The sequence below is a fragment of the Eleutherodactylus coqui genome, chromosome 2 (genome assembly GCF_035609145.1).
Source record: "Eleutherodactylus coqui strain aEleCoq1 chromosome 2, aEleCoq1.hap1, whole genome shotgun sequence".
Taxonomy (NCBI): Eukaryota; Metazoa; Chordata; class Amphibia; order Anura; family Eleutherodactylidae; genus Eleutherodactylus; species Eleutherodactylus coqui.
The window spans coordinates 201,117,949-201,262,127 of record NC_089838.1 but is presented as its reverse complement, the minus strand read 5'-3'; the positions used below and the strand labels follow the sequence as shown (position 1 = coordinate 201,262,127).

At 43.7% G+C, this 144,179-nt stretch overlaps 1 protein-coding gene across 4 annotated transcripts; it reads left to right on the top strand.

Annotated features, from left to right (window-relative positions):
* The first annotated feature begins 35,569 nt into the window (after positions 1 to 35,569).
* Positions 35,570 to 143,173, top strand: SBF1 (SET binding factor 1). 4 transcript variants are annotated; one of them, XM_066592208.1, is made up of 43 exons: positions 35,570 to 35,724; positions 82,212 to 82,297; positions 84,800 to 84,931; positions 86,113 to 86,235; positions 86,396 to 86,506; positions 89,974 to 90,079; positions 90,165 to 90,297; positions 91,888 to 91,996; positions 94,111 to 94,224; positions 94,903 to 94,980; positions 95,983 to 96,096; positions 96,185 to 96,313; positions 97,811 to 97,909; positions 99,393 to 99,597; positions 99,969 to 100,081; positions 101,825 to 101,974; positions 102,971 to 103,039; positions 103,147 to 103,302; positions 104,682 to 104,938; positions 105,037 to 105,209; positions 106,782 to 106,855; positions 108,243 to 108,438; positions 109,786 to 109,913; positions 111,989 to 112,164; positions 113,375 to 113,449; positions 115,387 to 115,526; positions 117,211 to 117,415; positions 117,499 to 117,695; positions 120,996 to 121,127; positions 126,746 to 126,823; positions 127,340 to 127,396; positions 127,678 to 127,859; positions 127,950 to 128,126; positions 128,285 to 128,386; positions 128,511 to 128,696; positions 131,129 to 131,255; positions 132,557 to 132,687; positions 132,802 to 133,029; positions 134,513 to 134,620; positions 134,826 to 135,040; positions 136,041 to 136,128; positions 138,273 to 138,404; positions 139,993 to 143,173. In XM_066592208.1, the coding sequence occupies exons 1-43, from the start codon at positions 35,670 to 35,672 to the stop codon at positions 140,089 to 140,091; spliced, it is 5,745 nt and encodes a 1,914-aa protein (XP_066448305.1). In that variant the 5' UTR covers positions 35,570 to 35,669; the 3' UTR covers positions 140,092 to 143,173. The 4 variants fall into 4 exon arrangements, with proteins under 4 accessions (XP_066448305.1, XP_066448307.1, XP_066448306.1 ...); XM_066592210.1 differs by lacking the exon at positions 113,375 to 113,449; XM_066592209.1 differs by lacking the exon at positions 127,340 to 127,396.
* The last annotated feature ends 1,006 nt before the right edge of the window (positions 143,174 to 144,179 follow it).

Sequence of the window (144,179 nt, the reverse complement as noted above, 5' to 3'; positions counted from 1 at the left end):
TTGCATCAATGGCGAAATATAATAAAAGAACCTATACACAAGGTTAGAATGCATCCTCAGCATCCCCTTAAAGGGGTTGTCCCGCAGCAGCAAGTGGGTCTATACACTTCTGTATGGCCATATTAATGCACTTTGTAATGTACATTGTGCATTAAATATGAGCCATACAGAAGTTATAAAAAGTTTTATACTTACCTGCTCCGTTGCTAGCGTCCTCGTTCCCATGGTGCCGACTAATTTTCGCCCTCCGATGGCCAAATTAGCCGCGCTTGCGCAGTCCAGGTCTTCTGCTGTCTTCAATGGAGCCGCTCGTGCAGAATGCCGGCTCCGTGTAGCTCCGCCCCGTCACGTGCCGATTCCAGCCAATCAGGAGGCTGGAATCGGCAATGGACCGCACAGAAGAGCTGCGGTCCATGGAGGGAGCAGACCCCGGCGGCCATCTTCAGCAGGTAAGTATGAAGACGCCGGACCGCCGGGATTCAGGTAAGCGCTGAGCGGTTTGTTTTTTTAACCCCTGCATCGGGGTTGTCTCGCGCCGAACGGGGGGGGGGTTAAAAAAAAAAAAAAAAAAACCCGTTTCGGCGTGGGACAACCCCTTTAAGTTACTTCCCTGTGATTTCTGTGCAAAACAAATATTTTCCATCCCCACTTCAAGGTTGACCTTTGCTTTATGGTGCACATAGACACTGCGCATAGATGTAATGATAAAACATGCATCTAAAGAGAACCGATGGCAGCTCATTGTAATGTGCACCGTTGCACACTGTCTGCTTGAACAAGTCACCAACTTTACTTTTAACAGCAGAAACGTTAAATACTATAAAAAACAGGACATACCGACAGGAAGTGGTAACATATCATTAAACATTTTTGGGTGTGTGACATACGAAAGGTGAGTGTATTGTATAACGTTGGATGTCATTGTGTGTAATATTATATCATACGTTTCTGTTTACCTGCGATCGGGTAACTGTGACAGCTGGAGAGAAGGCAGAGCCAAAGAACCTTGTAGTTGCAGCACACACAATAGGCTGATACAACTCAGAGACACAGCCATCCTAGACCTCATGGCAAGGACCTATACACTTAGCCAGTCACGAGTACCCTGTGTGAAAGAGAAGGCAATATGTAAAATCATGTGTATTCCGACAATGCCCATATAGTACTTCTATGTGCTCTAAAACTAATCAAAATATAAAAATAATAATATAAAACCAAAAATGAGAATTTACATAAAATGCTGAACTACACATGTAATCCCACTCATAAACATAAGAATTCTCTCCCACTGCTGTTAGAAGTGAAGTCTTTACGGCTCATGAAAATGCATTTATTCATTACTTTTATCCACTGCAATCCGTTTGCTACCCTGAACTTGCTACAGTCTAAATATCTGATCATATAAATAAAATGTAATAGATTAATATACAATAACTGGTAAACTTTGAAAGAACCAACCTGTCAAAAGAGAAAAGTGTCTGTAAATGAATAAGAACACTACTTTGAAGTTTTCAGTACATTCATATAACTATGACCTTAACACCAAGCTTCAGTGTCTTCATGCATTCTTCAGTCTCAGATAAGTCCACTTATACAGTTAATCAATAGTAATAGAAAGTTTTTATGAGCCCCTTGCCATCAAGTTTCTAATCAGTGTTAGTTGCTTCTGTAACTCCTGCATTACTTTGAACTCCTGTCTTCCAGATAAAGACATTTTATATACAAGATCTGCTCTACTTCTAGACTCAGATTCCCAACCTGTTTCAGTGAAGCTTGTCCCTCTGCCGGCTCTCCTGTACTCTGTCTAATAGAGTGGACAGGTATAAGCTCCTGAATATCGAAGGCGGGTCTACATGTGTTGGAATGGGAGGGTTGTACTGCTTAACCATTTGTAGAGAGCCTTTACTAACATAATAGACTGAAGTTACTCTAATGCCTTATTTAAGTCTGAATGTTTCACTGAGCGATGCAAGAAGTGATTATATTTTCTACAAGTTAGCATTTTACAGTAGCAGTCAGAGGTATATATTGCCAGAACCCATATTCCATGTATACAGACCTTGTGCAAAAGTACAGATTTACACCAGTCACCAGTGCTGTAGTGTATAAAAGGTAAATCAAATTACAAAAAAAAATTTAAAAACTGTTATTTCTATTCTACAGAAAAAATGTAAGGCCTGTGCTGGATGAAAAGTTTGCATCACATCTGTTTACAGTTGCGTTATGTTCTTTCCATCAAGGTTACTGGAATTTTGATAGCAAGACTAGTACAGTCTGCAGAGTTATTCTTATCATCATTACGGCAACGACCAGCCAATACCTGCCGGACCCCAATACAAGTTAGTGCAGGCTCACATGAGCATAGATTGATTTCCATTGATCCATTCAATTGCATTGCGCATGTGCGGCGTTTATACGCAACATTGCTAAGCGACAGAACGGGAAATTAAAAAAAAAAAAAAAAAAGAAACAAGTCAGACCTAGCATGACGGCGTGCGTCAGATACGCTGTCATGCGCAGTGAAAGATCACTGTCATACACGCCAATGCGCCGGCTTACACAGCGGTAAAACGCCGCGTTACACACACAACATGCTTGTGTGAGCCCGGGACTTGCTCTGGTTGGAAATGGATCCAACATAGTTGTGATAGCTCCATTACTTCTAAATCTAATCTGTTCAAAGTTTTGTAAGGAACTATTGACAACTATGAACTATTATTTTACCAAAATCACCAGATTAAGTGTTTTCTGTAAATTTACAAAATAAAAACTATAGGTTCATAACATTTTATCAGTTGTCATACAAGAAAATGTATTTGTAGCTGTTCACAAAAATACTATTTGAGAAGACCACCCCTTTACATACTTTGCATACTAGCCATCTTCTTTGAATGGTGAACCCTTCTAGAAGATGATTTGGAATGCAATTTTGAGTGGTTGATATGATATTTGCAACACTTATTTTCCACTGGGAAATCAGTCTGGTTGTTTCAGATACCTCACAATGTATGTCCCTTATGCCTACAGAGGTGTAAAATATTGGAACATGTTTGATTGGAGGCAAATTGACATTTATAGGCAATAACTGGTAAACGTTGAATGAACCAACAATATATTTCAACCACTCTGTGCCTAGAGTATATGTGAATACAACATGTTATGTTTTCATAAACATGAGGGAAGAAATGAAGGGGTGATATGAAACAAAATGAAGTGATACATTACAGAAACAATAAGCAAGCCACTGATGGGTGCTGCAGAACAAATAGAAGACACCCTATTGTAAATAAGCATTACTTAGATTATATGATCATCAGGTCACAATGACTTTATTTACCTAGATATGTAAAGTTCACAAGTTAATGTGCGTTAACTATTTCCAAGCCCATCCTAGAAAAAGTGTGCTGTTCACAACTACCTAAAGCTAAAATATTGAAGAAAATCTGCTATCACAAGAGTTTTTTATTAGGTGTCATTGATTTATGTGTGAAAGTGCACCAATAAATAAACTTTCTTACAACTCTGGCACAAAGAATGGAGGAGGCCAAGTTCTAATTTGGAAAAATCTGCACAAGAGCATTAATAACAAATGAACCTCAGTCAAATATTTTATTCATTGCATGAGATCTTATGGGTAATGGTGGTTCTTCACCAGGCCCCTTGGAACCATTCCATTTCTACAGTAGATGAATAGCCTACTTCTCCAAGAAATGTACATGGGGCTTATCTTTTATTTTTGTATCTGCAAAGCCTCTTTGTCATTTATAAAGAAGCACTCCAAGCATTGTGCAATGTGTAATATTTTTATGCATTAGGAAAACGGAATATGCTAAGTCTGACATGTTCTGGGTGTCTGTGGAGGTGGCTGGACATGTGGTGTGAACAATCCTGTTCAGGGTATAGTGGTGTGAACAGCGACATGCTCTGCATTTCTGTGCAGGGGGTATGCATTCCCTTGTGTGTTGATGTGAACTGTGTCCTGTTCTGCTTGGATTGCTTTCCATCTATGGCAAGCCAGGCCCTCAGGTTCCAGCAGGGGGACGTCCCTATTGGGACGCTCGCCCCGTTTGCTGGCAGGACTTAGGGGGTTGTAGTCTTGTGAGGGGCTCATGAGACAACAAGGACCCTTGTTGCAGGCTCACATGCTTAAATATACTGGCCAAAAAATGAACCAATACCTCATATGTACTGCAGCAATTCCATCTGTTTATGCGTGTACTTATGCTAGGTAAGGCTGCCTGCAAACAAGCAGGTCGGATCCGGCGGCGAGAATTCTCGCCGCGGGACCCGACCCGAGCGCCTGCAGAGACGAGCGCGTACTCACCCGCGCCCGGCGGCCCTGGCTCTTTCATGTGCCGGCTGCCGGGCAGCCGGCGCACGCGCAGACCGGAGCCGGCGGGCGGCGGCCAGATGAGTGACGTTTCCGTGCGAGGCTCTGCGAGCCCCGCACAAAAATAGGACATGCCGCGGTTTGTTTGCCGCGCGAGATTTCGCGCGGCCAACCGCGGCCGTCTGCATAGGAGTGCATATTGTAATGCACTCCTATGCAGGCTTTTAATGGCGGAAATCCCGCGGGAAATCCCGCCGCGGGATTTCCCCCAGTGTGCAGGCGGCCTAAGTGTTTTGGGTGTTTGTCAATCGTTGTGTCATGTCTGCTCACGAGTCCTGTTCACAGTTCACAAGATCACTTTCTTTAGGTATTTAGCATGTGTGCAGTTGGGTGAGTATTTTAGGGTTTTGGACCCAGTGCGTCCCTGTTTGGATGTAACATTACCTTGGGATCACCCAGTATATACACTACTGGTCACATTTTTAATGCAAGCAGTCTAAACATAGGTCTTCCAAACTCAAACTGATGTTTATTGTTCTTGGCTTGAGGTGCAGCAATAGACACCAGTTGTTTCAAGTAAAAATACAAATAAAGGTCTGCCTGTCTGGCTCTAACTTAATGTAAGTGTTCCTCGCTGCCAACTAGTAGGCTAATCCTCCCAGCCTAATGTCACTTTTACATGGGAAAATTCTCGCTCAGAATTGTTCAGAGGGAATTTGAACAATAATCTTCCCATGTAAATACATGCAGCCACTGCACAACTTAACAAGAATTGTTCAGTTTCTGCATGCAGAAAACTGAGCGATGCACCGTTCAGTATAAACAGCAATCTTTCACTTCTGAACGACTGTCTGCTTACCATAAATAGAGGCGGGTGGGGGAAGGACGCTCCCCGGCCTTTTCCGCCTTCATACTGGGAATGCTGTGAGTGATGCCAGCGATACTTGCTATTGTATAACAGCACAAGAGTGAGCATCACTGGGATGAGCTACCAGGCATTGTTTGCCTGACTGCTCGACCTGTGTAAAATTACCCTAAAATATAAGAAGCACATGTCCAGATATTAGTCCTGTACTCACACAGCTTGGGGGGTGTGCATCTCCAGCCAATAGACACAGCACATTTCCTCTGCCCTTTAATATCTACCCACTGAAGCAACTAATGCTACCTGCTGCCTCACAGAATGATAGGAGTCTGGGAGAAATATACCTCCCATCCACTCCTACCATCCAGTCACTCCACAAACAGTGGTCTAAAGAAAGGACAATTAGACAACTAGTGACAAGGTCTTGGTCATCCAAGGCTTACGATGCACTCAGGCAGCAAAGCTAGCATAACTGTGCCAGTCCATAGAGGAGTTAGTGTAGCACTAATTGCTGAAAAAGTTAAAGGGGTTTTCCATGGAAATATCATTGATGACCCATCCTGAGGATAGGTCATCTATAGTTCATTGACTGGGGTCTGCCGCTCAGGACCCCAGCAGATCTGCTGATTGGGCACCCACTGTCAGCGCCACTATATACTGGGGTACAGCAAAGAGGTTGCTGCTCCGACCCCTGTGTAGTGGTCGGCGCTCGTATCTGCAGGTGCATCTCTCATTAAAATCAACAGGAGGATAAGTCACCAATAGAGATGAGCGAGCGTACTCGGAAAAGCACTACTCGCTCGAGTAATGTGCTTTATCCGAGTATCGCTGTGCTCGGGTCTGAAGATTCGGGTGCCGCTGCGGCTGACAGGTGAGTCGAAGCGGGGAGCAGGGGAGAGCGGGCGGGAGAGAGGGAGAGAAAGATCTTACCTCCGTTCCTCCCCGCTCTCCCCTGCAGCTCCCTGCTCCGTGCCGGCACCCGAATCTTCAGACCCGAGCACAGCGATACTCGGATAAAGCAAATTACTCGAGCGAGTAGTGCTTTTCCGAGTACGCTCGCTCATCTCTAGTTACCAATACTATTTCCCTGGAATACCCCTTTAATGCTGGCTATCATTGCAAGAGAACACAGAGTGCATGGCAACTGCTATATATAGTAGCTGTAGAATTTTCAACGTGCCCTTTATGTTAAAGAATTGTCATCGATTTTCACCACAGTTTTCGTCCATTGCATTGGCAAACCTCCAGAAAAACTCACATTAAAAAAATCAAACAGAACACGTGTGGATTTTGCTGTAGATTTCTGGCAAATTCTGTGGCAGGAAATCTCTGCCAAACATGAAACTGTAACCCAACAGGAAGAATAGTGCTGCACAAAGACTGTTAGACTTAAAACATTGAGTGTCGTGCTGAGAGCCAATGGAACGACAGGAGGCTGGATAATAATAAAGAGACTGTATATTTCAAGAAGGCCTGAGAACTTTTCAGAAATTGTGTATAGCTAAAGTAGTCTGTAACATGTAGCTATGAGAGACTATGTAGGTAAAGAGGCCTGCAATGTCACTAAATGACTGTATTTTTGAGACATCAAATAAATTGCAACAGACCTAGGTTTGTGTTACAGACTGTAACTTGTTCCCGCAACGGCTGGCGAGCATGCTAAACTTCGGGGAAAATGTACTAAGAAGGGCATTTCCAACGCTGGTCTTAGTATTATATACCCCGATGCACACTTCACCTAATACATGAAGAGACTCACACCTCATCACGTATTATCTGTGCAACTTCAGAGAGACTTGACGTACATTTCTGGTATAATTTATGCCAATATCAGGAATAAATTCTATAAAAATCTGTTCGTCGGTAGATGCCACAACCGTTCCCAACAAGCCCCACAAAATGTTTCGGAAAAGCACTGGGGCCGGTGCAGAAAGAAGAAAAGTTACAAATTTTTGTGCAAATGTCCACTTATTCTATATGCATGTGGAAGTACCCGTAAACACACAAATATATATACATGTATACACAGAATATTTAATACATATATATCATATATATCTATCTCTCCATATATATATATATATATATATATATATATATATATATATATATATATATACACACACATCTATATAAATGGACAGAGATATTTGTCTATAGTTCCATGACACCGAGTTTTGTTCTTCTGTCATTGACATTGAGACACAATTGTACAAGCCTGTATAAGCCCAATATATGCTATTGAAGATATTTGGCATACTGCAGGACACACGTCATAAGTGGCGTAAGTTTTCTTTAAGCAGTTTATACAAACAAAGTCCTGTTGTCCCACTTCTGAGTGCTGGGAGTGTTAATATCATTGCCAAAGATGTACCACATGTAATTTCCTGACAGTGGTAACTTTCATATACGCAAAGAACCACAGAAGGATGAACCATGTAAGCAGTCCTTTACTTACGAGAGCAGGAGAGACAAAAATTAGCAATTGAATGGTACTTGAACAATCTCTCTAAGCGCTCAGTCACACGGGCGCACCGTACCCGTGTTACTGCAGCCAGCAGACGGAGGTACCTGAAGACGGCCGTCTCTCAGCAGCACCGGGAGGAAGAACATGTGACCGGCTCCATTGCCGGTTATGTGTTCTATGATCAGCGCTGGAGAGAGACGGCCGTCTTCAGGTACGGCCGTCTTCTAACTGTCAGTCACACGGGCGCATCGGCGCTGGTGTGCGGGTGCCGATGCGCCCGTGTGACTGAGCCCTAATATGTTGAGCTGTAGTTTGCTACATGTTTTCCATCAAATATGAATCTGCTAACTATTTATCTATGAGGACTCTAAATCTATTTTACTTATAAAAATTCCCATCATGTGTTACATAAGTTTATGTATTCAGAAATAAATATGTATAGGTTATCCATACCTTTGGATGCACCATAAAGATGTTATATGCAGTAATGACCTGCTTAGAACTGCATAAAGGAAGTCTGTCATCAAAATCTAAACACATAAACCAAACCAGAGGCGTAGCTTGAAGCTTCTGGACTCCAGTGCAAAATCTGTAATAGGGCCCCCAACTATAATGCTTTATTCATAGTACTGGGCTCCCTGTATGGAGAAGAAAGGCCTTATGGGCCCCCTAAGGTTCCTGGGCCCGGGAGCAACTGCATCCCCTAGAGTTACGCCAGTGAACCAAACATAACCCTAGGCTTGTGCTAAGAAGACTAGGGACAACATATCTTTTAATCAATCACTATATATCATCAGGGGGAAATTTATTATAGACTGGCATTTGAAACGCCAGTCTTAATATGATTTCACCCATCGCATGATGAAACTAATACATGAAGAGCCACATGGTTCATTATGTATTACGTGCATCTTAGCACCCACGTGTGCCTACATAGAAATGTACCCCAGGTTTGACCTGGCATACATTTCTGGTATAATTTATGACAGTTTCCAGCATTAATTATCCATAAATCTGTCAGTTCAGGGTGGCCACACACCCTCTTGGCAAGCCATGCCCACCTTTTACAAAAGATTTGAGGCCAGAAAAGATGAAAAGTTGCAAATTTTTGTGAAAGTGGGAATTTTTTATGCAAGAAATTTGGCATGAAAGCTTTTATAAATATCCCCAAATGCTTTCACACTATATGCGCTGTATGCTAATGATGTGCAAACTGTCTTATGAGCATTTTGCTTAAGACGCATTTAGACACAAAGATGATCACTCAAAAGATGGCTTTTGAGGGATTATTTTTGCATAAACTACAACTTGGTACTAATGCCTATTAGTACCAATTAGTAGCGTGTGAGCCACCGAGAGCTGTATTCAGGGAACAAATCACCTGCTGTTCTCTGAATAAATTCCCTTTGTTCTGCCACAGGGCTGACAGCTGAAACAATGTAATCAGCAGTTCCCGGGCAGAGCACAGCGTGCGGTCCTTCTTATCAGCTGTTTTGCCGAAGGATGGATTTCATGCTGAACTGAAAATCATTGTTTGACAGAAAAGTGAAAGATGAGCGCATTTACACACAATGATTATCGCTCAAAAGATGGCTTTTGAGCAAATTTTTAAGCAATAAACTTTGTGTCTAAATGGGCCTTTACTCAGACTGGTCTTTGTGTTCTTAAATTATTCTTCCCAAACCCTACGCCTTGCCTATTGATTGAGTCTCTGGCAAATGGCCAATGATGGAGTTTTGGAGAAATGAGGAGAAAGCAAGGACCAGTCCAGGCGAGTGTAACACCCATCCAACGGCTTACAGGTCAGCAGTATATAGCGTGCGCAATGGAAAAATACTGATTTCTATGGCAGGGTAGCAGTATTAGATAATAAAAAGGTATTTTTACACTGGTCTTCCTAGGGTTAGGTTTGACTTATGTGCTTAGATGGCAGATTTCCTTTAAGGGCTCTTATACACGTGCGCATGCAAGTTACACTCAAGATTCTCAGGCGCAAATCGCATCGAATTGCACAGCAACAACCCATCCGTGCACTTTCTGATAGCCACAGGCAGTATACATTGCGTTTCCTTTTCTGTTCTGTGATATGGACCACAATAGGACATGCTGTGATTTTTTTCACACAGACTATCACCTCATTTAAAAAATGTGTGTGTGAATAGTCTAATTGGCTATAGTGGGTCTGTGTGCATGTCCATGAAATACGCAGACAGCACACGAGTGCGAAATATGCCCATGTGAATGGGCCTAAGTCATATAGAGTCACCTATTAGATGGAATGCAAGTTTTAACTCAAGACATAAAATCACAGCTTCAGAAGTAAGAATGATTCTTAGGAGACTGCAGACTGAAAAATATTCCATTTGACTTTGGATTTTATATGGGGTAAATCAAAATCCCTGTAAATAATGGCAGCAGAGCACTGACTTCTATTTAACATGAGGTTAAGGCCTCATGTCCACGGGCAAATTAACAATTTAAATCCGCACCGTTTTTCCTGCACGCGGATCCGCGCCCCATAGGGATGCATTAGACACCCGCAGGTAGTTAAATACCTGCGGATGTCATTTTTCCCTGCAGGCGCGGGTCCCACGTGCAGGAAAAAATCCGGACATGCTTCCATCAATTGAAGCCAATGGAAGCCGTCCGGATCCGCGGGAGACCCGTACCAGAATTAAACTCACCTGCTCCGGGCGATGCAGGTCTTCCTTCTTTCGTGGCCGGAAACCTCTTTCTTTGGCCCGGCGCATGCGCGCGGCACGCAGCCAGCGTGCCGAGCACATCCGCCGGGCCGAAGAAAGAAGATCCGGCCGCGAAGAAGGGAAGACACACGCGGCCCGCAGCAGGTGAGTTTATTCTTATTTTAAGCCCTCATGTCCGCGGGGCAGGAGGGACCCGCTACGGATTCTCCATGGAGAATCCGTAGCGGGCCTGATTTTCCCCGTGGACATGAGGCCTAAATGTGATTGGCTAATTCTGAACACAACCACATCCCCAAATATAGAAAGGTGTTCACACTTATGCAGCCATATTATTTTAGATTTTTTTTCCACCCCAAATGATTTCAGTCTGTTTTTCAGTGGCATTGTACAGATAACGGGTCACATTCAGGGTGGAAATAAATCTGAAATGATTCATCTTTGTCGGATTTTTTAACAGGGGTGTGTAGACTTTTTACAAGACAATTCTCTGACTTTCATCACATGACCAGGAGAGATTTTCTTCTTCTGAAAGTAAACAAAGTTTCTAATTCAACGTCTACGACCAGAGATTTTGAAGACAATTGAAAAACTGGCAAGCAAACTATACTGCAAAATTGCGTAATAATTACTAATAAATGAATAGACTTTATTTATTGAAAACGGACAACACCTAACATTCCACTTGGTTATCAGGAGAGCAGTTTCCACAAGAAAATATTGGTAGTTCATAGCAAAGTTAGTTATTAGCAACGCAAAGGTAGTTCATGTAAAGGTTTGTCAAAGTATGAGAAATATGTTGCGCAAGATCAGTTATGGAAAGTATTTACTGTCGTACATTTCTGACATTTTTGCATACCTGAAAGTTTTCTAGGATGTTTTGTATATTTTGCAGATCGAGAACATGTCTTAAAATTATTGTCAAATTTTCAGAACAGCATGAAAATGTCTCAATCTGCTTCTAAGTATTCTTTATTTTTAAAGACAAAGGGGTAGATATATTGCCGGTCTTAATATTATCCCCATCAGATGAACAACTGCCTGTTTATACTGAGCAAGAAGTCGCTCACTAGTCGCTTCTATTCAGTGAGCTGAAACAAAGTGACTATCGACTAATGAGAGATTTCTTGCTCAGTACTCTGTTGAGACCTGCTTTTACATGGGATGACTATTGGACAAAATCATGCATATGAGCAATTTTTCAGCCTTATATTGGCTTGTGTAAAAGTACCCCGATCAAGTTATGTTTATATCAGCATTGGGGGCTGCATGCAAAGCCTTCATTGCTGAATTCTGTTAAAATTCTGAATGAAATAGTGCAGCATTCTGTACTATTTCATCCAGGAGGAAAATGCCAGACAGCATGATGGCAATTGAACGGACCCCAATATAATAAATCAGTGGTTGGTTGGCAAATTCAGCGGGCTGTGCTGCACTTCAAAGTGAACCATATTGGTACTGTCACCATGGGCTCCCCCAGCGTTTAAAAGCCGCACTAGTATAGCATCATTAGTAGATTGCTAGTCCGCATGGTGCACTACATATACCAGAATGGTCTGACATTTTGAATCTACACTGTGCAGGAGTATACACCAAGCATCCACCCGCCTCTATATTAAGAGGCCGTGCGAGTGGCTGTCTCATCGGTGTCCTCCACAGATGTGAGTTGGCTCTCTCATTTGGCAAATATAACACTAGACCGAAGCTCATACCATATATACAGCATAAGAACTAAGCACATAACATAAATACAGCACCAGAACCAAGTTTCTAACATAAATACAGCGACAGAACCAAGGTCATAGCAAAGATATTTAATCAGAAGCAAGTAAATAATATAAATACAGCACTAGAACAAAACAAAGTACATAACATAAATACAGCACCAGAACCAAGCTCAGCACATAAATAAAACACCAAAAACAAGAACTAATAGTAACAGTGCTTCCAAGTTCCTCCGTAACAGTAATAATGCCTTCAAAATTGTAATAGCGTCTCCAAGTGCTCATTTAGTAGTATTCTTGCCTTCTTAATAGTAATAATGTCAAGTAACTCCTTAAAGGGGTTGCCTCGTGAAATCAAGTGGGGTTCAGCACTTCTGTATGGCCATATTAATGCACTTTGTAATATACATCGTGCATTAATTATGAGCCATACAGAAGTTATTCACTTACCTGCTCCTGTTGCTAGCGTCCCCGTCGCCATGGATCCGTCTAAATTCGCTGTCTTCTGGCGTTTTTAGACGCGCTTGCGCAGTCCGGTCTTCTCCCTGGTGAATAGGGCCGCTCGTGCCGGAGAGCTGGTCCTCGTAGCTCCGCCCCGTCACGTGTGCCGATTCCAGCCACTAATAGCAATAGTGCTCCTAAGTTCCCCCTTAATACCAATAGTGCCCCAAGTGCCTCGGTAATAGTAATTGTACCCCGAAGTGCTTCTTTAATAGTAAGAGTTCCCTCTTAAAAGTAAAATGCCCCGTAGTGCCCTCTTGATAGTAACAGTGCACTTAATAATAATTATGCGCCCAAAAAACCTCTTAGTAACTGAGCTCTCATATGTCCCCCTTATGCAAGATACAAAAAATAAAACTACACTTACTTATCCATGATGAGGGTAGAGTTGTTTTCTGGCCCCGGACAGGCAGCAAGATGTCATCATGCCGCTTGCATCAGAACACTGAAGCTCCCAGCCCGTGTCTCCACAGTCTTATAAGTCACATAAGCTGCAGGGCCACCTGGCATCTTCAGCAAGTCAGGATACTGAGTAGTCCCAAACATATGCTGGTGGCCCAACCCGAGGGGCTCATGCCTTCCTGTCACCTGGGCCAGCTTGACACTGCAATCAATGGGGTTCGATTTGTGACACTTGTTTCCATTATAGGATGGATTTACTAGGTCAAGGGATTCCCGTAACGAAGCAGGAAAACAGAAACCTCAACACTGATGTGAACATAGCCTAATGTGATTAACTTTATATGGATGCTATGAATAAAAACATAACTGTATGAGTGTAAACTTTGAAAAAAACGTGTTGGAGTTACGTGAGCACCACCTGTTGGTGATTAGTTAACATGAACTGTATATTGGTCTATTCATTGGTGATATTTCACATCTGAATAATTTTTTACTACTTTTGGCTACTTTGGTATTATTTTCTAATATCTACACCCAGAAGTTGCCCTCAGAGACCAGTACAGACGTCTTACAGACTCTCACACTCGCCAAGGAAAAAAGAGCTGCAAGATCCTCCACCAGATACCACCAAGCTAACCAGGATTCACAATGCAAACAATACCATAAAGCTTGACAAAGGGGTAAGAGACCCTGAAACGCATCGCTTCCATATTCTCTGCCATTTTTATGCAGCATGTTTTTTTGAGTTGTTTTGTTTGTTATAATAAATAGTTATTTCATAAAATATACCATTGCCTTGGGTAAAACACCTCCCTCCTCCCTCGACTATGTTTGGAGGTCTCCATTGGACACAGAATCTTTAAAGTTTCTTCTCCAAATCTGCATATAGAGAATCCCCAACAGAAGTGAACAAAATTGTTTCACTTTGCATTTATGTTCACCTTGTAAGGAGCTGTAGAGGTGCACTATAGAGAATGGCCTGTAGGGGGCAACAGACAGGCATTCTGGTGCCTGAGAAAAAGGAAAACACCCACAGGTATGGTATGGAATGGAAGATATATGTCACAGAGGTTGTTAGCTTCTGTGATATGGATCGGTCCAATATTACTCCAGGCCAGATCTTACACCTGAACCAGCAAGCTATGTAAAGAGTCAGGTGGAAGTGAGAAGGAGGTGTGTGTGTCTGGGAGAACCAGACTTGTGTTGTGACCAGACTTCTGGTCAACCTGACTCCTGTTGTAAGCAGAGAGAGAGACGCTGTGACTAGGCGGAGAGATGTTGTTCTGGCTGGACGCTTAGGGAACTCTGGCCCTAGGATTGTGGTCTGGAGATGATACGGCATGGCAATGAGCCGCACTTCTGGACTACTACAGGTCGATGAAAACAAACGGACTTGTTACTGTTTGTCTGAGTTGTGGACTTGATTGCTCCTCCTGTGGACTGTTGGAGGCTTAAATTGGACTTTGTAAACGTTATCTTTTTTTCTGGAGACCCAGTCATTTCTGTTCTGCTAAATCTTATGCTGAATAAACATAAACAGAGGAGTGAAAGTGACCATTGGTGTACTCATTAACCCCCGTGTTGCTACAGAGCGCAAGATCCCATTTTTACTGTATTTTTTGCATTGTACGTCTGAATGAGTAAAACCTGCCCCATGGTTCCTGAATTTAGGCCAGGACAACATGGCGGCTTTGGCAAGGGTCAGTGGACCAAAGATCGCGATATAGCCCTACAACCTCGCATTCTCAATGGGGTTGAGGTGCTCCTCACAGTTGGGAATGACTATGACCTGCAAATCGCAAAAAAAATCTGCTGGTCACAGTCGCAGCCACTTGCAAGTCATATTGTGATCCCATTTTCTTCAAGAGCATGAGGTCGCAGGACTACAAAGCAATCATTGATTGCAACACACTTGTTGCAGCTAAAACGTCACTGTAGTCATAGCTTAAAGAGAATCTGTGCCCAAGGGTCTAGATGAGCAAAAACTGTACACCAAAGTGTAGCTCTTTGTTGCTCTTTTTAAGATCTGATACTGAAGATACTGAGTGAGGAGAGAGGTGTGTGATATCTATTTACATGCACCTCAGATCTCATACAGCTCTCTGATTAAAGATAATGTTAAAGCAGAGTTGGAGGCGTCTACCTCAACGACAAAAGGCATTTCCAGGTTTGAGTGGACCAATACTGGTGCAGAAGTGAAAAGAGCCTTCAGTTTCTCTAAGGTGACCTGCGCCTCCGGGGGTCAAGAAAACACTTATGCTTTCTTTGTGAAGAAGGTGATAGGTGAGATGATCTTCGAGAAGTCTTTTATAAATCTTCTGTAGAAATTTGCAAATCTGATAAGGCGCCGTACATCATTTGTTTCTCGTAATGTGTCAATCAACGATGGCTTTTAATCTTGTCGGGGTCCATACTCTGGCCATCTTCAGAAATAATATATCCTAAGAATTGCATCCGGGTTTGTTCAAATTAGCATCTCTCTAGTTTGATGTAGAGATGATTCTTCTGGAGTCATTCGAAGACCAACCGGACATGCCTGTGATGTTCCTCCAAGTTATCAGAGACGATAAGAATGTCATCGAGATATGCCACCACATATTGGTGCCACAGGTCTCGAAACACGTTGTTAATAAAGTACTGGAAGATGGTCAGAGCATTGCAAAGACCGAAAGGCATTACCAGGTTTCGAAATAGCCATACCTTGTTCTAAATGCAGTTTTCCACTCATTCCCTGGGTGAATCCGTATAAGGTTAAAAGCCCCACTTAGATGTAGTTTAGTGAAGATCTTAGCAGAAAGGAGTCTCTCTAGTAATTCTGGAATGAAGGGGAGAGAGTAGTGATTTTTAATCATAATCTTATTTTACTCCCTGTAGTCAGTACATGGCTGCAAAGTTGAGTCTTTCTTTTCTACAAAGAATATGGGTGCCCCAGCCAGGGAGAAAGAAGGTCGAATAAAAACTTTCTTCAAGTTTTCGTTCTCTTTTACATCATGTGGATGATCAAGTGAATGTGTGTCACTTTTCTGAGGAAGAGACGGAGCCAGGAGACACTATAAGAACTGCGTTACCAACAGTCAAGACTTATAAAAACAGCCAAATACGCCTCACTACACTGTGTGGATATTATCAGTACATTAACCCTTTCCAATCTATTTATTTTTTCTCATCCATTCTCCCCACCTCCAAATAAATTGGAGCTGGGGAGAATGGATGAGAAAAAAATACATTTTCCATGCACCCTCCTGAGCTGACAGAGTTCAGGAGGGTGCAGGTGCTCACTGCAACGTAGGTGGACCTGTTTACCTGTCCGGCGTCTTCCGCATTCTCCCTTCTGCCTCCCGCTCGGCGATCATGTAACCGCTGGGGTCAGGTGGCACCCAGTGTTCACATGATTGCCGGGCCAGGAGGCAGAAGGGAGAATGCGAAAGTATTACTTCCGCATTCCCCCCACGGTGCAGGCTCCTGGCTCGGTGTTCATGTGACCGCTGGGGGTCAGGTAACACCGGCGGTCACATGATCACCGGCCGGAATCTCTATGCATTACATAGCGCTAATTGAGCGCTATGTAATGTGTAAAGGAGAAGGCAGAAAGGGTTAAAAACCCTTTTCTGCCTTCTCCTCGGGGGTGCTTGATGAGGATCAGTGCAGGAGTGCATCTGCACCCGATGTGTCTGATGATCAGGTGCAGATGCACTCCTGTACTGCAGTGTCGGACCTGTCCCGACATCGGAGCTGTGGAGGGAAATGATTAATAAATGTAGAAAGAAGGATTTTTCTCTAATCAAATATGTTACAAGGTTTCTTTCATTCCCTTGTACTACTCATGAGGTACCCATGATATTAGTCAAGTGGACTTGATAGCTTTTTGAAGGTGGTGCAAATTAAATGGAGGTACTGTAGTGATCCAGTAATTGCACTAGTTGGCAATGTTACCATCTAAGAGAGACTGTTTCACATATACATTATGGCAAATGGGTTGCCTTCTTGCTTTCAGGCAACACGTGTGTAGATAGATGCTCCAGAGAAAGGATTCTTTAAAATCTGGTGCCTGCCAGTTTTTATTTGCACTGCACAGCAAAACAGTCCATGTATACTGCATATAACACAAAAGTTCATAGGTAAGGGGTTCACAATCCCATAGGGCTACCATCACTACCCCACCTGGGGTGTCTAGAGGACGTCTTCCACTATCAGACGTGTGATGGTCCTAGAACTAGTCCACACAGATTAGGCTGCCAGTTCCTGATGCAGCTCCTCACTGCCTCTCTGGCTAGCAGACAGCTTTCTGCTCCACTTGAGCTATCACTTCTTTTGAGTTTGCTCGGAACTGCTCCTTTTAACTTAGTTTCTGCTCCACCCACAGATGTTAACCCTCTATACAGGTCTCAGAATGGCTGTCTGCAGCCCTCTGCAGGCCATCCTGTGTACAGCACTGCCACAACATATATTGTACTGCATGTGTTTGAATCTCTGCCATGCCTTCTCCCCATTTAGACAGGATGACAGTTGTCTAACTCAGTGGTTCTCAACCTTTTTCAGCCCACACTGCCCCCTTTAGGTATTGGGATGGTGGCCAACAACCCCCCCCCAATTGGAATTCGACTAATACTAATAATAATGTTTGCCACAATAAATCTGTGTCATTAATGGCTGCCTTGGGCCTGAACTGGCAGATGCCAATTTCACGATATCTGGTTCTATCTTCGTCAACCGCAGTCTCAAGTCGCCTTTTACACATATCTGAAGTTTGTTTCTCGCTTTTGTCAGGAGCTGCTGAACTGTGCTGAAGCCCCTCTCCACTAAAGACGTAGATGGAAAAGATAACACAAGCAACTTAACTTCCTGCCACAGGATAGGAATTTTTCACTTTCACCGAAAAACATTCATAGCCACATTGTTGGGAAAGTGCTTGGGCTTCACTATCGTGTTTCAAGTGGATCAACTGCTCTTGTAATCTGGGATGAAATTCTCCTGCATCTGCTGAAAATGGATTAAGTACCCACTTTGGTATTTCAAGGGTACATAGATCATGAAACCTAGTTTGCATGTCTTCTTTGGCTTGTTTGAGGTGTGAGCAAAAAACGTCTAAGTGTGCATCTTGAAGTTTGTCTCCATCTTTGCGTGCAATTTCTTGAAGACTCAGAAACTAACAGAGCTCGCATTGACTAAAGTTATTGGTATGAAGGTCCAGTTTGGCAATGAAGGAAGAGTTTATACCTTTCGCCTTAATGAAATTCATTATGTCTCCTTGTAGCTTTGTGTTGACCTCATTCAGTTTGTAAATTATGTCTGTGAGATAGGCAACGTCAAGATGTGGTAGTTCAATTGCTTCACAAAGGCTTGAGTCAGTCGGCTGAAGAGATAGGCAACGTCAAGACGTGGTAGTTCGATTGCATCACAAAGGCTTGAGTCAGTCGGCTGAAGAGACTCGACTACTGTGTCAAAAAGTTCCTAGAAGCGTCGTAAGCACTTTCCTCTTGACAGCCTCCTCACTTCGGTGTGTAGGAGTAGATGTTCTAATTCTTCCTCATGGTCTTGACAGAGCTTGCAGAAAAGACGTTCTTTCAAAGAATGCGCTTTTATCCTGTTTACAGCATTAATTGCATAATGCAGAGAATCATGCAATCTTTCACATTTAAGCTTAGCAACAAGGTTCTAATGATGGATCACACAGTGGCAGTGGACTGCCATTATGCCAGGTATGAGGTATAGTAGAAAAAAGTCCACCTGCGCTCCTCCGAGATAAACCAGGGAAGATATTTCCGTTTCCAAGAACAGTTTACTTTATTGTGATGCAGTGCAAGTCCCCTGTTTAGCGACGAAACGCGTTGCACTGCATCACAATAAAGTAAACTGTTCTTGGAAACTGAGATATCTTCCCTGGTTTATCTCGGAGGAGCGTGGGCGGACTTTTTTCTACTATACCTCATCCAGTGTGTGGGTTCAACCTGGCAGTTGGACACAAGAGCCCAGCAGCCCTCCTGATATTCCATCAGGATTAGAGGAATAACAAAGCAATTTAGATAAGCCTACTGGGACGTGGAGGTGATAGTGGAGCTCCTATACAGGGGTTTCACAATACACCAGGTAAGTCCTGTTTATTATAATTAGTTTTTATTTCATTCTTTATTACATTGTCCCTGGAGGTCCATAGAAGCGCTGTCCTGACGTGTTCATATTATGCCAGGTATAGCAGATTTTAAATGGGCTATAAATCCGTGATATCGACCAATCATGGATGCAGATCCGTCGGTTGCACAAGCAAGTACATTTGTTACAGGGATGTTTTTTTCTTGGAAAAATTCTTCCAGTTTTTTGTATATAGAGGATCCTTTCGTGTTGGTGGTTAACTTTCTGGTAAACAACAGTTCCTCCACTACCTATTCATTCCAGTTCATGAAACAAACGTAAGCTGTCAGCAGTGCTTCATTGTCTCTAACCGTTGACACGTCAATTTGCATTATAAATTCTGTGTTCTTTAACTCGTCCAAAAGTGTTTCTTCCACATCAGCAGCCATCTCATTAATTCTTCTTGAAATGGTGTCGTTACTCAAAAGAATCGATTTCACCACGGCACGCGCATCAGGCCCCAGCATAGTACTGACACTCTCTTTTACTGCGGGTAACGCAAGTGTTTCCCTAATAGTATATGATTTGCTACACTGTGTTATTAATAAAAAGGCTTTATAGGAGGCAAGAAGGCCTTTGTCAGCATTTAGAGCAGATTTTCCAAATAGCTTGCCTACAGTGCAGCGGTTCTCATACTTTGATTTTAAATCTTGGAAAAATGAAATAGGCTTACCCACTTTGTCTGAATGCATTTTTGCAAGGTGATCACTCAGTCTCGAAGGCTTCATAGCCTCATTCGAAAATGCCTTTTCACAAACGAGGCACAAGGGAAGCTGTCTGTAGGAGAAGGGATGAATTCATATTTCAAGTATTCATTTAAATATTGACAGCATTTCTTCTTCTCAGCCATTTTTATAAAGTAAGCTTCAAGAATGCACTGCATATGTCACTCTATCATATAATGATGTATGACTTTTAAAATTCCATGACTCCGCTACAGATCAATCCCACTGGATAACCTAAAGAACAACCTAACATGCTGTATTCTATAATGTCGCTGATTGCCTGGAACTTTCAATTTTGTGGGTCTCTGGGAGTTGTAGTTTATATCAGCGATCTGAAAAAACACTTGGTGTCCACTAAGACTACAACTCCCAGAGACCCACACAAGTGAAAGTTTGATGTGGTCCAAGCCAATCAGCGGCATTATGGAATACAGTGGGTTAGGTTGTGCTGTAGGTTATCCAGTGTTATGAAGTGTGATTGATCTGTAGCAGAGTCATGGAGTTATAAAAGTCACACATTATATGATAGAGGCGCGCAGGTTGCACACAACTCCCATTACATGTAAGTGATTCATATGGAATAAATTGCCTAGGTATCACTAGTTATTTTTAGAAAAATGCAGTTACTAGATGAAAAAAAATCAACAAACCATACACAGAACATCCCCCTACAGCCCCCTTTATGTTGCAACACCCCCCTGCCACTCATTTCGTTCCACCGCCCCCTTGAGAAGTAAAAACGACCTCCAGGGGGCAATAACGCACTGATGTCACCACTAGATTGTGGGCTTCTTGCCCAGCGCTTCACATTCTATGTGAAGTGCTGAGCGGGAGCATTTACACTCCACAAGAATCCCACAATCCAGCCATGTTTTTTATACTGACTGAAAGTCAGTGATAACAAGAAGTGAACAAATAGTAAACGATTTTTTTGCATACACATGGGATGATTATCGATCAATTTTTATTTGTTTGAACGCATTTTGAGCATTAATTGTCATGTTTAAATGGCCATGTAGAAACTGGGAAATCCCCTATTATCAGCTAGCCCCTCTGTGTTGCCTTAGCCTTGATTGGCAGCTTATCTATGTGAGCCAGAAGATGCCAGAAAGGGAGGTAATATAAGACCCTACACATCAATCTATCTGTCCCTGCTCCTCTTATATAGTGTACAACACCCAAAGCTGCAGGATTGTTGCCAGACCGAAAAGGAGCTCAGCCTGTGCGTATGAGTTCTTTAGGAGTAAAGTACGCCTGGATTAAGTGAACCTTAGATAAGGTACAAGGGCTTTCGTGAGGGAATACAGTCTAGTGGAAGCCACAGGAGAGAAGCTAGGATCACCTAAAATAAGTCACTCTGATTAAGCTGCTAGCATATAGACAGAAAAGCTCCATAGGCTTGTGCAGAGATAAACACATTGAAGTTGCTGTTTTCACAAGTGATTTGTCTGTCCTGTACAGAAGACTTCAATCACCTAACACAATACCTGCCAGGGTGTCTGGATGCTGCAGTACTGACATGCTTTCAAAAGCTAACAGGAAGGATTCATCAATTCATGCTGCTCATGACAAATTCTGACTCTCCCATCAGCATGGTGCAACAACAATTTGGATTCTTCAGACCAGGCAATGTTTTTCCACTGCTCGGTGATCTAATTTTTGTGTTCTTTTGCCACTAGAGGCTGTCCTTTCTTCTTCTTTTCCTCATTAATTTCAATTGTGTTTAAAAAAAAAAGCAAAGCAAAGCAAAGGTTTCCATACGAGGCTTGTGTGGAACAGAGTGTTAAGGCAGCAGAAATGCAGTTCTGAGCTCTCACTCATAACCTTAAGGTTACAAGTTCAATCCCTGCATGGTTCAGGTAACCGGCTCAAGATTGTCTCAGCCTTCCATCCTTCTGAGGTCAATAAAATGAGTACCCAGCTTGCTGGGGGGCAGGGGGGAATAAATAAATTACCTGAAAGTGCTGCAGAATAAGTTGGTGATGTACAAATGATTTAGTTTAATTTTTTTCCATGTTGTAAGATGGAAAAATCACAACATATACTTTCATGCGAGTTTTGCACGAGAATAGTACATGCAGATATGCACAGTGTTTGTACCCTGTGCGATGCAAGTCATGTCTGATAATCTTGGGTGCGACTCGCTATCGAACATGTAAATATTGCCTTAAAGAAATGGTACTGCCCCAGTACATCCCCAGTGATTGGGAGAAAAAAGGAGGGAGCTATATAAAAGAATAAAGAGGTGCTATATTGGAGAAGAAGGGGCATGTGCAGGCACATCCCACTGCTGGGGATGCAGCCTGGGCTAAATACAGAGTAAAGCCCTGAAAAGAGAGCCATAAGAGAACTGTGAGACCAGGGGCCATAAGCTGAGGAAAGTCCAGGAGAATAGGACCAAACAAACCTGGAGTCCTACGAGTGACCAGTGAGGCCACTGTGGTCCAATATACTGAAGAAGCACCCAACAGAGTATAGGGTTAAAGTGTGATAGAGGCCAAAACAGGCAAAGTGTAAAGGCCTGTGCAGTGGCTGCTGCAAATTTGAAGTTAGAGAGGGCTGTGATGACTGCAGGGACTAGAGACCCAAACCCCTGGCTGCAGTGGGGGAATGTGGTCACTGATCAACAGAGTGACCCAGAATGTGAGAGCACCAGCGCAGGTGGAGAGAGAGGCTCCCAATTTGCAGTGACCAGGCCACAGTAGTTGGTGGCACATCAGAGCAGCAGACAAATGTTCGGATGACATTGTGGTCTTGACCATGAAGATTGCCTTTCTGGTAATATGAGCAACAATCTGGAGCAGAGGCGTTACTTGAAGATTCGGGGCCCCAATGCAAAATCTGTAACAGGGCCCCCAACTTTAACGATTTATTCATACTACTAGGCTCCCTATTTGAGAGAAGAGAGGCCTTATGGGCCCCCTATAGTTACGCCCCTGGTCTGGAGTTCCAGTCACAGGAGTATATACTTGGCAGAACAGGAGCAGCCACAATCAGCAGAGGAAAGGTCACGTGAGAGACTTTTTGGTGCTCACATAAGAGACTAGGCCCTTGAGGACGCTAGGCCTGTCGTAATGTTCGAGACAGTTAGGCACATAGAGTTTGCAACAGCTAACAGATAATTTGCCCTCCTGCGGAAAGAGAGAAATGATGTACATGTACGGTAAATGGTTTTATTTGATGCAAATATTCATCTACGCGATAGGAAATTGTCTTCTCTGGACACTGTGAAGGTTGTACCTTCTGGTTTCCTTACTACTATCCTGGATTGTCTTGAAGTTTCATGAAACAGAACCAGTCAGCATATTCATGTTGCCAAACAACGGGCAGCACAAGCCCAGGACAGGTATGTACACTAAGCCCCCCTATCTCTTATTCTGAAATACTGGAGCATTTCAGAATAAACATGCTAGCAGATTAACTCGGAAGCCTGCTCTGAGTCATGAGACGAGTCGTACATACCGGTTCTAAGATTATACTGCCTGTAGTTTGGGCAACGGCAACAAGATGACAGGTTCCCACGGGACGGAAATCTCACGTTTTGGTCGCACCGAAAAGCCGCAAGATTTTCCCGGGAGCGCCGCAGCTTCAAAACACGCGTCATTTCGCTGTGGGTTTTGGAGCGGTTCGGCTGCCGGCATTCTGTTGCGGCTTTCTCTCCCTATAGAGAGAAGTGGTGCCACAAAGGAAAAAAAAAAGAATTGACATGCTGCGGCTGTCAATTTCGCGCCACATCACCGGTTCCGCCCGGCTTTGCGGCGAAGAATTGGCCGCCCTATGTGGACGAGATTTTTGCAAAATCTCGTCCACATGGCTGGCTAATCCCAGGATCAGGAGCCGCGGGCAGATTTGCCGCACAGAAATTACGCACGGAATTTCCGCCTCAAGGTTGCACCCATTACATGCGTATGCAGTCTTTCACTGACACTACAAAGACCCATCCCGTTCCCCCTTCTAACCACTCCCCCTCTTTCTTTTCTCTCTTTTTCTCTATATACTCTATTCACGCCCCAAGAGTGGGGTACAAAATACCCCAAAATATAGGTACAAAAAAGGGTCAGAGACATACTAGGTACAGGCAACAAAGATAGTAGCCAGTACCAGTTAGGTATTGTCCTAAATGCTGCTCACAAGTACTTGTTGTTAACCAACTGTGATTGTTCCATGTGTCATGGGTACTCTGTCCTAATAAACACTTTTTGAATGAAAGGCTTCAGCCAAGCACCACTAGATGGAGCTTACTGCATGTGTCTTTATATTGCTCGGGTTGACTTCAATACTGCTAGCAGCCAGAATTTTGTAATGTAATTTTATGGCTGTATGAAAAGAAGAAAGATTTGGAGTTTAGTATCACAAAACCTGGAGCTCTAGTATATAAAAACATATAATAACATTTAACCCCTTGAGTGGCACGCCCGGAAATTTTCCGGGACGAGCTCCACTGCTCATAGCAACATAGCCCGGAAGATTTCCGGGCCATGTATCACTATGGGAGCTGCAGAGCACAATGCCACAAGCTGTGACAGTGTGCTCTGCCTGCACAGACCCACAGAGAACAAAGCAAGGGCTTTGAAAAACCAGCAGAAGATATTGCCGATATGCCGGCAATCTCCTGCACTGGTTTGTTTACAGGTTGCCATAGAGACCATCGGCTTGTCAGAAGTAAGCCTATGGTCTCTGTGGCAGGGAGAGCTGGTTGTTAGCTGTCAGAGGACAGCTAGGTACTAGCTCTTACAGCAGGGATCAGAGAAAACCTCCGATCTCTGCTGTGTTAACCCTTTACATGCTGCAGTCTGTGACTGCAGCATGTAAAGGGCTGTCACTGCAGCATGTAAAGGGCTGTCACCATCGGACCCCCGGAATGTGATCAGGGGGTCCTGATGGGTCCCCTGTGGAAGTCCCCTAAAGGGACAAAAAAAAAATTAAAAATTAAAAAAAAAAAAAAAAAAAGTAAAAAAATTATTAAAAAAATAATAAAAACACTTGTCTCCCTTTACTTTGTAAAAAATCAAAAATACAATCACACATGTGGTATCCATGCGTCGTAATGACCCAGAGAAGGAAGTTAATACATTATTTAACCCCTTAATGACATGGCCCCTTTTTTTTCTTTTTTTCCCATTTCTTTTTTTCCTCCCCCCTGTTTAAAAAAATCACAACTTGTCCCGCAAGCCATGTCAATGGAAAAATGAAAAAGTTATGGCTCTTGAGACGCAACTGCAAAATTAGTTGAAATTCAATCATTAGACCATTTTAAAAAACCTGCCCTGGTGGGCATGACAGGGTGGTAGGAAACCCGCCACTCAAGGGGTTAATAGCACTGAGTTTTGGATCTATTCATCATAAATGAAACAATGCAGAGCATGTTATAAGAAAAGTTAAAGGGGTTGTCTCGTGAAATCAAGTGGGGTTAAGCACTTCTGTATGGCCATATTAATGCACTTTGTAATATACATCGTGCATTAATTATGAGCCATACAGAAGTTATTCCCTTACCTGTTCCGTTGCTAGCGTCCCCGTCGCCATGGATCCGTCTAAATTCGCTGTCTTCTGGCGTTTTTAGACGCGCTTGCGCAGTCCGGTCTTCTCCCTGGTGAATAGGGCCGCTCGTGCCGGAGAGCTGGTCCTCGTAGCTCCGCCCCGTCACGTGTGCCGATTCCAGCCAATCAGGAGGCTGGAATTGGCAATGGACCGCACAGAGCCCACGGTGCACCATGGGAGAAGACCCGCGGTGCATCGTGGGTGAAGATCCCGGCGGCCATCTTGGTAAAGGAAGAAAGAAGTTGCCGCAGCGCAGGGATTCGGGTAAGTAATAAACTTTTTTTTTTTTTTTTTTTTTTAACCCATCCCTTGGGTTTGTCTCGCACCGAACGGGGGGCCTATTGAATAAAAAAAAAAAACCGTTTCGGCGTGAGACAACCCCTTTAAAGGAGCAGAATCTCCTCTTGTGTGTGTGCAGTGTATGAGACACATCAATGCAACTAAACTCTGACCCTAAGTTCAGAAAATTAGTGATAGGCCCTGAAAAGGGGAAGAAAAATTGGTGTAAAATGCCATATACAAGTCAAACCGTGACCAGAAATCACATTATTAGTAGAGTTGAGTGAACATACTCTGCCGAGCTTGATGCTCGTTCGAGTATTAGCGTACTCGATGGGAGAAAAAAAAACAACTCGGCACCCGGCGTCCCACATAGAAAAATGCTCGAGTCTCCCATTGTAGTCAATGGGGTTCATTACTCGAGTAGAGCTCTCGAATTTTACGACAAGCTCGACTCGAATAACGTGGACTCGAGCATTTGGGTGCTCGCTCATCTCTAATTACTAGTCATGTACACACACAACGGCTTATTATGAAAAGTCACCTAAAATGACATGCATATTTTTCCTGCACATAATACAGGATGCCCATTGCTTTCTATTGGGCCACCTAAAACTGCTTTGTTTTTCATGTGTGTATTATGCATGTGAAAAAAAGGCTTGTAGTTTTGATTTTTCCTTCACACGAGTGGAAGAAAATTTGCAGCATGCTCTAGTTTGCCGCGGAATACAAGCAGATGTCCTCCAATGATGTCAATTGAGGCATCCAACCCGCAGCCCATACTTAATTAACATTGCGTATGGGCTGCGAGTACCTGCGTCATCGCTAAGTGATGTCTTGGAAAACACAAAGCAAAAAAAAACTGTACTGCGCGTGACCGCCTGTGAGCCTCGCCGGCCGTCCGCTGTAGGTTAATGGAGGTACTTTGGGTTACCGGCCGGGCTCACAGACAGCATTTGCTGTGGGTCTCCCGCATGTGGAATCTGACCCAGTGTGAGCCTGGCCTAACAGTATATGTACAATACTAATGACATAGAAAGTCTATATGATCTTTAACCATGGACATATTGTAGATTGGTATTCTGAAAAAGTATACCTGGATCCCAGCACCCTATAATAGGAGCAGCAGGACATACAGTGCTCAGTACACGCCAAGACTCCCAGCATTGGAATGTACTGGAGCTATGTACATACACGTGGCGAACCACGATTCTACATGGAATGTCTGTTGATGATAATCTTCAGCGACCAATCTGAAGAGCACATCAGCTACAAGCACACACCTGCAAGAATGTCAACCACCCAGAAAACCCCGGAGAGCCTGTAAAATTAGGTGACTTTTTTCAGTGTCCGTGAGAAAAAAATAGATGCGTCAATGTTTTCTTTTTTTTGAGGCTGGTGGTGCTTGACCAGGTTACTATGATAGTGATTATCATTTTACAGCTCACAGTAAATACTGGTAATGAGTTCATATCAGTATTCAACCTGTAGATGTATTTAATATAATATTTTATCATTCAGTATGGTTTTCCAAAGTGTGCTTAAAAAATGCTGGCTGTCCATGATTGTTGGAGAAGTCCAGAAAAGTGAAAAAATAAAGGGTAGCAACCATGCACACCAGGTCCAAACATACATAGATCACTTGCAAGCACATACCAGGTACAGTGATATATACACTCATTGTCAAAAACAATCAAGCACCTACAAGTTGTTGGAATGGAATGAAACTTTGTGTGTGATTGTAACACTGATATAAGTTAGGCCTCATGTCCACAGGGAAAATCAGACCCACAGGGATTTCTGCTGCGGATGCACTATATAATTGTCTTTTTTTCATGCGGGAGATCAATTGAGATGTGAGCTTTCTGAACTCCAGCACGCGTGATCCGCACTAAAATGGAGCATGTTGCATTTTTTTTCACACGTGTGAAATCCGCAAATCACTTAAAATACCATCCGCGGCTATTTAATTAACCACGAATGGTCAATGGGTGATTCCATGTCAGTTCAACCAACACTCCCAGTCGACTATCTCAGATTTCAATGAAACTTTGCACAAAGATAGACCCTGACCCTAAACTAAGATAGCCAAAATATTAGGCTTCAAAGTGCTTTGGTTCACGAGTTACAGGTCTTAATCTAGGGGGTTGTCATGTGATTACAGAGCGCAACCTGAAAAAAGTGGCGATTTCAATCCATTGCCAAGCCAGTTCCAATAACTCTAGAGCAATGAAACTTCACACACTAGGAGAACTTTTGGTGCTGAATCCAGCTAAGCTCCTCAGACTGCCACTCTTATCATTCTGCCACCATTGCATGTCAAAGTAGCTGAAAAATTCTATCACGCAAAATAAAACTCATATTTTAAGCAGTAATAACTCATAATCAATGCAATCCAACTCAGCTATGAATTTATCAATGTGTACTCCATAGAAATGTTTCTCATTATTCACATTATGGACCCAAAAGGATGCATAGCTCTTAAGATACAATGAGTCAAAAATGGCAAAAAACACTTTTTATGCAAATTTTTACCTTTTTTCAGAGGCAAAAATCGGAATTGCTCTAGAGTCATTAGAACTGGCTTGGCAATGGATTGAAATCGCCACTTTTTTCAGGTTGCGCGCTGTAATCACATGACAACCCCCTAGATTAAGACCTGTAGCTCGTGAACCAAAGCACTTTGAAGCCTAATATTCTGGCTATCTTAGTTTAGGGTCAGGGTCTATCTGTGCAAAGTTTCATTGAAATCTGAGATGGTCGACTGGGAGCATTGGTTGAACTGACATGGAATGACCCCAATGCTTTCCTATGGGATGCGGATTTGTGGTTTTTTTACACACAGATTTGCTAAATATAATTTCCCCGTGGACAAGAGGCCTAAGTGATTACAATATCAGAGCAAAGAGGTAATTTATTGTGGAAAACTGAACACTTGAAGGGAGGCTCTAGCTTGGATACAAGATGTGATATGTGCAGGCATGGAGGCACAAGCACCCTGTTGTACCACCTCTAGCTTGGATACAAGATGTGATACAGGCGGGCATGGAGGCTCTAGCACCCTGTTGTACCGCCTCTAGCTTGGATACAAGATGTAATACGTGTGGGCATGGAGGCTCTAGTACCCTGTTGTACCGCCTCTAGCTTGGATACAAGATGGGATATGGGCAGGCATGGATGCTCTAGTACCCTGTTGTACAGCCGCTAGCTTGGATACAAGATATGATAGGGGTGGGCATAGAGGCTCTAGTACCCTGTTGTATCACATCTAGCTTGGACACAAGATGTGATCCGGGCAGGCATACAGGTTTGTATGTTATCCTGCGGCATTTCAGACCACATTTGCTGTAACTGAGCGTCTAGATTGTACAAACTCATAGGCTGTCGAAGTTGGAGTCCCAGATAATCCCATACATGTTGTATTGGCGATAAATCTGACAACCAGGCTGCGCACAGGAGTGTGGCAATGTTGTGTAGGCATTCCTGTGACCCCCTTGTGGGTGCAGCTGAGAATTGTCCCGCTGGAAAATGCCTCTTAGAAGCCGCCATGAGAGGAACCCATGTGGCTGCAGGATGTCCTGAACATATCGCTGAGCTGTCATTGTCCCTCGTACCACTACTAGGCATGACCGACTGTTGCATGAAATGGCCACCCCTAACTATCACACCAGCAGTGGGGGCAGTGTGCCACTCCACAGCAAAGACAGGACTAAGGTGCTCACCCCCAGGGCTCCAAACATGAACATGGCCATCGTTAGTATCCAAACTAAACCTGGATTCATCACTAAAGACATAACAGCTCCATAGCAGTCCAGTATTGTCATCCACTACACCACTGCAAATGGAGGCGATGGTGCGTGAGAGTCAAAGGCAGTTGAAGTAATGGGCGCTGTGAGAACAAATGTCCTTCAAAAGAATGGGTTTCATACTTGTGTCTTGAAACACACAGATCTCTCACGATTTTATCGCCAGTGTAAAAGAGCCCTAAGATTGTACATAAGCTAGAAGCACATATCCATACCAGCAGATACAGGGGCTACAGCTACACACTACATACACCTACATATCAGTACCAGCACATACATGGGCTACAGCTACCCACTAGTTACCAGCACATATACAGGGCCTACAGCTACACACTACACACACGTACAGATCAGTACCAGCACACATACAGGGCCTACAGCTACACACTACACACACGTACAGATCAGTACCAGCACACATACAGGGCCTACAGCTACACACTACACACACGTACAGATCAGTACCAGCACACATACAGGGCCTACAGCTACACACACGTACAGATCAGTACCAGCACACATACAGGGCCTACAGCTACACACACGTACAGATCAGTACCAGCACACATACAGGGCCTACAGCTACACACACGTACAGATCAGTACCAGCACACATACAGGGCCTACAGCTACACACACGTACAGATCAGTACCAGCACACATACAGGGCCTACAGCTACACACACGTACAGATCAGTACCAGCACACATACAGGGCCTACAGCTACACACACGTACAGATCAGTACCAGCACACATACAGGGCCTACAGCTACACACACGTACAGATCAGTACCAGCACACATACAGGGCCTACAGCTACACACACGTACAGATCAGTACCAGCACACATACAGGGCCTACAGCTACACACACGTACAGATCAGTACCAGCACACATACAGGGCCTACAGCTACACACACGTACAGATCAGTACCAGCACACATACAGGGCCTACAGCTACACACACGTACAGATCAGTACCAGCACACATACAGGGCCTACAGCTACACACTACACACACGTACAGATCAGTACCAGCACACATACAGGGCCTACAACTACACACACGTACAGATCAGTACCAGCACACATACAGGGCCTACAGCTACACACTACACACGTACAGATCAGTACCAGCACACATACAGGGCCTACAGCTACACACTACACACACATACAGATCAGTACCAGCACACATACAGGGCCTACAGCTACACACTACACACACGTACAGATCAGTACCAGCACACATACAGGGCCTACAGCTACACACACGTACAGATCAGTACCAGCACACATACAGGGCCTACAGCTACACACACGTACAGATCAGTACCAGCACACATACAGGGCCTACAGCTACACACACACGTACAGATCAGTACCAGCACACATACAGGGCCTACAGCTACACACACGTACAGATCAGTACCAGCACACATACAGGGCCTACAGCTACACACACGTACAGATCAGTACCAGCACACATACAGGGCCTACAACTACACACACGTACAGATCAGTACCAGCACACATACAGGGCCTACAGCTACACACTACACACGTACAGATCAGTACCAGCACACATACAGGGCCTACAGCTACACACTACACACACATACAGATCAGTACCAGCACACATGCAGGGCCTACAGCTACACACTACACACACGTACAGATCAGTACCAGCACACATACAGGGCCTACAGCTACACACTACACACACGTACAGATCAGTACCAGCACACATACAGGGCCTACAGCTACACACACGTACAGATCAGTACCAGCACACATACAGGGCCTACAGCTACACACTACACACACATACAGATCAGTACCAGCACACATACAGGGCCTACAGCTACACACTACACACACGTACAGATCAGTACCAGCACACATACAGGGCCTACAGCTACACACACATACAGATCAGTACCAGCACACATACAGGGCCTACAGCTACACACTACACACACACATACAGATCAGTACCAGCACACATACGTACAGATCAGTACCAGCACACATACAGGGCCTACAGCTACACACTACACACACGTACAGATCAGTACCAGCACACATACAGGGCCTACAGCTACACACTACACACACGTACAGATCAGTACCAGCACACATACAGGGCCTACAGCTACACACTACACACACGTACAGATCAGTACCAGCACACATACAGGGCCTACAGCTACACACACACGTACAGATCAGTACCAGCACACATACAGGGCCTACAGCTACACACACACGTACAGATCAGTACCAGCACACATACAGGGCCTACAGCTACACACTACACACACATACATACAGATCAGTACCAGCACACATACAGGGCCTACAGCTACACACTACACACACGTACAGATCAGTACCAGCACACATACAGGGCCTACAGCTACACACACGTACAGATCAGTACCAGCACACATACAGGGCCTACAGCTACACACACGTACAGATCAGTACCAGCACACATACAGGGCCTACAGCTACACACTACACACACGTACAGATCAGTACCAGCACACATACAGGGCCTACAGCTACACACTACACACACATACAGATCAGTACCAGCACACATACAGGGCCTACAGCTACACACTACACACACATACAGATCAGTACCAGCACACATACAGGGCCTACAGCTACACACTACACACACGTACAGATCAGTACCAGCACACATACAGGGCCTACAGCTACACACACATACAGATCAGTACCAGCACACATACAGGGCCTACAGCTACACACACATACAGATCAGTACCAGCACACATACAGGGCCTACAGCTACACACTACACACACATACAGATCAGTACCAGCACACATACAGGGCCTACAACTACACACACGTACAGATCAGTACCAGCACACATACAGGGCCTACTGCTACACACTACACACACGTACAGATCAGTACCAGCACACATACAGGGCCTACAGCTACACACTACACACACGTACAGATCAGTACCAGCACACATACAGGGCCTACAGCTACACACTACACACACGTACAGATCAGTACCAGCACACATACAGGGCCTACAGCTACACACACACGTACAGATCAGTACCAGCACACATACAGGGCCTACAGCTACACACTACACACACATACATACATACAGATCAGTACCAGCACACATACAGGGCCTACAGCTACACACTACACACACGTACAGATCAGTACCAGCACACATACAGGGCCTACAGCTACACACACGTACAGATCAGTACCAGCACACATACAGGGCCTACAGCTACACACACGTACAGATCAGTACCAGCACACATACAGGGCCTACAGCTACACACACGTACAGATCAGTACCAGCACACATACAGGGCCTACAGCTACACACTACACACACGTACAGATCAGTACCAGCACACATACAGGGCCTACAGCTACACACTACACACACATACAGATCAGTACCAGCACACATACAGGGCCTACAGCTACACACTACACACACATACAGATCAGTACCAGCACACATACAGGGCCTACAGCTACACACTACACACACATACAGATCAGTACCAGCACACATACAGGGCCTACAGCTACACACTACACACACGTACAGATCAGTACCAGCACACATACAGGGCCTACAGCTACACACACATACAGATCAGTACCAGCACACATACAGGGCCTACTGCTACACACTACACACACGTACAGATCAGTACCAGCACACATACAGGGCCTACAGCTACACACTACACACACGTACAGATCAGTACCAGCACACATACAGGGCCTACAGCTACACACTACACACACGTACAGATCAGTACCAGCACACATACAGGGCCTACAGCTACACACACACGTACAGATCAGTACCAGCACACATACAGGGCCTACAGCTACACACTACACACACATACATACAGATCAGTACCAGCACACATACAGGGCCTACAGCTACACACTACACACACGTACAGATCAGTACCAGCACACATACAGGGCCTACAGCTACACACACGTACAGATCAGTACCAGCACACATACAGGGCCTACAGCTACACACTACACACACGTACAGATCAGTACCAGCACACATACAGGGCCTACAGCTACACACTACACACACGTACAGATCAGTACCAGCACACATACAGGGCCTACAGCTACACACACACGTACAGATCAGTACCAGCACACATACAGGGCCTACAGCTACACACTACACACACATACATACAGATCAGTACCAGCACACATACAGGGCCTACAGCTACACACTACACACACGTACAGATCAGTACCAGCACACATACAGGGCCTACAGCTACACACTACACACACGTACAGATCAGTACCAGCACACATACAGGGCCTACAGCTACACACTACACACACGTACAGATCAGTACCAGCACACATACAGGGCCTACAGCTACACACACGTACAGATCAGTACCAGCACACATACAGGGCCTACAGCTACACACACGTACAGATCAGTACCAGCACACATACAGGGCCTACAGCTACACACTACACACACATACAGATCAGTACCAGCACACATACAGGGCCTACAGCTACACACTACACACACATACAGATCAGTACCAGCACACATACAGGGCCTACAGCTACACACTACACACACATACAGATCAGTACCAGCACACATACAGGGCCTACAGCTACACACTACACACACGTACAGATCAGTACCAGCACACATACAGGGCCTACAGCTACACACACATACAGATCAGTACCAGCACACATACAGGGCCTACAGCTACACACTACACACACATACAGATCAGTACCAGCACACATACAGGGCCTACAACTACACACACGTACAGATCAGTACCAGCACACATACAGGGCCTACTGCTACACACTACACACACGTACAGATCAGTACCAGCACACATACAGGGCCTACAGCTACACACTACACACACGTACAGATCAGTACCAGCACACATACAGGGCCTACAGCTACACACTACACACACGTACAGATCAGTACCAGCACACATACAGGGCCTACAGCTACACACACACGTACAGATCAGTACCAGCACACATACAGGGCCTACAGCTACACACTACACACACATACATACAGATCAGTACCAGCACACATACAGGGCCTACAGCTACACACTACGTACACGTACATATCAGTACTAGCACACATACAGGGCCTACAGCTACACACTACACACACGTACAGATCAGTACCAGCACACATACAGGGCCTACAGCTACACACTACACACACGTACAGATCAGTACCAGCACACATACAGGGCCTACAGCTACACACTACATACACATACATATCAGTAGCAGCACACATACAGGGCCTACAGCTACACACTACATACATGTACAGATCAGTACCAGCACACATGCAGGGGCTACAGCTACACACTAGATACAAGCACACATACATATCAGTACCGGCACACATACAGGGCCTACAGCTACACACTACACACACATACAGCTCAGTACCAGCACACATACAGGGCCTACAGCTACACACTACACACACGTACAGATCAGTACCAGCACACATACAGGGGACGCAGCTACACACTAGTTAAAAGCACACATCCAGGGGCTGCAGGTACACACTACATACATGTACATATCAGAAGCAGCACACATCCGGGGGCTGCAGCTGCACATTACATACGTGTACATATCAGTAGCAGCTACACACTACATACACGTTGCATGCACACAGCAGCTACTTCCAGAGGCCCCTGACATTTGACAGGACGTGTACGAGCTCTGACGTCACCCTCGGCTCCTCCCCCAAAACACTCCGCGCTCTGTCACCGAGGCCGCAGCTTCCACATGACAGCGCCCAGTGCAGCTGACGCCCCTCAATAGCCAATCACTCGTCGTCGAGCCGCCCACGTCCCAGGGACCACGCCCACTTCCGCGGACTCAGCGACGAATTATCGAAGGTCTCACTGGAGACGTCACGTGATATGCCCTCCTCCTGACCTCCGTAGGCCCCGCCCCATGACGTGTTCCTGCAGACCACACCCGTCTGTCCTGGACTCGTGCATGCGCAATACCGGGCCGGGCTGGCAGGAAAGATGGCGGTGGCGGCAGCGGGAAGAGTCCGGGGTTGAGAGCGCGGCCCGGGGAACGGGGACATGGCGAGATTGGCAGATTATTTCCTGCTGGTGGGGTATGACCTTAACAAGAGAGGTGAGAATGGGCGGGACTAAAAGGGGAGATGGGGCTCATAATAAATGTCACCCGGGGGCGAGTGAGGAGCGTCAGTGATGGGGGAGGACAGAAAGTGAAAGTGTGCAAATGACAGACGGGCTGCAGTCACTCCGCCATGCAGCGCACCGCTGTGTATGCATGAGGTGGCAGATGTCCCTGCAGCCCAAGCCATATCCACAGTGCCCTGCATATACCACCTGCCTGCCCGTGCCATATCAACAGTGCCCCGTATATACCACCTGCCGGCCCAGCCATATCCCAAGTGCCCTGTATATACCACCTGCCTGCCCCAGCCCTATCAACAGTGCCCTGCATATACCACCTGCCTGCCCGTGCCATACCAACAGTGCCCCGTATATACCACTTGCCGGCCTAGCCATATCCCAAGTGCCCTGTATATACCACCTGCCTGCCCCAGCCCTATCAACAGTGCCCTGTATATACCACCTGCCTGCCCCAGCCCTATCAACAGTGCCCTGTATATACCACCTGCCTGCCCCAGCCATATCCCTAGTGCCCTGTATATACCACCTGCCTGCCCGTGCCATATCCACAGTGTCCTGTATATACCACCTGCCTGCCCGTGCCATATCCACAGTGTCCTGTATATACCACCTGCCTGCCCCAGCCCTATCCACAGTGCCCTGTATATACCACCTGCCGGCCCCAGCCCTATCCACAGTGCCCTGTATATACCACCTGCCGGCCCCAGCCCTATCCACAGTGCCCTGTATATACCACCTGCCGGCCCCAGCCATATCCCAAGTGCCCTGTATATACCACCTGCCTGCCCATGCCATATCAACAGTACCCTGTATATACCACCTGCCTGTTCCAGCCCTATCCACAGTGCCCTGTATATACCACCTGCCTGTTCCAGCCCTATCCACAGTGCCCTGTATATACCGCTTGCTTGCCCCAGCGCTGCGGAATAAGTTGGCGCTATACAAATAAAGATTATTATATTAGATCCACAGTGCCCTGTATATACCACCTGCCTGCCCCAGCCTGGTACACAGTGTTGCTATATGCAGGATGGCTTCATCCTCTAGTTTACTCTCCAGTCCCACCAGTGTTCCCAGTAACCCGACACTGCAGTGGAAGAGGAAGTCTGTACCTGCAGATCGCCAACATGTTACCAGGTCTTCCTATCAAGAGAAAAGACAAACGCGTATATACTCAGGGATTAATGCATTAAAGGTTAGAATCAAATTCCACTTCCCAGGGGTGGGGTGTAATAACTCTTACTGACCCCCCTCTATAATCCAAGACCAAATGTGGCCTTCAGACGTCCAATAACAGCATAAGGCAAACTCCTCTTCCAGTGAAGAAACCAAATCTTTATTGTGGTACAGCAGGACTGTAACAAGGGGGCGCCCTCTACATCTAGAGGAAGGAAGGTTTCTACACCGACCATAGAAGGGGGTTCTTTACTGTAAGAGCAGTGAGACTATGGAACTCTCTGCCTGAGGACGCGGTGAAGGTGAATTTGATAAGAGTTCAAGAAGAGCCTGGATGTCTTTCTTAAGTGCAACAATATTACATGTCACAGTCAATATTACTTCAGAAGGCTCAATGATCCAGGAACCCATTCTGATTGCCAGATTGGCTTCTACTTCACTGGTGTTTTTTTGCCTTCCTCTGGATTAACATTGGGGGTAATGGGCTGAATTGGATGGGCACACTGTGTATTTTTTCAGCCTAACACATTACTATGCCTATAATTACATGCGGCACGTTTTGGTGGACCATAGCCACACTTGCCGCTCCTTTCTCAAGCAGATCAGTCAAGTGAAGTACATGGCAGTGTGTGTGTATGTATATATATTCATTCTCAATGTTATTACATACATACCAAAGCATTGGTGTCAGTGGGAAGCAGTGGACATGGGGCGGCACACGGCCCCACTGACACCAATGCTTTGGTATGTATGTAATAACATTGAGATATATATATATTGCCATGTCCTTCACTTGATTGATCTGCTTGAGAAAGGATGCAAATGTGTTTATGGTCCTGTAAAACATGCCCCATGTATACTAGTCCGATTGGACCACAATAACAATCTGGTTTCTTTATTGGAAGTGTCGTTTGCCCTGCGCCATTATTGGATGTCTGAAGGCCATGTTTGCTAAGTGATGTTTGGTAATAAGGGGGTCAGTAAGAGTTATGACCTCCTTGGGAATGTAAGTGGAATTGGTTTCCTTCTCCCCTAACCTTCTGTTATCTATTTGCCTTCATCTCTGAGCTCTGGTATTGGTGTTTGCTTTTTCCCCCCCATACCTTATTACCTTTTGACCAAGACCTGTTGGACCTTTAGGACAAGTTTGAGTGCTCTCAAGTGTGGATGTCCTTTCCGGATGGGGTGAATGACCATAACCCTTTAGTGATTGTTTCTTCAAGGCTTCTTTGGATTGTAGGTGTGACGGTTTGTCCCTCCGGACATTACCGCCGCACCAGATGAGCCCCATTCTCTATTGTACCCCTCTTTGTCCTTTTCCTCTGGGAAACTTGGTATGCAAATGGCAGATGGCACAATGCCTCTATACCCTCAACACTCTAAAAAGCCTGTCCGTACTTGGTTAGCTTTTCCTTCTGGAGAAGGCCTTGGCTTGTATTTCCTGTTATGTTAAAAGGTTGGACGTTGACTTGTAGGAATGTGACTGCACCTTCTAATAGGTGGTGCTGCCGAGGCATTGTACCGTCTCTCTTCTGGGTGATGGCCAATAGGGGGACCATTTACCGCCCCCACAGGAGTTGTCATCCCATTCTCTCTGACATTTCATTGCATATTGGGAATTCCTTTCCGTTCCCAGGCAGTCTTGGGAAGCGAGGGCGCAATGCCTGTAGATGGCCTCACTGCGACTGTTGGTAGTTATGTTTGGACTAACATATGTTGGCCTTTCATGAAGTGACTGCCTCATGTATCTGAAGACGTTCCTCGTGAGAATGGCTTGGGGACCAATATTTCTAGCCATGGTTTGCATTTTAGGAGAAATTCTCTTGTGTCTTTGAGTCTGATTATATGGAATGGAGTTAACTTCTCTATTAGAAGTTTGTTTGGTGAATTGGCGAAGCGGCCACCATGCAGTCATATTGCCCTGCGTTCTGTTTCAGCTTATGGGATTGGTTGAAGGCTGCATGTAAAAGGTGGCTTGTAAAACACAGTCTCATTCTTGTTGGTAAATTCTGCCAAAAATCTGATATGTTCAGAGGCCCCCAAATGTCCAACAATGCAGATGTTGAAACTTAAACTATACCCCTCATTTTAAGTGACTTCAGAATCAGCTGTCATGTGTGTACATGGGAAATGATACTATATCTGGCTTTTATATCACCTGGATCCTATGTATCTCGTGAGTTTGCCCTGAGCTAATGGGTGAAGACCAGCTGCTATGATGTCTTCTATACACGGCACACAGAGGAGGAGATTTTACCCGCCTATCTCTAGCACAGAACTAGCAACATGGAGGACACTGTACAACTGTAGTAACCAGTGTAGCTGTAAATCCACTGGGATCCAAAAGTGTCTAAAAGCACATAGTAAATGTGGCACCAAGCATATAAGATGATTTGTTCCAGAAAACCGTTGTATTTTAAATGGTAAATAAGCCCCATAATTTACAAAAACAGATCTAGCAGTATATAGATGTGACCAATCAGCTCTTATAATTAGATACTAACTACCAGTTATTTACATACTGTAAATATGATAAAACAGGAGAGCTAGATTGGATGCGCAACATATGTCCTGTGAATAGCCACAATCCCCGCACTTCCACACGTGCTTCGCCTAGCTTCGTGAGGAGGTGTGTTTAGGATGGTAACATACAGGGTATAAACAGGATATGTAGCCAATCAGAAATTGGAGTTAATAACACCTGACTCATTACCCATAAACCGGTTTACAGATGGGAAGTGTCTAATGGTGTCTCATTTAGTTACTATGCATGCTCTAGTCAAACTGCACATGCGCCAAGTTCTTTAATGCAATATTTAGTGTCATCAACATACCATTGGCTTATTATATAACATACTAATGAGCTTATGTATAGTTAAAGGGGTTGTCCCACGGCAGCAAGTGGGTCTATACACTTCTGTATGGCCATATTAATGCACTTTGTAATGTACATTGTGCATTAATTATGAGCCATACAGAAGTTATAAAAAGTTTTTTACTTACCTGCTCCGTTGCTAGCGTCCTCGTTCCCATGGAGCCGACTAATTTTCGCCCTCCGATGGCCAAATTAGCCGCGCTTGCGCAGTCCGGGTCTTCTGCGGTCTTCAATGGGGCCGCTCGTGCAGAATGCCGGCTCCGTGTAGCTCCACCCCGTCACGTGCCGATTCCAGCCAATCAGGAGGCTGGAATCGGCAATGGACCGCACAGAAGAGCTGCAGTCCACGGAGGGAGCAGACCCCGGCGGCCATCTTCAGCAGGTAAGTATGAAGACGCCGGACCGCCGGGATTCAGGTAAGCGCTGAGCGGTTTGTTTTTTTAACCCCTGCATCGGGGTTGTCTCGCGCCGAACGGGGGGGGGTTTAAAAAAAAACAAAAACCCGTTTCGGCGCGGGACAACCCCTTTAAATGAGCTCTGTTACCCCAATACAGACTGTGAATGTCACAAAACAGATGCAATTTTGTCACTTTTTAAACAAAAGAAAAATTGACAAAGCTGCTCCATGTGAACTTGCTCAAAACAAGGGGATCAGATGTGTGCACTGGGAAGCCTGCAGTCTACCACTGGGGCAGTGTAGCGCAGTGCAGTGGTCCCTCCAGTTGTAGTATTAATTTGCTCCAGTAGGACCACTGTGAGTTGAAAAGCTATTGTAATTTGAGACCACAACTCTGGGAAAACTACTGACTGGCTCTGAAATCCCCCAAAATGTCAACACACACAAATGTAAAGTAATATTAACAGATGCCTAATACAGCTAAATTGGATCACTATATATATAATAGCTGAGTGGGCGGCTGGTATAACTACCTTTCTATGTACAGGACAGGGGTTAAGCCACTGTTCCCTAATGTGTATCAGTTTGGACTCTGTGAATATGCCTTGCTTGATTGGAGTTCTCCATTCTATTTGTTTGATGAAAATGAACAAGCTGAGGTTGTTTGCGTGGTAGCGAAGCAGATGGTATTCTGAGCAATGTCTGCCGAGGGTTTGGGATAGCATTTTGCAACCCACAGAATCGATGGCTATTAACAAACAGTTTGTCATGCCATTGATTTTTCACTTTTCCTCTGCCGTTACATATGTAGAAGTGCTTTGCTATTTGTACATTTTAGGTTACTTGTATTTAATGTCACTGGGATTGTTTCTAACAGTCATTGGGAATGATAGAACACAAATGCTTTTCATACCAAATACAATACAGTTATAAGAGCTGTGTTAAGTAATTTGCAGTGCTTCTAGCATATAAAATACTTTTTTTCATAATTCTTTTGCTTTTTTTGTGTTTGCGGTGGTGCTGCTGCTAATCTGTGTATCTGAGGGCAGTCTCTGAGCACAATCAGTCTCCTTCCCCCTCTGGTATATAGTTTCTTCTTACATTCTCTGCAGTTGTTTGTTGTGGCATCCAGAGTACTGGAGGTACAACAAACTTCCTCCGTTACAAGTTCATGCTCAGAACTAACTATTCCTCCTATCACCAAATCAAGCAAGCCTACTTCACCACTCTCACATCCTTGCTAATCAATGACCCAAAATGCCTCTGATATTTTCCACTCCCTCCTTACCCCTAAAGTACGGCCCCCTACAACAGATCTCATGGTTTTAAGACCTAGCCACTTCAAAAACAACATCGACAGCATCCGGCAGAAATGAATCTCTTTGAGTAGCTTTGATCCCTTCCTGCCCGCGCCTCCTCTGGTTCTCACTCGGCATTTTACCCAATAACAGAAGAAACTGTCTGCAGGCTCCCCTCTTCTTCTCGCCCTCTTAGTGGCCCTGTTCCATCACACTTCTTCTAGTGTCTCTCCCCGGCTGTTGCTCCTCACCCCCCTACAATGTTTAACCTCTCTCTTTACTTTGGTAACTTCCCCTCTTCTTTAAATATGTTGTTTTATAACCATTACGTAAAATCCATATCTCTGGACTGTTCTGTGCTGCCAGCTACTGAGCCATCTCTAATCTCCCATTCATCTCTAAACTCCTGGAAGGCTTGTCTGCTCCAGTCTAATAAGTCTTTCTGCAAATTCTCTTCTTCACACTTTCCAGCCTGCTTTTTGTACTCTATTGTAGGGAAGCCACCCTTACTAAAGTGTCAAATGACCTCCAGACAACTGAATCTAAGGATGACTGATTCCTCTGGATCTCTCTGCAGCATGTGGCACCATAGATCACTGGCTCCATCTGGGATCTTTCACAGGCGCAGAATATATCTGCTAGATGTACGTAAGACACAGCTTAATCTGCTGTTGTGGGGTTCTGCTCCATAATCCGTATGGATACATGCAGCTTTTGGTGCAGAATTTTCTGTGTCTTTAGGTGTGTCTTGCAGAAGTATTCAGAATGCGTTAAAGGTGCGTTTTAGTATGCTCCACTCTACAGGGCTCCAGACTAAAAAAAACTACTCAAGCCAATGGCTTCTACACAAAAAAAAAAACGTAGTAGCCAAATGAAATTTTTAGTTACCAAATTTAAATACATGTATAATTACTGCTATTACATGACCTGTAGAGTGAGGTCCCCAGACAATGTAACATGCACAACTCTGCTCCCAGCAGGCCTCTCTCCATCCAGTATAAGGCTCTGTTCAGATGTGTTCATCCTTGCTATTATGGAATAGAAGAGCGAAGATAAAACAAGTGTTTGGAATATATCAAAATTACAGATACTGGCGGCCCATAACAGAACTAATTGACTATAATTCATTCCATCTGCTTTTCACCACAGATTCCATCATTTTATTGATAACAGCACTAATGTTTCCAGAATTTTTAGACAAAATCAGTGATGGACATCGCCCAACGGAGATCTGAAGATGTATACACACATGTGGAACCGCTCCCTTCACTGGATTAGTCTAGGCCTACACGGTGACTTCTGGCCATGACTGCTTGTCCAACCAAAGATCGTTGTCTACCCCATGATCTTGTGCTGTCAGTGAGGTCACACTGCTGGATGCAAATTACCGTAACCATGGATCACATTCACAGAAAAGCCAACCTCTGATTTTCTACGGTCACAGCAACCTGCGACTCGCTGCCATGACCTCAGGGACAGCACAAGGTCACAGGGTGCTTAACAATCTTTGGACGGGCAACTTTAGCTGTAGCCTAATAATCACATTAACGCTTTCCCATAACAGTAGCAGCAGCCAAGTACCCCTTCCTTACAAGTCCAGCAGTAGCAGCATCCAGCGCCCCTACCCACAGTAGCGGTCAGGTGCCCCACCATGAAAATATAAACAAGTGACCCTTGCGTTTTCACCACTGACTAAACTACCTAAAACTGATATTTCCATCGTGTTGTTGGTGATGCAATGACCCCTAGGCAGCACCGCTATCTTTGGTCTTTATTTTACTCCCTTTATTAATTTACTTGCACATTTGTCTCCTGCGCCTCCAAAAATATCTACAGAATCCGACCTTTTCTTACTGTAGAAACTGCAAAAACATATTGTTGCCCTGATCCATTCTTGTCTTGGCCACTGCAACTCATTACTAAGCCTCTTCCCCCGAATACAGCAGGCGGGCTACACGAAAGCCCCCACCCTGTGCCTACCTCTGGTTACCCTCCACTATGGAACACCATTTAATCTTCTTACTCTTAGGGCTCATGCCCATAGATAGAGTGGGATACACCCAAGGCTTTACACCATGGGAATCCCTCTGGGATAAACAAAAAAAAGTTGGCTATCACAGAAAAACATGATTTTTACCGTATTTTTCTGCGGTCTCCATTAATATTATATTAATGGAGACCTACCGCCGTGGAAAAACGCAGTAAAATAGAACATGCTACGATTTTTTTTCCCGCGACTCAAATCCGCGGCAGAATCCTACATGTGAGGACTGAGCTATTAGATTCAATAGAACCTAATAGCTGCGTTCTTTCGCCGTGTATTTACACTGCGGGGAATGCGGCATAAATCCGTCCGTGGGCATTAGACCTTTGGGTGCGTTTACCTGGGACGATTATTGTTCAAAAAATCGCTAGTTCATTCAAATTTGAACGATCCTTCAGTGTAAACATGGCCAATGATTGTTATCTTCATCGCTCATTTCATGCAAGCATAAAAATGATTGTTGGCTGGTTCTCTAGTGGTTTGGTATGAGCACTAATCATTCAGTCGTTCTCATTCACTAGTACAGCGAACTGAGCGATCCTGTTTAAAACGTAAATAAATCTGTGTTTAAACTGACCGCCTAAGCAAACTGTATCATTGTTTACTCGTTCGCTCAGGCAAACAACTTTTTTTCTGTTACGTGTAAAAGTACTTTTGCATAAAGCTTTCCACAGGCCTGCTCCTCACTATATCTCCTCCCTCATCTCTGTCTATCACCATATTCCGTGCTCGCCTTTTGTTAATGATTTCAGAGTGACTTCCTAAATAATTCGAGCCTCCCATCTCCAGGACTTTCCCAAAGCTGCTCCAGTTCTCTAGAATGCGCTACCCTAGACAATCAGGTTAATCGCCAATATTTAGTTTTAGGTGTGCCCTAAACCACTTCTCTTTCGCCATCATGTAATCTAACCCAACACTGTTTACTCTTTATGTATAGTAACTTGTTTATAAAAGATGGCTGGACCATCGTACAGAACAGGCACTTTTGCTACTGGTGTCACCTTTTTTTCCTCATAGTGATTTTATTAAGAGCCATTATATCACAGCTGATATAGAATTTTCATGCATCATTTCCAGTGGAATAAACCCTTCGTTGGGCCATAGAGGGGCAGCAAATTTTAGCTTGGTTGTGATGTCATGGCGCAGAAAGTTATCTTAACCAATTACAAAGCTATTCTTCTCTTATGTTAACACAATTGTAGAGCAATTCAAAGTGTAAATAAAGCACCCTGGTGGCCCGGCATGCTGTGATATCATGTCGCATTGAGTCAAGCTAAAAGAAAATGCATCTGTATACATATGAATAGGACAGGCATAGATGTGTTGAGAAATAAATATTTAAATAGTTCACTGATAAAGCTGTGAAGGTTTTTATGGTTTCCGAATTAGTCTTAGGGGGTCACTAAGGAAGAGTGTTTCTGTTACAGATTTTTCATACTTCCCAGTGACTCAGATACTTTTGAAGAATTTAACCCTCTATTGAAAGTGTCAAGTTGATATAAATTTATAATTTTAAATTCTTCTATGGCTTTGTGATCTGAAATTGCCTTTAAGTATAATAACTTTTATGTGTTCTATGTTGTGTCCGTGACTAGAAAAGTGCTCCGCCACAGGTAATTCTGTCTTTCTCTCATTAATTGTGTGGCGGTGAGATCTCATCCTCACGTTCAGTTTTTGTCCTGTTTCTCCAACATAAAGCCCTCAAACAGGACACCTACTGCACAGGATCAGGTACACAACATTGGATGTGGAACATGTGAATGTCCCCGGGGTCTTGTAGTCCTGCTGTGTGTTGGGGATTTGTATCCTGTCCGTGGTCAGTGCATGCAAGCAGGTCTTGCAGCTCCTTACATTACAGGGATAAGTTCCTTTTTGTGTGGCAAAGGGCAATGTACTCCTGATTATAAGGTCCTTCAAATTTGGAGGTTGCCTGTAACACAGAAGGGAATATGGTTTTCAGATGGTCATCCTTGTGTAGGGTATGATGGGGTTTCTTTGCGGTTTTTCTTAGCACCTCTGGCTCTGAATTGTAGGTCACTACTAGAGGTACTGTACACGACCGTTTTCTTCCTTCTCTGTGTATCGGAGTAGTTGATTCCTGGGTATCATGGTGGCTCTGGTGATTTGGTCATCAATTGAGGTGGCATGGTAGCCCTGATTTTAAAATGTTTTTTTTGAGATTGTGTAGATGTTCCTTTCTGTCTGTTGGGTTGGAGCACATCTGGTTGTATCTGATGGCCTGGCGGTAGACTATGGACTTTTTGATGTGTTTAGGATGGTAACTGTCCCACCTGAGGGATGTAGGCCGATCAATCAGTTTTCGGTATAGGAATGTCTGTATCGAGTTGTTTGAAATTTTTATGGTGGTGTCCAAAAAGTTGATTTCAGTATATGAGTAGCTTAATGTGAGGTTTATGGTGGGGTGGAATGTTGTGAATCTCTCATGCAATTTTATTAATTTTTGCTCAGTGTTGGTCCAGATGATTATGATGTTAATAATGTAGCAGAAGTAGGCCAGTGGTTCGCTGGGGCAAGAGGCCAGAAAGTCACTCTCCAGTTTTGCCATGAAAAGGTTGGCATATTGCGCTGCCATTTTACTGCCCATGGTGGTTCCAATGCGTTGCAGGAATATCTCTTTGCCAAAGGAGAAATAATTGTGTGCAAGGATGAATCTCACACACAATGGTTTCAGTTTAGTGATAAGACGCTGCTAGCCCCACACACCGTGATTGGCAGTTTTGTAGCTGTTAAACTGAGAACAACCAATCAGGGTGAGTGGGTGGGTCTAGCAGCAACTCATGAATAAACTGGACTCCTCTCTTGCTGGGAGCTGCTGCAACAAGCTGTAAGTTCTTAAAAACCACTGCACGTTACCCTATAATCAGACATTACCCTATAAGTGGCAGACCGCTTGAATCTCTGTCACTACTTTATGCTGCTGCCAATGAGGATAGCATGAAGGAGTTGACCTGTTCCCATTAACACAAGTTTATCAAACTGTGATGACCATTTAAATGGTTAAACAGGGCCTAGCATGGCAGTATAGATCGTGGAAGATGGGCTTCTGTTTTATTTAAACGTATTGTACACATTTATGAATTTCCTGATACAAACTTAAAGGGAGCATGCCCTTTCCTCCAATCTCACAGCAAGGTCAAGAATTTCTGTGACATGAACCAATGAGGGGAGGATGAATACATAGCATGAATACTTTTCCTGGTGTGTATACAATAACGTTACAGTAACTATGATTGCACTGGGTATATTCCTGCTGTAAAATGGACATTTTGCATTTAAATCCCACAGCTATAAACCTTCATTTTAAGGCTTCAGACTCTATAGGCAAGGTATTTACTGAGTTCAGTATTTCTGGATATGTGATGTTCGCTGGAGACCTTATTTGCAAAACTAGTACATAGTACTGTTACAGCCGTCTGTACTGTTCTCTTCCAGAAAGTCAGTTTGTACCATAGCTTTAAAATAACCCATGTCTAGATCCTTCTCTGTCTTCCACAGCTCCTAACATGGCGGTAGGGGTCTATTCGTAAGCGAGAAGCCAAAAGAGGATGGAATAGCACAATGCACTCTTTATAAGAGAATACAGTGGCACGCCCAGAAAATCTCAAGGGTTTGCTGCACTGACCATGCAGTTAAACTCTGGAAGATTTCCGTGGACAGCTCTAGTGCTGAAATGTGCAGAGTACTGAGCTGTCATCTGAAATCTTCTGGGGTTTTTACTGCATACTCAGCGCAGCAAGCCCCGGAGATTTTCCTGCCATAATACCAACTGTCAAAGTAGTACAGTAATTTCAAATACTTGTGGGATTAAATTGCATTGTTGACTCCTTTAAAAAAACCTGCCCTGTGAGGCATGGCATAGCAATAATAAACCTGCCAGTGAAGGGGTTAAATGTATATGACATGTTTACCGGATGCCCTAATGGCCTACAGTGGTATCCATTACTCATAGGTCGTTATGGCAGGCATTTAATGCATATATCATGAAAAGCTCCTGACTTATAAATTAGTCACCATAATACCCTAGGGATGACATACGCCACTGTTAGGTATCCATTATAGCCTCCATTTAAAGTGTACCTCTAACAACTTTCTATAAGTCAAAAACACAAGCAAATATAAGAAACTTTGAAATGTATCTTAGAGAAAAATGCCTCTTTCCCCACTTATTGGGCTCCCTTCCCACTGCCCGTATTATTGTATCTTGACGACACCGGAAGCTAGGGGTTTGACAGGAGGATCGCCCCTGTCACACCCCTAGCTCCCAATTGGCTCAAGCCTGTAAGGTCCTTTCTTTTCAGTCTCACTGCAGACCTCCAGCCTCCTATCAGCCACACAGGTCCCCCACTCCCTCTGTGTCTGCGGCAGCTGCACAATGCAGTGAGGGCGACAGGGAAGTGGCTCTGGTGCCCCCGCTCCTCCCTCACTGTCCGCCGCTGCCCTCCAGCCTCCACGTCCCCCTTCCTCCCTCCGTCACTTACTGTAAGCCATTGCAGTGCTGCGCCCGCCGCTGCGGCTGATGCTGGACGGGGAGGCGGCTATGCTGCCGCCGCCGCCGCTCACTCAGTCTCCCCCACCGCTGCACAATGCAGGCAGGCGGCCGGGGAAGTCGGTGTGCCGACGCTCCCTCACTGTCCAGGTACGCAGCCCACTCCAGCGACGGCTAAGGCGCTTTTGGTGAGTGCCAGGACCTGACGGGGGGGATGGCCGGCATGTCAAGAAGACTGTATCTTGTCGCCACCCACACTTCCGGTGGCGACAACATACAAGTATACCCCCACTGCCCTCCTTAACTGTTCACTTAAGGTATTTTTACACTGGGCAGTTATCGCCTGAATAATGGCACAAATGAGTGGTTACGGGCGACACTCATTAGTGTAGACACGAGACACAAGATTGCAAGTGAGTGGTGTGGTCCTTTATCTTTGAAGACTGCCTATTTGCAGTGAATAGCGGTGGAAAAGACCTCCGTTGCACTCCACCTCCATTCAGTGAGCGATCGTCGCTCTTTCGTGACAGCACGGGACTGACAGTTGTCCTGTATAAAATGGTCACATGTTGTTGTGGATTTTGGCGCAGATCTCCAGCAGATTTCACCCTTCCAATTGAATTCAAATTGAAGGGGTGAAATCTGCTGCAGATTTGATCAAAAATTCGCAGCAAATTAGCAACATGTGAACGCACTCTAAGCGTGTAGTCACATGGGCGATTTTACCGTAAGAGTTATTGAGTTGTAAGACGCACAGAGCTTGCACAGAAATACAACCCATGATGTGCGATGGGTGTATTTACCTGTGATTTTTCTCTCGCAGCAATGCTGTGCAATAGAAAAATTGCAGCATGTCCTATTTTTGGGTGATATCGCCCATTATTTTCTACGGGAGTCAAAACTGGCATCGTACTTGCATGTCATGTATGAGCATGATTCGTAGCATTAGGAGTACTAGAGCGACATGCGGTTTTTCTTTCTTTTGCTATCGTGCGTGAAAAATAATGATGCATTGCGCTCGCAGAACAAATGCATGTTTGTAAGCGTGATAGCAGTCCAAGTTTTTTGTACCGGTATTGCGCTCGCCTGTGTAAATACAGCCTTGGGTTGCATTCACACTGGTGATTTTGAGGTGCGAGTAACCGATTTGTGGTATGGATGGAACTTGGACATGAAAAGACCGCATTATTTTTCAATGTGTTTATTCACATACGTGATTTTATATCGGACTGATGGTACAGGATAGAAAAACCTTAGCATTTCCTTATTTATTTACTTTTGTGATTTTTATCTTAGAATCGCTCATTTTTCCCTATTGGAGCTTGAAAAATATTGCATCACACTCGCATATAGATGTGCGTGCGATGCAATTTTTTTTTTCTGTTTTTACTAATGAAAGTAACGTGATTTTCACGCAAGTGACAAAACGCATGTAAAAATGCATGTACAGTGATGTATTTTCTTCTTCGTAATTGCAGTAAAAAGGCCAGGATTAGAAGTATAATATCTTTTTGACCGATATCGTATTGGCCTGTGTTAATGCACCCTTATTCTGGATTCACTAACAAATTCGATCTCCAGTGAGATGTCAGCTGTACTGAGAGATCAGATTACAGGAGTCTGATAAGTGGAGAAAGAGTCATTTTCTTTAGGCCATTTCCACACAGGCGACAACGATATCACTGTTGGAAAATCGTAGCGATATCGTGATTTTGTGTCACTAGAAAGGGGTACAATTTTCTGCTCGTATATAAAAATTGCAGCATTCCGTGATGAACCTATTATCAAGATATGTTCATCGCGGAACATCGCGGTGACTGAGTGCTTCCCCGCGGCGGTATATCGCAACACCTGTGGACACCTGGCCTTAAAGAGCTACATTGCCCAGCTTCGTATGTTGGCTTGTCCTATTGATTTCTGACAAGCTAATAATTGGAGGGGCATTTTAGTGCATACATCTGGGGCTTTTCCTGGCATTTTACACGAAACGGGGGGGAAACCCAATGTAAACCAGGCCTTAGCTGCTACTTCACTCTCTGCAATCTTCATTTCTTGTGTCACCTAGACATTGTCTTGCTTTTGGAGACAATATTGGGGTAGTTTACACAGTTTGAGCACAAGGTCGCTTTGTATGTCTTTATGGATTTATTCATTGTAGGCGTTCAGTTTCCCGTTCCGTCATGCAGGCAATAAAACAGAATGCCAGTTCCATCCTGTGACTGCCTATGGACCCCACTAACTCTAATGGGGTCAGTCTAGCTTCTGGCCATCTTTCCCAGACCAGCTAGCACAGTGTGCGGTACTATTCTGTCGGTATGTTGTTCTGCGTCTTCGATGTGAATGCAGCCTAAGAACAATGTGGGGCTGTATAATATAGGTGACCTATATGACTTCTGGAGGGTCGGCTAGAGCCGTGACAACAGTGCTTAATCTGTTAACACTCTAGAGGAAGTTGCTGGGTTTTCTGTAAGCTTCAAAATTAACTCTTCGATGCTATAGTAACCACAAAGGAATGGAGGAAATGTGCTTCAGCCTCCGCCCACACCTGTAAAACAGTTTAAGTCTGATTAAAATATACATGCTTCTACACTTGTGAGCACAGTATTGTCCATGAAAGTCAGCTCACGTGTACCGCAGAGTATGTAGGACTACACAGGGCCGCACATAATGACAGCCGCCATGCAGGTTCAACCAGTACTATTGTGCAACTTCACTCGCATCTCAAGTGGCATGGGAATTCTAGAATCCAAGAACCAAATCCAGCAGAGCAACACATGGCATGGACTACTATTGTATGACAGAGCAGTGACGGAGGACCAGGGCTTTACTGGACTGCAGGCAACACGTTTCTATGCCGGACCAGCCCCTTCCTCTGCCCCCCACTCCATCCATACTAATATTAGAAATGCAGAAGTAATTCTGTCTGTTTATTAAACCACTAAAGTGATTTTGATGACATTTGGCAGGGTGATAGTTTGCATCATGAGGAAGGACATGGGTTATGTTTTTTCCCCAATATTTATAGAGTTCTCTAGAGCGCACAATAAGACAGATTTATTTGGTGATACGTCTCACCAAGTGGCCAGGTGGAGAGCAAGGGGGTGCACATCATAAGCTATGCCTACATAAACGGGCAGACCTTGTTACCGCACATATGAGATTATTAAGTGTGGCGGAGGGGAAGGGGGTGCCCATCATAAGCTAGGCCTCCCTAAATGGGTAGACGTCGTTGCCGCACATACGCAATTATTAAGCTAGCAGGGATACCTGTGTTGCCCGGGATTAACACTGGAACCAAAGACACATCATTAGCATGGATTGAGATTTTAAAGAAAATCTGTGTTGCCCAAAGCAACCAATCACAGCGCACCTTTCATTTTTTCTCAGCAGTATAATAAATGGCAACCAATCGCAGAGCTGCTTTTATTTTACCTCAGCTGTGTAAGAAATGAGAGCTGAGCTCTAGCAACCAATCACAGCACAGCAGCTTTCATTTTACCTCAGCAGTATAATATATAGCAACCAATCACAGCGCAGCTTTTATTTTACCTCATCTGTGTAAAAAATGAGAGCTGAGCTCTAGCAACCAATCACAGCGCAGCTTTTATTTTACCTCAGCAGTATAATAAATGGCAACCAAGCGCAGCTTTTATTTTACCTCGGCTGTGTAAGAAATGAGAGCTGAGCTCTAGCAACCAATCACAGCGCAGCTTTCATTTTACCTCAGCAGTATAATAAATGGCAACCAATCACAGTGCAGCGTGTATTTTACCTCAGCAGTATAATAAATGGCAACCAATCGCAGCGGTGCTTTTATTTTACCTCAGCAATATAACAAATGGAAGCTGGGCTGTACGACACAGACAGATTTTGCCTTACAACTTGAACGAAAAGCACATTTAGGCCGTCTGTCCACGGGTGTTGCTATATACCGCCTCAGCAGCCGCCGCAGGGAAGCATTATCTGACTGCAGTTTTCCGCGCTGAATGTATCATAATGATAGGTTCATTGCAGAAAACTGCGACATGCCATGATTTTTATATGTGAACGGAAAATTGCTGCGATTTTCCGCTTGTGTGTAGAGATGAGCGAACCTACTCTATTCGAGTAATGACTCGATCGAGCACCGCGATTTTCGAGTACTTCAGTACTCGGGTGAAAAGATTCGGGGGGGGGGGGGCGGGGGGATGCGTTGCGGCGCAGGGGGTAGCAGCGGGGAACAGAGGGGAGCCCTCTCTCTCTCCCTCTCCCCCCCCACTCCCCGCTGCAACCCCCCACTCACCCACAGCGCCCCCCCCCCCCCGAATCATTTCACCCGAGTACGGAAGTACTCGAAAATCGCGGCGCTCGGGCGAAAAAGGGGCGTGGCCGAGTAGGTTCGCTCATCTCTACTCGTGTGCATTGGGCTGCGCTTTTGCGCAGTTATCCTATGGAAAGCGGTCATTACGTTACCCGCGCGTGGATGATCGCTGCGGATACCGCAGTGATATATCGCCCGTGGACAGGAGGCCCAACATGGATTGAGGTTTTAAAGGTATAATGTATTTTATGTTTTATTATACAGCAAAACAGATTAGATTAAAAAAATACAAATTCCACGCGGATAGAGTCGCGGGTAACAAGCTGGTGAGGACACCCACAGTGTGAGAGGGCCGTGTAAGAAGTGCCTAAATCCCTTGTGGGTCTCTCAACCATCAGGGCACAAGTCTGCGTGCACCTGCGTTGGGGCACGGCGCAGGCTTTCCATCTCTGATTTCAATGGGGTTTAAAAATTTTTGAAAAAAAAGGAAAGCAGACAAGCTTCCGATTTGTTAGGTTTACAGTTTTTTAGATGGCAAAATAGCGCAATCTGTGGTGTGATTTTTTTAAAATTTATTTATTTATTTTTTCAGTGTAAAAAACCACTACCCTTTATATATAATTAGGCTATTTACCGGCCGATGTCCAGATTGCACTGTCAAATGAGTCTTAGGCTGCCTGTCCACGGGGAATGCAGTGGAAGCTCTGCGCTCCCCCCCCCCCCCCCCCCTCCACGAGCGGAGAATCTTTGCAATTCTTCGCTCGTGGCCGGCAATTCGCAGCATGCCGGCTCCTGCTCCCGGGCGGCGGCTCCCGCGGCGGAGATCCGACTCAGGATACTGCAGCGTCCGTGGGCAGGCAGCCTTACACATACTTGCTTCATATATACTAAACCTCAATCACATGTATGCGTTTACATTCCCCTGTCCACAGCTGGTCTTTGCAGCTGGCTGCTTCTCTAGCAATACTATAGCGGTACCGAACATAACTCACTGACTGCAGGCCTGCCCAAAGACTGTAACGTGACTAGAGTCCTGTCATGCTAGCGGCACCAAACCTTTCCAACTGCTAGCGGTACAGTTTAGGGCAGCTGTAGCGGCACCGCTAGCGTGACATGACTCTGCAGGCAGAGGACCTTCAGTCAATGACAGTCATGTGACCAGCTAGGCTGAGTAGTGCGCGGCCGGACATGTGACTATCATTATATTGTCCCGGGAACGTTCATGCGCAAAATCTGTATAGGAAGTATATCTTTATATCATCTTTACCAGAGTATCTTTATAGTAGGTATAAATAGTCAATCCCCTTTTCTGAGTTGGATGCTGCCCCATGATAAGTTATTCTGGGGTGAGTAGCTGTAGTAAGTAACTTATACTTCATATATAAGTAGTATCTATAGTCTAGATAGGTTTATAGCAGTTTACTTACTAAAATCTTATCTGCGGCTACAAGAGGTTTGCCGATTCTCAATTTTGGCCCGACCCTCTGCCAAGTTGTGCAGGCCTGCTATAAACAATGGTTTTCAACTAGTTTCACACACAAAAGTTCTTTGCCTGCTTGGTGGGTGCATTCCTGTGGGTTTGGCCGTTCTGTAACACACGCAGCTGTGAATGTAGACGTGCTATTTATGTACTCCTCATATCTTACAGTATTTTGTAGAATCCTTCTTGTTCGCTTGGGGTCTGCTTGAGTATGCATGCTATTCACAAATTAGAATTTTCATCCAATTTTTGCTTATATTCACTGTTTGATGCACAGAGCATAACGCTGGCTGTGTGTATAAATTAAGTTGTATCCTTATGAACAGTAAGCTGTGTGCTCTCATTAACCCATTAAGGACCAAGTACTTTAAATTTATGGCACTTGGTCCGGGGCTTTAATTCTGGCTGATAGTAAAAATGGGGCACGGAATTAAAGCTCCTTCTCCTTCTCCTGCAAGTAGTTGGTTGGGTCCTCGGCTGTCAGTGACAGCTGAGGATATGGAGCAGAAGGCAGAAGTGGTTTTTAACTGCTTCTGCCTTACAGGCTATTTGGCACGCTATGAGTGCTGTGCGGTGAATAGAGAAAGCGGAAGTGTTATTTCCACTATTCAACTCGGTGATCACCGGGTGTCCCCTGCCACGCTAGAGCTGCAGGGTCTTGGAAGACCCAGATCAACTCTGGTGACTGCTGTCACACTAGGGGGATGGTTTTCCCTGTAACTGGGGCTCCTATGGATGATGACATGGGGGACATAAATGTTAAATAATATAGTTAAAAAATAAGAAAAAAATTTACAGAATTAACATAAAAATAGAGAATCACCCAAACTTAAACCGTCGCCATGTTTGCCGTCAAATTCCAGACTATACAAATTATATATCAAAATGTCCAAAACTAAATGAGAAACTCATTCCCATACTTTATTTTAGCGTAAATATACAAATTTTAAAAAATAAACTTAAACTTAATTTGCGGTGTGCAGTATGTATTTCTAACATATATTTGTTCTCGGTAAGAGAAACCAAGTAATCTTGTAGATGTGATACCTTTTAATGGCTAACAAAATACATGATGTTAATGCAAACTTTTGGACCTCTCAGGGTCCTTCATCACGGCATAATGAAATGGATCCGAAGAGGTGTGTGTGTGTGTGTGTGTGTGTATGTGTGTATGTGTGTGTGTGTGTGTGTGTGTGTATGTATGTGTGTATATATATATAATATATATATATAGATGCGTGGACATGCTTCTTTGGATCCATTTCAATATGCCTTAATGAAGGATCCTGTGAGGTCCGAAAGCTTGCATCAACAGCATGTATTTTGTTAGCCATTAACAGTTATCATAACTACAAGATTACTTTGTGTCGCTTTCTGAGAATAGTCACACTTTGCTCTACTGGCTAATACGGTACCAAACCTTTTTTTTTCTTCTTTTCTCGTTTTAACATATATATTTGTGGATGATGGCCAAATATTGCATGGATTTCGGCATGGTATATATGAACTTTGCACACCTTGATCTTTAATGGTTTACTTTGCGTGTCAACCTCTGCTTACATGTGAGTTTTTTTGTGCGAATGTATGTCTTAACCCCTTGAGTGGCACGCCCGGAAAAGTTCCGTGACGAGCTCCACTGCTCATAGCAACATAGCCCGGAAGATTTCCGGGCTATGTATCACTATGGGAGCTGCAGAGCACAATGCCACAAGCTGTGGCAGTGTGCTCTGCCTGCACAGTCCCACAGAGAACAAAGCAAGGGCTTTGAAAAACCAGCAGAAGATATTGCCGACATGTCGGCAATGTCCTGCTTTGTTTACAGGTTGCCATAGAGACCATCGGCTTGTCAGAAGCAAGCCGATGGTCTCTGTGGCAGGGAGAGCTGGTTGTTAGCAGTCAGAGGACAGCTAGGTACTAGCTCTTACAGCAGAGATCAGAGAAAACCTCCGATCTCTGCTGTGTTAACCCTTTACATGCTGCAGTCTATGTGACTGCAGCATGTAAAGGGCTGTCACTGCAGCATGTAAAGGGCTGTCACCATCGGACCCCTGGAATGTGATCAGGGGTCCTGATGGGTCCCTGTGGAAGTCCCCTAAAGGGACAAAAAAAAATAAAAAAAATTTAAAAAATTAAAAAAAAAAAAGTAAAAAAATTATTAAAAAAATAAAAAAACACTTGTCTCCCTTTACTTTGTAAAAAAATCAAAAATACAATCACACATGTGGTATCCATGTGCGTCGTAATGACCCAGAGAAGGAAGTTAATACATTATTTAACCCCTTAATGACATGGCCCCTTTTTTCTTTTTTCCCCATTTCTTTTTTTCCTCCCCCCTGTTTAAAAAATCACAACTTGTCCCGCAAAAAACAAGCCCTTATATGGCCATGTCAATGGAAAAATGAAAAAGTTATGGCTCTTGAGACGCAACTGCAAAACTAGTTGAAATTCAATGATTAGACCATTTTAAAAAAACCTGCCCTGGTGGGCACAACAGGGTGGTAGGAAACCCGCCACTCAAGGGGTTAAAGCATTTTTTTTTAATTATCACAAAGTTACATGAAGGTGGACATGGCTGTTAACCTCCTGTCAAGACTGCTGCAGTCAGAGTGTTGTCTGCTTCCAGAAAATAATGTGTAGGGTTTGGGGGTGTATTTTTTAAGGTGGTTCCTGTATTTTATAGGTTATTGTAAATTCCACCTAAAAGTCAGATTTTGGGCCTTTCCAGTTTTGGTGAGTGTGTGAAGATATGTGCATGTAGACACAGGCCTAAATGGTGTATATGAACTCTGCACATGTAATACTTGTCATTTTTAGGCCTCATGTCCACTGGGTAAATGGAATTGCGGATTCCACAGCAGATTTCCGCCACGGAATCCGCAGTGGATTTTGCCCATAGGGAATCCTTGCCATCCGCGGGTCCATTAAATTGATTTTTGCACACGCGGATGGCATTTTAAAAGAATTGCGTTTTTCATGTGCGGGAGAAAAAACGCGGCATGCTCCATTTGCCGCGGATCGGCAACATTGCTATCACATTGATAGCAATGTGTGCGGATATCTGCATGCAAAAAAAATGCCATTTAACGCAAATCCGCGTGGAATCCGCCGTGGAAATCCGCGGCAGATTCTGCGCAAATTGTATTTTTTGAGTGGACATGAGGCCTTAGACTGCGTTGTGCACCTACATTTTCTGTTCGGGTCACACTTTTAGCCATTAATATCAGTTAAGCTTTCCTTTTCTTTTGTAAAGCGCATTTTGATACAAATTGCATGGAGGTGCCTGTGTCACAACTTAACGCAGGACTTTAAAGGTAATGTAGATATTGTGCCGTTCTTGCAACACATGATCTCAGTGCCTTTGTGTAGCCAGATGTACATGCTCTCACTAGTGGCTTACCCGGGCTAGCTATCGCACTTATTAAAAATAGACTGTACATATGGAGTACCTATGCTGATGTATTTCTACTGAGGATAGCAGACACATGGCATTGTGGGCATTGTGGGTCGGATCTCATTGGTGGACTCACTAAGTCACATGTCTTTACCATGCTCGGTTCCAGGTCTTATGATCCTGGATAACCCCTTTAAATGTGGTTATGTCCCTTGGTACACTGTAATGCTGTGGATCTCGGACCAGAGAAGGATGTGCACCGCTGTTGTAAAGGGCTTCCCATGGTAGCGGTAGTGATGTATGAAGTGTTAACGACAAGCTGCTACATGCCTCCCGCCCTCCAGCTGCCAGAAGTGTCATGAACGCTTCCGGTGATTGAGAGAAGATGCAGCTCACAAAGTTCATCACAGAGGTCCGCTGCTTGCTAATGGAACTGTAGAAATGGTCACTTGACCGGCCTATTTTGTGCTTTAAGGATCAAGCGATTTTCATTGTCACATTGTTAGGACAATAGGGTTTGTATTTTGTATATTTTAATGGCACCACTCTGGGGTACATATAATGTGTGGTATAAATCTAGCCAATGTTTTTGGCTTTTGTTTTTACTGCATTCACCAGTCAGTAAAGAAATAACATAACTTTATCGGGATCAGCACGATTACTGCGATACTACCGGTAATTTAAGGCCTCATGCCTACTGCTGGGTCGGTTTCCGACAGTGAAATCTCACAGCGATATCGGACCCAGTGCCGGCCGGAGACCCTATACTCACCTGTCAGGATCCGCGGTGAGTGTCTTGGACAGGCCCGCATGTGGGTGAGGACGTGGACCCAGCGGCGACTCGACGCGGGACGGACTGCTTCCATTGACTAAAATGGAAGCAGTTCGTGTGATTTTCTGCACAGAATAGAACATGTTGCAATTCTTCCCCGTCGCAGTTGATTTCCACCCATGGGCAGGGAAGAATCTTTTAACATGCCATCTCTTTGGACAGACATTGCTGCAGAATTCGCGTTGGGCATCTGGCTGTAAATTCAGCAGCGATTGATTCTTCTGTGGGCGTTGGGCCTTATACAGATTTTTTTAAACTGCTTTTGCACAATAAAAACATCTTTTTAAAGAAAAACAATTAAATCTGCATCGTCGCATTCTAAGACCAATAACATGTTCATTTTTCTGGCAACGTTGGTACCATTTTAAAGGTATGTGTGACTTTTGGATTGATTTTTAAAGCTCTTTTTGGTGAGTAGTCTTATATCACGGGCACCACAGCAATCTGTACCTCAACTTGCTATGTACTGTTCTAATTGGTACCAGCAGTGCAGATTCTCACAGTTTAAGCCCATTATTTACTGCCATGTTTTGGGACTAATGGTAGAGCTGACTACTGTAAGGGCTCATGCCCACGGCCGTCACAGTGCCCCCCCCAAAGACCCCATACGCTCCTCCGGATCCGCTGTGTAGCTCCTGCAATGACGCACCAGAGCAGTACAGCGCATGATGCGGCCGGCAGTGTCATATGATGCCGGCGGGGGGTGGGGCGCCTATTTACACTATGCTACAGTGGAACTATAGCGTGACGGGGCCGGGGATGGTTACCTATGGGTTTTATCACAGGTTAGCCACAGGTCTTGCACCCCAATTTGAAGCAGTGAAAAGCCACTGCATAAATTGACATGTTGTGGATTTAGACTTTTTGGCAGGGAGTGGATGAATGTCTTGAGATCTCATGCACATTGCTTGTACTGTAGGATGCTGTTTATTGCCTGCTAGGTAACCTGCAGCATTTATACCCCGTGTGAAAATAGCCTGAGAGTCAGTTTACATGGGCAGATGAATGGCCAACCTCCAGCCAATGATACAGCAAGTTGTTGTAAGACTTGAATTCATATTCCACAAAGCTCGTGTACGTTTCTTGTGCCGGCAATCTCTCCACTTCTCCCAATGTACCATTACAAATGACAGTCTGCCACCAAACGGTCAGTTTTTATGTCGGCATAAAACTATTACAAACAAGCGAACTATCATTCATTGTTCCATGGCTGCATGTTCTCATCCCCTTCCTTGTTTACCAGCACAGCTTTATATAGTTTGTAGCAGCTAAACCTGCTATGGAAGTTCTCCGCAGCTCAGTCCTTGAGCGTAATACCAGACACAGCCACTACCAGATGTACAGAACCGTGCCTGATTAGATAATGAAGGGGACACACACTCCCTGAAGTGTCAGACACCCACCAGTCTGATATTGATAGCCTATCCTAAGGACAGGCCATCAATATCAATGTCCTGGAAAAACCCTTTAAATACTTAATGGCAGGACATGTGCATAAGCAATCTGCAAACAGACATTCAGTATCGCCTAGATCCACCAGGCAGACTTTAGCATTAGTTTTCCAGAGCAGTTCTGCAATAGAAAACTATTATGTCATGACACCTGTCTGCAGTAGTCGCAAGTGTGAGGCCCAGTCTATGTACTAACCGGCCAAGCCTTCGTTGTATTTCAGGTATGTCTAATCTAAGACATCAATGAGGAAAGTTATATAATGGAGTACATTTTTGGGCATATAATTATATACATTTAAGTATGTGCACTTACTGACATTTAAATGTTAATTATCTTATCAAGCAGTCTAGATTTAGCAATACAGTGTATTCTTGTCTTGTGTGTGTGTGTGTGTGTATGTATGTGTGTATGTATGTGTGTGTGTGTGTGTGTATATATATATATATATATGTGTGTGTGTGTGTGTGTGTGTGTGTGTATGTATATATATATATATATATATATGTGTGTATATATATATATATATATATATATATATATATATATATATATATATATATAATATCCTAGGGGAGAAGATCTCTGTATGGACAGATGATACATGTCACAATGTAATATGTTGGATATATATGGAGTCTGACAGAATAAGCTTATATATGCCTTTGTTTGAAATCATTCAGTGGAGGGCTCATTCAGCCCTATGGCAGTGTGCATGACCCAAAGGGCTTTTCATGTGGGCATATGCTAGTTGCCCCTGTGTGTGCTGTACGATACCTACAAGCAGGGGACATTGCCTGTCCAATTATACGGACGAGAATAGGAAATGTTGCAATTTTTTCCTCCTCCACATTGTCTGTGGGAAAAGCCTAATTGGCTATAATGGGTCAGTGTTCTGTCTATAACATACGTGGATGGGAAATACACCCATGTGGATAAGCCTAAAGGGTCATCTCTACAAAAGTGATTGAGCAGATAACTAGAAATATGTATAATGGAACTGTCATTTAAATTTAATTTTTTTAATGTTAAAAGTAAGTGGTTTCAAACCTGTTTTTTAGTTTACCAAATCATGACGCTTTGAATAGGAAACCCCTCTTTAGAGTCTGCAACTATGTTATTCAGCTAAACGGCTGAGGACTGTTGCTAAGGAAAATCCGCTGGAGAAGTGAATAAAGCTACCGAGGATGCTCCTTCAGTGTGCCATTTAAAAAAAAAAAAAGGCAAAAATGAAATGATGGAATGGAAATGTGTTAACATGTAACCATTACAATTCTATGACAAGCTTGTTGAGTCATTTAGGGCTGTTAAAAGGAAACCTTATTACTCAGTCAGAAATCATTAATATCAGGTCTCTGTAACTTGTGCTCGTGGCTTAAACGAAATGGCCACGGCGCCAGTCATTGACTAACAGCTGCCAATGCAGTTGTCCGGAAAAAAGAGGAGCAGAAGCGACAGGAAGCAAAGTGACACACAGCACTTTGTTAGCACCTCTTCTACTTCTCAGACATTGTCTTTAGTAGGAAAACCCCTTCTAATATGTTGCAACAAAAATGTAATTTAACAACAGTACTAGTGTGAATGTTGCCATACCGTGGCATTCCTGAACATCTGAGAAGCTAATCCCACAAAGAAGTAAAGGAAAATATGAGGTATCCAGAGCTATGTATTATATGTAGGCATTCTGCCCGAACCAGGGGCAGCATGAAACCCTGGCATGCGCCCACATTACACATAGGTATTTCTTTACTCTGAAACACTATAGTGTTACCGAGAGAACACTCCTTAAAAAGCATTCGGCTCGTTCCTGGCTGCTTTTTAAGCATTGCGGGTTTTTTTTAAATGCCATAGGGTAAGAAATACGTATGTAATGTGTGCGCCCTTCTGTGTTTCATCATGTCCCGACTTGTGCAGCATGTAACTAGTGAGGGGATCCCTTTTATATAAAGACCCTGATAATATAGATTTTAGTGCATAAAAACGGCAAGTGGATCTGGGTAATGGTCTCAATAGCATCAGTCATAGAAGGATCACACAGCCCTTTCTGGCAGGTATGTGCGAGAAGAGTCAGAACAAATCCTGCTATTGTCTTTTTCCTTTCCTGGAAGCATCTGCCACCGTTACAAAGCTACAGTGTCAGTCAGAAACATTCCTTTAGATGTGTGTTGTGTTTTTTATGTTTTTTAAATGTATTTGAATACTGGCGGATGAAGGGGCTGCACACCTCACGTTTTAACCATTCGTTGAGCGTATGTGTTTTAATTCAAAAGAAATCACTAAAACATATTGCAAGATGTACCCATAGACTATAATTGGTCAAACGTAGTTCTAAAGTGCATGCTATTTAGTACGTTTGACCTCCTTTCTCTTTTTTGTAGGATAGAAAAGTGTAGCATACCACAATTTTCTGCCCCATAAAAAGTGCTTTTTAGGCCTCGTTCACACGGGCTACAAAATCATCGCTATGTTTTGTCGCCTGAAAGAACCCATTGGAAACCATGGGCTTCACATACAAGCGGTTTTGTAGCGATGATTTTGTAGCCTATGTGCACGAGGCCTTAGGGTGCCTGTCCACGGGCGTGATGTCCGCCGGCCAATCACGCCGGGCGGTGCTCACCATAGCATTGCTATGATAAGCGCTGGCACCTGTCCACGAGCGGAGATGCATTGCGATTCTCCACTCGCGGCGGGCAATTCGAAGCATGCTGCAAATTGCCCCGATTCTCTGCGGTCAGCCTATCTATCAGATAGGGCTGACCGGCGGAGAATCGGCTGCGGCTCCTGCTCTCGGGCGGCGGCTCCCGCGGCGCAGATCTGCCGCGGGACTTCGCATCGCCCGTGGACAGGGGGCCTTAAGCAGCATTGTCCTAAAAATGGCCATATACACCTTTAGTAGCTGTCAGCTGAACGATTGCTCGGCTGATGGCTAGTCCTCCCAACGTCTTCATTCGCATGCACGCTTGGTATAGGGGGAGTGGAGAACAGCGCTGCCAGACGGCTCTGACGGTGGTTTATCTCCAAATCCTAGAAAAGGATCAAGTGTTGTAATTCAACACGAGACAGTTGGATGGTCCCACCAAAACCAGCAGGTTCAGCCAACTTTTTCTTTAATGTATATGGAAGGCCTTTAGAGCAACAGCCCTGGTTGTAACTAGGTGTGCCATAACCTCTGCACTCCTGGTCTTTTGATGCTGCACAATTTATAGATTGGCAAACACTTTATATTGCAGGGAATGTCTGCACTAGAAATCTTTCTTATAGCTCAGGTTACTGCTCATTCACACATCCATTGTATTTAAAATCCTGGATAAAGAGTAAAATTCCGATGAGAGAATAATAACCAAAGCGCAGATTTATCCCTGTCATGTGGATTACTAGTTTCAGAGGTTAAGTGTAATGTAAACTGCCTTGGCTAAAGATGATTCTCTCACTTGAACAGTTTGGAATCTCATAAAGAATTGGCACTGCACAGAACAAGATATTTTCTAGTATACTTCCATGTAGTGCGTTTTTCTCCCTCAATGGCTGAATATAATCTCCTTTAACCGCTTCAGTGGCAGGTTTATTATTACCATGTCTTGCCTCACAGGGCAGGTTTTTTAAATGAGTCAACAATGCAGTAAAAACTTGGGAGATTTCAGATGACAGCTCAGTGCTCTGCAAATTTCAGCACTAGAGCTGTCCACAGAAATCTTCTGGAGTTTAACTGCATGGTCATTGCAGCAAGCCCCAGAGATTTCCCGGGCGTGCCACTAAAGGGGTTAAAGGGGTTGCTGTAGAAAAATACCTCCTCGTTAGGGTATGTTAGACTTGGCCCATCTATACATTACAGAAGAAACGTATGTCTGGACAAGGCTTACCATTGCCATAACAGCTGATTGCTGTATGCGAGAAGCTAGAACTGTGGTGAATAGCTGTTCACCACGCTGGCTTCACTTTACAGAAATGGGTTGTCTAAGGCCCCCTTTGCCCGGGCAAAGGAGAATTGACCTGTATAAACAAGCTGGTGACCTCCTCACCACCTCATCCACGCTTGGGCCGCCTATTTAGACTGCACAATTCTCGTTGAGAATCGTGCAGTTCTCACTCACTTGTCATTCAGTGTTTCACATTCATATGAGTAAGTCGGCTTTCAGTCGTTGCCCGCGTTTAACTTGAACAATTATCGTTCAGTTTCACTCATAGAAACTATTTTCTGAACGATAATCGTTCAGTGTAAACACAGCATCAGTGAGTCATGATTAATTTTCTTTTTCAGAGAACCTATAAAATTAGTTTAGTTCACTTGCACACAATGAAATTAAATACTCGACTAAAGAATACACTTTGTTTTGCTCTCTGATTGTTACATATAGGGGTCTTATTTCCTAGTAAAGCAGTGAGATGAGCACTTGTACATCTAATCCCTTTTCTCTGCCGTTTAACCCTGCAGATGCTGCAGTCACTGCTGACCGTGACATCTAAACATTTTTACAGAATTAAAAGTTTTCTGTCTTGGGGTATTGAGACAGAACCTTGGATGGGACCATAGGCTGCAGCAGTCACCTGTGCTTTTTCTATCCTTCTAAAAAGTAGAAAAGAGATGGAAACCTTTGTGAAATGGAAACCATAACAATCTGTCGAACACTTTAAAGCCTATGGCTCTGTCTCAGTGCTGTTTTTGGCATTTGAGTCTGAAACACGAGACAAAAACAAAAATGAAATCTGAAAACAGCCTTACTGATTTCAGTCCCCAGTGTATATTCCCATTTTGCATATTTGACTAGATTGTAGAAGGTTGAGATCTTTCTTGACCTTTATTGATTGAAGCTCGTTTCAAGACACGTAAAAATGTGTGACTAAAGCAAACTCATGAGATCCATATTTGGGACTGGTTCACGGGACATCTAGAGCTCACGTTTTAGCTGCCTTTTTCTTGTAAAAGGAAATTACTTTTGAGTGTATCAAAAGCATTGGTTATCTGTCACATTCTGGATGTCTATGTACACTTTGTCAGGAAAAAAATCAAGCACCTAAAAGGAATTTGTTGTTTTGCTGTAAAACTCTGCTTGCAGATCAATCTCGGGCAGGGTATTAGTGTATCTTGACGCCGTTAGAAGTACAGGTGGAGCTAAGATACAAGGAGTTTGACGGGGTTGACGCCTCTGTTATTGATTGGGTGTCCTGCATTCTCCCGGTGCTCACCCTCACAGGTCCTGTAGCCACCGCCGGCCGCCGTGGAGGAAGGCGAAAGGCGGTGCTCAGGACTTATGAGCGGACGAGGCCGTGGAGTAAGGGGAGAGCAGTCTGTTCGACACTCTGCAGCAGTGCTGTGCGAGGGAGCGGTGACCGGCGGCCTGGCGAAGTTTACAAAGATGTGCTGTGGGCCGGAGCGCTGAGCGTCGCTGTTCTGTTTATGGCGCTGCTGTGGGCCACCGCGCTGAGCAGCGGCAGGGCTCGTGACTTCACACACAGGGATCGGTGAGCGCTGCAGAGCAGCGGCAGTGGGGTGGGGGAACTGTATATTCACATTTGCATTTGCAGTCCTCCCGCGGCTCCCCTACAGTCACATCGTGGAAGGTTTGCCAGGGAGAGTTACAGTGGTCTGCTCCAAGGCAGCGGAGGTGACAGCGGGGCCAGCAGCCAAATCTGTAAGGACGATAAAGGGGTGGCAGGGACAGTGACAGCGGGGCTGCCAGGACAGCTAATACAGTCAGCGCAGGGAAAAAAGCAGGACCTGTGAGTCAGAGAAAGAGAACAATGGCCTGCAGCCAATGAGGAACAGGGGGCGTCACCCCCCTGTCAAACACCTTGTATCTTGGCTCCACCAGTACTTCCGCTGGCGTCAAGATACACTAATACCCTCAGACAGATATGTAAATGCTTAGAGTTGTGATGGGATTAGATGATTGGTCTTGCCACCTGGGGCCCTAAAAGTGGTTTCCCCCTCGGCCTATGAAAAGGCTCTCAGAGGCTCCTTGTGTGCACTGACCTTTTTTTACACTTTTGTGTAGAGCTTGTTGACCACAAGACATGTCTCGACGATGCAATCAAGGAGATTTTACCCAGTTAGCAGAGTTTTAGGGGGGCACGTTATTGGAATGCAAGAAGCTTGTGTTCGTATCAATGAACTGCTTGCCATCTGAGCCTATCTGACCAAACAGTTGGGACTAGTGGATACGTGAAGACACGCACACATGTTAGAGAAGATCCTCCGACAAGCACAAGCAGCTCCAAATGTTTGGTTATCCCCATCCAGTGACAGGTGGCACCATTGTTATAGGCCCCTATGTCTGTCAGAATCCTTTCCAGGCGCTTGCCTGAAGGATATTTTGTCTCTCTGCACCCATTACGGGTATTGCCCTTGACACCCACCCACCATTGCTTCTGTTTGCAGTGGTGTCGTGAACAACGAAACTGGACTCTACAGATTGGAATCCCTTTGTCTTCAGTGATGAATCCAGGTTTAGTCTGAGCATAGATGACAGCCTTGTCTGGAGACTAAGGATGCCTGTCCATGGGCAATGATCCGCTTGCGATAAATCAGCCACAGATCACGCTATGACAAGCTTTCCATAACCTAACTATGGAAAGCACAGTCCGACATCCACGAGCGGAGAATCATAACGATTCTCTGCTCGTGGGATTAAAATCGCGCGTCATTCCTGCCTTGGCTGTGGAGTTGCACACTGCCCCCCACTGTTGGCATGATGCGCTGGGAGACCATCACATTTGACAGACTGTAGGAGGGACAATGACAGCTCAGAGATATGTTCAGGACATCCTGCAGCCACATGTGTTCCTCTCATGGCAGGGCTTCCAAGAGGCATTTTTCAGCAAGACCACGTGTGCCCGCATACATAAGGATGGCACTGAAATGCTTCCACAACGTTGCCACACTTCTGTCATCTGCCCGGTCGCCAGATTTGAAACACCAATTTCAACAGCCCATGAGTTTGCATGATCTAGAAGCTCAGTTGCTGCCAATGTGGACCAATATGCCACAGGATAACATACGTATCTGAATGCCTCCATGCTTGCCGTATCACATCTTGTATCCAAGCTAGAGGCAGTACAACAGTGTACTAGAGTCTCCCTTCAATTATTCAGTTTTCCACAATAAATCATCTTTTTGCTGTAATCACTTGCTTAGATCAACGTTACAATCACACATAGAAAGTTTAATTTGATTCCGACAACTCCTTCTAGGTGCTTGATTGTTTTTTCTTTTGCAATTGGTGTATATTGCGTTCACTTTCTTTCATTGTAGCCTCCTGTCTGATGCTGATCAGACACCATATTGCTTTCGCTTTCATTGTATTCTGTGCTAGCAATCCCATGATACATTAGCACAGTATTACGCGAGCAGCTACAGCATGTACCATCTTCGTCTGCTGGGAGAACAGTGTAAATCTAATTAACATATACATTCACCTAAATGAAGCTAAATACCGTAGGTATACAGTCATGGAGGCGGAACTCATCTTCGTTATTACTATGTGACAAGAGCCTCTAATAATCAGCAGTAATGTGATAGAAGTTACTATCCTTCCTGAGAAACGCATGGTGCAGTCCAGGTAATTTCATAACACAGGAAGTTCTGATGACTGAGCTCTGCTGACCTCCTGAGAGAACAGAAAGACAAGTAATTCCCAGGGGTCACCATGAGATCACATGACCCAACTGAAGAGAGTTTTTTAGATAGAAAGGAATAATTGAGCAAGGTAATATTAGCTGATACTAGCTGTATATGTATGTACATACATACATACACACGGGACTGGTTACATTAATGGACAAAAAAATCATGGGAATGACTTTTAAATACATTATGGGCTCCTACACACTTGCGTTTTTTTAGCGCGAATGTCAATGGGACTGTCTAATATTAAAAACGCATCGCACAAAAATCGCAGAGCACAAACTGTTAATGCGTTTTTAAATTAGAAAGTCCGATTGACATTCACGTTAAAAAAACGCAAGTGTGTGGGAGCCCTAAAGAGGATCTGTCAGGATCTCTACAGTCTGCTGATTCCTTCAGTGTTTTTGTTATTGTAAACCCCCTTACTGTTAAGTGGATGGTCCCCAAATCCTAGTGATATCGAAGATGTGACTGCCAATGTACAGAACCCACACTCCTGGGCCTGACGGATCCACTTTAAGAATTGACACATTATTGACATTTATTGATCTAGCCTTACAGAGTTGGAATTTGGGGTACTATTGTCCACGTTGCTTCCCCCCCATATACCCGTTGGTTGGAAGCAAGCAGTTATTTGCTGCTACAGGAAACTTCCTGCTCCAGTCTCTGGTGACAAAGATTAATGCAGGAGCAGCGAACAGTGCTTTCTTTATCTGGAGGATTGGGTACTGCTGGAATAAATGGTGCCCGATGCCCTCAGTGATGGCACAACTACACTTATGGATGCAGACTGCTGTTGACAGGCTTAGTCTTGTTGCTGTCTCGATGCTGGGTGAAGGTCCTTTTTACATGGGCCAATTAACAGTTCAGGATGTTCCTATGAATACTCATTTGCCCGCCATTCGTGATGTGTAAGGATGAATGAGTAAACTCTGTCATCAACTGATTGGGTGGTTTAGGTGACCTTAAAAACGTTTGCTGGTCGGCTGTACGGGGAGATGTGCAGCCGATCAACAACAGCCATATGGAGACAACGATCATGTTAATGAGCGGTGATCCCCACAGATAACCTGCCTGTGGACATGGAGGGAACGAGCGCTGACTAACATACTGTCGGTCAGTGCCCGTTGGCATGGACAGATTATCAGGACCTTAAATGTAAAGGTGTCATGTACTGCAATCTTGGGTGGTGTTTACACAAAACTCATGAAGCATTTCCTAGCACTAACCATGTGTAATTATGTTTTGACACATTTTACTGCTTTTTATTGTTGTATTACTCATGTAAAGTTAAAACGGAAACCATTGAAGTTGAGAGTTGGCATAACAAAGACTCCAAGTAGTTTATGGCAGTGCTGCTTGTTTGTCATGTTGTCGTGGCCAAGCACAGCATTCGGTTGTGACCTCAAAGAGGACAGCATGCTTTCTTGGCAACAACCCAAGTTTCTCAAGACTTTCCAATGAAGTGGAAGGCGGAAGGAGTGTAACTTTTGCTAGTATTCATAAAAATGGCTGTGTCTGGGTGTTTTGGGGTATTTATGGCTGTAATGGGTGGAATTTAGTGTCCTGTGGTTTGGGATTCAAATGTTGGTATGTATATAGCTTGAGGTCTGCACACGGCAGAGCCAGACTCCGCATATGGGAGCCCGCAGCGGAATCCAGCTCTTAACCCGGCCGGCGACCCTACGTACCTATCTTCTGAAGTCTTGATCTGTACTGCGGATGGTCTGGATGGCGAGCTGTTGGACATGCGCAGTGCAGATTTTTGTTTCAGATGTTTATTTTTCCCCACGATGTTGCTCGGCAATGATGCGGATCCTGCAACCTTTCCGTAATGCCAATTGCAGGAGGGCCGCCAGTCGGGCGGCTTCCATCAACTTCAAAGGAAGCCGTCCGTGTGGAATATGCACAGAAATAGAACCTGCTGCAATTTTTTTCCCTCTCGAGTGTACATCGCAATTGATTTCCGCTCGCGTGCAGGAAGCAGCAGCTCTCCATAGGATGTAATGAATGGTATTTGCTGCGGATTCGAGGTGCAGGCGGCCTTAGGGTGCTTTCACATGTGTGCTGGGGATTCCGCTTTTCTGCTCCATTCGTGAGAGATGGGAGAGTGACGCACCATTCATTAGTCAGAAGGCAAAAAAGAGATCCGCACGAAAAAGCCTCAATAAAAAGCATTGCATCATATTAAATAGAATTATATTAAAATATTACAAAGAGCTGAGTTCCCAAACAAAAAGACACAGTGCATCAAAAAAGGAAGGCATATAGCATGTCACGTTAATAGAGAAATGTCTACGCAGGAGACGTCCAATGCTATCACAATGATGTTACCACTGAGGTCTACAATACGACAAACATATTAAATACTACATATTCACATGTACAAGACAATAAGAGGAACCTGCACATGACAACAATGCCAACCTTATAACTTGGGGCGCTTGGGTCACACATACTCTTCTCTAAAGTGACCCTCCGGTCCTGGAGAAAGATGGCCATCCGCTTCTTTGCCTTCCTGTTGATTTATGTTTAATGAAAAAGTTTTAAAAGATTACAACATAGAAACAAATACAAAAGTCGAAAAGGACAGTTATAATGAAGTAGGGCAGGGTTATGAGGAGTACATCAGTGTGAACTCGGGAAAGAGCTTGCAAGCTAAACATGAAAAGTCCACGAAATCCAGTAAGAACTCCACATAAAACTGAGATGTATGTATAGTATCCTAATTGCCTCCATGGTCACATGTGTAATCATAGGACGTGAAGTAGGTATTGAAGGATATGACTCTCCATTACCAGGAGACTTCCTACCAATATCTAAAGCCACTAACGAATCAACAACAAAAGAGAAACATAGAGTATAGGCCACCTGCAGACAGGCGGAAATTCCGCGGCGGGATTTCTCGCGGAATTTCCGCCCCTGGAAGCTGCCATGGGATTGCGTTAACAAACGCAATCCTAAGCAGACGGCCAAATCGCGGCATGCTCTATTTCTGAGCGGGTCTCGCAGAGCCCCGCACAGAAACGTCACTCCCTGGCCACCGGCTCCGCTCTGCGCATGCGCCGGCAGCCGGCATATGACAGAGCCAGGGCCGCAGGAGCAGGTGAGTGACGCGCTGCTCTCTGCAGACACTCGGGTCCCGCTGCGAGAATTCTCGTAGCCGGATCCGACCTGGCCGTCTGCAGGCGGCCTTAGAGAGAGAAGAAATCGAGGAAAGAGAAAAAAGAAAACATTTTTTAGATATGGCATCATAAGATCCCTCTCCCATCATCTATTTATACCCAGGACTATGACTGTCCAGAGCAGTGTTTCTCAACTCAGGTCCTCAGGGACCCCAACAAGTCATGTTTTTTGTTTTTTTTAGAATTTCCTCAGTATTGCACAGGTGATGTAATTATTGTCGGTGCCTCAGACATTGCTACAGGTGTTCGTACTATAGGATATCCTGAAAACCTGACCTGTTAGGATCCCTGAGGACTGAAGTTGGGAAACTCTGATCTAGAGGAAAGAATGTTCCTGCACCCAAATAGAAAAGGGTTCTTTACTGTAAGAGCAGTGAGTCTATAGAACTCTCTGCCTGAGGACGTGGTAATGGTGAATTCAATAAGAGTTCAAGAGCGGCTTGGACGTCTGTCTTGAGCGATACAATATTATAAGTTATAATCATTAATCACTTCAAAAAAGTTGTTCATCCAGTGAGTATTCCGATTGTCAGATTTGAGTCAGGAAGGAATTTTTCCACTTAAATAGGGAAAATTGGCTTCTACCTCATTGGTTTGTTTTTTTTGCCTTCCTCTTAATCAACATTGGGGGCTAATGGGCTGAACTGGATGGACATGTGTCTTTTTTCAGCCTTATATACTATGTTACTATGTAAAGTAAATGGGGGAGAGGGGAAAACTAAAAAGGGATAAGGGAAAACTGGCAGGAGGAGGGAAAGCGGTCTTCCTGATCTGTAACCCCAATAGAGTTAAGAAATCAGGAGTATTTTGAAAGAAGATCCACAACCTGTAGGAAGCCACACTGTGTATCAGCTTGCACATTGATTATTAGTATGCATTGGTAATTTCGGACACTACCCGCCGCTTTGATTCGCCAGTGCTGCCCATGTGAGTAGCACTGTCAAGTCAGAGTAGAATGTAGTATCTTAGACTACAGATGCATAGTAATGCACAGTGTGCATCGTGTTCTCTGGAAACCGGTGTAGCCATCTTTGTTTGTTCAAGACCATAGGGTCGCTTTAAGATTGAGACTCCCGTTCCAAAGCTGTTGTATTGAAGAGATTTACCTCTGTATTATGATGAGGCAGTTCTTGTTTTAAATTCCTTTGTCTTATAGAATTCTAGATTTAAAGAGATTCTGTCACCAGGTTCATGCTATCTGAACCATGGACAGCATGAACCTGGGACAGCTATGCTGCAGCATTTAGGAATAAATACACTTTGAAGTTTCACTTGGAGCTGAGCTTTATGTCACGGGGGCGGGCTGCACTCAAAGCTGAGCGTCGAGTCACGGGGGCGGGCTGCACTCAAAGCTGAGCGTCGAGTCACGGGGGCGGGCTGCACTCAAAGCTGAGCGTCGAGTCACGGGGGCGGGCTGCACTCAAAGCTGAGCGTCGAGTCACGAAGGCGGGCTGCACTCAAAGCTGAGCGTCGAGTCACGGGGGCGGGCTGCACTCAAAGCTGAGCGTCGAGTCACGGGGGCGGGCATAACTCAGAGCGGAGCTTCATGTCACGGGGGTGGGCTACACTGGCCTCTCCCCTCCCACATTATGTAGTGTGACATCTCTCTCTATATACTCAAAAAGCCAGAGAGCTATCAGTCTGCATGCAGTGGGGGTGAAGGGTGAGGGGTGGGGAGTCAGTGCAGCCCGCCTCCGTGACTCAACCCTCTGTCCAACTTTAAAGTGTATCTATTCCTACACTCTGCAGCATTTCAGAATAAACATATATATAGGGATAATGAGCAGACCTGTCCTGGGCTCATGCTGCCTGCGCTTCAGATAGCATGAACCTGGTGACAGAATCCCTTTAAAATGTTTAAACTAGAACGGGTCAGCTGATGTCATAACCTCCTGTAATGAATGTGTGACAAGGCCGACATGTACGTGTCATCGCTATATTTAGATAATAAATGGTTAGAGACACCAGATTTTTAGTGCCATATATATTTGTCACTCATAATTGAGCAGCTGTGACATACAAGGCGTTCCGAAATGCAAAGTACAACTTGCAGGCTGGGTTCATGAATAAACATGAGGTTGGTTACATAAATTCATTTTTACCCTTCTTTTGCTTTACTGATTTCCTGTCTCCTTGCTGTTTTGCGCTTTGCTGCTAAGCAGATCCAGAATGCAAGGTGGGGGATGTACGGGGACTTCTGGGGTCCCAGTCCCTCCTCCTGTATGCGGGTTGCTGGTTACAGTAGCTGTCAGCTTCAGCCGCAGACACTTGTCATGTGACAGCAGAACATAGCGGTATGCAGGAAGCTTGCAGAGTCATTCAGCTTGCTGCCCACTCTTTTATACTGGCAGTAAATGATAGACACGGGGCTACATATGTGAATATTGTTGTAGGGACGGCATTTTTTTTTTTTAGCTCTGAAAAATGATTATCATTAATTTCAGTGATTTCTGTCTCCTACTGTGTTATTAAAAAAAAAAAAGTGTGATGACTCATAATGCTTTTCTGTAATGACTGTAAAAGGAGCTCTGAGCCAAGGAAATAATGATAAAACTTCTGCATATTGCTTGTCGTTTTTCTAGGTTGACTTCAGCTGCTGAAATAAGCCACCTTGTAGAACTTTTGCAGATAAAGCAAGGGTTAAGTTGTACACATTTTTTTTTTTTTTTGTAAAAAAAATTTAACCCCCTAGAAGAATTTGTTGTTTGCTGCAAAACTCGGCATGCAGTTACATCTCAGGCAGATATGCAAATGGTTAGAGTTGTGGTGTGATTTAGTTGATCGGTCTTGTCACCTGAGCCCCTAAAAGTGTGTAGGGACCTCTTCTTCCACTTGTGTGGAGCTTGTTGACCACTAGACGCCTCTACGACGCAGAGAAGAGACGTCACCCCTTTACCAGAGTCTGAGAGGGGAGCATTATTGGGATGTGAGAAGCTGGATGGTCGTATCAATGAATTGCAGCCACCTGGTCTGTTCTGACCAGCCTGTTATGAGGTGTTGCGACCACTGGACGCTAGGCGATGACGTGGGTACCTGTGACCTATTTGCATTGACTTTCATTGACGTTAATTGTAAGAAAAATTGGTTAGTGTGAACCATGGCTCAATGTAGACAACTTATACATAAATGTGTCGGTCCAGTGTGGCCACGCCCCCATTTCATGAAAGTAGCAGATAGTGGCGCAAAAATGTTGCGCCTTTTTTTTTTTCTTTCTGCCAGGCATTGGTATAAGAAACAGTTTTGAAAGGCCCCCCAGTGTAGCAGTGGATGTGGAGTGCTGGAAGTGTGCTGATGAATCATGCAGTCTAATCTGTATCGGGATGAGATAATGAGATCCAGAATAACAGGCTCTGCTGAAGATAGCTGCATCTTGCTGGTGAGAGCGCTGGCACTACTGTCTTCCTGGAGCTAGATTCTATGTGCTTTATGCCTGGCCTGGGATAGCTTTCTATAATAAGATATATAAAATGCTACGTAAAGGTTTTGTTTCATACCAACAGAATTCGCAGGGGAGATTTTGAACCTCTAAAAGCCCCTGACGCTGTGGGACATTTTTATCTCCATACAACGTAAATAAAGTCTGATTGTGTTGTGTCTTGTCTTATGTGGCTCATGCCTTATATCTGTAGGAGTTGTTGCTGCTCACCAGTTGCCTCAAAACTAAAGATGAGTGAGCACCAAAATGCTTGGGTGCTCTTTACTCGAGCTGAGTTTCTTTGTACTGCTCGGGTGCTCATTTCGAGTAACGAACCCCATTGAAGTCAATGGGAGACTCGAGCATTTTTCAATGGAGCTGCAGCTGCTGCCGGCGGCTCCATTGAATACAATGGTCTGCCGGCCCCCCTGAATTGTTTTTCATGGAAGGGCTTTACATATAAGCCCTTCCTTGAAAAACAATAATTTTAGTGTAAAAAAAAGAACTTGTCTCTCCGCTGCTGCCGTGTCCCCCACGTAGATGCAGAACACTTCTGCCGCATGTGGCAGATGTTTCCTTCATCCCCGCTAGTAAAAAGAATTCCCTGCTGCTGCACCTTCCACATCTGTGACAGATGCGGCAGAGGATTCTGCTGCCGGCTTCCTGTCGTTGGATTTCAGGGAAGGGCTTTAAATATAAGCCCTTCCCTGAAAAAAACAGTAAAAGTAGTGTAAAAAACAAAAAAAATACATACTCACCTTCCTTCAGCTGCTGGTGTTCAGCCGTGTTTTCTCTCCGCTGTCCCCGCCTTTGTAGTGCTGATCTATCAGCAGGCGGGGATTTAAAATCCATGCCTGCTGAAAGAGCTGGTTGTGAATTGGCTGAGGCACTCAGACAATCACAATCAGCTCTTGCCGAATGAATGACAGAGATCAGCACTGCAGAGCTAGGGACAGCGCAGAGAAGACGTGGCTGAGCCCCGGCAGCTGAAGTAAGGTGAGCATGTTTTTTTTTGTTTTTTTTGCTTTTTTTACACTACTTTTACTGGTTTTTGCAGGGAAGGGCTTATATTTTAAGCCCTTCCCTGAAATCCAATGACAGGGAGCCGGCAGCAGGATCCTCTATCGTAGCTGTCATGTGTGACAGCTGCGGTAGGAAATTAAAGAATTCCTCTGCTGCATCTGTCACAGATGTGGCAAGTGCAGCAGCAGGGAATTCTTTTTACTAGCGGGGAGGAAGGAAACATCTGCCACATGCGACAGATGTGTTCTGCATCCCTGCGGGGGGGACAGCAGCGGCGGACAGGTGTTTGTTTTTTTTTTGTTTTTTTTTTTGTTTTTCTTTTACACTAAAATTATTGTTTTTCAGGGAAGGGCTTATATGTAAAGCCCTTCCATGAAAAACAATTCAGGGGTGCTGGCAGCAGCCGTGGCTCCATTGAAAACAATTTAGTGTGTGTCCTGTCAATCCACACTATATAACAAGACTGTACTCATTTTACACTGTCTTTTTTTTTGCTAAAGTGTATGCAAAATACTATTTTGCATACACTTTAGCAAAAAATAAACATGTGGGGAGGAGTGTGTGAAATTTTCTCGAGCACCGCATGGTGCTCGCTCGAGTAACGAGTACTTTCGAGTACGCTAATGCTCAAACGAGCATCCAGCTCGGATGAGCATGCTAATCCAGCATTGCAATATTAACCCTTTGCAATCCAATTTTGGATTCAGGGTTTCCTATGGGGCTTTCTCTTTTTGTCGTTATACAGTATGGGACATGCTGGAGAGGCCCCTGACAACAGAGTGGCCAGTAATATACAGTAAGAATTCCCTGCCGGACGTCTTCCGGAACTGTACAGGCTTCAATCAGAATGTCATTAGACGTCAGACAGTAGATTGGAAAGGGTTAAGAAACAATTTTTCTCTGTGTAGTGAAAAAGGGTAGGACTACCTTCAATTTCACGAGCCCAGTACTAGATGACCGAGCAGAGAAAGCGAATTGTACAGATTCATCTGCTTAAGGCCTTCTGCACATGGATGGATTTGCATTGTGAAACCTGGAGTGGGATTCCGCAGCAAATCCAGCGCATAGCATGTTATGAGAAAACAATTTCCTGCCCACAAGCGGAAACCGATTGCGAAAGAAATCGCAACATGCTGTGATTTTGTGCGGGCTACGTATGGCCGGCTTCTATTAAAGTCAATGGAAGCCGTTTGTCCCACGGCCATTCTGCAATCATCTTTGCAAAATGACCGCAGGAGCTGCATCATCACCATAGCGACAGTGCAGTGTGTTTTCAACTGCTCATGTGCTGGCCGGCACATTCCCGGCAAAGAAGAAGACCGGCAGAGTGGTAAGCTGGGGGCATCGGGTTGAACTCCCCTGCGGCAATTCCACATACGGGGTCCGACCCGCTCATCTGCAGGTGGCTGGTACTGGTGTATCTTGACGCCACCAGAAAGTACTGGTGGAGACAGGATTGATGGGGGTGACGCCCCCTGTACGTGATTGGCTGCAGAGCAGACTGAGCTTGAGGTCCTGGCAGCCCACTAAGGATGTATGTTAGATGCATACCCTGGCCCCCGTAGCCCCAGCTTCACTGCTGGCAGCCCACAAGGCGGAAACCCCTCAGTGGTGCAGCGCTGAGCGGCGTTGGCAGCAGGAAAGCCTCAGCGCCCTGAAGCGTCTTTCCTGGTGGAGAGGCTAAAGGTGGGTGGTGAGATTCTGTTTGGGGTGCCCCCCAACCATCTTGAAATGTATATGCGTAAATGTGTCTGGTGGGTGCTCCTATGTAGTGGAGTAGGATTAGGGGAGGGGACCCTATCTTACTGATGGGTGGAAGTCAGTGGAACCTGCACCTATTAGACACTAGTGGTATATACTTTCAATGTGCCATAGATGTTTCATATGATGATACGGACCTCGGACCAAGGAGAGTTGTACACCCCACCGTACACCACTTGTTCCATGGTGTGAAATGCATCCATCTCCATCTGTGGCAATGACTGACCTGTCTTTAAAGAGAAAATGTTTAACCGTTCTGCATTATGCACTGTGTTCGTGTACATCGCGAGAAAAGAGCCCCCTCCGTTTACCGTGTCCCCAAGTATTAGGGTGTCATTAAAAAAAAAATGTAATGGGTGAAAACGTGTGCAATCTATTTTGGCTGTCTTCCCACTGACTTCCATGTATAATCCTGTCAACTGCTCCATAGAAAGTGATAAGAAACATATTATAACATATCCTAACAACTGATACACTTGACATTTTCATTTTTTTTTAATGTTTTGATCCTCAGAGCGGTTTTCCAGGGAAATACAATTGATGACCTATCTTGAGGAAGGTCATCAATAGTATTTCCCTAGAAACCCCCTTTAGAAAAACAAAACAAAAAAACCCAGAGCAGAACAATGACTACTGTGAAGATGGTATAGCCTTGAAGGGGTTTTCCAAGGAAATACTATTGATAATGTATCTTCAGGGTAGATCATAAATAGTTGATCCACTGAGGCCCGCTGCTCTATACCCTGACCAATCAGCTGATCAGGCGCCCTCTGTTGGTGCTGGAATACATAAGGGACGGAGCAGAAATTGCTGCTCCGACCTTGTTGTAATTGCAGGTGCATCTCCCATTGATTTTAATGAGTTGCCCCGGCTACTACATAGGTGTCGTCAGCATTCGCTCTGACCCCTGTGTATTGCAGCGCTGACAATGGATGCTCAATCAGCTGATCAGCCAGGGTCCCTGAGTGGTAGATCCAAGCCGATCAACTATTGATGACCTATCCTGAGGATAGGTAAAAAAGAAAGGCTTGACAGCATCAGTGGTGCAAATCCTTATTTATTCCTCTGAGACTAAAGAAATACGACGTTTCGACTCCAAGGAGTCTTTGTCAAGTCTAAGCGTCGTATTTCTTTAGTCTGGGAGGAATAAATAAGGAATTATTTGCACCGTTGATGCTGTCACGCCTTTCTTTTTTACGTGTTTTCTTCCTGCATCAAGTCCCTTTAGTGACTGCACCTTCTCTGCTGAATTCAGCATTAGATCATGCTGCTGCCATACGATTTTGTCTATCCTGAGGATCGGCCGTCAATACTATATTCCTGGAAAACCTGTTAATATACAAAGTACCGTTTGCATAAAAATCATTGTTGGCTCGTTCACTAATCGTTCCAGTCCTTCTCATTCACCTATACAGTGAACGACTTCTCGTTTCAACAAGCCAATGATGTATCTGCCCTGTATACACAGGCCGCCGGGTGCATGAGGTCAGCCTTCGCTCAGCAGCCTGTTTATACAGGCAGATACATTCTTGTCTCATTCAAGCGAGAAAGTGATTGATTATAGAAGTAGAGCTGCAGCTTTCTAACATAAACCCCATCCCTGGGAGCTACTGAAGACAGAGCTGGGGCAGTTTGTAAATCAGAGTGATGCCACATTGTGACTGTAGTCTTCTGACAGCATTGAACTACCAGAGTGAAATGAAAAGCGCTTTAAAATGCTGCAACATGTATCTTGATTTCTGTATGGAAAAGCTAATTAACAATCTTAAAGGGGTAGTCTAAGATATAAAGAAAAATGCTGCCATTGTTTTAACATAAAAAACCTAAACTCACCAGCTTGATCCCCGCCGCCCCAGACCTCCCCTCCAGGCTTTATTCACATGGCTGCAGCAGTTATAAAGTTATTTGCCACGTGACCGCTGCAGCCAATCAAGAGCCTCAGTGGTATACAGCATGACATCGTGGCGGCTAGTGATTGGCTGCAGCAATGACATAGGCATACGGTATGCAGTGCTGCTGCCATGTATACCTAGTCTGGCAGGGAAGACTGCAGTAACAAGGTTGAGCTGTTTTTGTTAGCACATTTCCTGCATTCGCTTTTTTTTGTAAACCTTGGACAACCCTTATAAGTGAATGTATTGTCTCTCTGATTTATAACATTTGGAACACGGAACCTGCAGAAGTGGTAGTGGTTTTTGACACCTGCTAATTCTTAAGAACAGAGTACTTGTACTGAGTCATCACAGGAAGGACTGCTCTCTACCCTCTGTGGCATCCACAGCTCACGCACAATGTCTTTATTTGGCATCAGTCTTTATTATTCTGGGCATTGTTCTACCGTAGTATCTTTATCTAGATGGCGGTGATGCTGGAGGTGCTTGATGTTGGGGCAATTGGGTTACCCACAGTAAGGCTATGCATCGGAGAAGGTGTAAATCCGACATAAAGTCATCAAAGCAATAGCGTCCAAGCCAGACAGACTCCGTTATAGCTAATGAGGTCTGTTCGGTGTTCAGCAGTTCTGTTTTTTCTCATGCTGGAGCGGAACAACAGATAAGCCAAGCACTAGTGTGAGCCCAGCCTAAATGCTTACCACTGGACAGCTGCACTCCTTCTTCTGTATCCTACTTAATAAAGATTGACCATGGCCACACATTAACTCCTATACCTCTGATTTGTAGCTGTGGTCTTGGGGATGAGAACCACATACTGCTTGCAACCACATTGTCCTACTTGGGACGCATCCAGATGGGTGTATTTTTGATGAAGCATTATTTTTGCTTGTTCTCCTGTACATACAGATTGAAGGCAGCATACAGGTTAAGCGCAGAACGTGTCTATATATGAGCCTTGTGGGGTTTATCCTTCTCTTAACATATAAGCGTAGTATCATTTACATTGTAATCAACCAGTTTGGTGGCCATGAAAACATCTTGATGTTACAGTCGTAGGCTATCATCCGTGATGCATTCACAACTGACTGGGAAAAGCAACATGGATGCTATATGATGACAAAAATAATGAAAAGTGACTTTATTGTTTAGTTTAAGGTAATTGATTCAGAATTCTTTGCGGTTTAAGCTTTCACTATGCTTTTGGTAGTGGTCGGTGTGTTTTTTAAATTTTATTTTTATACAGATCTTAATATCCCCTGCATGGACCTAGCTTTGGAAAATAATCTAGATGCCCACAACCACCACTAGGGGGCAGTGCATTGTTTGTAAACGTTGAAGCAGATGATCAGTATGCAGCAGGCACCTGGGCTCTTTGCGGTCTGAATGTGTTGGTATTAAATCTGTGTGTATGCAATAGTAAAAGGGACCTCCAACTGCTAGAAGGATAGGGGTTGTGATTGGCACAAAAATTCGAAACTTAAAGGTGTTGTCTTGTTCAGAGTAATCCTTTTATAATAATCCTTTACTAGGGAATTCAGAGTTAGTAGAGGGGAATTTCCGGTAGTGGAGAGCGGTAGTAAAGGGCTCCTTTTTCTAGAGGACCTGTCCTGTCCTGCATCCCACAGACAAATTTAAAGGGGTATGCCTTTTTTATGTCAAGTGACATGTCGCTAGGATATGCCATCACTTTATGGCTAGTGGGAGTCTGAGAATGAAGTCTTTTCCTGTACAGGGCTGCATCTAGTCATGTAGCTTAAAAAAATTAAAGCGGTATTCCAGAAGTTTACTGATAACCTTTCAATGGGAATCTGCTGCTTGGGATCTCTGCCAATCAGTTGATCATTTGTCTCCCTGTCAATGTAGTGGAAATTACCAGGAGCACTTCCTTCTATTACTTACAGGTCTTCGCTGGGTCAGAGCCAGAAGTGTAATAGGAGGCAGCGCTCCCACTGATTTCAATGGGAGTGAACTATTATACTTCCTCCCCTGTCACCTGATGATGCCTGGACCGCCGTACTGACAGCGGGTCAAACGATCACTCGGGATCTCTGCAGATCGACTGGTGGGCTCCTGTTGATGACCTATCCTCAGGATAAGTCATACGTAGTTTATCGGTAAAGTCCTAGAATATCCCTCAAGGCTCTCCGATTTAAAAAAAATAAATAAAATTTTTTTTTTGTTCGAAAGTAGTAAAACAAAAAAAAAATCTCTATAAATTTAGCACCGCATATTGCTGAGACCAGTGACTGGCTGCTGATTTTACATGTGTGTATATGGAACGTCTCTGCTGCAGCCAAAGTAAGCAGAGCCTGCAGGGCGGATGGGAGCGTTTGCATTAGACCAGGGGTCCCCAACTCCAGTCCTCATGGACCCCAACAGGTCATGTTTTCAGGATATCCTATGGTAAGATCACCTGTGGCAATGTCCGAGGCACCGACAATAACTACATTACCTGTGCAACACTGAGGAAATCCTGAAAACATGACCTGTTGCCGATCCCCGAGGACGGGAGTTGGGGAAGACTGCTTTAAACCATTGGATTAATGTATAGCGAAAAATGTGGCAGTTAAAGGGGTTGTCCCGCGCCGAAACAGGTTTTTTTTTTTTTCTTCAATAGCCCCCCCCGTTCGGCGCGAGACAAACCCGATGCAGGGATAAAAAAAAAAACAAAACAGATAGTACTTACCTGAATCCCCGCGGTCCGGCGTCTTCATACTTACCTTGTGAAGATGGCCGCCGGGATCTTCACCCTCGGTGGACCGCAGGGCTTCTGTGCGGTCCATTGCCGATTCCAGCCTCCTGATTGGCTGGAATCGGCACACGTGACGGGGCGGAGCTACGAGGAGCCGCTCTCCGGCCCCATTCAGCAAAGGAGAAGACCGGACTGCGCAAGCGCGTCTAATCGGGCGATTAGACGCTGAAGATTAGACGGCACCATGGAGACGAGGACGCTAGCAACGGAGCAGGTAAGTGAATAACTTCTGTATGGCTCATAATTAATGCACAATGTATATTACAAAGTGCATTAATATGGCCATACAGAAGTGCTTACCCCCACTTTGTTTCGCGGGACAACCCCTTTAATTTTTAACTCTTGCCTGTCTGCTGTGCAATTTTAATATAATTTCAGAAACCCCTTTTAAAGCTCCTCCTGAGCTCCTTTAGCTCCAGTGCTGCATCTGGAGTTGCAGGGCTGGGACAGATGAGTATATGTTATTATTTTTCAGCATTCTTGGAAAACCCCTTAGCCAAAGTCATATGTTCAAAAAAATAATGGCATTATGATGAGAATTACAACTTATCCTGAGAAAAAAAGACCTCCTACATCTGTATTGATGGCAAAATAAAATTCATGTTTTGTTTGAGTGCAAAAAAAAACAAACCCCGTGTCCCTAAGGAGTAAAGGATGATCGCGGGGGTCCCAGCGCCAGGACACTTTATAATCCGCTTCATGTCAAGGAATCCTTCTAACAAGCAGGATATATATCCACAACTGACAACTCATTTATGTTTTATAGAGCCCTGGTAATTATGTGACACCCTGTGGTCATAGTCTTGGCCACAACGCTGTACCGGATATCAACGTGGCTTGTAACCTTCCTGAGAGTATTTTTCTGTTTGGCTGTATCTTTCATTCCTTTTTTTATCATAGTCATTGCCTCATTATTATTTCAGAACTTGCTTCTTTACATAACTGAGAGAATATAATTTGGCCAGGACTTTATGTGAGATAATGGGTCACATAGTTCCTTTGTGCTTGGTTGTGGTGGTGTTTTTCAAGTGTTCTTTTTTTTCTTCTTCATTCTCTGTAGGTAGCAGCATAGGACAGGGCAAGATTCTGCAGCGTTTCCCTGAAAAAGATTGGGAAGACAACCCCTTTCCCCAAGGCATTGAACTTGTAAGTATTACAAATGACATAAAATAGTTGTAACTTGAACATTATTCTCTGCAGATTTTGATCTTCGGGCACTGTTTCTTTAAAGGTCTTTGGTGGAACAGAAAGAGGGGAGATGAACCCACCGTTCCTCTTGTGGGTTTGGCCAAGATGAACTGCCAGAGGTTCTAGTTCGCACCAAACCAAACTCTTTGCAAAATTTCACTTGAAACATGGTTCTACTATTTTGGTTCACTCAACACTGGTCCTGAAAGCAGTCAGATTTCCATAATTGGTAAAAAGACCTGCTAGGGTGATTTTCAATCACAGAGGTGGGAGGAAAAAAATGTACAAACACATAACTCGCAGAAAAAGAAGTCAAGTATGCATCCCCTGATATGTTGCAGGACGGGCTCAATCACCTTGTTCCCTGATAGCATGCAGAGTGCCAGATTGCAATAAGGGACAGCAATTGTTCAGTGCAGACTTAGGGCTCATGCCCACGGGCGTCGCTGAATTCTGCCGCAGATTTCCGTTGTGGGAGTATCGCGTTTAAAAACGCAAGTGATTATTGTAGACCTCCCACTGCGGAAATCCGCGGTGAAATAGAACATGCCGCTTTTTTTTTTCCGCAGCGGAAATCCGAGGCAGAATACTGTATGTGAGCATTGGCAGCAGGAAAGCTATTAGACTCAATAGAACCTAATAGCTGCGGATTTCCACTGCGGGAAATGCAGCAGAAATCCGTCCGTGGGCATTAGCCCTAAAATGCAGCCACACACCTCAAACCAAATTGGGGGAGGGATGACTGCAGACAAAATAGTCTGCACATGTGAACTGATACCAAAGATGTCAGCCATAGAGAAGTGTGCCACACCATACAGGATTAAAACCCATACTGGCAAAGCAGTGGATTGCCGGTTTACCAAAGTGCGCCACACCGGCATGACACCCCGGGATGCCTCAACACGCCGCATGCAAAAATATACCGTAAAATGTAGATGTTAGGCCCAATGTCTACGAGCAAAATAGAATTAGTAAAACCGTGCTGGTCTCCCGCACGCGAGATCCGCACCCATAGGGAATCCTTGTACACCCCCGCAGGTAATTAAATACCTGTGGATGTTATTTTTCCCTGACACGCAGATCACACACGTGGGAAACCACCCGCAGCATGCTCCATTTTGTGCGGTTTTCCCACACAGGCGTTTACCACGGCTTCCATTGCAGCCAATGGAAGCCGTCCGGTCCCGCATCACACCCGCTGCTGTGCTGTGCCGCAGGAAAGCAGGAGTTCAAAAAGAAAAAAAAAGGTGTGCACGGCGCATGCCGGCGTGCCGAGCAAATCCACCAGGCTGAAGAAAGAAGATCCAGCCGCGACGGAGGGGAGACCCGCAATGTCCAGACAGGTAAGTATAATCTATTTTCTTGGCCTCATGTCTGCGGGCCAGGAGGGACCCGCTGTGGGGTTTTGCACGGAGAATCCGTGCGGGCCCAAATTTCCCAGTGGACATGAGGCCTTAGTTAGCATTTTAGCCAAAACACATAAGCTGACGAGCCGGGCAAGGCCACCACCATACATCAAAACCTATGCTATCTCACTATTAACTAGATTAAAATTACAGAGGCGAGAGAGAAAATATACAAAGACATAACTCACAGAAAAAGAAGCCAAATATGCATCCCTTAATATGTTGCTCCCCTCTTCTTCTCTCTTTGCCTCTGTGTAGTTGATGCCACCAGAAGACACCCAGAACTATTAAAAAAAACAATAGGCGGATGCTAACAAACTCGGTGGGGAGGGGCATCATGTGAGCAGGCAGTAAGGATGGGATTCTTCCACAAATGTTTGGAAAGTATATATTGGAAAAAAGCAGCTTTGGGGAATCAAAGTTGTACATGGCCAGGAAAACCCCTTTTAATTTTTTCACTTTGATCTCTTAAATAAAATCTTTCAAAATGCTCTGTACGTTATAGATCTGTAACACGACAAGAAACGGCTAAATGGCTCCCTTCAATGGGCAGATGAAGTTGTCCAAATTGTGCTTTATCTCTGACCTCACATCCTGCTCTGCAGCTATTGGCTGAGGTTGCAACTCGAATTTGGTGCTCCGCCAATCTGTCTGCACTCTACACATAACACTGGTAATAGTATGCTTCATTTTAACGGTTTTCTTCTTCGTTTGGACCAGAAAGCAGAGAGAATTGACTGAAAGGGAGCTGAGTTTCCATAGTAACAGTATTATACGCAGGGGGCCGAGAAAGCAGGAAGTCTGTGAGGTGCAGATTTAGTCAATGGCTGCAGAGCAGGAAGTGATGTCAATGAAGGGGGATCATTTTGGCTTCTTACCCTGTACAGCCGTTTAACACTTACATCTGAGGGCCCAGAGGGACAGAATTAATTGCCTGCTATGTTACATGACTCTAGCAGGTTGATTTGACTAGTGGTGAAAATGAATCTGGAATTGCTTTTTAAATGTCCAAAAAACCCTTTTCTGATTTGTCTTTCTCTCTTCTTGCACTTAGTTCTGTCAGCCCAGTGGATGGCAATTGTGTACAGAAAAGAATCCCCCGAACTTCTTTATTGCTGTTCTGACAGACATAAACTCGGAGCGTCATTATTGTAGTTGCTTCACCTTTTGGGAGGAGTGTGCACAGGTAATTATTTTTTGCTTTAGCACTTTGATGTTTTCTGTATCACACCCACATTATTTTGTCTGTCACTGATGTATATGTGTCAAGGCAGGAAATAAGAAGTGAAAGTGGCTTTTGTTACAATGCCAGATTGTTCTTTAATCTAGATGCTGAAAATAATCTGTTTACTTAGTAGCCTAATAATTGCCGTGCAATGATGAGCATGTTTTAGTTCATGGATTCTCAGCTGCACTCATTTTTTTCACCCATTTTAAGTGTGAGATTCATATCCTAATATGTGGTTTAAGCCCCATTTACACTCGTGCCCACTCCCGTGCTGTTGCACAGGAGCAAGTATCGTTGGCTCGCAGCGGGGAGGCTGGAGGAGATTTCACACCTCGCTCTTCCCCAACCCTCTCCATTCAATTAACACATCAGCCATTCAGTATTGGCTGCTAATTACACTGAGTAATCGTCATTCAGGATTTTATGCAGCTTAAATGATGAGCATTCAGTGTAAATAGCAGCCGTTCAGTACTTAACGGCCGCCACGTTAAGTGAAAGGAGAGGGGCGGGGGGGAGCGAGGAGAGAAATGACCTCCAGCCGCACCTCTGTGAAGCAACGATATTCGCTCTTGTGCAGCAGCATGGGAGCAAGTACATGCAGGAACGAGTGTCAGGCATCCTTTGCTCGGCATTCGTCCCGTGTAAATGGGGCTTTAGTCTACTACTATGTAGTAGTACTAATAATTAAGAGAAACATAAAAAAAATACACATATCGCTCAAATTACGCTGATCAAATATTTAAAGAGAATCTGCCCTGGGAGGGTGGGGGAGAGTGTACGCTGCAATATAACCTGCACCTCTGTGACTTTGGGAGGTCCTGCTTGGACTGGTGTCAATTGCTAGTGTAAAAGTCCTGATTTTGGGGCCAAGTTTACATTATCCTTTGACTTCAATGGTGTTACAAGTGCACAGCAGTAGATGCTGGCAAATGGGGAATAACTTGTAGCGGCTGAATCTTTATTTAGGAGGAACACTGTTTTTAATCTATATTTTAAAGAATATTGCGTCAGAAATTGCACATGCTCATTTTTTTTTGTAAAAATGACACTTTTGGGGATTATAAGATTTAAAGTCCATGTAGTGAAAGCCTCTAGTAATAGGTTTCTGTCTGCAATGAACATTTACATATATTTAATAGAATCTTATTGACCAGCGACATGGAGAAGCTGAGGAAGATGCCCCCTTGCCATCTGCAACGCAGCTTTATGCTCCAAAGACTCTGGTACTTGTATCACGTCTGGATCATCCAGAAGTCTTTAGGGTGAGTGCGCTTTGTGTGAGTAACACGGACTTTGGGTTTGCCTTCATTTCTTTATGCATAATATGTAGATATATGTTAAGGTTTATATTTCTTGACATGGCTATGAATGTGGCTACTGAAATCCTGTAACACTTTGCACTTGTGATATTCCCCCTTGCAGGACTCCCTAGGTCTGATTTACACCATTCACACTGATGGCCTCAGTGTATCACTGGAGAATGTTGTTGGAAACCTACTAACTTGCACGGTCCCTGTCACTGGGGGCTCCCAGGTCAGTGTTACAGAAGTTAATTCTGTTTTGTTTTTTGTCATTGAAGCAAAGTGGAATTCTTATTTTCTGAAGAAACCTAGTAAGTTCAGGTAGTAGATGGACCAGATCATACCGGAGGCTGTCTGCTTGCTTGGACCTGTTGTACAGTTAATTGAACTCTACAGGCTTGTGCATTGCTTTGATTCCATGTTTAATTTTTTCTTTCTCCCAGTCTGACGTGGAGCAGGATGGTATGGTATGCACTTCATTATAATTGCTGACATGCTGCACACAGCCTGCTTATATTTTCCAATTACCTCTATGGGGAAAGTGCGAGTTTAAAAAAAAAAAAAAAGCATACTTAATTATTTAAAGTGTAGTACTGGAATAATGGTTTACTATCACTATCAGATGAAAGCATCTAAATAGGTTGTATCGTGGAGACGGAGGCTGCTCTTATATACCCTATTAATTCTTATGGAAATCATGATTCTACTCTCTGAGCCAAAATTGAGAGCTGACTTGTACAAATGGCTGCTGTTCTGACAGATTTGAGTTGTGCTTGTATTATGTGGACTACCATTCATCTGGATACGGGTGCATCATAAGAGTGCGAGATGCACAAAACTCACACAAAAATGCAACCCATTATTTCCCAAGCTGCAAGATGTGAAAAAATCACAGCATGTTCCATTTTCGTGTGAATCTTGCACAAGAAAAGAACACGCAAATGTGCAATCTCCTGCAGAGCACGCGGACGGGGTATTAATGAGCTGTGCGTTGCGAGTCGCACCTGAGAATATCGGGTGCAACTCTCTCTCATCCATCTGAATGCACCCTACTTTCCCTGGCCAAGATGCCAGCAGTGAAACCTGACCCTATGATATGAGGCAGACCCCTTGTAGTCAATCTGACTTCACCGACGTTATTTTGTAGTGCCATCGTTTTATGTGGCGCTGTACATTTAACATTTCAAAAACGGACTGTAAGCGGCCTTAACCCCTTGAGTGGCGGGTTTCCTACCACCCTGTCGTGCCCACCAGGGCAGGTTTTTTAAAATGGTCTAATCATTGAGACGCAACTGCAAAATTAGTTGAAATTCAAGAGCCATAACTTTTTCATTTTTCCATTGACATGGCCATATAAGGGCTTGTTTTTTGCAGGACAACTTGTGATTTTTTTTAAACAGGGGGGAGGAAAAAAAAATGGGGAAAAAAGAAAAAAAGGGGCCATGTCAATAAGGGGTTAAATAATGTATTAACTTCCTTCTCTGGGTCATTACGACACATGGATACCACATGTGTGATTTGTATTTTTGATTTTTTTACAAAGTAAAGGGAGACAAGTGTTTTTATTATTTTTTTTTATTATTTTTTTACTTTTTTTCTTTTTTAAAAAAATTTTTTTTTGGTCCCTTTAGGAGACTTCCACAGGGACCCATCAGGACCCCCTGATCACATTCCGGGGGTCCGATGGTGGCAGCCCTTTACATGCTGCAGTGACAGCCCTTTACATGCTGCAGTCACATAGACTGCCGCATGTAAAGGGTTAATACAGCAGAGATCAGAGGTTTTCTCTGATCTCTGCTGTAAGAGCAGGTACCTAGCTGTCCTCTGACAGCCAAGCACCAAGCTCTCCCTGCCACAAAGACCATCGGCTTGCTTCTGACAAGCCGATGGTCTCTATGGCAACCTGTAAACAAAGCAGGAGATTGACGGCATATCGGCAATATCTTCTGCTGGTTTTTCAAAGCCCTTGCACTGCTCTGTGTGGGTCTGTGCAGGCAGAGCACACTGTCACAGCTTGTGGCATTGTGCTCTGCAGCTCCCATAGTGATACATAGCCCGGAAATCTTCCAGGCTATGTTGCTATGAGCAGTGGAGCTCGTCCCGGAAAATTTCCGGGCGTGCCACTCAAGGGGTTAATGGGGTTTCATAGTCCTTGTTTTGTAAAGATTTTTTAGGATTTAAAGAAATTAGAAACTTGCAGTCCTTTTGAATTAATTGACAAAAACAAATGACTGTTCACAGGCGTAGAGAGGGTTGTGTCTGCAAATTCTTGATCATCCTGCACTTTTGCTAGGTACTTGGGAGTAAGCTCACACAATGTGAGGGATCAGTAAGACCTTTATTTCCAGTATGTGGGCACATACCTATACACCCTCATGCGAGATGTTCTGATCTTTGCATACATTTTCTTTTTATCCATTATGGAACAACTAGCATTGGCATTTTCAGTTATACTATACCATTAATAATGCATTTTGTCACTTGTAGTTTAAGGGAGCCTATCACTGGGTTCATGCTGGCCAATCTAACGGGGTGCCAGAACCTGGGACAGGGTATACTTATTACCCTTCTGTATGTGTTATGCTGAAACATTGCAGCATTTTAGAATTGATACACCTTTAAAGTTTGACTGACTTGGGGACGGAGCTCTTGAGCCAAAGAGACGAGCCGCCATGGCTTCTCCGTGCCTGCAGCATGTTAACTAACAGCTCCTCTTCATGTGTATAGGGAGAGCTGTCACCTACATGCTGCAACCGGGAAGAGCCCGGCGAGGTTTGCCTTTTTACTTGACCGCTCCATTCTCGAGTTAGTCATTCAAACTTTTAAAATGGGTTTATTCTGTAACACCGCACTGTTTTAGAGTTAGACATACATGGGGGCACAGTGCGTATTCTCCTGACTTTATCCTGCCTGTAGTTCGGACAGTATGAACCCTGTAGCAGGTTTCCTTTTAAATGTAAAGCACGTTCAGGATTGGTAATTTTCTAAACAATAGAACCTTTATAAAACAACGGGAGTCTTCTACAAGTCATGCGATTTGAAGGCTGTAAGGTAAAGCATTCTTCTCTCTACTACACTTTTGATAATATTGCTCACTATCTTTAAAGTAAAATGGCATGTGCCCAGCCACGATGTGTGTGCAGTGCTAGAGTGGGCTCTTCTCAAGTTTGGCAGAAGCCATGTTTGCGTTTAGAATTTCATTTTTGACGCAATCATAAGGTATGATATTTATACTTCTGATGTTGATGATGTGATTGTTTTGGTATAATTCTTGGTTGTAACCAAACAATCAAACTTTTTATGTTTTTCACATGTATGGGACTTTAAGATGGTGCAAGTGGGATTGATCCTTTACATGGGTATCCCAGCATATTTACACAGTCTATATTTAATTATTACACTATCAATGGCCCATTTCCTATTTTGTCATTTAAAGAGATGAGCACATTCTGCAAACACCATGTGGCTGCTTAATTGCCAAAAGTTTGGTTGTAACCCCTAACCCTGCTCTTCACCCCTCTTATTCTTCACTCTTGCGTACTCTTGTCACAACTTCAGCCTCACTTAGTTACTTAGTCCTATATTGCAATCTCTTTGCCACTCAGTTGCTGTAACTGGATTTCCACTTGTATTACTTTGCTTGATATTGTGTCTTTTACCGATGAGTAACAAAGCTTCTATCTTGACCTCTAATTGTAGAGAACCATATCTCTGGGAGCGGGGGACCGCCAAGTCATCCAAACCCCAATATGTGACTCCCTTCCAATCAGCAACTGTAGTGTAGCCCAGTTATTTCGGCAACTTGGTAAGTAGCCATATGTCATTCACTTACTACTTTTATTTAGTATTTTTTCTTGTATTTAACACTTTACTTTTAATCTGCTTTCCAGGTATCACTAATGTATTGTGCCTGTTCTGTGCAGCTCTTACTGAGCATAAGATCTTGTTTCTTTCTCGGAGCTACCAGCGCTTGACGGAAGCTTGCAGAGCTCTCCTAGCTATATTGTTTCCTCTCAGATACAGGTACAGTTTATTGTAATCGCAAACATTTTGCATTCCCTAAAAGAATAAAGTGGGTTTTCTTTATTTTAAAGCTTGAAATATGTAAAAAAAACAAAACTGTTGTCTGTACTTTTTATATACCTCTTCTGGTAGTCTATTTTAATAGTAGAGATGGACTTACTAGTGCATCATGTAAATCTTCTGTACATTAGTTCTGCCATTTTTTTTCCTTTTACAGCGTTAGTCATGCAGCATAAATCATATGATGATTTTTTTGTGTGTTGGTATGATTATAATGCTACTAATTGTTTTTTTTAATTTTACGTAATTTTTTTTTGTAAATAATTTCTTTTACATCACTTTGAGGACTTTTTTTTTGTGCGAGCTGTAGTTTTTATTGGTACCATTTTTGGGGTACATGTGGCTTTTTTGATCACTTTTATTGCACTTTTTTGGAAGACAAAACGAGCCGTTACAGTTTTCGCTGTGCAGGATAAATAGTGTTTTTAAATTCATTGTACAGGTCGTTACAAATAAGATAACAAATATGTGGTGGTGTGTTTCTTAAATGTTTGTTTTTTATACAAAAAGGGTAAAAGTACACAAAAAAGGGCTTTTCATATAAAGATAGATGGATATATATATATATATTTTTTTTTTTACACATTTTTTATTTTCCTTTACGTTTTTTATGTTCCTGTAGGGGACTTGATTCAGAAAAGCTCTGACAATGCATTGCAGTACTTCAATAATAATATATCAATGACAGGCCATGGCATGCCTGGACACTGGTCTCTGATTGACATGGCAACCCATCAGCAGTCTATGGAGGACCGATGACACTACAGAGGGAGCACACTTCCTCTGTAAATCCTTTGCATGCTGCAATCTGTATTGATTACAGTATGTAAGGGGGTAACAGTAGGGATCAATGTACTCATCGATCCCCACTGTTGCAGCCGGAGGCCTGCTGTCAGCCATAGCCGACTCCTGCTGCGGGATGCAGTGGACTCACTTGTAAAGCTTGTGCCATCCACAGCACGTAAGTTTATGCGTTAACTACCACCATGCCAGGACTTAAACTTATGTCCTGTGGCATTAAGGGGTTAGGATCCTGTACTGTTAGAGAAAGACTACACTAAGAAATTAAAGGGGTAGATGCTCAATCTATGCAAAGCATAGCTGATAAATGTATATTCACTAGTTATCCAGCCACTGTGACTCCTAGAGATCACGAGAATGGAGCATCCTGAGTTCCCCCTAGTGAATGGAGTGACGACGTGCATGTGTAACCATCTTCATTTACTTTTCGTGGGCCTGGGGGAATAAGATTGTGAACAGAGTGCTAGTCATGCACATGCACCCCACTCCATTCACTGTTTATACACTTATATCATAGCAATGGCAGCACTACACTCACAGTATAGCATGCCTGCGCTATTAACATAGCGTAGCGGTTGGCACTGCTTCATCTGCATGTTTAGTGTTCCTTTAACAAGGCCTGAATGGTTCTGAGAGATTCACTGATGCTATTTGTTAGAAGTGACATGGCATGTATTCATCTCTAAGTGGTCTCAATAGTTTGGATTCATATAACTGTTTCTTTTTCAGTTTCACGTACGTGCCCATTCTTCCCGCTCAACTTCTTGAGGTTCTCAGCACACCAACACCGTTCATCATTGGCGTAAATGCACTCTTTCGGTCCGAAACTCAGGATCTAGTAAGACTATTTTGTAACGTTACTAGGGCTCACTCTCATGGGCAAAGGCACTTTTAGCTTCATAAATATGGTGCGCATTTTCTCAAATGAACTATGCGTTTTTTCACCTTCTTGTGTTTTTTTCCCTGCACATAAATGGGCATTAATCACTGCATATTTACGTGCAAAAAAAAAAAAAGCTCAAGAAGACCCCCATTGATTTAATGTGTGAATATGCAAATATAATGAGTATTTTTTATCACCCCCATAGAATTGCATGGGCAATTGTAATCCATAATACACAGCAAAATAGGACAAGCTGCAATTTTTTTTCATGCACATAAAATACGCAGGTTTAAATACCCCAATACAAGTTAATGGGGTTTATGTGCACATAAAACAGAACAAAAAATCCGCTAATGTGAATGAGGCCTTACACTTGATGGACTAAACTGCTGTGTGCAGCCTAGAACACACAATGTTATTTTTAAGGGACCAATCCACTTTTGTATTAGAAACAGATTATTGACTTTAGAGAATGACCACCTAATCCATCCAGTCTGCCTTATATTATTTACTTTTTATCTTTCTCTTAGGATAGATCTATACTTATCCCAGGCATGTTGATTTTCCAACCACGTCTGTTGGAAGCTTGTTCCAAGCATTTACTATACTTTCAGTAATATACACTCTTTGACAGAAAAAAAAAATCAAGCACCTAGAAGTAGTTGTCATTTTGCTGCAAAATTCGGCATGCAGTTACATCTCAGGCATATACGCAAATTAGTTGTAGCATAATTAGATGAACACCAGCAGAATATGTATGGGACCATCCGGCATGCCAAATTTGACATGCCTACGAGTTTGCATGAGCTAGAAACTTGGTGACAGCGAATGTGGATCGATATATGCCACAGGATACCGTATAGAGCCTGTATGCGTCTGTGCCTGCCTGTATCACACCTTACATCTAAGCAAGAGGTGGTACAAAACGGCACTAGAGCCTCTATGCCCACCTGTATCACATCTTACATCCAAGCTAGAGGCGGTACAACAGGGTACTAGAGCCTCCATGCCTGCCTGTATCACATCTTGCATCCAAGCTAGAGGCGGTACAACAGGTTACTAGAGCCTCCATGCCAACCCGTATCACATCTTGTATCCAAGCTAGAGGCGGTACAACAGGATACTAGAGCCTCCATGCCCACCCGTATCACATCTTGTATCCAAGCTAGAGGCGGCACAGCAGGGTACTAGAACCTCCATGCCTGCCTGTGTCACATCTTGTATCCAAGCTAGAGGCGGGGCAACAGGGTACTAGAACCTCCATGCCTGCCTGTATCACATCTTGTATTTAAGCTAGAGGCAGTACAACAGGGTACTAGATCCTCCATGTCCACTAAAGGCGGTGCAACAGGGTACTAGAGCCTCTATGCCTGCCCATATCACATCTTGCATCCAAGCTAAAGGCGGTCCAACAGGGTACTAGAGCCTCCATGCCTGCCCATAACACATCTTGTATCCAAGCTAGAGGCAGTGCAACAGGGTACTAGAACCTACATGCCCACCTGTATCACATCTAGTATAGAAGCTAAAGGTGGTACAACAGGGTACTAGAGCCCACATGCCCACTTGTATCCAAGCTAGAGGCTACACAACAGGTTACTAGAGCCTCCTTTTAAGGGGTCAGTTCTCCACAATAAATTCTCCTTTTGCTCTGATATTGTAATCACTCACTTATATCAACACTGCAATCACACAGAGAAAGTTTTATTCGATTTTGACAACTCTTGTTAGGTGCTTGATTTTTTTCTTTTTCTTTTTTTTTTTTTTCAAACGAATATAATATTTTCTGACACCCAAGTAATGTCAAATTGTGTCCCCTTGTGCCTATTAAAAACACCCCCCCCCCCCCCTCCTGAAGCTTCTTTGAAAATCCTTAAGGACTTGGCCCTTTTGTTTTCCCCCATTTTTTGTTTCTTCACTTTTCAGACTGTGGGAATGTGGTGATTACATAAACAGCCAGTGCTTTTGTTGGGCAGTTCCCTTTGGGTGTTTAGCTGCTTTGCATTTCATGGCTTGATATATGTATGATATAACCATATTAAAATCTTCCAATTTTGCTCTCTGCTCAGCTGGATGTAATAATTGCAGATTTAGATGGTGGCACTGTAACTATCCCAGAATGTGTGCAGATTCCACTTCTACCTGAGCCGTTGATCCATCATACGCAAGATGCCTTGTCACTGGTAAGAATCTCACAGAAAATTAATTCCTTTCTTCATTAAAGAGGTTCTGTCATAGAAAAAAAAGATTTATACTCTCCTATTCCCCTCCTGTCAGTTTACTTACCAGATCTTCACCTCCCCGATCTTATCCTGCAGTCCCAGGGGATCACCTCCCCTCTATGTGGCTGATTCCTCTCCTTCCTGTGAGGTTCTGTACATTCACGGGTAGTCTTCTTTTTGCCAGCCAATGTACATTACATCACAGTTCACAGGCCAGCAGGGGGAGTGCCGATCTACTGCAGAGACTGCTCATGCACACTGTCTCGGCAATAGATCAGAATTATTTCCTAGCCAGTGAAGGCTATGTCACAGGGACGTGACCTTCACTAACTCGGCCGGGAGAATGTGAGGAATGCAGCCTTCCTAAAAAGCAGGCCAGCCCGCGCTGCACTGACCCCGGGGGCACTGCAGAAGCTCAGCGAGGTGATGTAATATGTATTGGGTAGCTATATGAAGATAGCCTCAACGTAATGCAGCATGTTTGTAATATCGCTCTAAAATGACTGCGTCGAGGACACAGTAATATATTTTATCAGTGTCTATATTGATATTTCCTATACAGAAAAAAGCCTGAGCTTACTGCCCATCTGTTTTCACAGTTGTATTGTAACATGCTGTTAACTGTGCCAACTTTCTCAGTTTCTAGACCCGGCTTTACAGATTGCTGATTTGGCATTTCCTCCATCTTCCATCACAACCTCAACTCTTCGAATGCAGGTAAAAGGCTTAAAACTGTGCTTGTCAGGTCTTCAAATAAAGTAGAACAAAGTACCCTGAACGTTTTGATCATACGTTGTGCTGTGTAGTTTAAATGCAGAACATAAGGTCAGTATGCCATTATACCTAGAGGCATTGCATCTACTCCATGAAGTACACTTGCCATAGGTTGAGAACCTAAGACTTTGGTCCGATTCACACAACGGTATTTGCACACATATATGTGCGGGTAATACGGAGTGCATAAAACCTATTGATTTCAATGAGTTCGCTCAGAAGTGCATATTTGTGTTCCATCACACACAAAAATGTTCAGTTTTCATGTGCATTTGTGCAGGAAAAGAACATTTTGAAGTCTAATTAGCTATTGAAATGGCTGAGAGCATTGTTGCATATTTCTTTTTAGGTATGCAAAAAGTACGGTAAAGAAATGCAGTTGCGGATGCAAATAAACACAGCCTGATGTGCAAAAAAAGTACAAATGTACGCATAATTAGGCTTTCGTTCGTGTGATTCTGCCCTTCGTCTCAGAGAGTGCCTTTTGAAGTATGGTCCAAGTAATAAGCATACAACTTGCAATTTGTAGTTGCCTAATTAAAGCAAAATGTGCTACAATGACATCAACCTGTTGCTGGTGATTGAATCGTTATAGCATTTCGGTTTCTGGACTGATCTTTAAGCTTTTAATTTAAAAATTATGTAAAGCACAGACAAGGGAAAAAATTAGATATATATCTATCTATATACAGTATCTGCGGTTACCTTTATCTGAGTTAAAAAACGCTTTTAGCATTAATTGGGCAAAACTTGACATAAATGTGAATCTGCCAGATGTTGTACTGTGCCCGGTTTGAGGGACTGTAACTCTCCATAATTTTTTTCCTCGACAACTGCTTCTGTGATAAAGTGCATTTATGACATTATGCTGCAATGTAGCCGCATGCTGTGCCTTATTGTGCAGAAGTATAATGAGCTACTCTGTACGTTTTTTGCTGATTACAGGATATGGAAGTACGTGCCGTGTTCCTTCGTCTTTTTGCTCAAATCTTGCAAGGATATCGTTGTTGTCTTCAGCTGATAAGAGTGCACCCAGAGCCTGTCATACGGTTTCATAAGGTTGGTTTGCTTCCATTTCAACCAAAAATGTCACGTGTATATCGTTTTGTGGATATCTTTTTTACATTAATGTACATATTCTTTTCAGGCTTCTTTTTTGGGTCAGCGAGGATTAGTGGAAGATGATTTTCTAACCAAGGTTCTGGAGGGCATGGCGTTTGCAGGATTTGTAACAGAGAGAGGTCCCCCATACAGATCTCTGGATTTATTTGATGAGGTAGACACTAAATTTACACTTTGTTACAAAAAAATTAGTTAAAACAATCAAGCACCTAGAAGGAATGTAACTGCATGCAGAGTGTGGATCTCAGACAGATATGCAAATTATTAGAGTTGTGGTGTGATTAGTTTACTGGTCTTGTCACCTGAGGCCCTAAAAGTGGTTCCACCCTTGGCCAATAAAAAGGCTCTCAGTGGCTACTTGTGTGTAGTGGACCTCTTCCTTTGTTTTTTTCCACGTGAGGGGAGCTTGTTGACCACTAGACGCCTCTACAACATTTCGAGATTTCACCCTATTAGCAGTTTGATAGGAGGCGCATTATTTGAATGCGAGCATCTGTCGGTCATATTGACAAATTGCCCGCCACCTGGACCGTTCTGACCAGACTGTTAGGAGGTGTTGGGACCAGTGGAATATGTGAGGGCACACAAGACGACTGGAGTCAAGACAGCCTGACAGACCACTAGTAGAGAAGATCATCTGATTGTCCAGCAAGCACAAGCAGCTCTGAGGCAGGTGACACCATCGTTACACCCCTGTATCTGTCTGAACCATGATTAGGCACTTGGCTGTAGGGCATTTGGTCTCATGGCTTCCATTAAATGTACTGCCGTTGACAATTGTCTGCAGTGGTGTTGTGAACAACTAAACTGGATTGCTGCGGAGTGGAACCAGATTGTCTTCAGTGATAAATCCAGGACTGACAGCTGTGTTAGTGTCTGGAGCCCTGGGGGCGAGTGCCTCAATCTTGGCTTTGCTGTAGAGGTGTACACTGTCCTCACTGCTGGTGTGATGGTTTGGGGGGGGCCATCGCATGCAGCAGTCGGTCACCCCTGGTAGTGGTACGAGGGACAATGACAGGTCAGCGATATGTTCAGGACATCCTGCAGCCACATGGGTTCCTCTCAAGGCAACTTCCAAGAGGCAGCAGGATAATGCTCGACTGCGCACAGCAAGTATCACAGCTTGTATACAAGCTAGAGGCAGTACAATAGCGTACTAGAGCCTCCATGCCCTCCCCTATCATATCATATATCAAAGCTAGAGGTGGTACAATGGTACCACAGCCTCCATGCCCCCCTGTATTACATCTTGTATCCAAGCTAGAGGTGGTACAACAGGGTACTAGAGCCTTCATGCCCGTCTGTATCACATCTTGTATCCAAGCTAGAGGCGGTACAACAGGGTACTAGAGCCTCCATGCCCACCTGTATCATATCTTGTATCCAAGATAGAGGCGGTGCAACAGGATGCTAGAGCCTCCCTTCAAGGGGTCAGTTTTCCGCAATAAATTCTCCTTTTGCTCTGATATTGTCATCACTTACTTATATCAGTGTTACAATCACACAAGGTTTCATTTGATTTTGATAACTTTCTATGTGCTTGATTTGGTTTTTATTTGGCAATGAATGTACATACAAAAAGTGCCTGTAACTGTAATGAATTTGTCCATGTCCGTTTTCTCTTGACCCATTTGCTTTGTCGTCTCTACAGTTGGTAGCTTATGATGTGCAGAAATTACAGTATGAGGAGGGAAGTCAGAGAAACCTAATGAAGCATGTGCAAGAACTAGCTGAGAAACTCTACAGAAATGTACGTTTTGTGGAATGGAATCTATCCTTGTTTAATTTGTATTATACTGAAATTGAAAGTTTCAAAATTATTGCTTGATTTAAGTTTTAAATTAGTGCTTAAAAAAAATTACATTATACATTTACATTAAAATGTCGCACTGTTCGCTGCGGAGGCCTTTTTTGTTTTTACCTGCCTCAAGAACTAATCGTACCTGCTCACTGCACTGTTCTAATTGTTTTAATTTAGCGGTTAACCATTTAGTATAGCAATGGTGTTATATTGCACACTTAAGCTATATTGTTAAAGGCAACTTGTTACATTGACAATGCAGTCCATTTTGCAGGCAGTGTGTTCTAGAACAGCAGTTCAGTGCATTGATATATAGTTTTATCAGAAAAGATTCTTTACAACATGTATTCTATTGACTTATATCACTACTCATTCTGAGCTGAACAGTCCAGTGGGCGGAGCCATCAGTGATTGACCGTTACCGGTGTATGATTGTGAATACAGAAATGGCCATCATCATCAAGGGCCGCCCACTAGGCTCAGAATGAGTGGAGTTATAAATGATTAAGATTGAAGTTATACCAAGTCTTTCTTCATAAACTATAGATTAATCTGCTCAGCTCCTCCTCTCTAGCCTGCTGACAGGTTCCCTTAAAAACTATATTGCCCTGTGCAGATGTCTCTTAATAACTCCTGAACCATTTTTCATTTTTTCATAGTTTTTTCATCCCCACTTCTTAAAAATATTTCTGTCAACGTGTAGCTTTGTGAGGGCTTGTTTTTTTTATTGTTTTTTTTGGTGGACAAGTGCCATTTGCTCTAACACTTAATGTACTGAAAAATTTTTAACAAGTTTTTAAGTGAGGTGAATGTAAAAAAAATGCAATTGCACCATTGTTCTTTGGGCTTCGTTTTAATGGCGTTTATGGTGCAGTAAATTTACTTGCTATCTTTATTCTGCGGGTCAGTATGGTTATAGAGATACCAAATGTATATATATATTTTTTTTTAAATGTATTACTACTTTCAATTATTTTGTATATATAAAATTATGCTTATTGATCTATTACTGTTTTATCAAAGCAGTAAAGGACACACTTTTCATCAGAACATGAGATCTTGTGATAACTTGTGAGATCTCTCATTCTGAGAATATCTGGTGTGGTGTGGGATGTTGGGAGTCCATAGTCTGAAAGTGCCTTTGACTTTTTGGAAAAAGTTGGTGCATACACTTTCAGTATGGTGTGTGTATGGATGTATGTATGTGAGTATATCTAAGTGTGTGTATGTGTGTATCTATATATGTATGTATGTGTGTGTGTATCATATATATAAATTAAATTTTTTTTTTAATTGGTCCCAGTTAGTTAAAATTTCATTTTTGTATGTCTTATTCTTGATAGAATCTGTGGTACAGTTCATAGGTGACGTGCACTTAATTTTTATTCACTTTATAACAAGTGCTACATTATACAATTTTTTTTTCTTGTAGGAGAACCCTTATCCTGCTGTTAGCATGCATAAAGTACAACGACCAACAGAGGGCAGTTACTTGCGACCTCAGAATAAGTCCTTTCCTCTGTTTGATGAAAGTAGCATCCAATGGATCTTGGATCAGGCTGCTGCCAAGATGCAGAACGCCCCTCCCGCTGTTAGGTCGGAGAAGAAGTGCATGGTGCCCCCTGGCCCACCTATTGGTTCGTGTTTTCACTACTCAATCCTAACAGCTCTCTAGCCCATTACTCTATTTTCTGTATTTTTGTTCTACCTTCTCTTTTCTGCTGTCAAAACCTACTGCTACTTTTTACTGCTACGTCTGGATATTCTTGAATTTCTTCATTTTTTTCCCCCACCCTTTTTTTTTCTTTTCCCCTCTCAGCGGGTCTTGTTTTATTATAACAATGAGTTTTTGAGTTAAATGATGATGATGTAGAAGAAGGTAACTACATTTTTAAAAGCATTCAAGGAAGCGAAGGCATGCACCAATAACCCCCCTGGATACGTTTATTTACAAGTGGGCTGCCAGTATATATTCTTTGTAACCAATCTTTTTCTTTGCTCTTTGTAGCAGCCATTGTAGAACGGAACGGCAGCGCTCTGGCTAACAGCAACAGACGGTTAGAAGTTGTGAGGAATTGTATTTCTTATATCTTCGAGAATAAAATGCTGGAGGCAAAGAAGGTAATGACAAAAGATAATCATTATCTGTATTTATTCTTGGGGATCATTGTCTCTGTTTAGTGAAAATCTTTTCCAGAGTTGATATATAGTTGAAGTCTGGCTATCATTCAAACAAACCCCATATCACATCTACATGTTAAAGGTTGTGATTAGTGGGAATGTCTGTTCTGAGAACCCTCACCTATCACTAGAAAAAAAAGGCACAAGCCCTCTACTAGCATCGAGGCCCACTTTGGATTTTGATAACTTTCTTCAGCTGCACTTGGCCTGCTTAAAAGAGGAGTCTGAAGCTACCCACTACATGGGTGAGCGCAATATCGCGCTCGCCAACATGTGTTTCCACAGTGATGCGAGGCGTTTTTATGGCAAAAGCACTCCTCATCACTTCAGTAAAGTAGCAATTCTCTGCGATTTTGTTTTCAATGGGAAACCTCGCATCGCACTCGCGTGCATATGGCATGTCGTACGATGTGTTTTACTGTACCATTGAAGCAGTGGGCGACACGTTCCAAGAAACAAGAAAAGATAGGCAATTTTTTTTTATTTCGCCGCACCACATCGCAGTGTATATGACTCCATTCAAAAGATTGGGGTTCATATTTGTGCAAGATTTTCGGCTGTGTGAATCCGGCCTTATACTTTGTGTGTCCCGTCTTCAGCTCTCCACTTGGATGTGATGCCTGTAGGGAGAAAAAACGAAGGGGCATGGTATGGGATTTGCTGCAGTCCAATCTCAACTTTACTGTATGGAGTGTGACCTTTTTTCTTTTACCTCATGCACTAGGATTATATCTGAGCATTTAATAGTGTGTTAGAGTTATTATTTATAGCATATGCAGTCTCCACTTACATAAATGATTTGGGGTCTAAATGGCACAAAATGAGGCTCACGTCACTTAGTAGCAGGCTTTTAAAGCATTCTTTTTTGTCCTGGTTAAAAAATACATTAAAAATAACAGGGATGGTTCCACAACAGAACTCCCTATTTTGTAGCATCCTGTTGCCATAGACTTGCATGGGAGAAATGAGGCTCCAGTTGTCTGTCTTTTGGAACCTGATGGAAACTTGACAAGCTGAAGCACATGGGCACTTTTAACCATGACATAAACCCCATTGAAAACCTATAGATCTGTTTGAACAACCAAAAAAATCGGACAAATATTTTAACAGGATGCTAAAGCATGATGGGAAAATTGCCTAATAATGATTTACGGGACCATATTTATCATGAATATCATAAGCCAGTTTAAAAGAGGACATTTGTTGGTGTGATTCCTGCCCAATTTATTAAAATGCACATGCCTCTTAATAGGTTTGATGCATTTAAGACTGTTTAAAAGTCAGAAAATGAAACTTACATGTGTCTGAAATATGGATCTTACACACATTTAGAACCTTTCACTTCGGGTGCTTGCAGTGAAAACTTGGAATCTTTGAGCACATTTGCCGCAGGCTGTGTTCTACAACTTTCACTGCAGTTTGTGCCACACAGCTAATTTGGTACAAGTAATTTTCAAAAATAAAATGTTGAGATTGTGTATGAGGAAGAGCTTTATTATGTCATAAAGTAAATTCTTTTTAGTTTGCTGTATAAAACAGCCGGTGTACTATTTCTGCATGAAGTTTGTACATTCCACACCAGCTTGATTCCTTGTCATGGGAACGCGGCGTTAGCCATCTCATTCAGTGTGTCAATTTCTATACACTGAGAGAATTAATCTTATTGCTCCTGACTTATTGTAGCTTCAGCCTGCTGTTCTTCGGGCGCTGAAAGGGAGAGCAGCGCGGCAGTGTCTAACGCAGGAGCTCCACCTACACGTGCAGCAGAATCGGGCCGTTTTGGATCACCAACAGTTTGACTTTGTTGTGCGTCTGATGAACTGTTGCCTACAGGTGGGCTACTACCATGGTTTTTTCTACTTCCATCGTAATTTAAGTTTCCTTTTTTCAGCTATTGGAATCACCAATTGCTCTCCTGTTTTGTTGGGTTTTGAAGTAAAAGCTCTAAAAGCATTACTTAAAGGGAATTTTGTCAGCTTGAACACACAGTCCAAACTTTAGGCGGCATGTTATAGAGCAGGAGGAACAAAGCAGAGTGATATATAGTTTTATGGGGAAAGATACAGTATAACTTGTATTATATTAATTTTATATCTCTGCTCATTCTGAGCTGGAGAGTCCAATGGGCGGAGCTACCAGTGATTGACAGCTACCTGTGTATATACAGTCATGCACAAGTAGCTGTCAATCACTGATAGGACCGCCCATTGGACTGTTCAGCTCAGAATGTTCAGAGATGTAAATGAATAAAATACAAGTTATACTGAATCTTTCCCTATAAAACTATATATCACTCTGCTCAGCTCCGCCTGCTCTATAACATGATGCCTGCAATTTGAACAGATTGTTCCAGCTGACGAATTCCCTTTTGAACCATGCAGCCTGTGTATGGCTTCTGTCGAGACAAGTGACTTCTGAGAGTTAATTTTTTTTGTGTATTTTGATATTTTACCTTTTGCAACAGACTGCAAATACAGCGAACTGTGCAAAACAGAAAACAAAAAATGTTTTCAATATCTATATGTAGGGGGCTAACTCTTTTAAGTATCTTTTACACTAAACAATTACATCAATGTAACACATGCTATAGCCCTTGCCAGAGTGGAAACCATGTATCCGCTGCATGAGATTAAATATTCTATTACACTCAGAGTTTCTATACACATAAAATCAATACTTTGCTGATAGTTGGCATTCCTGCTATTCTTGATCCTCTGTTACATTATTCTATTATGGGAAAGTAAAGGAAATGTACATCCAAGGAAAGACCTAATGGCTTTAGCACCGGAGAAGTAATAGGCTTGACTTTTTGTGTCTCCTCGTCCTCAGGATTGTACATCTCTGGATGAGCACTCTATAGCCGCAGCCCTATTACCTTTGGTTACAGCGTTCTGCAGGGTAAGGTTTTCACTACCCCATAATTATCCAGTAAGAGTTCTGTTTGTTTTTTAGCTCTTCGTTACTTTCATGGTACTAATTATATCCTAAAAAAAAAATCTTTCCAGAAATTAAGTCCTGGCATCACCCAGTTTGCTTACAGCTGTGTACAAGAACATCTAGTCTGGACCAACATGCAGTTCTGGGAAGCCATGTTTTATGGAGATGTTCAAAACCACATCAGGGCTTTGTATGTCAGTTCTGAAGAAGCTGAACCTAACTTGGTAACTATACGAAATGATCTCCATTTGTAGTGAGATTCTGGGCACATAAATTAGGGCTAGCTGACTTGGGGTGGCATATGTGAATAATGCGGATGTATGAGAGCATGGATAGTGGTAGCATGAATGTAGCTCTATGAACAGTGGCGTGATTGATAACGAACAGTATGTACTAATTTATTTACTTGATCATATAGATAAAACTTTGGGTTATAATATCACCCATTACAAATATATGGAATAGGGTTTTAAAATATTCTGACACCCTTTGTTATACTATTCTTGCCTTGTTTGTGATCTTGCATATATTTTTTTGTCACTTTTTTAAATATTTTGCCATATCTTGGTGGTTTGAATGTAATTTCTAAGTTTAGAAGACTGCGAGCCCAGAAGTATAGTTTATGGAAAAAAACCAATACTTTTTTATAGCTATATCCGCTTTCCATTAGAGATAGATGGTCACATTAATATACTGTACACACTTGAGTATTAGGCGACCCGAGTATAAGCCGATTCATTAGGTTTTACCACAAAAAACTGGTAAAACTTATTGACTCGATTATAAGCCTAGCTATACTCGAGCATATACTTGGTTAAAAAAAAAAAAACGTCAATACTCACCTCTCAGCTGGCATCTGTGTCCCCGGCGCGATGCTCTCCCCGGCGGTGTGGCAAGCTGCATCAGACTTCTCCCCGCTGTCATCTCCCTGGCTTGGTCTTAAATTGTCCCGCTGTCAGCGCAGATGAGGAAGCACTGTGATTGGATCGAGCGCCAGCCGATCATAGCCGGCGCTCGATAAACCAATCACTGTATGGCTGTGAATAATCGAGCACCTGCTGTGATTGGCGGGCGCTCGATCCAATCACAGCACTTAAATACACAGCGCTGACGGCGGGGGAATTAAAAACCGAGCGCTGACGGCGGGAAGAAGTCTGAAGCAGCTTGCCGCACTGCCGGAGAGAGCATCGCGCCAGGCATACAGACACCGTCTGAGAGGTGAGTATTGCTGGGGTTTTTTTTGTTTGTTTGGTTTTTTTTTACCTCAATCGAGTATAAGCCAAGGGTTTTTTGTTTTTTTTTCCCAGCACGTTTTTTCGTGTGTAAAAACTCTGCTTATACTTGAGTATATACGGTATTGCCTTTTATTATTGTGAGGTGAAATATTTGTTTTCAAATACCATTATTAAGATATGCTGTTGGAGCTGTTCACACCAATTGTCACGTTTTCCATATTTTCAGGATTTGTAGCACTTTTTTTTTTATGATCACAATCAATCATCTATCTTCTTAGACAGTCCAAGAAATATGTAATTACATCAGTGTTGTGACTGCTCTATAAAATGATGCTTATATAATACTACTTAAAAATCTATTTTACCAGGATGAAATTGATGAAGAAGAGCGATCGGCCTTGGAGTTGGCATCTGAGCAATGTCGTCTATGGCCAACTCTTCAACGTGAAAAACAATTGGAACTTATCCAGAAAGAGGAGAGCACTGTGTTTAGCCAGGCTATCCACTATGCCAATCGTATGAGCTACCTTCTTCTGCCATTGGACACCTCTAAAAACCGCCTTCTGCGAGGAGGAGCTGGATTAGGAGATACAGAAAGTGTAACAAACAGCTTCATTACCAACAGGTTATTGATGGAACGTCTTGTGTCTTTCTATTGTAATCCAGCTTTTACATTATTCAATCAACTGATGCTTTTTTTTTTAATCCCTCTGAATAATTCAGCATGGCGGGCAGCGTAGCAGAAAGTGCCGACACAGAGAGTGGATTTGAAGATTCTGAAGGCTCAGATGTCGCTCATTGTGTTGTCCGATTTATCACCCGTTTTGTCGACAAAGTGTGTACAGAGAGTGGGGTTACATCTGATCACCTGAAAGGCCTGCACACAATGATCCCAGGTACAGTATCCCCACCTTTTTACTAAAGGTTATGTATCATTTAAAGTGCACTTTTTTAAATAGGTTTATTAGTGATGTTTAGTGATTCCGTAGGCATTGGATTGCATTTTGCACTGTTGATTGAGGCAGATAGAAAGTGTTAGAATAAAGATTCTTGAGGTCTGTTAGGAGACACTTTTTAGGTTGTGTATGAAAATTTGAAAATGCTGAATATAAATGCTTGATGCAAATAAGACTTGAAGGAGTTCTACAAGTGTGGGCACACCGTGTCAGTTACCCGTAATTTCAGCTAGTTTTATCTGAGAGCGCAGGGCTGCCAGCAGAATGGCTCACTGCTGATCTCTCATGTTCTCACGTGATTGGAGTACATAACGGTGTTTCTAACCAAAATAAAAGCTGGCTTCTATGGATGAATGGCTGCAATCCAGTCTATAGAACTATTGGGGCATATTCACTTGGACCAGCATACCATACACTGAATTAGTAAAGTTTGTGCTGCCATAAAGTTATTAAGTTTCTGAAGACATTTGCCACATTCTTTGGACCGCCCATCCACCAAATACACACCACAAGTCTGGCACAAGCCAGATAATAAATGCCCTCATTGATCATTCTTTACCTGTGAGGGAACAATCCCTTGAAACCAGCTACACAAGTCGTCACTATTCTAGTTCTAAAGTAGGACATTTCATATGTAGTATAGCTTTACGCTGATGTCCAAATATCCATTAAAGGGTACCTACACTCTAGAGTGACTTTTCAGAATAAGCTGCCATGTGTACACGTGGAACACCGCTATTTCTGGCCATTACATGACTTATTTATGGCATTTTCTGCAGTTTTTCCATCTGCAGGCTCCATCTCTAATGCTCAGTGTTTTCCAGAGCTGGTGGGTAGAGAATAGCAGCCACGGTAATAGCTCCCATACATTGCACACATAGAGAAGGGGATATCCTGCTTCCCTATCACTATCCCTCATGTATAGTTAAGGGATAGCAACATGAAATATATTCTAGAGAAGTACTGAGATATGATTCCAGCAGTTGTAAGACATCAAAACGCGTATTAGTTGGTGCAACTGCAGAATGTATAGACATGTCTACAAAACATCCCGTTGCAGCAAGGAAATGTGAGTAAGGGCCCATTTAGAGAGCTGTATCTTTGGGCCGTGTGCTATCCTGTATTTTACATATAGCACACACCCTTTCTAGCTGTTTTGGCCATTCACACACAGAATTCGCTGCATGTCCTATTCTCATCAGTTTTTACAATTGAGAATAGCACAAGCAATGTGCAGTGTTGTTGAATGTCAGAAAGCACATTGATGATTGCCCCTGGGCTGTCCTATGCCAGTTGTGTCCAACTTTCATACAGCAACTCGAATACCCTATAGAAGTAAAGGAGAAAAAAATTGTATGCTTAAGATCTAGTTTTAAGTCACTGATCTAGTAGTGCCTAGAGGTTGGCTTAAAGTGAACATTTATCCCTGCTTGTTATTAACATGTTGTTCTATGATATGAGACTGTACTTGTCTATATGATATATCTATGTCCTCCTATTCTTCTTACGTAGACATTGTTCAGATGCACATAGAAACCTTGGATGCCGTTCACAGAGAAAGTAAGAGGCTGCCTCCGATCCAGAAGGTGAGTGTGGATTCATCAGTTACACAAGGCAGGTACAACCTGTTCCCTATGCAGTAACACAACAAATAGCGATGTACTCCCCTCTCCCGCTGTGTCCCGCACTGGTGCTCGGTCCTCCATGGCTGCAGTCCTATCTGGTTTACGGGACAGCACAGGTGCTGCCTCCAATGTCAGAGCTCAGCGATCGATCAGACGTCCCCTCTCATTCCCACTGCGGGATCGTTTCTCCCACCCACAGTTACATAGTAAATGAATGGAGCGAAGGTCATTCATGCTCTATTCATTTCAGCCGTGTACAAGCGCTTGGCCATCTCTTGCAGTCCCATTGAGACTGAATTGACCGCACCACGCATTCACATCCACCGCTCCAGTCAGTCTGCTTCTCGTTGCATTGAGGAGAGGAGGGGGGACATGGGACCTCTATTCTTGGCATTGGTGGGGGTCTCAGCAGTGGGACCCCCACCAATCAGACTTTTGTCACTCATCCTACGGATAGGTGATGAGTCAATTGTCATACAACCCCTTTAATTACTGTTTTCTGACTACATTTACGCTCCTCTCCCTACCCATAACTAGTGTTGTCAATAGTTTGGCATGTGCAGACTGCTGACAGAGTCCTTGTAAGTCGTATTTTTATACATGGTAAGCTGTGTGCTCTCAGAAGAATTTAGATTTTGGTAGCCTAGTAGCTGTTTGCAGCGTGCAGTGTATATTTTTAACACATCTGTGGGTAACAGCCAAATATTGAACGACCTCTGTTTCAGCGTTATTGAGAGTTGTATGAACTTTACACATTTTCATCTATTACTTTTGCGTTGTTTTTAAGTGTAAACCTCCTGATTGTATGTGAGTTTTAGGTGCAAAGGTATGTTTTAATGCATACAAAATATATATTCTAGTTTGTCACAAAGTTACCTAAAGGTGAACATGGCATGACAACTAAAATGAAATCATATTTTCAGGAAATAAATTGGGTTCTGAGGTGCACATTTCAAATTATATAATTTCTGTATTCTTTTTATAGGTTACTTTATGAAAGTGTCAAGCGACAGAGCAGATAATTGTATAAAAGAGAGAAAACATTACTCTTTTGTGTTAAATGTGCTGCTACTCTGGTCCCAGAAGCTCTTTCAATAGTCTTGTGCCGTTCGTTGTTCACGTGACCATTACAGCCAATCGCTGACCTCCGCGGTCATGTGTATGAATAGCAGGTGACTACAGAGGTCAGTAATTGGCTGCAGTGGTTACATGAACGATGAACTGCATGGGACCACTGCTGGAGTTTCCAGGACCGGAGTGGTGGGGCATTTAAAAGTTGAATCGTTTTTTTTCCTCTCTTAAAGGTTACACTTCCTTACATGTCACCTTGGTTTTTTATCTTTCATAGCCAAAATTGTTGCGACCAACATTGTTAGTAGGTGAGGAATTGGTAATGGAAGGACTTCGAGTGTATCTTCTACCAGATGGACGGGAGGAAGCCACAGGTGGTAGTCTTGGAGGGCCACCCCTACTTCCTGCTGAAGGGGCGCTGTTTCTCACCTCTTATCGTTGCATCTTCAAGGGTACTCCAGTGGACCCGTTAGGTGAGGTTTATGAATGTAGCAACATAATTAGTTTTTCTGTCGCTTTCACAGTCCCATTTGAAGTTGTATAACCTGTATTTAAATATTGCATATTTTGAATTCATTCTAATACATTTTTCAATGCACATTTTAACAAGTGTAGCCTGCAGTTTTTCACTATTTAGAAGTGTAGTGATTTGGTACATTCCGTGTAAAATTTATATAGACACTGCGGAATATGTTGGTTCTATACAAGTAAAGCAAGCATTCCAAGCATTTTTGCAACACGTTTAACCAGCCTATTCTATACATTTTTTTAGGTAGAAAAAGCCCTTTGAACTTCTGCCCCTATTTGGCTTTGCAGCTTATCAGCATTTATAGGCAAAATCCATCTTAAGTGAAGCCACAGAGCTGAATAGGGTTAGTGAATACGGAGGACCTCTGCTCTTCACTGTGCCTGCGTTATCATCTATAAATGCAGACACTGCATTCATATTCTAGTTTAAATAATAATTGCTACTACTGATGTATGTCAAATGTAGCTATTTTCCAGAGCAGATGTTGATACTTTACCACTGTGTATGGAGATTCTGTGCTGTGCTGCATATGGCTTTACCTTACACAGTGCCCACAGCCAGGCAGCAGTAGTATTAATCCGTTATTACTGCGGTTATTAATAAGCAATTATTTACTAAATACATGTACACTGCCTGCACTACAGATGACAGTGCAGGGACAGTGAAGAGCAGACGCTCCCCATATTCGATACCGCTATTCAGCTATAAAGATAGATTTTACTTAGCATTGCTTCTCAGCTGCATAGCTGAATATGGATAGGAGTAGCGACTCAAGGGGCTTTTTTTTTTTTACTAAAAAATATACAGAATAGGCTGATTTTTAAATACGTATTTTGCTTATAATGGCCTGCTCTGTGAATTAAAAAAATGATTGTTTAAGTCTAATGTTATACATTTTTAAAAGGGGTTTTCCAGTATTCTAATATTGACAACCCATTCTTGGGATAGGTTATTAATATCATATTAGTGGGAGACCGAACCGACGCGCTCTTCCATTTACTTCAATGGGAGAGAGGTGCAATATCAGGCACCCTGCACACACTGTACAGAGATGTGCTGCTTCTCATGAGAATTGCATATCAGCTGATCAGTGAGGGTGCTGGGTGTTAGACTGCCACCAATGTGGTATTGCTAACCTAGCCTAAGGGTAGAGGTAATCAGTGTTACATTACTGAAATTCTCAGTTTCATCATATATACGTCTTGACTCGCAGTAAGTAAATAGAAAAGGTTACAAATTTCTGTGTACTGGAAATGGGACTAATCTGTTAGCTTTTTTTTTTTTTTTGCAGTGGCTGAGCAAACTGTAGTGCGGTCCTTCCCTGTTGCATCTCTGACAAAGGAGAAGAAAATTAGCGTGCCAGCTCATCTGGACCAATATGTTCAAGAAGGACTTCAGCTACGTTCATGTACTTTCCAGGTGAGTGTTTAAATTTTTTGTTCCTGCGGTGCCATTACACGAGCAGCAGCGGCCACCGCTAGCATTCTATCCTTAAGCTTTAGTCTGGTAATTATCAGTAAATGTCAAGTATTAGTAGTGGAAACTCATGTAATAGAACCCTATCCGTCATAGGACAGTGCAGTTACTTCTGATTCAACTGCACAATGCTTGACCCATAGAATTGGTAGGATAATTGTATTATTTCATGATAAATGTATACAATTTCTTATCCGTTGCATTGGAATAGACTAGGACCAGGAGTATAGCTACTGCCACTAGGGGCAGACATTAAGCAAAGAAACTCTTGGCTCATTCTAGCAGCTATAACCCTTCTGCAGGCACCAAGGTAGCCGGTTTTTAGCTTAGTGTCCGTAGGAGGCAGACCTCTTCCTTCATTAGTCTTCGGCTTTCCTGACTATAGGACTTCAGGGTTGGCACTAGACTCTCCCTGTGTTCCCTACTGAGGAGGGCGAACAGACCAGATTTAACTTCTTTGTTCATAGCCTGACCCTCATAAGACAAGGAGGCATGGTCAATGTTAGTCTGACCTGCCAGCTTTTGTGACCCCACATTTGAGCACTCCCTCCCTCAAAGGCAGGCGAGCACTGGGGGATACACTGCTGGAAACTGGGAGCTGCACTTTTTTCAGTGGAAAGGTAAACATTCTCTCCACCAGGGTAAGTATCCTCCTCTCACCGTCTCTCCTGTCCTCCTCGTGCGCCTCCCTCCGTCTCTCTTACCACCATGCCCCTTCTCTTTCCCTGTGCATACCTCTGGTGGCATGGACCCCTCCCCCCTCATCACTCTTTTCCTTTTTCCTCTTTGCTTGTTGTTGCTCTGGGAGGAGGGAATTGGTCCACTGTTCTTGGGCGGGGAGCATATAATGGCCCATCCGCTCCTTATCATCGGCATCACAGCACTGTGTGCACACCATCCCAGAACTGGGTAACTTTCTGCCTGGCGGCAAGTTCCCCTCCTATTTTTTGCCTTGATGCCAGATTCAACCACAAACGTCCTCTGTGTGTCCAGAACCCAAGACTGTCAATCTTGAGCAGTGGAGACCTAGTAATTTCGTGGCCTAAATTCCTGTTCCTGTACATCCTCTCTCCCTTTCCTTTCATACTTCGACTTCTCAAGAAGGTCAAGATTGTGGACCTACCAGTGATTCTCAGTGCGCCAAACTGGCCTTGTTGTGCATGGTACATGGGCCTTGTTGACTTGCTCATCGACACTCTGTGGCTCCTTCCTCTTTGATAAGATCTTCTCTTACAGGGACCCCTCTTCCACCAGAGTTTGTCCATATTCTGTTTAATAGCCTAGTGGTTGAAGTCGCAGTCTCAGCGTCAGTGGTTTTGACAAACCTGTCATTCAAATTATGATGGTTAAGGCCAGGAAACTCTCCTCTTTATGGGTTTATAATCGTCTCTGGAAGACGTTATTCCTCTGGTGCCAACAACGCGACTTCCATCTTGTTTTTCGCCATCCTGCTTTCTTCCTTTCCTACGAGAAGGCTTGGATAGGGGACTGTGCCTTAGCTCCCTGAAATGTCAGGTATTAATGTTGTCCATTCTTAAACATCCTCTGGCCTCGAAGTTAGCCTTTCTACAAGGTGTCACTCCTGTTGCTCCCCCATACTGTTGGTAAGACTTGATGGATTTGTAAGATTCATCCATCGTGGTGACCTATTATTCATCACTCCACTGCTTCCCAGTTCAAACGCCATTCTAGTGGGTGCTTGAAATTGCACATGGTCATCTTAGATTTGTGAGCTGCACCTCAGTGCTTTGCCTTCTAGCAGATTCCCTGATGGGTGTTGCATCTCATCATAGACGCTTTTCTTTTTTTTTTTTTTTTTTTATTCTTTGAAGTTAGAACCCCTTTTGCCAGCAAGGTTACATATGTATATGTATATATAAATAAACCTACATAATTTTCCTCTTTCTGTACTATTCTTTTGTATGTTGCTGAAGGAAAGCCTGTCTGATCTAGAAGACTACTGCAGTTCTTTTATATTATGCATATTGCTACATATCACTTATATATTATTATTTTAGCTGTTGCGAGTGGCATTTGATGAGGAAGTCCCTTCTGAGGTCTCTGAAGGTTTTCGCAAGCAGTTGCACAAGCTGAGGTACCCACAAGATGTGCTTGGGACTTTTCCATTCAGTGTTGGTCTCTCCCTACAACATACTGCTCAACCTAGAACCAAGGACAAGAATCCCTCCATCAAGTGAGTAAGATTATTTCTAGCTAAAAAGCTATGTTTCCTGTGCATCAAGTACACAATTTCCTTCTATATATAAATCTTTATGAAAAGAGATTTTACACAAAGTTTAGAGAATGGATATAATATTTACACCTCCATTCGATTCTGCACTTTTGGATCCCATGTAGAAATGCTTTTGGGTTTGTAACTTACTGTTAAGCCCCATTTACACGTAACAATTATCGTTCAAAATTCGTTCAAACAGTGGCTTTTGAGCAATAATCGTTGCATGTAAACACTTCCATCTTCCACTCTTCAGCTTAACGATGAGTTTTAGGTGAGCATAAAATCCATTGTTCAGCCAGAGAGAGTTAGCAGCTACCGCACACTGTGTTCTTCACGGGAGCAGCTGATTACATTGTATTTAGCTAATAGCCCCTGGCAGCCTATGCGAAGATAATGCAGCAGAGTGCAAAGTCCAGAGGACATGCTAGGATTTGCAAACAGCTGCTGGAGGCTCATTTACATGCCAATGAAGTTGATAAAGTGCTAATGGGCATTAGTGCCCGTTTTTGTACTTTATGCAAAATAATCGCTAGAACCATGTATGTAAATGAGCCTTTAGACTGCACTCTGAAACAAGGTCGTATACATTTAGTGGCACAAGTAACAAAGGCAGCGCCATTACATAACTTTTTTTTTATTGCTGTTAAAACTTTTATCATGGATCTTTTGAACATCTAATCAATTTATAGAATGGCAATGGTTATACTAAAATGATCGTAAAAGAAGTAGTCCTTTAGTGTTGACCAGCTTTGTAAGTAATAACTCACAGAAGTTTTATTACCTGGGTAACATTTGACAGAACTAGAAAAACAACTCCATTGTCCTTGCACAGTGTTTGACACATTTCCATCTGTTGAGGACATTTAACTTTACCTGACGGTCTTTTTTTATAGCTCTTGGCTATTTGTAACCGGTACCTTTTGGTAAAAGAAAAGGGAACCTTTTTTGTAGCATTCGAATTGACTGACCCCATTATAGGTGCATTATTTGCTAATACCCTTTTACCTTCACTGTGTCCCTTATTTTCTTGGTGGAATTACTTTTTGTTTTGCTTTACCTGTCTTTCCCTATGAAATAATTCAGTATGTGTATGTTTGTCATACTTGCAGTGTAATCCTCTTTTGTATTAGCTCCCATTTATCTAGTGATCCCCTATCTTTCTCTGTAGTCCCCTCCATGTCAGTGACGTGTTTCAAGGCCCCCTGGCACTGGGTTTATCTCTTGACAGCTTCCATTCAGAAACGTAAGACCCACCGTTTGTGCCCAGCTGGTCATGGTTTCAGGGTTTCCTGGGTGTTTAGCTGCTTCCTGCCTTCCTGCTCCCTAGTTTTACACTGGCATCAAAAACACTATAAATACTTAATGGTGTGCAAAATCAGAAATGTCTGTCTTACTTGACAGCTGATGTTGGGGGATTGTCAGCTGCCTCCATGCACACTAGATTGCTAGCAGATCTCATGGAAAAGGGACAGATTATTTTAATAGAATGTTTAACAGTTCTGTAGTAGTCATTTACTATCTAGGGTCCATATATTGAATTTACAATTTCCTGCCCTTATGCGTGATGCACCAGCGATCACCAGAAGACTTCACCCATAATTTATCTAATCTGTTACTAGTGATACTTACCATTCAATCTTCTCAACACAGACTCACAAACACGAGTACATGTAGAGTTAGGGCTCATGTCCACCACCGTATTTTTACCACATAATACACCTGTGTTGCACTGCTGCGTAAAACATAGTGAATGGAGTCAATGAAAGTCAATGGACTTTCTTTGATGCATGTGGGCACTATGTATCAATACACACGAGAAATAAATCACAGCATGCTCTATTTCTCTGCATACCACGCAGCGTGAGCCCTATACATTTGTATGAGCTGTGTATGATACGCTGTCCATACACAATACATTGCATATGGGCAGCATTTTTATATGCATACCCACTATGAAACAGAGCGGGGAATTTAAACATTTTTTACAAACGTCAAACTGTGCATGTAATAAGCGGCCGTGCGCAGGGCCCTTGCAGTCATACGCAGTCCCTGCTGGCAGAACCAATGTTTACTAAACCAATAAAACTCTGTGGGTAAGCCCACATCGTTTTATGCATATGCCTGTGGATAACAGCCCTTAATTTTATTGAAAACCAATTAAAGCCCCAAACGCATCACACTTTGTTTGATCGAAAAGAGGATTGCATCTGGTCAAAGGAAAAACATCTGAAAGACCCTTACAGTTGGACAATCGGTCAGTGGTGGTTGTAGCCATCATGATGCCTACGGTAAAAAAAGGAAAGTGGAGGAATGAACTGTATTGTCTGAGGGAATGCTGCCCCCTGCACTCAAGGACGGGTGCCATGGTTGGTGCACTTCTGAAGAGTAGTTTGCTTAGTCTCTATGGAAAAAAGGCTCCTGTATACAGTCTAAACTTTCAGCGGAAGCTAATCTAGTTTTTTGTTTGTTTTTAAAGACTTAGGTAAGTAAGATTTTTTAGATATATAGAATACAATATACATATATCCATCTCCTCTCTCATCTAGTGTGAAGTATGTCTTTTTGTACTAGACATTTTTGGACATGTACATGGCAACCATGCCATGTATGGGAATACAAAAACCTGTGCTCGCTGCAGCATCAGCTAGAACATCTGAGGTCTAATGAACAGAGCTCTGCAGGGATTTTAAGTTCCTAGATCCCATGAAACTGGTGTAGGAAGATGGCTTGGAAATTGTGTCTCCTAATTACAAAAATAAAATGCAGCTCCAGTAGATTGCATTAATGCTAGCACAAAGGCTGCCATGCTGATTTCTTAATTGAAATCTGATTGCAGATTTGTTTCTGTATGCCATTTGGTTCCTCTGTGGTTTTCTCTTTTCTTCTCCTAAAGTTTGTTATGCTTTGTGGTGGACCCTCCTTATCTTGCAGCTGAAGATCTATGTGCTTGTATAAATAGTTTTTCATTCCTGTATTACGCACTGACATTTCTGTTATATGAATATGTTGGTATTTGTACTAGAGCATAAAATCGGGCTCATGCGGTCATGTGTTACTGCTTGCTTTCTATTACAGGTGAATTTCATACATTACTCTATGAAATGTGCAAAAATACGAGTTGATTTTGTACTTTTCATCTATAATTTCTGTCTCATGGCATATGCAACTTATTCCTCAAAGGACCATCTCTAAAAATCTTGTGAAGAATGCGAAGAAGACAATAGGCCGACAATATGTGACACGCAGGAAATATAGCCCCCCATCCTGGGATCTCCGAGGGAGTCAGAATTCTCTGGAAACGCAGGGTGATGACATTTCAGGTGGGTGTTGCATCCTGTATAGAGACAGAAAACTTCAGGACCGGCACATGATATACCGTATACACTCCAGTATTAGCCGACCCGAGTATAAGCCGAGACAATAAGTTTCCCCACAAAAAACTGGGAAAACTTATTAACTCGAGTATATACTAGGTAAAAAAAAACCTTCATACTCACCTCCCAGCTGACGTCTGTGTCTGTGCAACAAGCTGCTTGAATTCTCCCTGCTGTAATCCCCCACCATCCTTTGTGCTTGGCTCTGTCAGTGCTGTGTAAGTAAGTTCTGTGATTGGATTGAGCACCAGCCAATCACAGCTGGCGCTCGATCCAATCACAGCACTTACTTACACAGCACTGACAGCAGGGAATTTGAAAGCCGAGCAGGGAGAATTCTAAAGCAGCTGGATTGGCCGGCACTGGATCCAATCACAGCTCCTCCTTACACAGCTCTGACAGCGGGGGATGACAGAGCCAAGCAAAGAGGGCGGCGGGGATGACAGCGGAGAGAATTCAAGCAGCCTGCTGCATCGCCACCGGAGACACAGACACCGTCTGGGAGGCGAGTATGGAGGTTTTTTTTAAAGCCTTCCCTGACTCGAGTATAAGCCAAGGGGGTCTTTTTCAGCACAAAAAAATGTGCTGAAAAACTAGGCTTATACTCGAGTATATACAGTAAATGGTGTACAGACCTCGTCTTCAGTGCGTCTGAAGAACAGGTCTATTGATAGATCTGCCATTGGTTTTGCTATTAAATAGCCATATGTCATAATTTTCTATGTATTTACAGCATGTAAATACGTGTTCTTCTATATTCCGTGTCTTGTTTACCTATATATTTATCTCCCATTGTCTTGCTAAACAAAGGATTTTCAAATTATTTTATAACTGTTTGTAATTTGTTCTTAACCTCTGAGTGACTGTCAATACCTTTCTATAGCAGTCATAAGGGATTCTAAACATGCTCCTCCCCTTTTCTCTTTGCAGCATGTTTAGCCTGGCATAGGAATCCTGTGCCAGTATGGACAGGGGCTCGGCAGTCTGACGGCTGAGCGCCTGCTCTGATGGTCAGGATTGTAGAAACCTCCAGTTCCAGCTGTTTAACCTCTTATATGCCATGGTCAATGCTGACTGCAGTTTACAGATGGAAGGAGCTCCCTGCAACTTGACAGCATCAAGCGGTCAGAGGCCTCATAAAGGCTTTGTGGTTGCCATGTAACCTAGCCTATTAGACACTGCCTCTGGGTAGTAAATGACATAATTCACAGCATTACGGAAGTGGTGACTGAAATGGAAATTGTATCCAGCACTCGTTGGTATCGGCGTAATCGTACAGACCTATGGAATAAAGTTTTGTTTCTTTTGCTACAGTCTGTACGCCATAGAAACAAGAATCCCTTGCAGATGGCAAAATGGAATTTTTTTTTTTCCATTTCACTCCACTTAGATTTTTTTTCAAGGTTTTTTTAGTACATTATATGGGACATTAAATACTACCATTTAAAAATGCTACTTTTCCTGCAAAAAACAAGCCCGCAAACTAATACTGTATGTTGATAAATAAGAATTATGATATTTCTGAAGGCGGGTAAAAAAAAACAAAAAAAAAACTGAGAATGAAGAGGAGAAAAAAAAAAGCCACATCTTTATGGGGTTAATGAAGTCAATTCTCATTGTAACCTTGCAGTGTCTGAAGATCTGGACAGAAGCACATTGACCATCTCTACTTTAAAGGCCCCTGACAAGCAGGCCGGAGGCAATATGGCAGAGCGAGCATGTTGCCGTGACTACCAAAGAATGGGTCTTGGTACTCTGAGTAATAGCCTGACCCGTGCTAAAAATGAACCTTTTCGGATCTCGACAGTGAACCGCATGTATGCCGTCTGTAATAGGTGAGTACTAGTTTTGTAGTGTTTAGAGGTTATTTTGTTCAGCAAAAATAGTGATTTTCTTCCTGGCTGTGCTTCTTCTACAGCTATCCAGGGCTGCTGATCGTTCCTCAGACCATTCAGGACAACACTTTACAGAAGATCTCTCGCTGCTATAGACAGAATAGATTTCCTGTCGTGTGTTGGCGCAGCCCGCGTACCAAAGCTGTGTTGTTGCGGTCAGGTGGACTTCATGGTAAAGGTGTGGTGGGACTCTTTAAATCTCCTAACACAGCTGGCACAGGTTAGTGGCCCCTCTGTTAATATAGGCTTTGTGTAAGGAAACCTCTTTGCTGTATGACGGCTGGGATATCTGTGACTGTTGACATAAAGCAGTTTACAGTCTTATCAAAAATGTTTGGTACAGTGTTAACCAGTAGAGCAAAATGTGATGGTTTTCAGGAGGAGAAACCAAGTCATCTTGTAGATATGATACCTTTTAATGGCCAACAAAAAGACAGGATGTTATAGCGAGCTTCAAACCTACTCAGGGTTCTTCCTCAAGCGTAATGAAACAGATCTAAGAACGTATTTATATAAAATCATTTAAAAACTTTGTCACTGGACTAATTAAGTATTTACTGTTATGCTTCTCTCTCTCTGGTATTTATCTAAGTGCTATTAATCACATTATGTCTGTGCCCCCTTATCCTGTTCTGGAATTTGTTTCAAGCGCAAATTAAGCACACCCTGTTTGTGCCCTCCCCTGTGATCATCTGCATATGTTTTTATATAAATACGTCTTTAGATCTGTTCTATTAAGCCTGAGGAAGAACCCTGAGTAGGTCTGAAAGCTCACTAGAACATCATGTACAGTGGGGGAAAAAGTATTTAGTCAGATACCAATTGTACAAGTTCTCCCACTTAAAAAGATGAGAGGCCTGTAATTGACATCATAGGTAGACCTCAACTATGAGAGACAACATGAGAAAACACATCCAGAAAATCACATTGTCTGATTTTTAACGAATTTATTTGCAAATTATGGTTTGAAAATAAGTATTTGGTCAATAACAAAAGTTCATCTCAATACTTTGTTATATATTCTTTATTGGCAATGACAGAGGTCAAACGTTTTCTGTAAGTCCTCACAAGGTTGGCACACACTGTTGTTGGTATGTTGGCCCGTTCCCCCATGCAGATCTCCTTAAGAGCAGTGATGTTTTGGGGCTGTCGCTGGGCAACATGGACTTTTAACTCCCTCCAAAGTTTTTCTATAGGGTTCAGATCTGGAAACTGGCTAAGCCACTCCAGGAACTTGAAATACTTCTTACGAAGCCACTCCTTCGTAGCCCTGGCAGTGTGCTTGGGATCATTGCCATGCTGAAAGACCCAGCCCAGCATCTTCAGTGCCCTTGCTGATGGAAGGAGGTTTGCACTCAAAATCTCACGATACATGGCCCCATTCATTCTTTCATGTATACGGATCAGTTGTCCTGGTCCCTTTGCAGAGAAACAGCCCCACAGCATGATGTTGGCACCCCCATGCTTCACAGTAGGTATGGTGTTCTTTGGATGCAACTCAGCATTCTTTTTCCTCCAAACACGGCGAGTTGTGTTTCTGCCAAACAGTTCTACTTTGGTTTCATCTGACCATATGGCATTCTCCCAATACTCTTCTGGATCATCCAAATGCTCTCTAGCAATCTTCAGTTGGCCCCGGACATGTAATGGCTTAAGCAGGGGGACACGTCTGGCACTGCAGGATCTGAGTCCCTGGCGGTGTAGTGTGTTACTGATGGTACCCTTTGTTACGTTTGTCCCAGCTCTCTGCAGGTCATTCACTAGGTTCCCCGTGTGGTTCTGGGATTTTTGCTCAGGGTTCTTGTAATCATTTTGACCCCACGGGGTGAGATCTTCTGTGGAGCCCCAGATCGAGGGAGATTATTAGTGGTCTTGTATCTCTTCCATCTCTATTTATTGCTCCCACAGTTGATTTCTTCACACCAAGCTGCTTGCCTATTGCAGATTCAGTCTTCCCAGTCTGGCGCAGGACTACAATTTTGTTTCTGGTGTCCTTTGACAGCTCTTTGGTCTTCACCATAGTGGAGTTTGGAGTGTGACTGCTTGAGGTTGTGGACAGGTGTCTTTTATGCTCATAACAAGTTCAAACAGGTGCCATTACTACAGGTAATGAGTGGAGGACAGAGGAGCCTCCTAAAGAAGAAGTTACAGGTCTGTGAGACCCAGAAATCTTGCTTGTTTGTAGGTGACCAAATACTTATTTTCCACCATAATTTGCAAATAAATTTGTTAAAAATCAGACAATGTGATTTTCTGGATGTGTTTTCTCATGTCTCTCATAGTTGGGGTCTACCTAAGATGTCAATTACAGGCCGTTCTCATCTTTTTAAGTGGGAGAACTTGTACAATTGGTATCTGACTAAATACTTTTTTCCCCCACTGTATTTTTGTTCGCCATTAAAAGGTATCTTATCTACAAGATTACTTGGTTTCCCTTATTGATCGATCACACTTAACTATTTATTTTTTCGTTTTTATGAGATTTTTTTTCTAACATCAAAATATTGAGCAAAAGGATTATCTCCTGGTCCTTTAAATGGTTCTATAGATTTTGTGCTTATATAACCCATAAATATTTGGGGCAAAATTTTCACTGCATGGGGCACATTCAGACGACTGTATATCGTCCGGGTTTGCACGCCAAGCCGATATACGGCGTCTCTCTCTGCAGGGGGAGGAGGCTGGAAGAGCCGGGAGCAGTGCTCTGAGCTCCCGCCCCCTCTCTCCCTCCTCTCCACCCCCTCTCTGCCCTTCTGCACTATTTACAATGAGAGGAGATGGGGCGGGGTGGGGCTAAGTTCTGGGAATTAGCTCCGCCCCTGTCCCGCCTCTCCTCATTGAAAATATTGCAGTGGGGTGGGGAGGAGGCAAAAAGGGGGCGAGAGCTCAGAGCACTGCTCCGACTCTTCCAGCCTCCTCCCCCTGCAGAAAGGGACGCCGTATATCGGCCGGCATGAATACGCGGCCAATATACGGTCGTGTGAATGCGCCCTTAGGGTGTAATAGGAGTATGTTGGCAGCCCTGGAAGCCTTAACAAGTTCCCTGGCTGCCATAACAGCCGCTCAGGGTCTTCAGCAAGGGGGTAGTGTGAGCACAGAAGGAGCCCACTTCCTCTGTCTAGTGGATTAGATCCTGTGGTTGCTGTTGATTGCAGCATCCGGGAAGTCTAAATGCTCCAGATCGGCGTTATCTCCTATCCCATCCACTGCTGGCGAATGTCAGCTGTATAACATAGCCAGCACCCATTGCTCTATGACATTCCCTGTGCATAACCAGCATACATGTACGGTAGATACATGATGTATGATTTGTGCATGCACTATGTATCGAGTACTTGCTTTAAACATGGCTCATACTCTGTGAAAAACTTTAGTACAACTTTGATCAAACCCAGAGTTAAATGCAGAAGTACTGTAAAGATGTTCTGTTGTTTGAGTCTGGGTATATTGTAACCCCCCCCCCTTATTATGTGACCTGTATTCTGTAGTGAAGTTTTACTTATACATCGTCTGTCCTCAGGACCGTCACAGACGGACTCCACATCGCTGGAGCAAGAAAAATACCTCCAGGCTGTAGTGAACTCAATGCCTCGCTATGCAGAAATGAGTGGAAGAAACACGCTCAGTGCTTTCCCTTCTGCGCATCTCTATGGTGAGAGGGCTTCTTTTTATAGAAAAAAAGTAAGAAATGAAGTGTCTGTTAATGCCTGGAGTATGAGCAGCAGTGCCAGGATTGATATGTGCGATCACATGTCAGGTTCTTGGCTTTACCTTCCTTTATCATTCTACAGTGTGGTTTGTTCTTTTTTTCATTATTCTCAAAATGCAATCTTACTTTTTAATTCTTTTTTTCATACCTTTTCCATTTGAAAGTCAACCCCATGCTAGTTATCACTGCGAACCCATTCTGAGCTGCTCATTGAAGAATGGTGTCCTTAACCTTGTAGGCTGATGGGTGTGTGTACACGTGGCCATAGGCTTGGTTGCTTTTCTTAATTTTCAAGCGTATAGATCAGTGGTGGCGAACCTATGGCACGCGTGCCAGAGGCGGCACGCAGAGCCCTCCCTACTGGCACGCGCCCCATCGGCCGCTCACCACTTGTGAATACCAGCAGGGGCCGCAGCTCCCCTGCCGGCATTCACAAACGGCACTGCTAGCCGCGCTGATCCCAGCACACAGTGACTTCAGTGTGCAGCTGGAATCCCTTTCCCCCTGCCCCGACGTCTCCTACTACTTGGTTCCGCCGGGAGGGGGGGGGGGGGGGAGAGGCGTCCAGCAGCGTGTGTGTCAGAGTGTATGTCGGGAGCATGTTAACACTTTCTTCCCCACTTCTGCAGCAATCAGCAATTCCTAGCAACCTGATTGGTTGTTTGGGTTGGTTGATTCACCAAACAACCAATCAGGTTGCTGGGAATTACCTATTGAGGCAGAAGTGGGTAAGAAAATGTTAATATGCATGCCGGACCATGCTGACCAGAAGAGGAGCATCAGCTTTCAGGAGGAGGAGCTAAGTATGTGGGTCTCGGGAGGGGCACTGTGGGGTGTCACTACTGCACTGGGGGGCCACTGTGGGGTGTCACTACTGCACTGGGTGGCTGCTGCGGGGTGTCACTACTGCGCTGGGCGGTGTCACTACTGCACTGGGGGGGGGGCGTCACTACTGCACTGGGGGGGGCGTCACTACTGCACTGGAGGCCGCTGGAGGGTGTCCCTAATGCACTGGGGGCCGCTGGGGGGTGTCACTACTGCACTGGGTGGCCGCTGCGGGGTGTCACTACTGCACTGGAGGCCGCTGGAGGGTGTCCCTAATGCACTGGGGGCCGCTGGGGGGTGTCACTACTGCACTGGGTGGCCGCTGCGGGGTGTCACTACTGCACTGGGGGGCGTCACTACTGCACTGGGGGGGGTGTCCCTAACGCACTGGGGGCCGCTGGGGGGTGTCCCTAACGCACTGGGGGCCGCTGGGGGGTGTCACTACTGCACTGGGTGGCCGCTGCGGGGTGTCACTACTGCACTGGGGGGGAGCGTCACTACTGCACTGGGGGAGCGTCACTACTGCAATGGGGGCCGCTGGGGGGTGTCCCTAATTCACTGGGGGCCGCTGGGGGGTGTCCCTAATGCACTGGCGGCCGCTGGGGGGTGTCACTACTGCACTGGAGGGGGCGGCACTACTGCACTACTGCACTGGGGGTGTCACTACTGCACTGGGGGCCGCTGGGGGGTGTCCCTAATGCACTGGGGGGTGTCCCTAATGCACTGGGGGCCGCTGGGGGGTCACTATTATTGCTGTGGGGTGGGGGACACTATTACCGCTGGGGCCGCTGTGGGGTGGGGGTCACTATTAGCGCTGGGGCTGCTGTGGGGGTCACTATTACCGCTGGGGCCGCTGTGATGTGGGGGGTCACTATTATCGCTGGGGGGTGGGGGTCACTATTACCGCTGGGTGGGGGTCACTATTATCGCTGGGGGTGCGGGGGGGTGTGGGGTGTGTCAGTATTACCACTGGGGCTGCTGTGTGGTGGGGGTCACTATTACCGCTGGGGCCGCTGTGGGGTGGGGGTCACTATTACCGCTGGGGCCGCTGTGGGGTGGGGGTTACTATTACCGCTGGGGCCGCTGTGGGGTGGGGGTCACTATTACCGCTGGGGCCGCTGTGGGGTGGGGGTCACTATTAACCCTGGGGCTTATGGGTGGGTGTCACCATTACCGCTGGGGCTGCTGTGTGGTGGGGGGGTCACTATTATCACTGTGGGGGGTCAGTATTACCGCTGGGGTCGCTGTGATGTGGGGGTCACTATTACCGCTGGGGCTGCTGGGGGGGGGGGGGTGTCACTATTACCGCTGGGGTATGTTTACATGTGGCGGAAATGGGCAGGGCTGTTTCAAAATAGACAGGGTGCAGACCTTGACTGCTTTTTGGATGCAGAAATGCTGTAGAATTTTTCACAGAAATTTCCGCTGAGGACGTTCTGCAGCATTTCTGCATCCAAAAAGCAGTCAGAATCTGCACCCAGTCTGCTTTGAAGCAGCCCTGTCCTTTTTAGAACGACGGGGGTACAATGATACGTTGTGACAAGCCCCGCCTCCTGATGTGTTGGCACTTTGCGATAAATAAGTGGGTTTTGGGTTGCGGTTTGGGCACTCGGTCTCTAAAAGGTTCGCCATCACTGGTATAGATAGTTGGTTAGAGTGTGCTAATTTGTAATATTGACAGCTATATATATATATATACATATATATATATATATATATATATATATATATATATATATATATATATATATTTTACACACACTTGTGTTCTACCTCGTCTTGAGGTTTTGGATTGATTTCAGCTTTATTGCTTAGTTGATTTTACACTCTTTGTCGAACAAAATTAAGCATCTAGAAGGAGTTAACGTTTTGTTGCAGAACTCGGCATGTCGTTACATCTCAGGCAGATATGCAAATGAGCTGTAGTGTATTTAGAGGAACGTTCTCGCCTCCTAAGGGCCTAAAAGTGGTTCTACCTTTGATCTATATAAAGGCTCTCGGAGGCTACTTGTGTGTAGTCACCTCTTTTCCGCTTGTGTAGAGCTTGTTGACCACTAGACGCCTCTACGATGCAATGAAAAGAGATTTCAGCCAGTTAGCAAAGTTTAAGAGGGGCACATTATTGAAGTGCAAAAAACTGGATGGTCTTATTTTGATGAATTGCCCCCAACCTGGGTCCGTCTGATCAGACTTTTAGGAGGTATTGGGACCTGTGGATGTGTGAGGGCACACACCCAAGGCGACTGGGCTCAGGATGCCCCCGACAGACCACCAGTAGAGCGGATTGTCTGATCGTCGGACAAGCATGAGCAGCTCCAACTGCTTTGTTGTCCGCCATCCAGAGACAGGTGGCTTTAACGTTACACCCCTGTGTGTCTGTTGGAACCATTTACAGGTGCTTGGCTGAAGGACATTTTGTCTCACAGCGCCCATTACATGTACTGTCCAACTACTGTTGACTCTGTTTATAGTAGAGTTGTGATTGACAAAACTGGGCTGAAATGGAGTGCAACCAGCTTGTCTTCAGCAACAAATCCAGGTTTAGTTTAGGTACTGACCGCCATGTTACTGTCCGGAGACCTAGGGATGAACACCTCACTCTTGCCTTTGCTGTGGAGCAGCACACTGTACCACTTCTGGTGTGATGGTCTCCGGTGCCATTGCATACGAGTCAGTCACCTCTAGTAGTGGTACGGGGGACAGAGTCAGTACAACAGGATACTAGAGCCTCCATGCCCGCCCATATCATATCTTGTATCCAAGCTAGAGGCGGTACAACAGAGTACTGGAGCCTCCATGCCCGCCCAGATCATATATTGTATCCAAGCTAGAGGCGGTACAACAGGGTACTAGAGCCTCCATGCCCGCCTGTATCATATCTTGTATCCAAGCAAGAGGCTTTACAATAGGGTACTAGAGCCTCCATGCCCGCCCATATCATATCTTGTACCCAATCTAGAGGCGGTACAACAGGGTACTAGAGCCTCCATGCCCGCCTGTATCATATCTTGTATCCAAGCAAGAGGCTTTACAATAGGGTACTAGAGCCTCCATGCCCGCCCATATCATATCTTGTACCCAATCTAGAGGCGGTACAACAGGGTACAGTTAGTCCCCGACTTGCGAACAGGTTCCGTTCCGAGAGCCCATTCGCAAGTCCGTTTTGTTCGCAAGTCGAACAAATGGTAGTATAGAGCGGGATCGCGGGTGGATCCCGCTCCATACAACGTCGGGTACCGGCTGTTCTTACAGCGGGCACCCGGTGGCAGCAGTTCCAACGAGCCTTGGCGCTTGTCGGAACTGTTAACACTTTAAATACCTCTCTGACAGCGGTATTTAAAGTGTTAACAGTTCTGACGAGCGGCGCGGCTCGTCGGAACTGCTGCCGCCGGGTGCCCGCTGTAAGAAACTGCCAGCACCCGACGTTCAGGGGGCCGGTACAGCGTCCCACGATGAGATCGCGGGACGCTGTGTGGTTGCTAGGCAGCCGGGGACCTCCTGAAAGGCCCCAGGGCTGCCTATGCAGAGTGCCCATCAAGCGCACGGCTTGCTAGGCGCTCTGCATAGACAGCCCTAGGGCCTTTCAGAAGGCCCCCGGCTGCCCAGCAACCGCGATGTGACCGGACAGGCTTCTATCAGGCTTGATAGAAGCTTGTCCGGTCCCTGCACAGCATGATGTAATGCCATAGCATTACATCATACTGTGCAGAACAGATAGTTCGTATCTAGCGAAATTCGTAAGTCGAATGTTCGCAAGTCGGGGACTATCTGTATTAGAGCCTCCCTTCAGATGTTCAGTTTTCTGCAATAAATTATCCTTTTCTCCGATATTGCAATCACTTATACTAACATTACAATCACATATAGTTTCATTAGATTCCCACAACTCCTCCTAGGTGCTTGATTAGTTTTTTAACAATGAGTGTATCTACAGTTACACACTTAAATATGCAGCACCTCCAGTTTAATTTTGTTTCCTATAAAGGGGTTGATAACCTAACAGCAAGAAATGTGATAAAGTCAAAGAAAAACCTTGTCGCCTGTCAAATCCCGCCCTGCTCCAACGCTTATGCTCTGGTGGTCCCCGCAGGTCTTTGTTTAGCTGCCCCAGTGAGACCTGCACGTGTGGCACAAGACCACTGAAGCCAGTGATTGCTACAGTAATGATGTGCTGTACATCCATGTGTTTGCTGCAGGCAAAATAAGCAAAGACCTGTATGGACCACTGGAGCAGCGACGGATTTAACTGGTTATTCATGAAGTTAGGCTATTTTTTTGACCCCTTGTAATGAGATTTGAGTCCTGTCCCACAACTTCCATAGGCTTTGTATAGTGTTGGCGTACCTTAGCCACATCAGCTGCAGGATGTAAAGTTAACACTACATACAGTATTGCTCCATTTCTAGACAGAATTCTGAATGTTTGCTAATATGACATAATTTTGCAGCTGTTTTAGGGGAAAAGGAGGAGTTTAGAAAAATCAGTGTCAGTCTAAACTTTTAATTCATTCTATAACAAATGTTGCTCAGCAGGGGATCCGGCTTCTTGTTATAGTTTTATAATGCTTGCAAATTGGACATCTAAAAGGCAGTTTTCAATCCCTGACTGATGATTTACTCCTCGTATGGTTTGAGGACCACAGGTTTAAGTTGGGTTGAACACTCTGCATAGAAGGGGGCGATATGGTTAGAGATTGAGATGCATAACACTTATATAAGCTGGTATTTCTGCCACAGATTCTCCAGACAAACGTCAACCCAAATTGGGTTCATTGATGAAGCAGGTGATGGGAGGGAAGGAGGACGTTCGAGGAGGTAGGATTCCTACGTGTGTGAATGTATATAGTTAGAGGTTCATGTTAGAGATTTGAGGCTGTTGTATGTGCATATTCTGTTTAATTTACTGTCTTGAATGGTTCAATCAGCTGTGCTGTATGTGATCGCTCCTCATTAACAAATATATGTTCTTAGATTTGCTTTGCTTGGTTTCATTACAATTCCATGTTCCATGCAGTGTCCCAGCGTGTAGTGGCTTCAAGCATTTTGTATTTAAGTTCTTCATACATTTCCTAATCACTTATTTTCTGATGTGTATTATTTGCTTTCTTAAAATACAAAAATGTCTAAGCTTTCTCTAACTCTAAACACTGAGCTTGAATAATAGTTCTTACATTAGGTCCTTAAAGATTGGTGCTTACTTTTGTGTTCCACTTACCCGCATTGTATGCTGATCTAGCTGTGTTCTGCCCGGCCTGTAATTATCCCTAACCCTTCGGCCCAAAAACGTGGTTCATTCTTCTTGATCCAGTTGCCCCTCTCTCCTTAAACTAGGTCAATCCTCTCGGGGTATTAAGCACCCCGCAATGAGACGAGGCCATGTGGAACAAGGTCAGTAGAGATATCTTACTGCTAACAATAGATTATTACCCAGACCAGTAACGGTGTCTTACTCCTAGTGCTTAAAAGGGTTGTCCGAGTTAAGGAAAACCCCTGGCACTGGGTCCCCCATGGTATAAAATAAGCAGTTACCTCTCCCTGCTCCCCTGTTCACCCCTTGCTGCTGTCGCTCTACAGGCAGATGTGACCTCCCGTAAACCTACTGTAGCAGCCAATGTCTCAAAGTAAAATACAAGGATTTTATAGTTTTTCTTTCTCATATGTTCCTGCAGGAAAATGGGGAAGCATGCGTGGCACTGGAAGACTTAGTTCTTATGCCATGAACGCAGACGTAGGAAGTAGACTAGCAGCAAGAGAACTTCTAACTCCTCACCAAAATGGCGGCCCCTCAGATAGTGCACTGACTCCCCGAAGAGCTGCTCTTTACATCATTGGGGACAAGTCGCAGCTTAAAGTGAGTTAGTCTTATTGCAGAATACGGTTTCTAACATAATGAAAATGCATGTGGAATATGTCTGATATATTGATTAAATTGACTTTCTAGGGGGTGAAGCAAGACCCACTGCAGCAGTGGGAGCTAGTCCCTATTGAACTATTTGACGTCAGACAAGTTAAAGCTAGTTTCAAAAAACTGATGAAGGCTTGTGTGCCAAGTGCCCCCTCTACAGACCCTAGCCTGTCGTACCTGCGTACCCTTGAAGATTCTGAGTGGCTTTTACAGGTAAGCATGATGTTCCTTCTACTACCCATTTGAGCCTTCTACCTCCATGTTATTGGCTTCCTTTGCTTAGTGTTGTACATTCTTTCAGACAGTCTATGCTATGAGGCAGTTTGCTTTTTTTTCACTGATGAAAACTGTAATGTTTTTATATATTTTAGCTCCACAAGCTACTCCAAGTATCTGCACTAGTTGTCGAACTCTTGGACAGCGGTTCATCTGTCCTGGTTGGACTTGAAGATGGATGGGATCTTACCACACAGGTACTGAACGGCATCATTTTCATATGTGCATCAAGTTCTCATTGATAACCGGAAAAGTTAAACAACTGCACATAGCCAAACACGTGGCGCTGAAGCCAAATAATGTAACTTTTTTTGTAAATAGGTGGTGTCTCTGGTTCAGCTGTTGTCCGATCCGTATTATCGAACCATTGAAGGATTTCGACTACTCATAGAAAAAGAATGGCTTTCATTTGGTCATAGATTTAGCCATCGTGGTGCACATACAGCCGCCAGCCAGAGTAATGGTTTCACTCCTATTTTCTTGCAATTTCTGGACTGCGTGCATCAGGTCAGTATAAATTTACATTTAGGCTGTGACATAATATACCATATATAATATTTGATGTCCTAGAACATATTGTATGTTTTTCTTAAAGGGACGTGCAAAACAATATACAAAATAAACCTAGTCTATGTGATGTTTTTCTAGCTTTGATTTAAAAAATTTCTAAAGCAGATACACGTATTACTGAAATGGGAGAAAAACATTGTTCCTGCGCAAGATACAATTAGTAAATTTGAGCAGTTTATCATACTTTGCAACATAAAGCAGATTATCTAGAATATAGACTAAGGAGAAATAATTTGCGATTGTTTGGGGTTTCCGAAAAGGCGAAAGGATTGGATCAGAGGTAAATTTTTGAGGGATGGCTGAAATCAACTACTGGGGGAAGATATTGTTTCTTTGATAGTTCTAGGGGTGCTGCCTCCTGGTTTGATAGACATGAACAAGATTTGTATAACAGTAATAAATAGTCCCTTTTATGCGATTACTGGTAGAATATTTGACCATCTGAAATTAGATTATTTGTTGGATAGGTGGGAGGTTCCTGGGTACTGCTCCTTAGGCCACTTTCACATGGCCAAGAAACTCGCACGAAATGTTTGCGTAGAGAGAAGCACAAATCTCACGTGAATATGAACCCTATTCTTTTGAATGCAGTCTTATACATGAGTGATGTGGTGCTGAAAAATTGCAACATGTCCTATCTCCGCATTCTTCAGAAAGCATCGGCCATTGATTTCAATGGGACCTTTAATGCGTCACATGACTCTCATATGCCGTGCGATGTGCTTTCAAGAAATTAGGCTCTCGCACATGAGGATTGGAATTTTACAAATGTGTTTTTAACTGAAACTCACCCAAGACTGTGACAGTCACAAAGGGGCATGCTCTACATCTAGAGGCAAGAAGGTTTCAGCACTGATATAGAAGGGGGTTCTTTACTGTAAGAGCAGTAAGACTGTGGAACTCCCTGGATGTGGTTATGCCGAATTCTATAAGAGTTCAAGAGGGGCCTGGACGCCTTTCTTGGAGTGTTACAATATTACATTTAATAGTCAATAATGTCTTCAGAAGAGTTGTTGATCCAGGGATTATTCTGATTATGAGACTTTGATTCAGGCAGGAATCTTTCTTTAAAAAAAGGAAATTTGGCTTCTACCTCATTTGGATTTGGTGTTTTTTTTGCCTTCCTCTGATTCAACATTGGGTGGGGGTGTGTGTGGGGGGGGGGTAATAGGCTGAACTAAATGGATATGTATGTTTATCAGCCTAACATACTATGTTACTATGAGTATCACAATTGTATTTAGTACAGAGTTTGTCGTACTCCATTAAAGTTGTTTGTTTAAAATGGGTATTACACTAAACTCGGATTGTCTGAAGTGATATACGGATGGTGCAGATTTAATACGTATCTTCTGGGATTGTGTAAAATTGCTTGGATTTTGGAATGGGATACTAGGATAATTATATCTTGTCAATATTGGTCTTAATACCAGAATTTGTATTTTTAGTGTTGTTGATGGGCATACTGTTTTGGGAATTCAGAGAGCATGGTATCGGGCGCGGAAAGCTTATTACTGCCCATTGGAAGCAGCCTGCACCCCTACCAACAGTTGAATTATTTTTTTTTTCAAAGACGAGAGGTTATATGTTTCGAAAGGGGAATATACCAAAAAAAAGTCTGTTTGGGTGACTAAGTTTGAGGAAATGCGGGGAAGATGGTCTCATTATATATAATGGATAGCTCATATCCAATGCTGATTGCATAGAGGTATTGCAGAAAAATTGATGGGATTTGGAAGATCCGATACACTGTCAGGGTCTCAGTGCATTGGGTGTACAGTACTGGATGTCACAGCCCGATGGACCGAGATCCTGCATCGGGTCTGACGGGGATTGGTCGCACTGTGAAGGGGAAAAGCTGTCTCCAGCATAGAACGGCTTCTCCTTACACAACGCCAGGGGCAGAGCAGGTAGGAGAGGAATAAAAAGCTGTAGTGGAAGCAGAAAATCTGGCACAGACTAGGCAGAGTTGAAAAGCAATAAAATGCAGTATAAAGCAGGCTTTTATAAATTGGTATATGGAAAACATTGTGCCTGCTCTAGAGAGAACAGTGCAGGCACAACGAGCTCCCTCTTGAGGTATGCATTGAGCTAGCGGAAGAATGATTTCTCAGCCCCATCTTCACATAGCTGCATAGCTGAAGAGTGGTTTTGTATGAAAAATGTATCAAATAGGCTGATAAAACCTATTGCAAAAATGCTAAGAATCGCTTATTCTGTGCATTAAAAAAAAGCAAAATTACTCTTTAACCTTGATTTTAGATATTGCTATTCATAGCGCACAATAAATCCAGTGCCCTGTGTGAAAGGGGAAAAAGAATCGCAAGGTTGTACTTAAACATAACTCTTATTTTACCTCTTAAATTCAGATCCATCTGCAGTTCCCTTCAGAGTTTGAATTCAGCCAGTATTACCTGAAGTTTGTGGCTTATCACTATGTGTCAAACCGATTCCGCACTTTCTTACTAGACTCAGATTATGAAAGGATCGAGAAAGGTGAGCCGTTTACTGTTGTTAAACCTTATGGTGGCTTGATCTTTGCAGGCTGACTTGTATTGTTGTGGTACCATTTGGAATCCCGAGACCTTATTGACTAACTTCATGTTTTTGGTGGGGGAGATGAACTAAAACCAATGGAATTGGATATCAAATCTATAGACCTTTAGGTAACGTTGACAGAAATTACACTCTGGTCAGTCACTTTAGATAATAATATCAAGGCTGAATACAAGGCAAAGTCAAAAATTATCCACACTCCAGTTATACAAAAACGTCTGCTGGCCACACTGTCTTAACACTTTCTGATGTAGGTCGTTATCTCCCCGGTCACTACTATGCAGGTTTGAATGTGCCACATCAGTTAATTTGTAACTGCAGTGCAAGCAAAAGGAATTGTCCCACTTGTGATTTTCACAAAAAAAGAGCAGCGTGCAGCGTCCTTTTTTTTTTTTCTTTTTCTTTTTGTGGTCTGAGGGTGCGTCTGGTGCCGATATATCGAAGACTTTGTGCACAGTATGGAGAAATGTGTTTTATTGTGAAGCGTGTCCCTATCCATTCATACACTTCAAGGAAGGTTGCGTAAATGTTGGCAATGAAGGAGTCATCGGACGCTGTGATTCTCAAGGGCCAGTATTGGAACATTATCAGGAAAAAGGTTCAACAATCAACAGTACTCATTACAGTGAGATGCTCACTGAAGACCTGAAGCTTAAAATTAAAAATAATGCAGAGGCCTGCTATCCCAGGGTGTTGTGGTGTTACATGACAATGCATATACGCACACCGCTGCCCATACTGTCAACTCTCTCCAAAAACTTTGTTTTAGCATGTTAAAGCATCATCCCAATAGTCCTGATCTTTCCCCATTGGACTATCACCTGTTTGCTCCCCTGAAGGAAGCACAAAGAGAACAGCTTCACATCTGATGAAGAGATAAAGACAGCGGTGCATTCGTGGCTGCAGCTCAGCCTAAAAAAGTTTTCATGAGGAAATAAGAAAGCTTGTTGACAGATTGACAAGAGTATTGAAAAGCAATGAGATTATGTTGGAAAATAATGTATTTGTCTTTTCTGAAATCTGATTAAAATAAATTCCCCTGCCAGAGTGCGGATAATTTTTGACTAATCCTTGTCCTTCCATTACTGCCAGACTACTGTTTACCTAAGGTGACAACATGGTGGTAGACTGATGGTAGTCTCAGACACTGCCCGTAGGCTGTAGTGACAGCTGTATTATAGGGATTCAGTTGTTTTAACATCTCGATTGTATTTGTAAGCTAATTCACATTACCATCGCAGGGGTTCTGTATGAAGAAAAAGGAGACCGACGTAGCCCTCAGATCTGCCGCTCTGTATGGGAGTATATGGAGCGCATACACAAGAAGAATCCCATGTTCTACAACTACATTTTTTGCCCTGAGGATGGAGAGGTAAGCTGCAGAACAGTTTGCCGCCTTGTATCTACTGTATAGATGTAGTACAAGTGCATTTTATGTTTTATTGAGGGTAATGCTGCATATGATTCTCTTGTTACTTCTGTGCAGGTGCTGCGCCCATACAGTTCGGTGTGGGGTCTTCGTGTATGGGACTATTACACCCATGAAGCTCTGAGTGAAGGTCCTTCTTATGACTGGGAGCTTGTTCAGGCACACCGGCATGAAGAACCTGAGAAAAATGACAGCTCTGCTCCCCAGACCAAACGCAAGATCGTGTGGCCATCCTATCATGCATCACAACGCCTCCAGCCAGATGCCATCACCTGCTTGTTAGATGTAAATCTTCTCTCTACTCACTTTATATGTACAGTGGTGGAAATTACATATGTGTTAAATCTTACATCTAGCAGTGCTACACATAGGATAAACTTGTTAGCTTAGAAACTGGAATCAAATACAAGATCTATTCCAAACTCCAACATATTATTGTAACTCTGAAGACCGAGAATAATATAAGTTTAACTTGCCTTGTGCAGAGATGTCCATGGTACATGCCAAGGGGGTTTCCAGGACTCGGGATGGGGGGGGGGGGGGGGGTTAGTGGAAGAGAGTCTCATACCTCTTTGAATTGCACCAGTGCAGCCTGGGAGCCCTGGTCACCACCGCTGTAACCCAGAAGAAGCAGTAATTTGTCACATACCATTCATTGGTCATGCGTGTGGCTGCTCAAAGGCTGTAGAAGCCACATGTCATTAAGAGGAAGGGAGATTAGTTGGCACAGTGTGAATAGCTCACAGGATCCGGGAATGCAAAGAAAACTTGATTGGCAATGCGTTTCTGGATTGCACTGATCTCTTTTTCAAGCCATACAAGACAGCAAGTCAGACAGAAATTTAAAAGTCCAAGCCCAGGATGGGGGAGTCACATGACCACGAAAGTCACATGAGCTGAAATATTTGAATACACTTATTTTACAACATACTTTTAAAACAAATCACGTGGGTAGACGAAAAAAGAAAAGCATCAGGGTCATCAGTGCATAAATAAGTAAATATATAAGTGAAAGATACATAAAAATGCATGAATTGAAAGAAAAAAAAAATATATATATATATATTCTTATATTTTTATTCATACAACGAAATACATAGGCTTCTCAAAAGTGCATAGACATTATAAATAAAAACCCCATACTTAAGGACCGTTACATTGGCGTTAATTCATATATGCAGCTGGTTCATTCAGTCCATGCAGCAGGCATCAAGTGTTGGAGAATAATAGTATCCATAAAATATACAATGTAGTGACCAAGGTATGTAATTAATAAAATACAGTTAAATAGTGAGACCCCTACCGATCAGCAAATTATCCTGTGGATAGGGGATAACATGTAATTCTGGTACAACCTCTTTAAGTCTACAGTAACTTTATAATCTGCTTGAGGCTACCCTTTCAAAATGCAGCTATTGGGGCGATCAGCTGATCGACTTAGGTCCCCACTCACAGCACCCTTGGTAAACAGCTAATTCTGTCGGGGAGAAAAATGTGATGTTACGGGTCAACTATGCTGATAAATGGCTATTGATGTAGTACAAGGACAACTTGACTTCACCAAAATGACAATGACATCTACAAAGTGGCTCTCCACACTGGTTTGGGGCCACCTCACTATGATGATCATATGCCCTGAAGGGCACAATCCTTTTTAACCATAGTGTTCTGTTTACTCATTGTCCCCTTTTGAGTGTGCGTTGTGTTTTTGTCTAATGGTATCACTGCATAGGACAAAGCAATTAAAGCATTACCATTATTTTCATAGGAGTTACAAAATCTGGAGATGGATTTGAGACCTGTTCCTGAAAGGTGGAAGGAAACCTGGGACAAAGTAAAAGCCGCCCACAGGACCGAGGTCCGCCATGAGAGCCGGGTCAGTCTGTAGTTTCTTCTCTACTCGTTGCAAATGAAAGCGCTATATTTGAGGTTCTGCCCTTGGATGTTGTAATTTATTTTGAGATTTGGAGAGACTTTTATTTCTATTTGGTATTTTAGAGCCCTGTCTGCCATGGCTCAGTTGACGACTTGCTTGTATGTAACAGAAAACCATTTACCTAAAGTTTAATTTTGTCTTCCAGAAATCCAGTGCTTTACTGATGTCATCAAGTGTGTCCTCGCAGCGGCAGTCGTTGGGCATTTACCTTCAGGAGAGTGGTGTAGGATCTACACTAAATTTGAGCTTGGAGAGTGGTCCAAGCACAACAAGTACTCCCAGTGGTGGGGGGAAACTGGGAGCACGAAACAGCACTAGTACCTTATACAATCAGTTCAACACTGCAGAAAGAGAGAACCGGTACATTATACATTTGTGTAATCCTATTGAATCTCTAAAAGCTTAACACTACTTCTAAAGGCCCTTTTACACAAAACTATTATCATTCAAAAAAATTGTTGGATCCTGCGAATATGAGCGATAATCGTTCTGTGTAAACATGGCCAATGATTGAATGACTAATAAAGATTTGTTTGCTTCTCATTCAGCCCTTTAATGCAGGCTTAAAAATAATTGTTTGCATGTTGTTGCGTGTAAACAGCGATTGTTCGGTCATTCACTGATGCAGTAAATGTGAACATCTGAAACGCGCAAGCAAAGGATATGTTAAAGATTTACATGTATAAATTGTCCAAACCAGCGATCTGTCATTGTTCACTTGTGTGAATGAGCTATCTGTGTATATTCCACATTGCTATCTGCTGAAAAGCTGAGCAATTGCCCTTTTACACTGGACGATTATCGTTCAGAATCATTCAGATTCTCGTGCTCCCATGCTTTCTGCTTCTGGTACAAAGACAGCTCCTTACAGACAGTGACCGGCCTAGGATCAGCTGATCGGCAGGGATTCCAAGCAGCAGACCCCCGCTAATTTGCTATGAATTACCTATACTGAGGATAGGTCATCAGTAGTAAAAAGTGGGACAATCCCTTTAATGCCAAATTGCTGTATCGTTATATGCTGACATTGAAATGTAACTAAATATAATCTAAGGAGTGACATACACCAATAGGGCCTTGGCCCTTTAATTCTAGGGACCCGACAGAGAGAGTGTCACCAGTGCTGTCTTTTGACATGTCCCAATAACATCTAAAGATCTTGACACAAGGTGCAGCTTCTTCCAATATTGGGCACTTATACTGCAATATATATACTGGCAACCTAATCTTGGTTTAGTACATAAGCAAATAACAATGTGGATGCAGAGTGGTATTCTCAGTTCATCCCATTCTTTTTTTTTATAATAAAGTAGGTAATTATGCGGTTTGTACTGTGTCTAAATAATCTATATTATTTCAGATCATATGAGGGAATTCTGTGTAAGAAAGGTGCATTTATGAAACCCTGGAAGCCTCGCTGGTTTGTGTTGGACAAGACTAAGCATCAGGTAACCATTGTGTATCAGTATTGAAAGACTTTATATTGGCTGGACTTTGCTGTAAAATTTGGCACAAATGTTCTAACTCTTCAAAGTGCGCGAGTTAATGTTCAGGTTTGACATTCTTATAGAGCAGGGGTGTCAAACTCATTTTCACCGAGGGCCACATCAGCCTTATGGCTACCTTCAAAGGGCCGATTCTAATTGTAAGACAGTAAAGTAAAAGTAAACCCCACAGTGGCCCGATTGGTAATAAGGTTCCCCATAGTGGCCAGTGACGCACGCCATTCTGCGCATACAGACGCACGCCATTCTGCGCATACAGACGCACGCCATTCTGCGCATACAGACGCACGCCATTCTGCGCATACAGACGCACGCCATTCTGCGCTTACAGACGCACGCCATTCTGCGCACACACCCGCACGCCATTCTGCGCACACACCCGCACGCCATTCTGCGCACACACCCGCACGCCATTCTGCGCACACACCCGCACGCCACTCTGCGCACACACCCGCACGCCACTCTGCGCACACACCCGCACGCCACTCTGCGCACACACCCGCACGCCACTCTGCGCACACACAGACGCACGCCATTCTGCGCACACACAGGCGCACGCCATTCTGCGCTCACACAGGCGCACGCCATTCTGCGCTCACACAGGCGCACGCCATTCTGCGCTCACACAGGCGCACGCCATTCTGCGCTCACACAGGCGCACGCCATTCTGCGCTCACACAGGCGCACGCCATTCTGCGCTCACACAGGCGCACGCCATTCTGCGCTCACACAGGCGCACGCCATTCTGCGCTCACACAGGCGCACGCCATTCTGCGCGCACACCCGCACAGACGCACGCCATTCTGCGCGCACACCCGCACAGACGCACGCCATTCTGCGCATACACCCGCACAGACGCACGCCATTCTGCGCATACACCCGCACAGACGCACGCCATTCTGCGCATACACCCGCACAGACGCACGCCATTCTGCGCATACACCCGCACAGACGCACACCATTCTGCGCATACACCCGCACAGACGCACACCATTCTGCGCATACACCCACACACCATTCTGCGCATATACGTACAGACACACACACATATATACAGACACACACACATATATACAGACACACACACATATATACAGACACACACACATATATACAGACACACACACATATATACAGACACACACACATATATACAGACACACACATTTTTATATATATATATATATATATATATATATATATATATATGTATATATGACACACACACACATACATATATATACACACACACACACATATATACACATACATACATATATATACACACACACACACATATATACACATACATACATATATACACACACACACACACATATATACACACACACACGTATATACACACACACATATATATATAGACACACACACACATATATACACACACACATATATATATATACACACACACACACATTATATATATATATATATATATAATATATATATATGACACACATATATATATATATATATATATATATATATATATATATATATATATATGACACACGCACACACACATATATACACACACACATTTTATATATATATATATATATATATATATATATATATATTTTTATATATATATATATATATATATATATGACACACACACACATATATACACACACACAAGGCTCTCACCCTGCAGCTGCTCCTCCTCAGCGATGCTCTCCTTGCTGCAGAGATCATGTTCTCTGCACTCCCCTTCCCTCCTCCGCGGCCGTTGTCAGTCTGCTATCGGCACTCCTCTATTACTGTCTGCAGTAGACAGAACAAGCCGAGAGCAGACTGCCTACTGACAGCAGCACGGAGGAGTGAGGAAACTTACTGCATAGCCTGCGGGCCACAGAAAATGAGGCGGCGGGCCGGATTCGGCCCGCGGGCCTTGTGTTTGACACCTGTGTTATAGAGTATAGAAGTAGAAAAATGTCAAAAAGGGCCGTAATGTTGGCAGTAATTCTATAAGTAATGTGAGTCATGTATGCAGTTGGTTATATTTCATGACCTACAATACCGTTTAACCTATTTTGCTTTTAAAAATGTATTTTCTTGATTAGCTGCGGTATTACGAGAGCCGTACGGACACTGAATGTAAAGGGGTAATCGACCTGGCAGAGGTAGAGACTATATCTGCCGGTACACCAACAATGGGTGCTCCCAAGAATGTGGATGAAAGAGCATTTTTTGATGTAAGTCATCACTTATTTGTTTTCTCTAGGTGAATGTCCTAAAAGTTCCATGCTAACAGCAGCCTAGATTTCTGTGATGCTTATTTTTCTGTTCTCCTAATCGCCGTCAGCACTCAGTTTATTTTTGATTCGGCGTTATACATCTTTTAGTTTCTTCACAGACGAATAGTGTTAGAGTATCTTTCACCACCTGTAGGCTGCTCTCTGAGGACAGTCTAAGGCCGGCTTCACACGGGCGAGGTTTGTGCATTGTGAGACGCACGAATATGAGCCCCATGCTTTTAAATGGGGTCATACACGTAAGCTTTCTTTGTTGTTTGGGTTTTTTTCCACATCACAGGAAAAAATCGCGGCACATCCTATCTTTGGGTGTGCAATCGCATCACCCATTGTTCTGAATGGGTCCGGCGGCAGCTTCGTACCACGTGCTAGGTGCACGCAGTGCAATGTGAGGTTTGCCTATTGAAAACCAATGGGAAAAACTCTACTGACAACCGCGGCAGAGGATCACTATTTCCCTGAAGTGATGCGAGGTGGTTTTCTTACAAAAATGTCTCACGCCCACGGCAAAATCGCATGTTAGTGAGCGTGATATCGGGCCATGATTCACGGCCCAATATCCCACTCGCCCGTGTGAAGTTAGCCTAAGGTAGTGACTGGTACGCTGATTGCAGTAACATGTCTTATGTAGCTGTGAAGTTGTTTACCAGAAATGGCATTTATCAGTAGAGGTGCACACATAGAGGACTACAGGATGCAGTCTTGATGGTCCTGAGCTGTGGGCTAGTCCTGTCCACTCTGGTCTCTGATTGACAGCTGTCTACAGTTGCACAGTAATGGGGAAACAGCTGTCCATCAGTGGGTGGGGTTAGCTCATATCTCATGACTATCAAGGACTATTTCCTGTAGTCCTCTGTGTGTGTGTGCTGGTACTGATGAGAGAGAAGTTTCTGACAAACTACTTCAGATATATATGAAACCTACATCTGTGATCAGTGCGTCTTCCCCTACTTTATCCTGTCCTCAGCGTTTAGCATAAGGGTGGTGGCAAGTGCCCTTTAAATAGAATTTTACTATTTGCTTACAGGCAGAAGGTTTTATTACTGAATTGAATGGAAGCTACATAGTCACAAGCCCTGTGCTCCCATTAGTGGATCCGAAAGTAGTCAGAATTAAATAATGGCTGTTAAAAGAGGCAGAAGATTTGGAGATTCAGAGTAATGGAGCTCCTACAAAGAGAAGCTGTGAAATAACGCGGCAGAGAATCTTGGACTTGATTAAGAAATATTGTGTCCAAGTGGGCATTAACAACAGTAGAAGGCAGCAGCGCTGCTTATAAATCCTTTACGACGTAAGGCTCACAGACACGGTCTAAGATCCTTTGTAGCAGAAAATGAGCATGAAGAGTCTATTCTGTCACCCATGCAGTTTTTGATCTCTGATAAGCCTTTCTCTGGCATGTTTGAGGAAGGCTCAACTGAACTAAAACGTTCACATGTGTTGCAAAAGAAAATAGTTTCTACTTGAAACGTCTTCCAGTTTCAACCTAATATTTGTTCTTCATGCTATGCTCCTTTTCTCTTTTCAGCTGAAGACAACTCGTCGGGTCTATAACTTCTGTGCCCAGGACCCCTCCCAGGCTCAGCAGTGGATTGACCGAATCCAGAGTTGCCTGTCTGATGCCTGAAACTTCAGGGATAGCATAAAAATAACTGCAGGACACCAGTGAAAAGATTGTGACATCGGGGTACCATGTGGCCGCCCACAGCTAAAACCCACAGCAAGCGGTTTCTTTCCAGATTTTTCTGGAAGCTAAAGCACCTTAGCTTTTTTTTCTGTTATTTAGTAATGGTCTTTAACATCGATTTAAGCAGTTTGATCTGTGAACCTACTTCATGTTGTCCGCTGTGAACCAATGAAGAAAAGGACAGCTAGTTGTGGACTTTCAGAAGCTACAACCCATGGGCGGAAAGATCCCAAGATTGACTGCCTTTTTTTTTTTTTCCTCTTAAGAAGCTATGGGCTCGGCGTTGTGAGTTGCAGTTAAGTTTCGTGCGGCTATAGTAATCTGTGTGGCTCCACATTCTTCATCCGGCTCTGCTAAACTGATACTCTGGAAAGGATTTGCATCTGTTTAGTATTTTAAATGCTTACTTATAAGTTGTCATTGTTTGGATTGTCATTTTAAATTATTTTATAAAGGTGAGGACTCGGCAAGGGGGCTCTGAGCCCTAGTTACATGTCAGGAAGGAGTTACCAGCCCCAGCAGTAGTGACCAGAGGGAGCTGAAGCAGCGCAAATACACGATGGATACATTGTTCATATTAAATATGTAAGTCCTGTTTTTACATGAAACAGCCATTTCTCATTTCTTAGCTGTAAGCGGGCTACACTGCAGGAGTGGACTTTTGCACAATGATGATTGTCCAGACGACACGGTCTGGCGCTAGAAGGGGAAGATGTGTTTGTAATTTAGGAGAACAGGTAAAAACCACTAAGGATTCTACTACTACTACTTCAGTGTCATAGGATTTTGCTTGTTTAACACTCCACTGTATATACTGTAATGAGAGGGGAGACGTCCCTTGTATAAAAACAATGTTCCTGAGTACTAGAAACGTATGGAAATGAGCCACAAGGATTTCTGGACCACAAATGTTAACCACCCGACCTGCAAAGGAAGGAAACCGAATGGGCCTCATTAGCTGACTGGTCTGCGTGCACTTTGGAGGAGGGGAGACGCCTCGTCCCCATGTGTACCGTTTCCGAGGAACAGGAGAATTTGTTAAAACTGTTAATGGTATTTTAACTCTGTGGTTATTGTACTCCATTTAATTATTATTGTATATTATTGTATATATAAAAATGTCCAAAACAGCATGAGACTTAAGAGATGTGATGGGGAAAAGGTGATCGTTTTTAACTCTTCCACTGCAAGACAGCATTTGCTATTATTGTGCCTGGAATGCATGTTCTTTACTGCACTGTCCGATACGACTCGCACATTAGATATGACTGCTGATTGCATCTTACGCTGTTCATATATATATTTTTCACCAAATGTCCAGATACAATGATAGTAAGGCAAGGCATTCAGGAGTATCCATTTTGGCAATGACATATAGAGATATGGAACTCATTCAACTATTACACACAGTGTTCTGGTCTCATGGGCTTAGTTGCTCTATAGTTATGACATTAAAGGGATTTCTTGGAATGGTTTTAAAAATAATTATGCAAATGCCGGGAATGACAGAAAACAACAAAAGAAGGTAAGTCACTTTTTTCTCAGCCACCCACCGGGCTTTGCTTATATGGCTACACTGGTGAGGTTCTGTATACCTCATGTGACCACTAGAGCCAATCTTTGGCTTTCAGGATCTTATGTCCTGTATACCACTGAGGGAGGTCAGTTATTGGCTGCAGTGGTCATGTGTGGTATATGGAATGTAACCGCTGCAGTCAAGTAAACAAAGCTTGGCGTGGCGGTGATGGAATAGGTGCGTATACCTTCTTTTCTTGTGTTTTATGCCATTTGTTGCATTTGCATATATTTTGTTTATATCTTAGACCCTTTAAGGCCTCATTCATGTGTCATACTAGTGCTGGATTGGAAATATCCTGAATAGGGAAGTAATGTTAGTCAGCACTTCCATTTACATGGCCCTAGTTAAATGTGCTGTCTGACTTTTCCAGGAAAAATACTTGCTAGGAGAAATACAAAGAGCCTCTTATTGTCATTCATATTTACATCGGTAGTTGATCCAGATAGAAGAGCGTACAGATGAGAACCGCTGATAACACCTAGAGCTATATGGACACCATGCACTTAGTCGAGTTATCCAGATCTGTACAAATCAGTTCAGTAAGTACTCCACTACTTTTCTGTAGGTTGTATAGTTGGATAACTTAGTTGCTTCATCCATAATGCAGAATTTTGAAATCCTAAATCTCCGTGAGCGTGAACACCGGATTTCTGATGATCGGGTCTGTTTTTACTCTGGAGACACATCAGTAACCACCGTAGTTGTCGGCGCTCTAGTTTATATTGATTTCACAATTTGTGTTCCTAAACCATGAATACACCAGCGCAGAAATTATTACAAAGCGTTGGCTATGGCAATATCCCAGCTGATATTCCATGTATGTAAATTGATTATATTGTCACATAGAGCACAATAATGTTTTGGCTTGGCATACGGCTCTGGGTTAATTGCAGTCAAGCGTAAAAGTAGTCAGTTCAGGGCTTTTGAATATGGTTAAAGGATACTGGTTTATGAACGATAATGTGTGATAAATGCCAATTTCCTAAGTTTATGTAGGACTCCAGCTGTCTTGATGTGTATTAATGCCTATCGCCTAGGAACAAGGTTCCATCGCTGATGAGCAATACAGTATGGATTGTGTTATGGGCATCTTCATTACAGATCAGGCCGCATGTGTCAGTATTACAAGACTATTTCAAAATGACTTCCATGACATTCATGAGAATTTCCAACGCTTATTTTTGTCTGGTTTTGCAATGAAAGGGTTAATAAACGTCACATTCCTCAGGTAAAGGAAGATAAAAGTGCTTAGTAAGGGAGGCCATTGTGACTGATGGACGCTCTTTGTACATAATACAACTCTCAGGCTGAAGTTTCCTGTTTTTGTAGAATACATCAGTTCTTGTATATTGTGTCACGCATACAGTCCTTGGGTTACTGTACCTAGATATATGGAAACAGGAATATATCAGACAAATAAATGAAACTAACAACTCTTTAAAACCATGTGGCATTTATATAGAAAGCCTGTTTTGTCTCTTCTGTGTAAGGAAATTTGTATTGGTCCTCACGAATGATGGCGTTCGGCATCTTTAGAACTCATGGTAAGTATGGTGCGACGAAGTAGAAATGGTTATTATATGATGAAAAGTTACACAATTTTTCAATAGATTTGGTGACTTCATTGTTACTTCCAGCTTGGCCTGGTCATGGGACAGACACGGTACGGTCATCAGAGCTGTACACTTGTGTCAATCACATGGCCAGGACAGATATTTATCCTCAAGGTTCCTAGCAACACTTGAAGTACCAGGCGTAATTTGGCATAAAAAGGAACCGGCCACCTTTTTGGAGGGTATAAGCCCACCAACAATGTGCTATTCAAATTGTAAACCTAATCGGTGACCTGTCCTGGTTAAAATCACTGCATTCTATATTACCCCCAAAACTAACCTGTATAATTGTCTACCATGTATGTATATCGTTATCTGACTCCTCTGGGTGGGCACCATCCCTTCCCAAGTCACCGAGTCATGCTCTTTCCTCTCCAACCAGGGTATCTGGATTGTCTTGTCCAGCCAGTTTGTAGGCGCTATCCTCTATGAAATCTCATGCATGTTCCATTGTTGGCAATCTCCACGTCTAGTGCGCATAACGAGGATCGTGCTGACAGCAGGAGTCATGGGCCAGACTGGGATTTATGTGTGATTTGGGGACGAGATGAGGGTTTTTTTTGCCTTCTACACACTTTTAGAAGATAAAGCACTTTTTATGTTTAAAAAAAACAAAACATTTTTTTTCTTCCATGAATTTTATCAGCATTTCAATTTTTTTATCATCCCCTTTTGTCAAAACATAATCTTTTGATCACTTTTATAATAGTTTTATATACTTAGAAAACCAAATCCTGATAGCCTGTTGGTGTACAGGTATACAGCAGTGGCAGGCCTGGAGGCCTTTATTCAGCTTCCAACTGTCATAGCAACCCATTGTGTCCCATGGCTACATT

What these genes read in the sequence shown, in the direction of transcription:
- SBF1 (XM_066592208.1), top strand. Translation starts at nt 35,670, where the DNA reads ATGGCGAGATTGGCAGATTATTTCCTGCTGGTGGGGTATGACCTTAAC. An exon ending in GACAAGAATCCCTCCATCAA is followed by an intron (nt 112,165 to 113,374) that starts GTGAGTAAGATT and finishes CTTTCTCTGTAG; the next exon opens with TCCCCTCCATGTCAGTGACG. An exon ending in TTTGCCCTGAGGATGGAGAG is followed by an intron (nt 132,688 to 132,801) that starts GTAAGCTGCAGA and finishes ACTTCTGTGCAG; the next exon opens with GTGCTGCGCCCATACAGTTC.